Consider the following 131046-nt stretch of genomic DNA (forward strand, 5'->3'; position numbering starts at 1 on the left):
GCACACAGAAAGAAGACATTCAGCTCAGCAGTGGGCTGGATCACAGGCTGTTGCAATTCAGGTTGCTAAAACGCTACCTCAGAAAATTTGCAGGAAGAAACGAAAGTGAGATCTGTTGATCTCTCTACCAGGACCTTTTCCATAGATAGATGAACAGGAAATGGTAGGGTCACAAGACAGTTGTGTGCTTTCTGCAAGCATGGGGCAAGTTGCTCTACTGAACATTGCCTTGCTCTGCAACTTCTTCAAAATACTTTGTGATGCAGGAGCAGTTCTTACTCCTCACCTCCAAGGACACAGTTGTCAAACACTTTAGCTGCTCACAGGGTGAGCTGAGGTGAAGAGTGCTTGAGCTGAGCTTACCCTGGCATGAGTGATTTGACCAACCCAAAGAAGTATAACTGAACGCATTGGTGGGAAGAAAAAAAGTGCTGAGAGAGGGGCCAGGAGCTTTGCAATAGGCTTATCATACAGGCAGTGCTGAAAACGTATTTGAAAAAAGCTCTTGCTGTTGTATGTAACCTGAAAACCAGAATGTTTAATAATATTATTTTTCTGCTGCAAAGAGGACAGGTGGTGCTGTTTCTCTTCCAGGTCTTTTTGCTGGACTCAGATGCATGCCAAAAAGCTGCTAAGCAGCTTGTAAAATTCACAGACTATGCTATCCTTTGTGGTGTAGGTGTAGAAGTCTGAAATCAGTGCTTTAACACTGGGCTTAGGGTGATGTTAATGAGAACAGTAGTTTTAAGTGACTTAGGCCAAAATCTTTTAAAGGAATGTTTGTGTTATGCATGCCCAGGACGTGATACCTGCCTTAGTGCAAGCAATAGAGTTTTAGACCGGTAAAATAATGTGAGATTAATACTATAACTAATACTTTTTAATGGGATCCTTTGGGATCACAGTATGAGTCTTTATGATCTTTGTGATCTTACTATGACTGTTGCTCCCTTTCTAGCATCATTTTGGTATCTTTGACTTCTGCCAACTTTTTGTGCTTATAAAAACCTTTTCATTATTGGATCATTCTACAGATATTAAGAGTATGTGGCCTCACGCCATGTCTCAACCTTTACATCAGATATACTTAGTGGCTTCAAAGCAAAATCAGGCACCCTGCTAATTTCATAATAACTCTGAGATAGCTGAGTGCTGTGGGGCCCTTTCTGCTGTCAGGGCTAATTAGGAAGGGATTGGACTATGTCAGGTCTGAAACTGCAGTGAAAAGCTTGAGGTTTCCAAACTTGAGCTATGTTGCAATATTCAATGAAATCATCTAAATTTAACTACTGCTGAGACTGTTGCACAGACAGAAGAGGCAGCCTGAAACCTGAAAAGGCTAAAATCCAGGAATTTCAAGTGAATCTGGTATGATGCTGGTGTATCAAAGTCTAGTTCTTTGGAAAGAAAAAAAATAAATTAAAAATCCACGCTACCTCAAATACTGTTTGGCATCTTCAAAATGCCTCTTCAGCAGCCTTCCCACATTTGGGTGTGGATATGACCTTCAAAGCTTGCTCTCCCACCGGGGTAGCTGTCTGCAGTTCTCAGCATGGAGCAAATCTTGGTCTAGATGTGAACTTCTTGTCTTTGCCCTGGTAGTCAGCTGCAAATACGGTGCTTAGGGTTTTTTCAACAATCAGTTCAAAACTGCGTGGTTTGAGGAGGAGGGCTAGAGCTGAAGCAGATTAAAACAGGTACCAAAATATTCATGTAAGCTCATGGGAAAAGAACCCATCAAGTTACTCATGCTCTTGATTACTACTTCTTCTGAGGACAGAACAAAAACACAACAGAGTGCTTAAAATATCTCACTTGCTCTATGTTGTGTTCCTTCTTTCCAGTCAAGTGCATTAAAGGGAAATGTGCCAAAAAAAAGCCTCTATCCCAGGATAGTTCAAGGGAAGGGCTTCACCTGTGCGTTGAAATTCTCTCTTCCTTGATAATCAAGACAAATTTCAGGTAGGTTGAAGGCCTTGTGCATAGTCACAAGTTCACCATAGGAATTTCAAGCCTCTCCTTCGATACAGACTTTGCACACCAGGAGTTCATCTTTACAGTTCATTAAGTCTCCAAGGACATTTTAACTGGGGAAGGACTTCATCTAGCTAAGAAATGGGCATCTCCAGGAGCACTGCATAGCTCCACATGAGACAGAGTGAAGTGTATGACCTCCATATACCTTAGGTTATATTGTCACGCAATGAAGTTATTGTTCATTATGCCATCCTGGCTACCCGCGGGGTTCTTCCATGCCCCACCACCACTATCTGACCCCTTTAATAGCCATCCAGTGGTTGTGGGTGAGGCAAAACAGAGAATCAGCTGTAGGAGAGCAGGCACCAACTTCTTAGCCCTGGAAGCCCAGCAGGTCTTGTGTGGCAGTCCTTTTTCTGCTAAAGGAAAAACTGAGAACCTCTCAACTGCCCCCAGATATAAGACTTGATGTTGTTTAGTTCAGTGAGCCGCCGGTTTGGTAATATGACCTTTACTGTAGGAAAGCTGTATGGAGATGTGTAGGAGACGCTATGCCATGGTCTGCTGGGTGTGAAGGGCGCCATCCTCACCTGTGCGTCTGTGAATGGCAGTGTGCATTGCCAGCATTCGGGCTGATACACGGCTCAGTGCACATGGACCCATAGGGAGGTTTGTCTCCCTTGCTGCAGCCACACATCAGTCCACTGGACTGTCAGAACTAGTGTGTCTGTCCAGCCTTGTCTCTGACAGGGGGGCAAAACTTCCTAGGAATGAGCACAAGAACAGAACATGGCATTTTCCATTATCCAGCCATCTTCAGCTGAAAGACTTTCTTCACCTAATGCAGTTTTTAATGTGTTTAATAACCCTCCATGGATTTCTCTTCTCTGAACTTTTCCATCCTCCCCTTACAGACTCACGGCATCCTGTGTTAGGAGTTTCACAGCCTAATTCTGTGTAAGGATGTTCACCTCTGTGAAGAAATACCTCCTTTTCTTTGCTTTGACTCTGCCTTCTGCTACCTTGATTTGATGACCTCTGGCTCTCAATTGGAATTGTACACTGAATGATCAATGCATGTACACATTCCCCATGAATCCCATGAACCCTTCCTGGGTAGCACAACAGTTGTACTTGAGCTATCCTTGATGTAAAGGGGGCTCTGATGTGTGCCAGCAATGTGATCATGGTCCCTTCCTGGGCAAGGTTAGACAGTACTGTGAGGGATCATCATAGATTCAGAGAGAACCAGGGCTGGAAGAGGCCCTGAGACATTATATAATGCATGCAGTTGTGGACAGACTAGCAAGAATACTTTCCTCTTGTATGCAGGCAGGTGTGAGAAGGTGTTAATTCTTTCTGTAAACAGGTTTATTATGATAACAAGATGTCCAAAAGCCCCTTCCAAGCATACACAGTGACTGATACAAATTCCCCTTTGTGTGACTGTGGGTTGGTTTTCAAAAACATCTTCCTCATGCACGTAAAGAGACCATATCCCCAGGAGATGTGTGTTCTTGGACTAATGTTTGCATTTTTGGAACATATTTCTGTTCCCACAAATCCCTCAGGGAATACAGATGTGATCTGTTGGGATCCACACAGCCTAGAGTGTTAGAAACACCAGTCCTATGAAGGAAAAAATAAACAGTCCCTCTCTGAGGTTTCATTCATCCTGCTCCAAATGCCTGTGAATGTGCAAGCAGTTTTGAGGCAAAGGATGTTGTTTTCCTCTGAGTTCACCCAGAGAGGCTGTTGATAAACACTGGCTGCTACTCCCCAGGTCTGAGCCAGCAAACAGTTTGTACCTACGGTCATGATGCATCAAACCTCTGGGATTTGAAGGTAAAGGCTTACAGGAGAGCACATCATTGTTTCTCAGGTGTTTGAAAAGCCAGGGTGACTTCCAAACTGTGCTCACACTGATCAAAAAGGGCAAGAATCCCAGGTCAAGGCAACTTGTAAATGCGAGGGAGATGTTAGGATTCAGTTTCTTGTTGCTTTGGGTTTGCATCACATCATGTATTTTAGTGCAAGGAGCAGACAGAAACAAATGCGACATGCTTAATGAGCTCATAGGAGTACACAGTTACTTAACCCTGGAAGACTACATGTATTTTCCACAAAATCTATAGAGGTGCTGGAGCAGTAAGATGCTCCTACCCTGTTAGGTATTGGTGACATCTCCTCCCCTGGAGGTCACCACATCCATGGATGAATTGGTGGAAGTGGCTGTGTCATTGCTCCTCAAGCATTTTGGTGCAAAGTCACCTGTGCTGGCTTTTGAAGATGCTTTAAGGCATGTGGGCAGACTTTGCCTTGAGGCAGTTAATGAGCCTGCACAAGATCCTTCTGTGAACTAGTGGGTTTGGTTTTATCTTGATGTAAAAAGGCTTCAGTGCCTAGGACAGCACGGTGTGGGGTCCGGCACACAGAGCCTGTTTGTTCTGGCCTGCTCAAATCATCTCAGTGTTGGTGGGAAAAGAGAAATAAAAGGAAAAATAAGACAAGAGGAAGCATGTCCCAGAGCAAAGGAGTAGAAACCTTCTACCCTGCTTTGGCTGTCCTGGGCAGGAAATTATTTTCTCTAATGTTAGATTTTTTACATTGGGCTTCTAACCTCAGCCAGCCATTTCTTGTCAATGGAGATGTTTCTGGAGGCATATACATCTCAATATTTATTCAAATCTACCAAACTCATATTCAGGACACCTAATTTGAGTAATTTTTAGTGCATAACCCAGAAAGTCCCTGAAGACTGAATGATCATGGGAACTTTGTCTCACACTGTTCTCATCTATGACATTTTCTTGACTGTTGGCAATGTGCAACTGCTGTCACTCCCGTGTATTTGCAGTTTATGCAGAGTCTTTCTCATTAATGAAAGAAGTCTAGACATAAGACTTAGTGTCACTTCATGTCTAGTGTGTGTTAAAATATGGATATTGCTAACCCAAAAAGTTAAACACTAACACAAAAAGACACAGCTGAGAAGATCTGTTTATTATTATATTGATCTAGATATTACTTTTAAGACAGTATCTCATAATCTTCATAATAAATTGTTTTATTTCTTTGATTTCTTACTTCATCATACTGAATGGCCAGACACTTTAAATGGAAGAGAATAATGCAGTTACTAGTGTTCCATAACAAAATATCTAAATTTGGTATAAAGCAGGAGGACATAATATACTTGTTCACTGGTATGTGTATATATCCTGGAAGAAACATTCTAAACCTAGAAACCTAGATTCTAAACCTAACAAAAATAATGATTCTAAACCTAAAAATCTATTCAGAAAAATACTAAAGCAAACATACTTATGACTGGGACTAAAGTCTTTACTAGCAATATCCAGGATATGTAAAATAAGTGAAAGCCATGTCTTACCTTACAGGGACATGACATAGCATAGGGAGGAAGGAGTCTTTAAGGTGTTTCTGGTTGCAAAGCAGGTTTAGCGCTTCTAGTGTCTTCCACAGAGGATGCAGCTGTGTAGTTTTGCCAGCAAACTTTTCTCTGCGCAAGTCAGGTAGTAGAGCTCAGACTATGCCATGTAACTGATCTCTCATTCAAGTATTGAACCATCTTCAGAAACATGCTGTTCATGGACCTAGCAGACCAAGTTTTGTGCATTGGCAGTAGCACTTGAGTTCAAGCCTTTAGCCTCTTTGGGAATTCACTGAAATGCATGAACATGCCTCAGTCTCTTTGAACTGGCACAAAATAAATAAATAATTGAATAGCTGGCAGTAAGGCACAGCCTGCAGGGGAGTAAAATGGGTAATGGCACTTCTTAAGAGTCGAAGTGGTGAAAAGCAAACTCAAGTCCCTTTGGCTTTACAACAGCTAATCCATGTTAACTTATTTTAAGGAACCTTAGACTACTGGGCTAACATCTCACCGATAAACATGTTTACTGGCTAAGGCGCATGCTGAACTGCCCCAGTGCTGCTCTCGCATACATGTCATGCAGCGCGATACCCATGGCAGGGGGTCAGTTCAGCGTGGCAGAGCTGCAGTTTGCCAGCCTTTAGGTCAAGTCCAGATGCAGAGTTATTTCACGAAGGGGTATTTGGGGTGATGTAGAAGCATGCCAACTACAAGGAGCCATGTACTCAGAGGTGACATGAGTGCTATCCATTGCATGTGGCCAGGAAGACATTTCTGCTTGTCAGAATGTCTCCTTGTCAGGAGCCCGCCTTAAGGACGTTAAGCTTTGGAAATGGTACAGGTAGAGACATCAGAACTTTTGCTGCCCTGTTCCTGTTCAAGTGAGAGCCAGCTCTAGTCCAGGCTTGTCCTCCCTTCTGGAAGTGAGGAATGTGGGGAGTGGTGCACTGCAGACCACAGCCACATACTGGAACACCAGACCTGGGCTTCCTATTCAGGCCACACACCAGCCTGGAGCCAGTAAGGATGATGCAATCACTTTATCTGTATCATTATAATACCTGACAGTCTCCACTCCAGTAACAGGATGTCAGTCTGTCTGGCACCAAGATTAATCAATCTGGCATGCTTAATCAAAAAGCTGATACATTAAAGCTATATCTAATTTACAGCTTGGCCACATCTTTCATTTGAGGATGATTCCTGAGTCCTTGCCTAATACTTAAAGCTTTTTCTCTAACAACTATGTACATTTTTTTCTCCCTCTCTATTCCATTCTCCTTGTTAACCTTACTATCTAGCTATCTTGTATGTCTATATATTATCCTTTCATATATTTAATGCTCAGGAGAGAAAAGAATAAAAGAAGATAATTCAAAATGGACAGATTTTTTTCACACTATTTCCATCCCTATTATATAGTGAGATAATATCCTGTGAACATAGTTCACAGATTTTTTTTTTTTATCCTCCTGGTTTTGAAAACAAAATTATGAGGTGTTACAAGCCAATTCTAGTTTATTCCAAAGGACCAAACAAATGCTGAAGTCTTTTGGAAGTAGAGAGAGATCCCTTTGTGACCATAGTGCTTTGTGGGCTCATGAAAAAAGTAGAAGAAACAGGTTCAAAATACATCTCAAACACATCATATTTAAAACACACGAGTCCCCTGTGTGTGAGCTACCGAATCAGAAAATCTCTGCTTTGCATCATAGGGGATGGTAGAACATGTAATATTGACAGACCATCACTTGCCAGAAAGTACTGGAACATCTTGTAAGGACTGGTGTAAATTTGGTAGTTACAGTCAGTGGGATAGCTCCAGCACAAATAAAACTTGAATATTGCTTTGTCAGCCTAACTTCTTGTTTGCACAGACTCCTGTTTTGATCAGTGCTGTTGCTGTTGGTGGAGTGAATCATTATATAAGCCAAAGTGAGTGAGATCAGGAGTAAAAAGCAAGGCAAAACCAAACACTTGACTCAGTTCAGGACTATCTGCCTTATTTCTGATCCTGTTCAGCCCACAAGGAGACTGCTGTAACGTTGCTCTGTGAGTGATGTATCTAGACACACAGAATTAACTCTCATGTTTCCGTATCTTGGTTGCATTCTGGGAATGCAAGTAGAATTTTCAGCTAGAAAGGCAGAAGTAATAAAAACTGTGAGAATTCATGGAAAGGCCAAGAGCTGATTTCAAAATCTCTACATCTTCTCATCCCTTTGTAACATTCTTTATTCTTCTATTTCCCAACCTTCTCAAGAGTACTATCATTGACTGTGCCAGTTTTATCCAACATCCTTATATCTTACACAAAGACATGAAAATTCTGAGGTCCAGCCAGATGAGTGTTACAGACCTAAACGTGTCTCATGTGTGCATGTGGTAATGGGTTTGCTCTTGACTCTCAGAATACATTTAGTCCTGTACATTCTGAAAACTCTGCAGAACTTATCTCTGATGAAGTAAAGCAGCAGAACACAACTTGCCCAAAGTTACAAAAGTAGACAATCTGCCTTTATAGTTTTTGGGTTTAATTTTCTTCCATGAAACATTTGCCAAAATAATCATAGGTGGCTTTCTTAGAAGAGGGAGCCAGGCGGTATCAAGCATGGTTTTTGTCCTCATCTCAACTGGTTGAGATTCAGAACATATAATTATGTAAATGAATCCCAAGCCTGTATCATGCAGCTGAGAGCTGGCTAGTTCCATGCTAGCTCAAACATCATTTGTTGGGATTGATACATTTCTACTCTCTTCCCTCCACCCTTCTCTAACCACAGAAAAACATCGCTAAATAAATATTGACACATAGAGAGAGATGTTTAGGGAATATAGAACTGGGAATACAGAATGTGAATGAGAGGGATGTTTTCTTACTCTGAAACCTCTCTTTACCAGGCCAAAACCCTGGTGACCTTGAGGTATAGCTCTGAATCCTACTCCAACACAGCTGCTGACAAAGGAGCTTTGAAGATACAGCCCAGGCTCAGAAAGCCTTCACATGCAGCTGATGGCCATGCTGGCATTATCAGAGCACCTACCCGTTTCATATTTTAATGGTCTCTACTTAATTTAATAATATGTAGTCTGGAAGGCATGTATCATTATAAAGCATTTATCTGGAGAAAAGTCTTGTTTCCAAGCGCTGTGTTCTGCAGTCCATGATTTGGCATTCCAAGAGAGGACATTTTGCTAGGTGTGTCGCAGGTGTAGGATGAGAGGTAGCTCTGATCTCCAGGCATGTCTGGTTCAGAGGCAGTGAATGATTAGCAGTTACCAAAGGAAACGGGGAGAGAACACATCCCCTCAGTTCTGAGGTGCAGACAGGCAGCCATTGAAACTCAGCTCACCTCTTCCTAAATCAGACATTGCCATAGGTGGGATTGCCAGGTATCTGTTCCTCTCTGGTGATGAAGAGAGACAACAGTAAGCAGCTCAGACTTTTATATTTAACTCACAGCCATCTCAAGATCTGAATCCAGATTAAGACACCTAAATATAGGTGTCTGCACATAACCTAGGAATCTAAGGTCTTTTCATAGCTGGTGAAGATCCAAGACTTTGTTCAGTAGCTGACAAATGGTTATTTACTACAAATTCAGATGGCTTAGAGCATCTACACAGGATTGAAAGATATGGTTCAGGACCTATGGGAGACACAGCCATCCTGGAGCAGCGGCTGGAACACAAATGTGATCTCCTTGGGAATGACATGGTGGCCGTGCTGCTGGAGAGCTGTATGTGAGCAAATCCATCACCTCCAGCATAGATGCAGCCCTTGGAGCCTGGAGGACCAAATGAGGGTGGTTTGATTCACGAACTCAAATGCTGCAGAGACTGTGCATGTTCATGGCTGTCTCCAAGGACCTCAGACTGGCACTGTCCTTGGGACAATTGGCACCATCAATGGATGTGTCTATGCTGCTTCTGGAGGGTGGGTTCCCACATGGCCAACTGGCCTTCACACCACTGGAGTGTCCTCTTTCATGACCACAGGATCCTGTACTGAAGCATGCCTGGCACAGCAGCGGGACCAGGGCAGTGCCACAGAGGGTCTGAGGCCAGCAACATGAGACATATGGGTACACCACAGAGAGAATGGAGCACATGCAGCTGCTTTCAGCATGGGATAGCTTGGGCTGCCAAAAATACACTCTCCAGCTATATGAACATCAAGATCTTAGGATTTCAGCTCTTTGGGATCCATTTCACAGCTTACAAGGACATTTAGCCTTGTTTTCTCTCTAGCAACGGGCAGGTTTGGGAGGGCAGAATTTGTAGGTGGGGACATTTTTTAATCCAACCCACAAAGCCTTTGTTCAAGAGTAGGTTTTTGCACTCTCTAGTCAGCCATTGCAGCAATAAACACAGCATGAGGGCTTGGACACAGGCGGCATTATGGAGTTGCTATTTGTGGAGCAGCTGCAGTTTGGGTTTCTGAGTAGACGAAAGCCCTTTTGTGCCCAGTGCTGCCCCTGTTGATGGTAGAGGGTCCCTAATCAGCAGAGTGATAGCTTCCTTGGCTATTTTTCATACCGGTTCATTTAAACGCACACATATTCACATGGAAGGATGTGAAGGTTTAATTAATTAGAATCTACTGAATAGTCATGAAATCTATATCCAGACACAGCCGCTCCTCAGAGTACAAATTGCATGAATATATATGAAGTGACTTATTTAAAAACGCTAGCCTTTAACACTGCTTCCTTCAGTTCATTTCACACAGAAATAGAAGTGGAGTTTTAAGGTGAAAATCTATTCTCTTTTAGGTTTCCATAAATCAAGATAGTTAATTCAAAAAAATGTCAGTCAGACCCTCTGGTTGTGACTCACCTGGATTCTGCTGCTAAGCATAAAAGGAAGCACAAGAACAAAAGCTGTTGTGTTTGGGTTTTTTGTGATAAAAGAGTCACGACCCTAGAATTTAAGAACCAGGTTGTTAAAACTGCTCAATGAAAACAGCATGCGCCTTGTCTAGGAGTTGGGCAACATTTTAAAACAAAAAAAATTTTGTGTCCCTTAAAAAATTCTGTACCAATCTCCAAGCAAAGTAAAGCATAAAATAGCTGGGAACTAATACAAAATCTTTTGTTTCAAGACGAATGGTATGCTCATTCTGATAAAACCTGAGTGAGATGAGTCATTTTGGATGTGATCAATACCTGAAATGCATGACTTGTTTTCACCTTTCAGTTAACTATTATTTTTTTTAATCTTTTATCATTTAAATTGAGGAAAAAATGTCTTTCATAAATGAGAAACCTAAGTCCATCCTCCTTTGGGAATCAGCTTATTTACTGGCTCTGATGGTGCAAGTGATGATTTCTCACAGAGGAGCCCAATTTTGCTGTCGTCTATGGGTGGAAGTGGCACCAAAGCCGCATTTTCCTGCCAGGGGGTCATTCACAGGCAGGGATAGGGTGGGTGTGACACTGACTCAGGTAGCAAATCTCCTTCCTGACCTGCTGTCACCCGTACACAGATAGCTCTGTGTGACAGCACGGTGGGATGCACAGACATCTGCCTGGGATCCTACCAAAACTACCAAACACATTTTCTAGCAGGAGCTTCAGCAGGGTATGGAATCAAGTCCCTGATGAGGGAAATGTAAGCATGGACCAAGCCTCATTCTTGCCACAGTTATATGGAAAATGTTTAATGGGTATTACTTTTTCCAACAGAGAAATTCCTATGGTCGCTGTGGTGGGAATAAATATACAGTTACACACACACATATTTATACATATTTAAGTTAACACTTTTAAAGAACACCTTGACTGAGGGTATAATAGGGGTTTGAGAACACAAGCCTTGTGGGAACACAGGGAAGAAACACATAAATTCTCTGATTTCTGGACATATATACAAGGATACACAGGTATCTGGTGTGAACACAGAGAGATTACCTGTTCTAGATGAGGAAAACAGGGTGGGAAGAAAGCAGAACTGGGTTTTCCCAGGGAAAGCTTGCTTGGGAAACACCTGTTAAGTGTGATTCAATGTTTTTGACAGAATGGGTCTGTTTTAATCAATGTTTTCACCTTTATTTCAGTATAAAAGTAAAACCAAACCCTCCTGAACAAGCTAGCTCAGACATTCTAAAATATTAAAGATGTCCAGCTTCACCTTGTGCTGCATGATTATTCTGAAAATGAAAATTACTTAAAACAAGTATTCTGAATCACAGGTTTGTTTTTATGTCTATGTACATGTATATATAAAGCTTTGCCTGCCTTTGCCCACATACTTCTCATCATTTTAGTTTTGACAAGTGTTGGGGATTTGTTTTTTCTAATTTTGCACTGGTCCAGGATTAGAAGTGTTCCAATGCCCTGATAACTTCCAACACAAATTAAAAAAGTTCCTGCCTAATTCTGGTGATGGACTTCCCCTCTCTTTTAGCAGAAATGGAGCAGGAGTAATGCAGGAGTGTCCTGGCAACCCCTTGGTCCAGCAGCATCTCTCTGCACCCTAGCCAGCAACAGTGAGGGGAGCTGGGGAACGGGCACCTCCCGGGCAAAACCAGTCAGCAGGGACAGATTTACTGGGATGATCCTTTTGGCAACTCTTTCTGACCTCGAATTGGTGGGGAGAGCAGATCACTTTTTCCATAGTTTGATCTCCCTAGCCCCACCTGCTCCCCACCACAGCATCCCCAGCCCACATTGGTCAGGGCATGGGTGGCCTTGTCTTCCCAGACACCCAGTAAGAGTGCTGCTGCCCTGGTCATTGGCACTTACAGTAACAAAGCCTGGGATGCTCTTGCACAGAAATTTGAAGTGGAACTAAAAAAAAAAAAAAATCCCTTCAGTACCTGCTGCCTAGATCCCTTCACCACCTCATGGAAGTTTTCATGCCTGGTAAATAACTTTTCAAAAAGGTCTGAAATTGGGAACCAGAGGTGCAGAGGGAACCAGGACACTCCTAACCCATCCAGAGACCTGAGAAATCAACCTGGTTTTGAGGTAGACCATTGTGGCCTGGCCCAGGCAAAAAGTCCCCAGGGTGCTTTGGCATAAGGGTAACCTTTTCTGTAGGGGCAGAACCAGAATAAATCATGATCAGTAAGATTTTCTGAACTGCTTCCTTCCTTAAAACATTTCTCTCCTCTTCCCCTGCTAGAGAAGAAACATGCAGTCATTGGTCTAGCAGGGAAAGGGGGGTAAAAAAAATAATAATGAAAAGCCTTGAAAGCCAGTGCACAAATACGCCTTATAGGGGTGTTCGTAAGCGGATGGGGTAAGGGAGTTGGAATCACTTTTTGATGATGAAGAATTCACTGGGGAGGCTGCTGTTAAGTTTCACAACAGTGCCCAGCACAATGCCGGGGTCTGTGCTGCCTAACCTGCCAGAGTGCCTAGGGGCAGGGGGGAAAAAAAAGCTGTTTTTAAAAAGGCATGCAGTGGGATTTATGGCATTCCAGCATTTAGTCGGGTATGAAACAGATCTTGTTTTTTTACAGTTGCAGTCAAAGAGGAGAGCTGTAGGCTGAGAGTGTCAGATGCACCACATTTATGAAGTTTTTCCAAGATACTTTCATTTCTAGAAAATAAAACACAAACCAGTCGTTGAACTTAAACATTTGCATACCAAGAGCTGGTTTGTCGTTTCAGGGGTGCACAAGTGCAGAAAGTGTTCCCAAGATGCTGCTTCAAACTGCTGGTTCTACAATACCATTTAAAGTTCAGTCAGTTATGCTACAATAAACATGCACATTTAATAGGATTAAAAGCAACAGTGGAAATTAGCGTATTGAAGAGTAGGAAGAGCAGTAGGAGTATTCTGGGAGAAAAATGATGTAAAATGCCAAGAATAATTAAAGAAACATTACCCTGGCTCTTGGCTACAGCTTGTTGCAAATGTTTCACAACTGTTTTTGAAAGGAAAGTAGGTTTTCCATTAAATATATTTTTTTTTTCCTAGAGATCCTTTGCTTTCATGGGAAAAATATTGATTTTTTTTTCCCATCCAAACAAAGTACCTAGATTCTACAGTTGAATTTATATGTTCCTTGAACCACCCACATGCAAATCCCAAGATGTATGGTCTCCCATCTTGTTGGAAAGATAATTGTGAAGGCATTGCAGGAATTTTAGTCCAAGAAGATGCTGAGTAAGAGAATGAAAGTATGAGGTATGCATTAGAGTAGTGCTAGCACTTTCTAAGCCCAGAATTTAGACATTGCATCCCTCTCGCCCTTCCCCACCCCCCCCAAAAAAAAAAATAAAATTCAGGCTTAGTTATTTTTGCAAACAACATTTTTCCATGGATTTTCCCCCAGTTTTCTTCTAAGTATAACATTAGGGATAAATAAATAAATCCTGATCAGTTGTCTAGGGAAATGGAAGCCAAGCTTCCAAGAGTTCTGTGCCACAGCTGATGAAATTCTTGCTCATTTATTTATAATTTTGGCTTAGAAATGTGCGCACCCCTTCAAGCCCCCACTTCATTTACATATGAAATCCCATTATTTAGTTATACCTGAGACACTTAGCTTAATTCCTTCTGCTTTCATCTTGGGTTTTAATTCTCAGTGGCAGCCTGCGTTGGGAGCAGACAGACTCCGAACCACTCTGCTTTCCTCCCCAGTGACTCCTGGAGGTCTCACCCATCCTTTCCGAGCACAGGTTAGGGGCAGTGATGCTCTGCAGACCTGTATGGAGGGGTACCGCAACAAGCCCTAGTAGGATGCCTGAAAGCTTTAGCAAACTAAACTGATTCTTGAGCATGAGCTAAAAGATAGAAAAAATGAGAAAGCAAGACCATGAGCTGATTTTTTTTCCAGTTAAATATTTGGTTTCCTTGATCTCAGAAGTGCATCTTCTCACTCACACATGGCAGCTTGCTCACCTACACAACGTCTGTTCTCCAGGGTCTGACAGAAGAATGTGTAGCATGGGCCACATCTCAGCAGCTCCTCTGGGCAGGGATGTATTTAGAGTTAAGGGAAATCTGCACCCCAAATACTCCGATTTCCATCTATACTACAAAGCTTCCCCCACAGCCCCCAATTACCATATAAAACCCCAGAGTCTTTCCATGGCAATAAATGTACGAAGTCGGAAACACCACCTACTGCTCAGTGTTTTTTCCATCAGATTGCTGGACATTTTGGATGGAGCACTGGTAAGGAGTTTCCCGCTTAATGCACTTTACCATTGCATGCTGCTGGCCCACAACTGGGTACACCATTCCTGCTGCTGCAGCTAATTCCCAAATTCCCCTGTGGTTTCAGGCTAGTGCAATTAGCTTGGAAATACTTACTGCATGTGACAATGCACAGATTGGAGGAGTATTTTGGCTCATGCTGCCAAGTTCAGTGTCCAGTGCATTTGTTGTGAGCGGCACTGTGTCCACTTGTGCTGCAGACCCAAGTTCTGAGCTGAAAATTAACACCAGCAGACAGGAATGGCAGTGAATCTCTCCGTTAGCTTGTTGGATATGTGAAAATGAGTAAAAGAGCAGGAGAGATGATAGCAAGTTGAGAGATGACATAGAACAGAAGGTGAGGAAGGACCTGTCATGCCAGTGGCTGGCTTGTTACCCTCTTAGCTAAAGAAATCTTTGAGTTAAAGCTCCACACCTCTCTTCCATGGCCTGGATTTTGGGAAGCAGACTCTGCACAAAAAAAGTGGTGCAAATGGGATGTAACTCCACCAAGAACGGCAGGATGGCCTCACGTGTGCAGCAACATAAGGCTAGGCTGAATCTATATGGTTATAACACAAACACAGCTACAGTTTGGTCCCAGATGCTTTCTATCATAGATGTACAAACCCTGTACTGAGTCTTTCTAAACTTCCCATTGTGTCACAGCACTCTCCGAACTAGCCAGCTGCAACAAGGTCTTTTACCATCTCATACCAGCATATTCTTCTTACAGTCCCTCTGCTGCCTTCTCCTCAGCTCACCTCATCCAGGGCACATGTTCTCTCTTCTTCCTTTCCTGCTCTCTCTTTATTAGCTCTCAACCACTTAACAGAACCAGCCACCCCTGAAGCCAACCCACAGCTGTATATTATCAATGCTAATTAACCCAGCTTCATTCCTCTACACCAATGCCCTGATGTAACTGGTTATGGAAATGAAGCATGTCTGGCACAGCTGGAGCTGGAGACCTAAATTATCATCTAGAGCCTTGCAGCAAAAATCCGGTGCCTTGAAAGCAGCCAGGTTTCTGTTATGCTGTAAAACACAACAAAGAGCCTGTGCTCCACCTGCCTCCTCCACCTCCCACCTCTCAGCCTTACAGTAAGAAAACTCCCTAAAGCCTGGCATAGATCATGTAATCACGACACTGTCTGGAGAAAGTTATTTGTTTAGATTAAGTTTTTTAAAAATAATGGTGACAAAGGAATATGCATTAAACAAGGAAAACCTTCCAAATTGGCCTAACCAAACCATTTGCTAAATTCCTTAGCAGACATAGCAGTATATACAGAATAGAAATAAGTATGTTTACTGTAACATAAGAAAATTAATATAGTGGACTAACAGAAGCAATTAATCTTTTATTATACTAGCTAGTAAATTTAGAGTATGCGGAAAGAAGATTATACACTATTTCAGCATCAAGTGTCCTTATGAGACATTAGCAAAGCAAATTGTGATAAATCAAGCAATTTTGTTATATATTTGTGAATTTTGAAAGTGATGCATTAGGTGGTCTTAATGCTGCTGTCAAGGTCAAAGCAATATGAATGTAATCTTTACCAGTAAAGTGAGGTCTCGCTAAGTGTATCATATGGGATGCAAGACTGCATAAGTAATAAATTAGTATGTAAATTGGGGTAGTTTTAGGAGATAAAAGGGCATATTCAAAGGGTGTACTCCAAGAACTGTTCTCCCAAGATAAGGTTACGGACAACCACCATGATCCTCTTGCTGTCAAATCAGCCTGTAGCAGACAGCAGTTACTAAAGGTTTTGCTCTGCTAGAATACTTATGTGCTCCAGAGTACAGCAGGTACTGAACTTAAGTCCTGACTGCTCTTTCTTTATTGCCTTTATTCCAAAAGATACTATAATTTAATGTGACTATTGAGAAAAAGCAGTATTTAACTGGCCTGTGTTTTCAACCAGCCAGCAACAGAATAGGTTACACCCCAGAACTGAGCCATGCACTCTTATTTAGGGATTTTTATGAAGTCCTATTTCTTCAGTGAAAAAAAAATGCTTTAACAATAAAAAGCCTCACCCTTCTTCCTAAGCAAAGAACCTTGCTTATTGAATCTCCTCTGCTCACCTGCACAACATGCTGACTGCGAGTGGAAGTACAAACTAGCTACAGTGATGACATTTCCAGCTTTGCACCATCAAAAGGTACAAATCTCATTTGCAGGCTACCAGTTACAAAGCCTGAATCTTTCCAAGGCTACACAAGAGTACTAACAAATGGAGGTGGGCAAACCAGAAGAGGCAGCATTTTCTTGTGAAAAAGAAATCCCAAATACCTGCTCAGATACAAAAAAATTAAGCCAATATTCCCATGGTAGGGAAGCTATTTAGTACTGCTCCCGAAAGCATTTAATCTTGCCTTTGATCATTTCTCTGTCTAGCTAAAGTTACAGTATAACATAAATGAAAAGGCAAGACAAAGCTGAAAATGGATGAGTAAAGAAAGCAAGGAAAGTATGTGTGGGGTTATTTAATAAGAATTGGACCTTTTTCATCTGGTGTAAGGTCTCATCTATGGCACTTACCCATAACTGGTAAAAAATGAGCTCTGTACTGCTGGGACAGATGTCCTCCTACAAACATCCCCATCACTTCTGTGTTTTTTCCCAGAGTTTAGGTGATTACTAGGACTAACTGCATGATCTTTTAAAGAACTAGTTAGGATGGGTGTAGTCCATTCTCTGCAGATATAATTGATTCCACCTCTGCTGAAACTGTTTTTGATCTTCCAGAACAGGGGTCCTCAAACTTTTTAAAGAGGGGGCTGGTGTGCGGATGAAGTGGCAGGAAGTCATCTGTGGCTGCTTGGTTTCCCCCAACCCCCGGCAGCGGGGGTGTCTGTAAATACCAGGGGCTAGATTGAGGACCCTGGGGGGCTGTATCCAGCCTGTGGGCTGTAGTTTGAGGACCTCTGTTCTAGAACTTAAAACTTCTTCACATGGCAATCTTATATTCTTTAACTTTACTTTTTCTACTAAGCAAGGAAAGGGATGCAGCAGTTGTTCTGCAAAATATCAAGAATATAGTATGGTAAAAATATTCATTGCTCCTTTATTTTGGGACTGTTTTGGTGGTTTGTTTGGGTTGTTTTCAGGATTCTACCTCAATCAGGAAACCTGATTGGAAACAAATACTGTTTCATTTTGCTTTAGGTGGTCAAATGAGCTATATTTATTTCTCAGCTTTAATTTTGGAGAAAGTTCAGGTTGTTGCTTTATATTATTCTAAAAAAGAATGCTAGTCTTTAATTTCTTCATTTTAGAATCTAACACTGTGTAGCTAGTATCATTGTTACGTTTGAGTAGGTTTCTCTGTTATTCCCCACAGCTGCAAAAGAGCATTATAGATATGAAATTGTTCTGGACAGGAGCTGGGAAAGAAAAGTTGGCCAGGAATATAAATGACTTTTCCTTTCATACATATTGAGTTTACAATTATTATGGCATAAAACTTAAGTGAACCAACTCCTAGTAGAGGATTTACACCATTGGCTTAAGTGAGGTCACTTTGTGTTGGCAGTCCTGGATTCAATGGAGATAGCACCCTAAGGTGCTTCAATAAAAGCACCCTAAGGACACCAATATAAAATAAGTAGAATGTGGCCCCTCAGAAGCACTTTTTAGAGAAGTTGGAGCCCTAAGTCACAGCTGTGTGTAGCGAGCCAGGTAAACCTGAGGCCAGCAAGGAGAGCAAAGGCAGTAGTGTCATCTTTGCTAGGAGCTATTGCTCGTGAACCTGTGATGGTGGGAAACCATTGCCCTGGGGGAGGCCAAAGCTTCTCTCTGAACACATATAATGTGGTTTTATAATCCCCCCTCTGATGTGTCAGTGAGGCTTTCCAGGAGTGTCCTTTTTCCAGGTTTTGGAGAGCAGCTTCTAGATGGGTGGTTCCTTGAGTGTGAAGAGGTCAAGGACTCCTGGTGCTCACACACAGACTCTTTGATTTGGCAAAGGTGGAGCTTGCAGAGCAGATGCTCTCCTGATTCATAAGGGTATCAATAAGGTTTGCCTCCAAGGAAAGCTGCGCATTACCCCTACCCACCTTGCCAGAGCTGGTGGAGTTGCTGCTGATTCACACTGGGAAAATTTGGCTCCATGACCACAACCACAGGACCACACAGTCTACTCCCTTCCCCTCTCCGTAATTCCTACACAGTAACACACTTGTAAGGACGATATATGCTTTCAGCAGGTGTTCCCCATGCCTGTGTAATGAATATGCACCCAGGGTTTTGCATTATACAACCAGTGCCAGCAGAGAAATGGTCTGGTGGGCTCAGATCTCAATGGGTTGATCCGTGCAGACAAGAAAATCCCTTGCGCAGGAATCCTGAGGCACTATCCCAAAACAGAGGCAGACATAAAGATGGCAGCAGGAGAATCTTCTCAGGGAGTTTTCTTTGATCTGAAGTCTAACAGTCAAAACCATGGGGGTGGGGGGGCTGGGAAAGATCCCATTTATTCATGACACAGCTGGTTTAAAGGAAAAAAAGCTTTTTCCCCCAACAATAATTTTATCCAAAATTTAAAGGGAAGTTTGCCAAACTCTTCTTTTCACATCATTTGGTGTATCCAGCAGGGAAAGGAACAGACAAAGGCTGGATTGTGATGCCAAGTGCTTGTTAAATCCAGACCCCTCCTCAGGTACAAAGGGGACCTGAAAGACGACGTATTGCTAAAGCACAAGTCTTCTGAGACTCCTGGGCTGAATTTCAAAGACATAAAAGAAAACTTGGAAATAGATGTAACATTTTGGACAGCTGCCAGGATCAAAAGTAACTCCCAGCTGATAGGGTTCCTCTATAGCTGCTATCAAACATACATAGCTGGTACCCACAGCGCTTTTAAAATCTGTAGGAACAGCAAATGAATATGTAAAGGATGTACCTTTTTGGTTGTCGTAGAAATCTCCCATTGAGACCTATCACAAGGCCATCTAAACTGTATCTATATAAAACAGATGAAGTCGTCAGTGAATTCTGTTCTGAAGAACAGAATCTCTGCTCTTTTTTACTACTGGGCTATATAAAACTCTGCTTAGATCATTTTTCTTGGAATGCAGAGAAGAGAGGAAATGTTTGCTTTGTATTTTGTTCTGTTCTGTTTGAGAAGAATAGCTCAGTAATTGCTAAATATTTTCAGCTATTTTTCTCCTTTTCCTTCACTGCAATCTTAAAAAATATCCAATCAACTCTATAGTCCAACAACACTGAGAAACTATCACAGAATTTTCTTTTGCACATTTAGAAGAATTTTTGATAAAAAAATTTTAAATTACACATTCCACTGGTGGAGTGATGCAACTCAATGTAATAATGATGGTTGGGGTTTTTAACCCAAGGTTTATTTCAGTGGAGTACTCCTTGTTGCTGCACCTCTCACCTGCCTGAGATCTGGATCTAAGCTGACATGTCTGCTTTCCTGGCTCCAGCTGGAGTTTTCCTGAACAGGACCTGTCCCAAGATTCACCATCAAATTATATTCTCTTCCATATTCACATTCTTATTTTGGGTGAACACAATAAAATGTCATGGCTAAAGCTACGACACTGACTGAATCCTCAAGAGCAGTCCCACAGAATTTTTGACTCTGCTGAAAACTTCCTATTGGAGTAAAATTGCTCCACTGCTAGGTCGGGTAATTTCACCCAAATTAATAGTTTTGCAGGCAGCAAAACATCTTGCCTCTTGAAATAAGTGCCAGGGTGGTCTTCATTTGTCTGATTCATCAGAGTCAGTGCTCTCCAGCCCAGGGAGGGTGGCACTTCCATCCATCTCACTAAAACCGAGCTTCCTTGCAGGATTTTGCAGTGTGACATACTGGGCTGTTACAGGATGACAGATGGGTATAGTTCCAGGTAAGGGTCTTCTGCAAGGAGAATAAAGAAGGGCTTTTTGTGCAAACCACAGAGCTCCAACACTTTATTCAAAAGCAATTGAAAATCCCATTCAAAGACCTCATTAGCTCAGTGGGAGCCTGGTGTGACCAAGAATTTCAGGCTTAGACCCTTAATAAGGATGGTCACAAGGGGACAGAGACAGTAGGATATATTCTGTTTGTTTCTAACCAGAATGAAATTAATCTCTTTGCAGAAAATCTGCTTAAGGGCTGTACCCTACTTAAATTCCTGCAAGACCTCTGTAGTTCACTTGAGTAATCATTGGTGGGGTTCTTAAGAGATACAAAGAAGCTCTAGCTAATTACAGTACATCTGTGAATACCTGCATTTTTAGTCCTTAGGCAGTTCTGAAATTTGGAAAGAAAAAAAAAAAGCCAAAAACAACAAAAAAAAAACCAACCCAAAAAACAAAACCTGAAATGAAAGTATTCAGAAATGCAGTGTCTTGAAAAATAAGACTCTCAAAATCTGGTCAAGTGAAACATTTTTATTTGATTGCTGCAGGTTTTTTTTACCATATATAACACTGAAACATATTTCAAGGTTAAATGTTATCTCAACCTGAGAAGGTGAAACATTGCATTTCAAAACTGGCAAAACAAAACGTTCTCATTCATATTATAATTTATGGTTGGAAGATTTTAAAAAAAAAACTCTGCAAAGTTCTAATACATTACTGTAGGGTTCCAGCTTATCCTTACCCGAGTTTCGGCATTCAAAAGTTTGGCTCGGGCTTCAGCCTTCTGAGCCCATGACACAGAGGCCTTTTCCTCTGCTAAAGCTGGAGGTGACACACCTGCACAAGAGGGTCTGTCTCTATAGACAGCTATAGTGGACATATACAGAGCAAATGGATTGTTCTTATTTTGGCAGAATAGATGGATGTTGGTGTGATCTATGCACACAAACTGCAGCAATATTTTCAGATCTATGCTAATGAGGACAGTCACAAGAAAGAAGAAATTTGCAAGCCTGTAAGATTGATGCTTCCTTTCAGCAATGAGTGAAGAACATGGGAAAGATTTCTGTCTACTGTCTTAAAAATGTTCCCAGCCTGATCCAAAGCCATCTGAGCCAGCAAACTGATCAGTTGTATTACGGTGACATCAAGAGGCCACTGCTGTGCTGGAGACACAACTGCTCAGCAGAGCTTGCGGTCTCCCGGAAGCAGCAGGAGACCAGGAGAGCAGTAACTTGCTCCAGGACATCTGTGTGGTCAGGGCACAGCTGAGACATGACACAGATGTGCCAGATCCCAACCCTGAACTGCCCGGCACATGCTGCTTTGCCTGCATCCAAGGCAGATTTTTTTGTCTGCATCTGAGGCTACAGAAAAAGCTGCAGAGCTGAGGTGGAGTTTTGCTGAAAAAAACATGTTTATCCAAGAAAATGATCTGAGGAGTCAAAATTGGGAAATTCCTTGAAATGGTAACATTCCCAAATGGAGCTGGTATTTGCAGTGCATCAGCGGTAGCTTTGTGCACCTCCTCCCTGTCCTGTTTTTTGTAAGATAGTTTTGCAGACAGGCCACCTCTCTTGAGGGCAGCACTAGCAGAGCATTCAAGTCCCAGCAACATGCTGCTCCTGATTGAGGCTCATCCCCTCTCTCATGCTGTCTCAAGAGTTTCCCTTGACCACCTTTCTGTTGACTTCCAAAAGTGCATATTCTCCTACAGGCAACAGTCTCTCAGACAGGAAGTAAGAGCAGTTAAATTTTACTAAATAATGCTTGTGTTTAACACAGTGAATGTTCCTTTCCAATCGAGACAACGGGATCCTTATGGTCCACATCTGCCCTTCTTCCCCACAACTCCTTCACCAGCGTGACTGACTCCTAGACGCTCTCTGCTTTCCTGAGCTCGGTTTAGGCTTCAGTTGACTTTCACAGTGCTGAAGAGGCTTCCCTCTGCTGTGTAAATTGTCCATGTTTTCCTATATTTCTTGGCTATTGTTGTTGGTTATGGCTTGTTAAAAAACTATATTCAGCATTTCTTTACTTGCTGCACGTCAATTTGGGTGGAAAGCTTGAGATGTGGAGTGGGTGAAGGAGCAGAAGCATCTTCCACGCATGCTCCTACTTGTAAATATTTGAAAGGTCATTCAGTTATTCATACAGTATGTTCTGCCAAGCTTTGTGCAGCAAACACTCACCTTTTTTGGTGTCTACTAATAAATCTTTTAGGGTTTGCAAATGTAGCAGCAGGCAGTCTTGTTCCCTTTTGCAGCTAAATAATCCATTGTTTGCTTGGGGTTTTGTTTCCTCAGCAAAGGGACAAAGGTATCATTAATGGGAGGTAATTGCAGATGCTTACAGTGAGCAACAAAGGCAGGTTATGAACAAACCTGGGGACGGAAAATGCAAAAGGGATGAGATTTTTATATGGTGACAAAGTTCCAGAAATATGTTGTTTTCCTGTTGTGGCGAGCAGCAACCCACTAATCGGACAAGTCTCCCATGGTTTGTAGTGGGCAGGGTCCAGATCTGACTGTGGAACAGGGTTCTCCTTTGCCCTCAAATAAGGTGAATTTTGCTCTGGATGTGAACTGCTCTTGTGGAGCATGCCTCCCTCTCCTGGCCTGACCTGATCCCATGTTGGCCATGTGCTGGAAGAGGACCAGCACTTACCAGCACCCTCAGTCCTTTGGAGTCTGATGGACATTCACAAATATGTGTGGCAATGCTGCAGGACTCTTGAGACGTGTTCCAGCGGCACATTGCTGGCGCTTGTGCCTGCATGTAGGTGGATCCCCCATGTCTCAGCCACCTCTCAAGCAGAGCCTCCTGAAGCTGCTGGAGCTCTGAGGGAGAGATGTTGCAGGACACGCCTCAAAGTCCTTGTATATCCCAGTTGTCCTTTCCATTTTGGAGACAATCTGGGTCATGGTTTCCTCAATGATGTGGAGTCAGCCATTGTAGAAGGAATTCCTCTCTGCTAATGAGCTATTTATGAACAAGGTTTTTGGTCCCAGTTGCTCATCCAGGCTCTGACATGCAGGAGAGGGAATCAACCCATGTATCTCAGATTGGTCACAAAGGGTGGGATTTAGCCTCAGGTTAAGGAGAAGCATTTTGGTGTTAGGTGGGGACATCTCTGTGTGCTGATGGTGGAAGCTGTTAGATGCCATAGAGATGCAGCCCTTAATGCCAAGAGGGTGATGGAGCTGGTCCCTGATGAGTGTCTGCCAGACCTTAGTGCCAAGAGGGTGATGGAGCTGGTCCATGATGAGTGTCTGCTCTAAGGTGACCTAAACAGCTTCCACCATGGGGCCAGATCTTCATGAAATGTGTTGGCAATTCAGGTACCCGGTGCACAAGTGGACGCCTAAATTTGTGTCCTAATGGGGAGTTGAATCCCATATCTAATTTTATAAGGTTAGGTTAAGGTGGGAGGGATCTCTCTATTAATCATTCGTATGAATAACAATTAAACAGAAATGGCGGTTTATTAACTTATCCCTGTTGGATGACTATTTAGATGAAACTGCTGCCTTATTTAAAACTAAAGGATGGTCTTGTTCTTGCAGAGCTTTGTGAGTAAAAGCTAACACAGCAGCTTCCTCTATCCAGCTGAATGAAAACAGTAGCCTTTTACCTTGGTGAGCATGAAATATACTCAAGATTATTATTTTTTATGTCTGAGTAAAGCAGAAGGCATGTAAAGTAATGTATAAGATACAGTAAGGTGTATCTAGAAGGAGAATGAATGGACATCAAGCATAGCAAACCTGATATAAAATATAATGAAAGAATAAAGCAGGTAACAGGGCAGATATAAATCCTGGTGCAATGAATAAAGCACATCACATAATGGTGATAAAAAATGCAGCAAATGGCAAAACACACATCAGCATAGACATAAAGCATAATGAACTGATGGATGAAAGTCACATTAATGAATAGATTGCTCTTGTCACTCAGAATAAGCAAAATGATCATTTTGTCTTCTAGGCCCTTCTAGGCCAGAGCTTCTGGATACACAGGGCTATGGGGAGGGTTTTCTAGTTTTCTTACCCAGAAACTAATAATATCCGACACTTGCAAATTCCTTTCGCTGAATATTATCATCAGGCCTAAAAACCTGTCAAGATGGAAAGCTTTGTTGCTGGGCTTAGTGAGGGATTGCAGGAAGCAGGCATGGGCTGGGACCCAGGAGAAAGAGGGGTCAGCATGGCTCGCAGGTCCTGGTGGCATGAGGCTGGCCGCTGTGACATTCAGCTGTGCCACTGTCACAATAATCCCATCCACAGCCATGTCTCCATGGTACCACACTAATACTTGTTCCCCAAGTATACCTGATGCAGCACAGCCTGCTCAGAAAGGTGTAGGTAGAAAAGCATCAGTGGGCTAACTTGCCCTGGGGTATTGTTTTTCCCCTTTGTGAAAAATGTATTTGAAAGGATTTTTTTAAATCATGGTAATATAATTCACACATTATGCTGTGACTGCTTCTGAATGCAAGGTTTCACCTTTTCACCGCTCTTTGGAGGCAAAAGGAAGAACCCAAGTAACTGCCCCTAGAGAGCGGGCAGCATCCCCTGCAAGACCAGAGCTGTGGTGGGATTCAGCTGGATGGACTAGGGCAGAGATGTTAATAAAGCACTGGCTTGTAAAACTCATGGATTGCAGAGTACTTTTGCCTATGAGCACCCTCCACTTCAATCCAAGGCAGGACCCCATGACACAGAGCTCTGGCCACAGTTCACAGGCAGGTGTAAATTTTCATGACCCACTGACTTCTGGAGAAAGCCCTACATACTCCCCTCCTCCCCCAGAGCTTTCATCTGGCATCTGGAAAGAGGCAGCAACGATTCAGTGACTGCACATCTTCTTGCTCCTGTTGCATCCTTTGCTAGCCACATTTTTGCAAACCTCCTTCTGCGAAGAGATTTGAAAGGAAAGTGCATTCAGTTTAATCAGGAGACTTTAGAAGCAGAAGCCATTTGTCAGCCACTTAACCAAACTCTCCCTCTTTTCTGGCAGGAGCAGATACCTAAGCCCAACTGGTTTGCAACATGAATTTGCAGTAGCAGACCCGATGCCAGCCCCTGCCAGAGATTTATTGCTCTGCTGGCATGCAGTGCTTTGCTCATTAAGGCTCTCACACTGTTGTTTGGCTTCTTCTAAAGTGCAAATACATGAAGCAACACTTTGGAGGAAGCCAATTAGGAAGGACAGAAGAAACATTTCCCACTGGCTGGGGCCAGACACAAGACTAAGCAGGATCAGGGCTGCGTGGAAACTGGGGGCCAGTTACAAGGAGGGGGTTACAGGTTTGTGTGCGGGAAGCTTACGTACAAGCCAGCTCTGTTGTAGGCTGGTTGTTTCTCTGGGAAAAGCTTCTAAATTTCCTCGTACTTTGATTCCTCACCTGTGAAGTCAGCACAGGTTTCTTAGACTAAAAGCTTTGTCTTCCTAACCCGACCTCTTGCTTTCAGGGTTCTCACTTCTTCCATAACTGTTCTTGTATAGAACAGTGCATGCCTGAAGTGATGTCTGAGTCGGGCATAAAGATTTAAAGAAGAAGCATACGGCTATGTTAATACCCTTCCGAGCAATGCAGGCAATTTGACAGCTCTGATTTATTCACAGTGGCTGTCCTACACCCCAGATTGACTCTGCTCTCATCGGGGAGCAGCACATCCAAACCTGGGATGCTTTTCACTGCTGCAGCTGCAAAGAGAAGTGGCACATGGCTCATGTCCGCCTTCCCTCCTGCTCTCTCTGAAGGAGCTGTCTCGATGGGAGATGCTTTCTGACAGCAGCCAGCTGTGAATCAAGCTGAAGGACTGACACCCCCCAGATGAGAGGTCCCACCTGGTGTTGCTTCCAGGAAGGAGTCAGGGACAAGACTCTGCAAAGCATATGAAATAGATGTCCATAACTGCATGAAAAAACAAAGGCTGTGTTCCTTAGGGCAGACTGACTTCCTGCAACACTCATTATTCAGCAGCAGGCTGGGTGTCTGAAGAAGCTGGTGTGCAGCCCACTGAAAGGGGCCACTCAGGATGATGCTGTCAGCCAGCTCTGCAGTGGCATTCAGGCAGTGCAGGGCTATTTGAAGCCAGTGGCCCAGCCTGGGCCACACTTTATATTTGTTTTTGCATGTTGTGAGCTAAGTTTGGGCATGGTATGCTCAAACACAAGCAAGCCTCTGTCTGTCTCTAAAAGGACGGGGGGGGATTACGAAGGGAAAGTACACTTTTCAAGTAAAATCAGGTTCAAATTATGAACCAGCTTTTCATATTAGCAGGAAATACTTGATCCTCCTATACCTTCATTCGGCTGGGCCCACAGCATGGCTTTGAGGGGAAGCAACCCCTCAAAAAAATGCATTTAATGTGGAGAAGGTGAAGCAAAGCCTGTATTTGCAACTGATTTGTAAATGAAAGATGCTTAAACAGATCAATTTTTAAACCTAAATGTTATTTTTAACCCTATTTCTCTAAAGATGCTCCAGACATTGCTGTGGTTTGATGTAGCTCTAGCTGCCCCAGGGGTGCTGATACATGCAGGGCTTGAAGCTTGTGCTGCCTTCAGTCCTTGTCTACAGCTTTGTGCTTTCCCTGCTTGTGAAGAGGTTTCAATTTCATGTTGTACTATACATCCACCAGTGAATCTTTGCAGCTGGAATATTTTTTTTTAACAGGAGTTAGAGACTATGATGAAAAACATGCTAAAACAACCTCATTTTTGGCCTGAAAAGCACATGCCATAATGATGACAACCAACAGCAATGTCAGCGTTTTACCAGTTACTAGTCACAAATCATTTGGTGCGAAAGTGACCCCAGAGTGGTAGGACTCTAGTCTAAACTTCGTCTGAGGTCCATTAAAACTTACAGCAACTGTTCACCATTTATCTCCCATTCCTTTCTCTCTCCACCTGAATGTTTCATGGAGGCTGGGAAGCAGGAGCTCTGGAACACTGGAGTAAAATCTATATTCATAATACTGCTTGGACTAAAAAACAAAAAGCCTGCCTGAAGATGTGTATTCATTGTTCTACTCCGTCTGGAGGAGGAAAAGAAAGAAACACCTGTCAGAGATAATATTCAAGCAAACCTGCCTCTCTCCGTCTCCAGAGCTGCACTTTCTGCCCCACAGAACAGGATTTGCTTTGCTCTTACAGCTAATGATTAGGGAGGCAGAAGCTGTGCTGCCCACAGAGCTCATTTTGCCATTACAAACTGTATCTCTAGGAGAGGGGGCTTTCTTGCTGTAACCTTATGGACCAAACTGTAATGGTACTGTAGATGTGTGCTGCCTCAGCGCTGAGCATCTCTGGAGCCCTGGAGGGACAGTGGCCATCTGGTACTGTGCTCAGTGCAGGCTGCCGCTGCAGAGCTGCACACAGGACAGAGCTGTTTCTCTTGGGGGAAGGCAATTTTTAGGCTGGGGGCCTAATATTAGGCATTTGCACTCCTTCAGTTGAAGTCATGACCACAGGAAGGCAAAGTTTTCACAGAGCTGTGAACATGGCAGAGGCTGCAGTCAGGATAGGGGCTCCAAGGCAGAGGCAGATGGCAGGGCACCACCCTGCTCTGCTCATAAGCCAGGAGACGTAATGGGGAAAGTGGAAAAAATGTCCCCTGTCCTAGTTAACGGGGAGGTCTGTGCACAGTTCAGACAAGACAGCATAGTTCTGACCCCTGCACAAGCCCTAATCTCACCTACAACTGGTGAAATTAAAACAACAGGCAAAGACTGACAGTGCACTGAGTTTCTCAGAGTTAATAAATGTCCATCCATAGTGCTGTGATCACAGTGGTTCCAGGAGATGTGGTTATTCTTCTGTTTTGTTTAGAAAAAACACAAAAACCCAACCCCAAACCCACAACCCTACAGCAATGACACTTGAAGCAAAGGAAGATGAACCCCCTCAGTGGTTAAAGAGCTTCAAAAATATTTCCCGTCATACTTGAAGGAGGATTGATAGAAAGAAAGCTATGGCTTTAAAACTAACAGGAGATTACATTCTGGGGTCTTCAGCCCAAACCCTTCAGCACTGTGATAATGCATGACAAAATCTTTACCTCTGTAAATAAACAAAAAACACCTGGAAGGAGCATTTCCCAGATGTGCCATGGATTTGTCTTTGCATGGGAAGGCAGGAAGGTGCAGGCCTCTCCCAACAGGAGACCCATAACTATATTCTGTAGAACATACATTATTTCCCATCCTAAAAAGAGATGGAATCTTTAAAAACTCACTCTGAGGAGTAAAAAGAGGTGGAATCTGCAAAAACTCATACTGGGGAGGAGCGAGACCAAACATATTTCAAATTTACACTGCATAAAAAATGTATCCTTGAAATCTGGAGCTGTTAGGAGACAAGCAGGTTTAAAGTGGGTTGCAGAAGTGTAACTTACAGTGATGCCATCTTTTGCCAACGCTGTAATTTCAATGTCTATAAATTTCATGTTTTCTTTGCAATGAAGTCTCTCCTTGTAAACTGAGCAGCTTGTGAATTCACAGGCACTAGCTACCTTCCCAGCTCTGTTTCTGGCCAGCAGTGTTGTCATGAACCAGGGCATTTCTGCATTCATTTCTGTTTCCCATCTGTAAAAAAGGGATAATGATGCCTGCCTACCTCTGCGAGCCCACTGAGGCCCCTGAGTGAAGAGCTGTGCAGCAGGAAACCATCTCTCTCTAGTCTTGGTGAGCATTAATTACTACAGGTTCAGAAGTGTGGACTCAGATAGGTTTACAAGGACATTTTCAACAACAAAACACACCAAACCGACCATACAGCCCTGGACTGGAATAACCTAGAGCTTAAAACCAACTTAACTTCTATTCTCTCCCAGCATGTGCAACCTTCTAGTGTCTTTTTTTTTTTTTCTTTTCTTTTCATTTGAGCATTTCTCTCAAACTGGTGGATGGTGGAGAGCACAGGTTATCCACAGCAGTGTGAGCTCTGATTCAGAGCTGGTCTGTAGGCATACTCCAAACCAAAGCTGCTTTCAGTCTCCTGCCAACCACAGGGCAGGAGTTGCAGTGCTGTCATCAGGTTTTTGAAGAATATGAGTCCATCTTCTTCCTCAGCTTGTTATGAGATTGGCTAAAATGCAGTGTGATCACCAAACAATGCAAAAAAAAAGAGAACCCTTTCCTTTTTCTTCTTCTGTTCAGATGCATTTAGCTCTTACTGGAAACAGTTTCCCACAAATGCAAGTCTGAAAAACACAGAGGCATCCTTAAAGAGGAAAAAAAAAATAAAGAAAAGAAAGAGAGAAGCATGTGACTTCAAAACCTGGGGCTTAAGTAATAAACTGCTAGATCTGATGAGATTCCAAAGAAAACCATGGGAATGCACAACAGGACCCAACTGCACTGACCCTGCCCTGCACTGAAATATCTACACTGCAGAGATCCTTGGCTTTGGAGGGGGACCCTGGACATAAAAGCATGGCCAATCTTTTATGGACAATCTGATTTAGGTTATAAGTTGACCCTGTCTCAGATGCAGTGTCTCCAGGGGCATTCAGCTACTTACACTTCATACCATCACTGCCTAAAACTCCTGACTTTAAAAAACATCACTGTGGAACTTCAGTGGCATTTGGGAACATCCATTCAGCCACACTGAAGTTTTCCAGCACACCTCCCTTAACACGGCTGGATGTGTAGTACTTGAAACAGATTTGGAGGGCTATGGAACAGCTACTTCCTGGCACCAAGGTGGAATTTGTGCATTTAGTTTCATGAGAACAATACAGAAAACCTCAGCACTGCAGGGCCCTGATGCTATGCTGCTTGGGAACGCTCCTGGAAGCATGAAACAAGAAACTCAGTGAGAACATTTGGGATGCAGAAACCGGGCATGCTGGCATACAGGTCCCCTGAGAGCTCGTCCAAGGATGCCCAACTTCTTCCTTACATTTACTTGCATTTACTGGCTGGAGAGCCGTCACCCTGCAGTGGCCTTTCCCAGGAAGCCAGAAACTCAGGTCAATCTGCTCCACAGAAAGTCTCAAGCATGACTTTTCTGTCCCGTAGTGTGGGGAAAGATGAAAAGAAAAGGAAAAATAAAGGTTTTATGAGAATGGTAATTAAAGAGCACATTTTACTAAGTTCAAGCAGGGGCGGACAGTCTGATGTCCTCCACAGCGGCTGTCACCAGGCTCAGATATCTCTGTTGCTTTTCTTTTCCAGGAGCTGACATAAGCATAAATGTAAAGCATAACATAAATTGCATCAGCTGTCCCAGGAACCAGGAGCAAATCTGCAGATCTCTCAGCCAACAACCTTTCACCATCTCTCTGGTCCCAGAGTCCAAGGCTGCTAAAGCATTGGCTCCCAGGAGCAGTTCCAAGGAACAGTGACTTTGCTGGCGAGGAAGAAGCCGCTTCAAACTGAGCAACTTGGATACTTCACCACAAAAACAGCGGGTCAAGTTTAAGGTGAAATTCTTGCCCCTCTGCTTTTATTTTGTGATGATTTTGTAGGACAAAGCTGCACTCTGCTTCAGATCCCTCCTCTCCCCGTATATCTCATTGCTGGCCATCTCCTGCCTGAAGCTGTATTTGTGCTTATATTTGCCATCTGGGTTGTGTAAGCAGTTAAAAATCTGTTAGAAAAGCAACAAAATTTTGCTTTCTTTATTACTGAGAAATCAAACAACTCATGTGACTTCGTAGATGACTTAATACATTTATAGACCAGGAAGGAAGTTGAGCTGTGCTGCTTGCTCTGCTTTGCAGTGGGGTGGCTGCTGCAAATTCAGCCTCATCAGCTCACAGCGGTGCAGGGGAATCAGAAAATGACTGCCCAGACAATGACTGAGCCCCCCAAATGTTGCTTCTTCAATACCAAGACAGCAACCATCGCTCTAGGGATCTTCCACATGGTAAGCTGCAGGGCTGAGAGTGGGGACAGGGAGAGGGAGACACGGAAAGGAGCAGAAGTGTAGCTTTGCATAAGGTGTAATCATCCAGATCACAAGGTTTCCTGGCTTGACTTTTCCATGTTCCCAAAAGAAAAAAAAAAACAAACAAAACCAAACAGTGATTTAAGAGGGGTGGACAAAAGAGAAGAAGGGGGAGGCAGGAGAGCAGGAAGAAATTTATTGTACTGGGAGGGTTTTTCAACTATTTTCCCCTGGCTCTACCAATTGCAGCTCATGGAAACTCACTTTGCATTCTGTTTTGCCCTTGCAGTTTAATTCAGGAGCTCTTACCTGGGCAAGGGGTGTAGCTTGGCCCAATGTGGCTACCTGGACCTGTTGGTTAGAAACAGGGCAGCACATTGGCATTGGAAACTGAAATTATGGGTCACTGGAGGGAGGAGGGATTTGGGCCCCAGGCAAGCAAAAGGCAAGTGAGCAAAGCTGCCTTATTTCTCTCTCTATGGCCAGTTGGGTGCTATATGCACCATTTTGGGTTCCATTTGCATCTATGGCTGCGTTCAGCTGCCTGGCAGCTGGCGTAACTGCTTGGAGGTGGGCACAGATGACAGCAAACAGAGGCAGCAGAGCCTGGAGGGCCATTTCTTCCATGCCACCTGGTTGCACAGAGATGCTTTCAAGTGGCTTTAAGTCATACTGAGGATGTGGTTTCTCACACAGCAAAGGCACCTAAAATAATCCCATCTGTTGCACTCGGTGTGCAAAGTCACAGGTGGGAAGCCTGCAGTGTGATAACAGTTAACGGTGGCTCTTAACCCACTCCTTGCACAGGAAAGGCAGAGTGAGGGGACCTGCAGCCTGCAAACCTGTGCTGGACATGGCAGCTGTGGCAGGAAGGATATGCCTTGCCCCCCCTGCAGCACCACTCTGCTTACCTGGGGCAGCAGGAGCAACCCATGCTGTCTGAGCAAATCTTCATGGCACCAAAGTGGCGTCCCCATGCTCACAAAGCCAAGTTGGCAGCCTAACGTGCTGTTTAATGGTTTTGATTTCCACGATGCCATGCCAGCATACATTGGTGGAGGATTCAATTCATTAAATGAAAGGCAAAGAAAGCTGGAGATCAGCTTCTTTGCTTTTTTGGATAGTAAGATAAAGGGAAAGCATCTCATGAATGGCAGGATTTCATAAACACACCAGGAGTTGGTAGCACTATGGGCTGGTGGTGGCAGCTGCAGCGCAGCATCTCTGCACCCCCCTGTTTTGGGGCAGGAGGTAGTCCCGTGACAGCCCAGAGCAAGAGAGCAGAGAAACTTGGGTCTACATCACATCTGCATGCAGTGGAACTGCCAGCATCTTTCCCCTGGCTTTACTTGAAAGCCAGGCACTGTAGTGGCATTTCCATGCCATATTTTAATCATTTGGGCACCTCAAAAATATTAAGAGATTAGTTAAAAGAATCATGCAATTTTCTAACCTTTTTTGCCTTCTGCTTTTTGCATATGTAGATTACACCCTGGGCAGGCTACTCCTCTTTTGCCACCAGCCCAATGTTTATAATCTCACTGCTTTAAAGAAAAAGAAGTGGCTGCATTTCTTGTGCATTCTCATTACCCCAAGACACAAAAATTGAAACTATCAAAGCTGAGAGTCTGCAGCAGAGCACAAGTCATTTCTGACAACCAATTAAACATATAGCTGTCACAGAGGGATGGTCAGGAATTGTTTAGAAATGGGACCCTGCTAGGAAGTATAGCTGAGCTCTGGCATGGAGCTGGCAAAATTAAAGGTCTGGGCAAAGATGGAAAACACAGGACAGGGAACTACAACACATTTACTCCAGAAAGCTACGAGCGTGCCATGCGACATGAGCTATCTGTTATCACTGGTGAAACAGAGGTAACAGAAAATGAATTATTTTTTTCTAGCTGGGAGGAAAAAAGGCTGCTTTGTCTTTCTCAGAAGCCAACAAAGGCTTTGAACCAAGGCACATTTTTCTTGTTAGTGTTTCACCACGATGCCACTAACAACAGAGATTCCTGATTTGCACCAGTGTGTGATGGAGGAGAACGAGACACCACTTTTCAGTGCTAGTGGCTAACAGGGAAAACTCAATTACCAGTGACATCATATGAAGGATGTGTTATTTCAAAAGAGTTTTGTGGGTCTTTTGAAGATATCTGGTGAGTTTTGAACAGCAAAAGGCAGAGAGCCTTGGAGTGAGCCTTCACAGTGCTCATGGGAAAGTGTTTGTGGAAGACGTTCAAAGGTCCACTGTGGGTGAGCAAGGGAAGCCGCTTTTCTTTGCAAAACAGCAACAGCAAAAGTCATGAGACAGATGTCCTGAGTCAGCCCCGAAGTCCAGCAGCCTGTCTCCAACAGCAGCCAGCAGCAGCTGCTTAGAGCAGAAAGTACTGGAAGCAGGACAGGTACCAAGTGGTCCCTGCCTTGCGCATCTTCTGCAGTCAGTATGTCAGAGATTTCTTGAGTTTGAGGTTACATGAAAACTATCATGTGTACTAGCTGTTGTATTCAATAATCTCCAGCTGTATTCTGCTCACATTTTCTTTCCAGCCTTTTCTTTTCCATGTTTGACAAGTTCTAGTGTAACAGGACTCTCCGTGAGCAGAGGCTGGTTCATACACTGTCTTTTTTATCCCTGTGAATGTTATCCCTCTCCTGACTGTCAGCAGCGGTGACATGGTTCAAATCACTAATTCTGTGTGGTGTACGTAATTGTGTTTTATACCTTATTCTATATAAATAAAAGGATAGGTATTTGTGACAAAACACTTAAATTCTCTGCACTGCTAACTGAGAGAGGGTAAAGGAGGGATGCTGGGCCCTGAAGCCAAGGGATGCTGCCGGGTGTGGTGTCAGTCCCTTCTAGAGCAGACTGGTCTTGAAGAAAAGTGGTTCACCCAAAGCCAGGCAGCAAGCTCAGCGTGGCAGTGTGGGCAACTGGGGGTCTAGTGCAGGAGCTGCCTGCTGACCCTGTTATATGTGGGAAAAGTCTGTGCTGAGTATGAATGTGACTCTGAGACCATCTTTAAAACAGACTTGCCCATTGCCCACAGCGTGTCTTAAGCATGTTCACAGGAAAAGACTTAGCAGTAATAACTCCACCTGATGTTTTAATGAAGATCAAACTCTCACATTGCAGTCAAAGCCACTGACATGTGTCCCCTTTCTGCTCTGCCAGGGCACGATTTGGCTTGGCTTCACCCGGCACCCAACAGATCACAAGCAACATAAACTCAGCATGAGACCATGGAATCTGCCCATGCTTTTGGAGCAGATGCCACAGAAGCACAGCTGGGTTCTTGCTCTGCTCTTCCTCTGTGCATGCTGGTTTCCCCAGTGCCAGGGCTACCTGGGTGGGAAACAGCCCCATGTCTCTAAATGAGAACTCCTGTGCAATTCACCCACCATTGCAGTGACCAGGTGGATGTGGCTGGTGGGCAGGAGGGTTTGGGGTCACTCTGTGAAACTTTGTGGCGCATCACTGCAAAAACAGAATGGTAATTACCATAAGATACGCACAGCCATGATAAAGAGGGTCCCCCATGGAGAGTTGGCCAAGTCACGACAATCACACCAATATGGCTACATGCCATGCTCACTTTATTAAACAAACAGGTCATATTTATAACTTAAACCAACCGCTCACACGACTTTACACACAGGTGATTGGATAAAAGTTTCTGGTCATGTGGGTGTCCATGTCGCTGATTGGTGAGCATGCTGCAGGCACCTGATCAGAGTGTGCCGATGAGAGTGTGTTGATTTCACGGTTCCCAGGACTTGCTCTGTACCTGGCTTCTTGTTTGTGCATAGCTTGTTTTCCTTCTCACACTGCTTGTTCCAAGGACAATTTAAAGTTGCTCTGCAGTTTCAACTAACAGGCCTGGGTTGTCCAACCCGGACAATGGTAACATATATCCTTGATCCTTTAAAAATTCCTCTACACCACGATGTGCAAGATCAACACAGGGCATGTGATGCCAGGGAGCATTAGCAAACAACATGACTTGGGTTTAGGCTAAGGAGCCAGAGATACTCTTGAAGACCAGGGCTGATCCAGTAAAGGATATAGGAAATGGGCAGGGGCAGCCTGAGCCCTCAGCTGTTCAACCCTGCTGCTGCTGGCTCCTGCCAGAGGAACCATCACTGCAATACCAGAACCTATAACTCCCCAAGTCCCTGTGGGTCCCACTGTGTCTGTACCTACTATATCATCTCAGTGGGTTTCTTTTTCACAGAACCCCTTGGAAAACAGTTTAATTTTCAGAGAAGGTTGTCTTGTCTTACTTCTTTAAGAGATAACACAGAATAGCAACCATTTTTTCCTCTACCTCTTCTCCACCTTTTTGATCATGTAACTGCAGCTGGGCAGAGGGAAGGAAAAGGAAAAGGGGATTTATAACTTAGCAGTGACTTAGATGATTTGCTACATCAATACTGTTGGCTTATATCAGTATATGTTATTGCTGTGGGTCCTAGTGATGAATCATAGTGATGCTGGCTGATAGTAATGCCATCAAACACAAGCTCTCAGGCTTTGTGGCGATGTCTTGTCCTCTATAAATTAGATCTGTCTCACTGCGGATCTCTCCATAGACAGTTGAAATAAATCATGGGCACTCTCAAACAAATGGGGAAGAAGGAGGGGAATGAGGAGGGGAATTAGAGTTGTGTCATTAGCAAAGCTTCACTGGGTGTTGTGAGGTGACTTGCGGGTGACTTCTGAAGAAAGCATGGAGGAATTTATCCTTCTGCTCATCAGCTTCTCCCTCCTAGGCATCAGCAGACCTCAAGTTATTTGACATTAGCTTCAAGAACAAGGCTGGACAGTTACTTCTGTGCATACAGCACAGAACCTGCAACTCATTTGCTGCTGATCCCTGAATAGAGCCAAAGGAGGCCTTAGAAAGCAGCACATCTGTACCTTGGCCTGGCCTCAGTCACAGACAAGCTCTTCTCTCTGGCAGCTCTTTAACTCAAGGAGCAGAGTCTCACCTCTGGGACCTTCCCCAGGTCTGATCCTCACCTGTGGACATGACTCATGTTGATAACAGAGTGCGATTCATTGCGCTTTCACCAGGCTGTGGCTGATCCAAGATGTTCAGCAGACCCTGTGCTGCTCCCTTGTCCTCCTGGAGCACCTCTGCTGCACAAACAAGTGAGGAGAATGAGACAGCAGGAATGGCAAGATAAAATGTTTTGAAAGGAAACCAAATGGGAGCTAAAACCACTCCTCACTTCATCCTATGTTGCCACAATGACTGCTTTTAAATTAAAGTAAGAAAAGGCAAAGCTCTGAAAGTATAGCATTTAATGTGGAGCTATTCGCCTTCAAAGTGCTGGGTGTCACCTGGCTCATGTGCACCACTGTCAGGACCCTTCACAGCACCCCAGGGCATTGTCAGAGCAGCATGTCACTGACCCCAGTAACCCTTGTTTGTGACGGCTTCAAGCTCTTCTTCCAGAAACACTTGGTGTGAAACAAAAAAAGGAGCAACCATCACCCCGAGGCCACGTGCATAAAGATAAATTATTTGGAGATCAGTCAAGCTGCACAGACAAAACGGTACATGACCCAACATCTATCAGCAGTTTAACCCCACTGCAGCTGCAGGAAAATTACTCACCAGGGAATGGGGGCTGCTGGTGTCATGCTGTTAAGATTCTGTCTTGCAAGACACCCCGAGTTTAACTGCCTTGATTTAACAACTGGCTTTACCTCAATCCTACATTATTTGGCTAAGTAACTTCATTTCCTGGTGTTACAGATCTTTTTCTGAGAAATCTGAAGCACTCCTTTGAAATGGAGACAGAAACAAGATGAGCATTGTCCTCCAAAAGTTGCAGCTATAGGAGGTAGAATAAGAAGGGCTGGCTGCTGGAGGGGCTGGGAGCCTGCAGAACACCAAGCAAGTTGTGGGCCAGGAGGTGACATTTCCTATTTTAAGCCTGTCTCTCTCCTGTCATGACATAGCAATAAGAAAGGGAACGGAATGCTTCTCTGAGCAGTCCTGTCTGTCTGAAATGGGAGCCTTTCAGTTTCTTCTGGAGCTGAAGGGTGAATCTCGAGTGAAAATACGTACAGCCTTGCAGAGCAAGGGGTGCTGGGCAGGCGCCACATCAGTCTTCGTCTACCTTCTCAAGTTGGGGCGAGACACCCACTGTAGAGGTTTCATCACCTTGTATGTATATTCTCTACAGGAATAAATAAGATTGTCACATGCCAGGAAGCAGCATGTCAGAGCCCAAGTCAGGTGATGGGAAAGTATCTTGGTCCTCACATGGCACTTGTGATGGAGAGCCAAGGGGAAGGCCTGGAGATCGTTGCATGTTTTATCTCGTTGCAGTTCACTGGCTCATTTTTTCTATGCAAAAGCCCTTTTAAATGGGAAAATTAAACCAATTTTCACTTTAAAAGTCTTCTCCATAGTCTTTCTGGTTGAACTGAGGTTTTCTATTGGACATGTACTTACTTTATGTGACTGCAGTTGATCTGGTTGTGTGGCTCATTTCAAAACCTGCAAGGAAACCAGAGCCTCTTTTACTCTACTGTTCCCCTCTTTGATAGCCATTGGAGATAGTTCTTCATGCTGAAGTTTAGCCTCTGGCTCTGCTCTGGCTGTAAAACCATCACGGATGGGGGCATTTGGGATCTGATGTCCTGCTTTCACTCTTGTCGTTCAGGAATGAAGCTGATATTTAGGGCTCAGATCACCCATTTGTTCAGCCCTCCACTTAACAGAGACCTGAAAAACTGATTTCTTCCTATTCCATGTTGACATTTGAAGGAATTGACCAACACGAGCAATAAGGGAAGTGAAATCTCTTCAGGAGCACATACATGAAACCTCTTAGACAAGTTAGGGCACTTGAAGTCAGCGTGTGATCTCCATGTTAGTTAAGAGATCCTTTACACCCCTGGGGAGACCTTCATGTATAAAGAAAACTTCAGACTGATGCAATTTCATCCTTGATAAGGTTCAATGTTTCCATAGGACTTTACATGGTGTTACATTAAACTGAATTCATGTTCACTTTTTTCTGTCCCCACTAATGAGATCTAGATATTTCTCCTTTCCCTATCAGCCTCATGAACAAATTGCAAAGTTCATTTACTGCACAGCAAAAATCTAAAATGCAATGTGTTGCCTGTAGTTGAACAATGTGATATCAGACAGGCCAGGACAAAACACAACACATCCTTTCTTCCAACTCACATGCTAAATAGTATTTTAAATTCAGAGGGAAGGTTTATGGTGGGATACAGAGTCCCAGTCCCCACTGCAGCAGCAGTGTGGTGTGGTGGATGCTCACTCTAGAAGCAAAAGGCTCTGGGGAATGTGATACAGCTCTTCTGGAAACTGCACTTGCAGCTTGTGGTGCAGAAAGATTGTGAATCTGGTTTTGAAAATAATTTCTAGGTCTTATGCAGCTAAGGCATCGACAGTGGGAAAGTGTGTTCTGCTCCTGTCTCTGCTGCAGGCCATCCCTCCCAGCCTGGCTTCCCTATTTCTAGGGCAATGCAAAGCCTTTCTTTCTATGCCTCTTTCTTCTTTGCTTGCAATGTCAGCCCTAGCACACCTGAACACACATTACTCCTGCTCGAACTCTGTCTGGCTCTCATATGGCACATCCAGCCATTGCTCTGCAAAAGACAAAACCTATTCTCTCTCCTGCTCCCACCACAGCTAGGTGGGCATCATGCCCTGCAGTTGCTGGTTTCATACTGCTTCCCACACATCAGGTTTGCAAACACAAGAGCAGACCACAACAGTTCTGCTTCCTCCTTGCCTGCATCACTTCTTTAGGCAGTTTTGAAACGGAAGGCTTCTATAGCTATTGGGGAAATGTTTTCTCAGCTTGATGGTACCCGAGCTTCTGTTGATCTTGGTGGCAGATACAAACCTGCTTCTTGCATCAGTGTGGGGTTCAGATGACTCTCTTTTCATGACAGCCTGGTTTTTTTTGATGGTACATTTGTTGATGGCTCCTGCCCTGGTAGTCTGCAGAATGGGTAGTCCCAATGCTGGATCCAGTGGCAGGGGGGTGAAGATGGAGACTCATATTCGCACATGTTTCTCCATCTTTTGCACACCTCAAGATTTCCTCTCTTGCAGACACAGTTCCCACGTCTCCAAAAAAAACCTGCACAAGTCATAACGATCCTTGCATTTCTCCTGGTCAGACTCCTGCTCTCTGCTCTCAGGTTGTGCCCTGTTGTGGTGGCAAGAGGTCCTCCGGGACAGGGGTAAAGCCCAGGCAGAGAAGTAGCAGCTCTTTGCACAGCAGCAGAGGGGTCAGGGATCTTGTCCAGAAAGCAAGTGGAATCTGCTGGGTGAAAAGCCCATGTTCCTTGCACTCTCAGGGAACGTAGAAGCAGGCTTCCTCCCCCACCATCCACACTGTTAAGCCAATTTTAAAATAACACAAGACACACAATGCTGGTTTGGGGAAGTGCAGCTGTAGGTATAGGGCTGGCAGGCTATGCTGTGCTCCAGCTTGCTCCAGCCTAAACATGCAGAAGAAAGGAAAGGCATACCAAGCATGAGGCAGGACAGTAGAGATCGGGAAACATGGAAGAAAATGATGAACCAGATGAGGTGCATGGTGCCATCAGAAATGTGCCATCTCGCTATACAGTGCTGAAACTGTCAGTGAAGTAGTGAAGGAGCAATAAATGGCAGCAGAGTAGCCCTTTGCCCCTAAGAGGCGTTACTTGCTCTGACAGCAGCAAGAGGAGACCAATGCTCCATTGTGGCCCTGGACTTCGTGCTCTTGAATCCACAGCATCTGGTCCCCTTGGCAGTGCTACTGGTAGCATACACACCAGCAGGGTGGGATTGTCCCCAGGAGGGATGCGGTGGGATGTTTGGCATTGTGGCTACTCATTCCCTGGCTTTACTTGCATGGAATTACCCTAGACTTGTTGTCTGAGGTACTCCATGGTGAGGTCTCCAGCCTTATGGAAGTCTTCTGCAGCCCCTGACTGCCCAGTGCCCCACACGTAGCAGGAGCTGTCCCTAACCTGGGGGTCAGAAATTGATTTTTCACTGCAGATCATCACTGCTTGGATACAGACGTTCAGTGCTAGCACTGAGACCACAGCTCTAGACCTCACTCCATCTCACAGCTTGCTAAAGTCAGAATGGAATGAGCTCTGGAGTCTGGGGTTTGATAGTCCGGTTCAGAAACTTGGAGAAAATTATTTTGGTTCAATATGAATAAAGCACATTTGGAGATTTTTCTTAGATAAGTAAAAGAAGGGAAATTATATTTCTGTCATTGAAGTGCTATAGCTAGACTTACAGAGAGCTTTATTCTTTTTTAGTTTCTTTTTACACTTTAAAACACTGTGCCCACTGAATTGTGTCTTTTGTGCTTCTAGGTTATGAGCGTTTTGCTGCTGATTGAGTACTCCCTGGAGGTGGCGAGTGGGAAAGGCTTTTGCAAAGACCTGGACAAGGATTACTACAGAATTGGTAGGTCACAGGGATGCTGGAAAGCAGCAAGGGTCTGTGGGTTGAAAGTGAGCCCAAGGGCCTGCATTGGTACCTCTTTCTTTTTCATCAAAAATAATTGGAAACAGGTATTCAGAGCAAATGCATCAAAAGCTCAGACCCAGAGACAACATTTAGGCTCTAAAGATTTAGATTGTGGTTTATGCCATGGCTGTGTTGGCTTTTTGGAGACCGATGTGGAGCCCAGAGAAGTTGCCTTTATTACAGTGGATCAGGCCCTCAGCCCAAACTCTCCGGTACCCTCATAATCCTGCAGCCTTCCCACTCCCTCTGTAATACACTTGGCATGAATCTGACAATCCTGGTTTCCCCTTCTCTCCCTTTCTCCCAACTGTAGGTCATTTAAGTCTTACATAGACTGTTGACCTCCTTCCCAAGTTGGGCATTTTCCTGGAAAACACTGAAGTGTCTGACAAGCTCCTCAGTGGACCTAGTCTGGCCAGTGACCTCAGTCCCAGAGCAGGGAGAAATTGCAGCCCCACACCACACCCCACAGGTACATGGGCTACCTGATATTGCCACCAGTACCCTGCCCTCTGTGCCATGGAGTCATCGCCTTCTCATTACCCATCATGCCATGCAGGGGTCTCCTACCTCACAGCTGAAGGCACTTCAGAGGGTCACACCAGCCCACCTCCCTTTCCCCCCTGTCCCTTTGGTCCCCATCCCCAGATTTTCCCAACCCCTTGTGTTTTTTTCAGAACATTGGCTGTCTGGAAGAAACAGACAGGCTGTTTCAATATCCCATAAATAGTCACGAGCATCACATTCAACATGGTTGATTGGATTACTGTGATTTGAACTCAGAAGGATTTAGCCTAATTTTCAGAGACCTGGCAGTTATCTCATGTGGGGTGTCATGTAAAAGAAAATAACTCCCCCAACCTCAAATATTTCTTAACCAAGCTAATTCTGCATGAGGCTGTTTGGAAGCAACAAGCACAGGGTGCTTTTTCCTTTTCTTAGTCACTTTTTGGTATATTCCCACAAGCTGAGATAACCCTTCACTGCTGTGCACGGAACGAGGCTCCCACACCCTGCATTGTTTCTCCCTGCCAAGAAGGCTCCTGGACAGAGAAAAACACAACTCACAGCAGCAAGGTCTTGCCTGTTCCTTGCTTCTCCAGCATGACCTTCCCCAAGCTGCAAGCATGCTTAGAGAGGCCCCCTGCAAGTGGAGGAAAAGGAAACCAAGTACAGAAGATTCCTGCACATCCCAAACCCACTTGCCCCTGGGGAAGGAGTCAGACACAGTGGAAAGCACCAAAACAGGCATAGTCACTGTCTGGGAGTAGTTATTGCTAACAGATGGGTTCACATGTTTCAAAAGAGCCCAGGTGGGTTTTAGGAGTTACTACTGTGATCTGCCAAGGCTGTTTTGAAAGGCATCAACAGTGAGTGGAAAATGGAAATTTGGGTGAGCCCTGCTAAGAGGACACTGAGTGAGGGTCTGCTGCCATGGTTCCCATCTTCCGCATGGGCCAGTGTTTCCAGCAGCCCAGTCTGGGTGGGTTGGAGGCTCCTTGGCTTAGCTGTGGTACACAGAGGTCCCTCTGCAGCTGTGGCTCAACTCAACACCCAGTAGACTTGCATGATGACCACTTTGCACAATGCTTTCTGCAGAGCTTTCCCATCAGGGCAACATGCAATACACCAGCTCTAAAACCTGGCTGTTTGCCGGGTGCCTGGGAGCAGCACAACGTAAGTAGGAGAATCCAGTTTCCCATTTCCATAATGTAAGTTTCTGGTTTAATTTTGCAGATGAAAACTGAGTAACATGATGCAAGTGTGACCTTAAGGTCTTCCTCCCCATTTTGGCTTTGTTTTTTTTTATTGGTTTTTTTTCTGGTTTTGTTTTGATGTACCTGGCTTGAACATGGCTGTAGTTGGAAACACTTTTCCTGAGGGCGGAATAAGCACCTGCATTCTGACTAATACAGTGATCTGAACCGCTGAAAACTGAATCTGATATTTGCAGACCAGAATACTTTCCCACAGATACAGTTAGGTAAAAATAACAATTTTTTTTCGTTAATTTTTGCAGAAAGACCATCCAAGACAAATAATACTTACTTTTCTTCCAGTATCTAAACAAAATATTCTTTAAAGAAAAAGAAACAAATCTTTGAGACAGATTCTTCAGATAATTTCCATGCAAAACTATTATGTTTTCTAAGCAAGTTGTGCATTTCTGCAAATCTGGAGGGTTTTCTTTAAGAATAGAACCATTCCGAGAGAAATTGCCCCCATTTTTAACATCCCCCCACTTCCCACACAATCAAAATGACAGGTCTTCCCCCTCCCCCCTCTTCCACTGCCTCCTACACAAAAAGGAATATTTTATAATGAAGTTCTCAGCACTTCCACTTGGCTTCTCTTCCTAAGCATTTCAAAGGGCTCTGCTTGAGAGACCGTTTTCTGATTATAGTTGGAATAAACATAGCGCAACCCTTCTATTTCCAGAAACTAGCAGGGAAGCAACACAGCAAAGCAGTACGGAAAGTTCAATTTGACTTCAAAACCCAGATGGAAGAGTTGGAGAACAATTTAGAGAGATGTTTTGTCAATGCCCTCAGCATCTGCTGCTCTATTTGTAGATCCTGCCAGATTAAAGCAAATCTTGGAATATATAATGCTAACGCTGTAGTCATGGCCAAAGAATATAAACAAAGCAAGGTTTATGGGAAAATGCTTTTCACATGACACAAGAGGAAAAAATACATATAGGAGTTCTTTATAAGGAATCAGAGCTCCCTCAAGATTTCACATCAGTAAGTTTTACTGCTTTAAGAACAGGGTATGGGATGGGCCTCCACCTCCACAGATATGGCCAGGGAGGGGAAGGAGATCTGGGTTTGTTACAGGTTTTTCCCATTGCCAGGGTAACAGGGAGGGTGACTGGGACAATGCCCTTAGGAGAGGGATGCTCTGTCCCTTGCAGTCTGATACTCCTTGCTACCTTGGCTTACAAGATGCCACAGGCAGCACAGAACTGAAAGCGCTCCTCTGGAATTTGTTTTTTGTTGAAAATTGACTAAAAAATTAATATAAGACCTGCTGAAAATGTTAGATTAAAATGGGAATGAGGGATCAGGTTCTTCTTTGTCTTTGGGAGCCTTGAAGATGATCTTCCCACCCCTCATGGGGTCAATGCCAGGATGTTGGCTAATCTACAGTAGATCTAAATTTACTACCAAACTAATATTTAAGGAGGAACACAAGATTAATTTTGGCCAGGCTTTGCTCCGTGGTGATTTGGGGCACTCAGTTGCAATCTGGAAGAATTAGGTTCAAATCTTTATGCTATCTCTCACATACAGCAGAAATCTGGATGTGCACTTCCCATGCAGCCTCCCCCATTTCCAGTCTAGTAGAAATCTCATTCTGGAGCTGAGAAGCCTTCCTAGTAAAGGTTGTCTTGGCAGTGCTTCATTCCTGAAAGCATATGAGTTTTGGCAGACTAGCTTTTCCTGCTGGAAAAATAAAGCAAAAAAGCCAACTCCCCACCCCCACCCCCCAAACATTTCAATTAAAACCTCCTTTACCAGTTCTAAGCTGCTAACGTGAATGGTGTTCTGCTTTGAAAAGATTACATGCCACTGCTCACCACAGGTAAATCTTTAGGATGTCTTCAATTCATGCCTGTCTACAGTCTGAGTGTTAATCACTTTTATTTTTCATTAATGACTATAAAAATTGAGGCTGTGGACAAAGTACAACTGGAAAAGTTGTTTCAATTTCTGTCCAGTCAGCCAAGAAAAATACTTCAGTTATGCCTAAAGACCTGCGCGCACAGCGTATACCATATCCTATATGTACCATTTCCTATGCAGAAAATATTCCCTTCTTCTCTGATGAAAAACGAATGTGGCTAAAGGGACTGGGAGGCTTCTTTCCCCCACTGGTCTTGCCCATTCTTTGAATGCAGCTGTCCAGAAACAACACAGGTAAGCCCTGCAGCTTACCACAACATTGAATCAGACACTGCCATCCCTGATAATCTGTGAGTGCAACTGTTAAACCACAGCTTTATGAGCCCTCTTTGTATTTCCCATGCCAGTTTATTGGGCCATAAAACAGAACGGGGTTTCTCTGCATTCATGAGAAATATTAGGACTCAATGTCCCTCCTGGCTACATTCAGGGCAAAAAAAACCTGATGTGAGGTCAATAATAATAATAATAATAAAAAAAGACATTTGGCAAGTAAATGCTCTGTCTTCCTGTTAGATGTGGGGTGGGTTTACTACTCGACAGCGCTGCAAACGTCTAGTGTTGCTCTGGGCGGCTCTGCCATATGCCCCCATTCTGGCCACCCCACCTCCCCAAGGAAAATGGCATTTACTTCACAGAATGTATGTATTCCTTCTCATTAAAGCCCCTGGGATCTCTGGGACACTCAGGTAGCGCCAGAGAATTTGAGTAAGAAAAAGCATAAGAAAGAGCATGTTATTTTTTTTGTTGCTGCTGTTTATTCCTGTATGCTTTTGGAAAAAGGGGGCAAGCTCTCACCACACCCTCTGCCAGCAATAAAGTACCCATGCCAGTGTGGAGGTGGCCACAGAATGGAGATATTCCTGTAGGTAGGATATTCTAGGGCTTTGTGAGGAGCAACATTTTTCCCCTGCCTGATTTTGTAATTATCGAAGCAGAGCAAAAGTACTGTGGATCCCTGGAGGTCTCCAGTCCGACCTACTGCGTGAAGCAGGGCTGACTCCAAAGCTGGGGTAGTTTGCCCAGGGTTTTGTCGAGTTGAGGTTTGCAGATTCCCCCGGGTTAGAATTCCACAACCTCTTTGCACCCCTGTTCAAGATGGTATCACCTATTGTAAATTTTTCTTCCTTTTAGCTGGAATTTCCTTTATTGTAACAATTGCCTCTTGTTATGCAGTAACAGCCCTCAAAGACCCAACGCACCTTCTACAGGGACAAATCCTGTCACTCTGAATACTCCGGTACTTTCTAAGGTGCTGTAGAGGAAAACAGGTTATTCCTGAGATAGGCACCCAGATGACCGTGTGGGAGGAACAGAGAGGAAAACAGTGGAATGATGCCCCTGTGTTGGAGATTGTCCAGGTACTCAAGCTTGGTTCAAGATTCCTAAAATTTTTTTTAAGTACAAGAGAGACAAACATTCAACATACAAAGGCCAACTAAGCATGGAGGGAAATACTGAAGAGACTTAAAAATTAAAATCTTACATTTTTTGCCAACAGACGCTGGGCATGGAAAGAGTCTGTTAGCCACAGGAATATGGTTTCTAGGGTCTGCTGTAGCTGAAAGTGCCTCAAATCCCAGGGATCCCCAAGGATCTGCCGCTGGTTCTGGAAGGCAACTTGCCGCTCTGCCAGCCCTTGAAAAGTGTTCCAGGAGGCATTTGGCCTCTCCATAGAAACAAATCCCTCGTTCCCATCTCATGGAGGGTCTGCACAGACAGGGCTAACAGCCAGCAGCTACCACCGAGGGGGTCACTTCTTTAGCCCATCTGCTAAATGTGCTCCACAAAGAAAGAAGTAATTTTGTTTAAGTAAAATCTTTGATGGTTGAGATAAAATCTGTTATACTAAACTGCCCCTGGAACAGAGAGATCTGCTGTCAGCAGAAAGGGCGACTGTATTTGCTGTGAACAAATAGAAGGCAAACAGTGCTTGGAAAGTTGTTTTCTCTTGGTTTTCCTTTTCTTCCCATCCTTTCATGTCTCTAAGGTTGAGGGCTTTTGGGGGGTTTTTTGTTATTTTGTTTAGGGTTTTTTTGATCTAGGTTCTGCTTGCAAAATTCAGCTGGGTTCTGCCGACAATTAGCCTGCAGAAGCAACGGCCAGTTGCCCAATTAATTAGTGAGCCTGCTGAGAGAGCTGGAGCATAAGACCACGTAGAAAGAGGCAGAAAAACACAGCTGTCTTGAATCTGAGGAAACACCGTGCTAAAAAGATAAACCCTCTCTGGGGCAAGTTTCTGATGGTTGGTTCTGGGAAGAAAACCAGGGAAAATGGCTTCAGGCAGGTTGGGGTTTAATAGGAGTGGGATGTCTTTTTATAGCTGTTCTCACAAAAGCTGAGACTGTCTCCTTTGTTAAGCTCTTTTTTTGTTTGGATTTTATGCTGTCCTGGTGTTAATCTTTAGTTCTTTGTGCAACAGATCACAGCCTTGTGTCGGCTCTCATGCTTCTGAAAGGTGGGTTTGGGTTTCTGCCTTGAAGCTGAGGTTCTTCCCACGACCCTCACAAGCCGCAAAGCTGCCAGCAGCCTCTTCTGCAGCACAGCCCTTTCTCCATTGCCCTCCCCTCACTTGGGGTTTGCTGAATTTGGGGTTTCTTTCTTTGCTGTTTTCTGAGACTTCTTGTTCTGCTTCAATTCTCATTACTTTGTGGTAAATAGTTCCTGCTTTGGGCATTTATATCGGGTTATAAGTAAAAGCAATTTTCTTGTTCTGTGCAATCAGAAGTCTTTTTTCCTGATGTGGGTTAAGTGTTTGTTGGATACGTTTGATTGCTTCGTTAGGTCTTGAATGCCTGACACCTCTATGTGCAGCAACTCATGTAGTGCTCTCTTGAGATGAGCTATTTTTGCTTCTTTGAGGGATGCAGCCTCCTCAAAGGGTTTTTCCCTGAGGCCCCAGGAAGGAAGAGGCTTCTCATGCTCAGGGAATAAGTACTGGTCAGAGCTTCATCTCACACTAAAGGTTCCCCATCAGCAAATCTCATCTCTAGAGGAGAGTTGAGCTTGTTGCTAATTCTTGAGAAGATCATAAGGGAAAGTTAAAATATCTTTTGTATCAATGCGTTTGAATGAAATAAAGTGCACTCTCTGCTAGCAGCTTAAGGATGTGGGCAGTGTTGCTGGTGGTGCCAACCATGCTTGCTACCAGATGTGGCTCAGCCCAGCTATCAGGCAGGTCCTCTGCAACCCTGGAAAGGCTCCAGAGCTGCTCGGTATCATCTTTACTCCTTTCTTTAACTGACATTTGTCCATACCCACATTGCTTAGCAGAGCCTGGATGCAGTACTAGGCAGTTTGCATATGCTGCAGCTGCTGCATCTAATGGGCACCCATCTCCTGCCAGATGCCGTGGGCAGCACCGGCTGGTAGGTCTGCCCTTTTCCAGCCTGGCTCTTCCCATGGCTTGGGCTAAGTGTTTGCATTTGCTCCCTCAGAGTAACTGGCCAAATTATGGCATAGCTGTGACTGCTGCGATGCAAATGTTTTGTTGCTGAAAATAGCAGTGTTGGTGTTATCTGCCTGAAAGAAAGGGTGGGTTTCTCTGCCTCAGTGTCCTGGTAGATTATTTTATGCTACTGTCAGCAAATCTAGGAAGTGAGTTAAGGACACTTTGGTGTATGGCCAAGGACTGAAATACTCCCCCACCCCACTAAAAATGTAATGTGCTACCAAAGCTATAGGCAAATGCTCAAAGCTGAAGGAGGTGCAGGGGCATTTTTGTGGGGAAAAATGGGTAACATGGAGCAGTGAAGGATTTCAGAGCAGCTGGAATATATCGGGGATCCAACAGGCTAAAGCACAATTTCTAGGTTTCTTTGTAAAAGAGGTAATGGGGGAAAAAAAAGTTAGGCACTAGATTTAACAGACATGGAATAAATCGGGCAGTTGGCAAGAGGGGAAAACAAGCCAGCAATCAAACATTTCTGATGTTTGAGAAAAGTACCCGTGGAAAGGATCAGTTGCTTTTAAAAAGTCAGAAAAGTTAAGTTTGGCTCTTTTCTAATAAAATTAAACCCTTTATTCAAGCATTTGGGAGCTGGAGACCCCAGGCTGTTGCTCTTTTAAACTCTGGTAAAGCCGTAAGAAAGGAATTGGAGAGCGAGTTAGAGGATGAACCATAGCAGACTGTACATTATGCAGAGGCAGATAAAGAAAGTAGCACTGTCTCACCTTTGGAGTGAGCTGCCCATCCCTGCCCGTTCCACCCCCCACCCCCCCCTTTTAAAAAAAAAATACAGAAGCAAACTAGCTTTACAGAGAACTTTGCACTGTCTAGACTGCTACAGAGATCAGACGTTTATGCTGTATAGTGCAAGCAAGCCTTTGGTGCTCAGCATCAGGGCAGGCTGCAATACCAAGAGGGAAGATTCCTTCCTGGGAACTCTTAGGTGGGCAGCTGTGGGTACATAGGAGACCACCTCCTGCACCCAAACCTGACACTCGGTGATCCACACCAGCAGTGGGTCATTAAAGTGCATGTTTCTTGTCTGCTGGTGAATCTTGCAGCACTTTCACCAGATTTCACTGTTGGTTACTTTATCTGTGTTTGAGTCTCAAAATAATTTTAAATTCAGGTTTATTAACCATTAACCCAAAGCGCTTTGTGCTTTTTTTTTTCCTTTTTTTTTCTCCCCCGCCACCCACCCCACCCACCCCCCCCGCCCTGCATTTTACCTTAATGTGGTAGCCTAGGATATATAACGTTTCAGTCCAGGCAATAAAGGCTTTTGGCTCCAGTGTGCCCCAGCTGACACCTTGCTTAGCCTGGCAGCTAAAGAAACAGAGCTTCAAAGACAGGTGAAAAAGTGAGTATAAAAAAGGAAAAGAGGGAGACCTTCAAGCTGCATGGAACTCACATGGCATGTTCAATCCTTTCAGCTAATTTATACACATTTTAATTCTTCCTTAGAGGTATGATTGAATTAGGACATTAGCGTCCAGCTTTTAGTAATGTGGTGATTACTTTTATGACTTTTAGCTGATGTCATCACCAGTTTCCTGTTGATCATCATGCTGTTCATCATCAGCTTCAACCTCCTCCTCGGTGTGGTGAAGGTACGTTCTCCATTAATGATGCTTAGTTGCTGGCTGAGGCCTCTCTGAGTTTGGAGGTGTTAGAGGAGGGGACTGGAGGGAGCTCCCTGAAAATACTGAAGTAGGATCAGAAAAGCAGATAAATATCTCCACTCGCAGTCTCAGGCTATCTGCAAGGCTGCTAACTGCCAGATTTACTGAATCTGGGTGACATTTCCATCACAACTTTTTTGTGTTAAGGAATGGAAGTGTTATGATTTGGAAATGTTGGTTTATTGCCTCATTTCCTTCTCGTTTTGCAAGTCAGACTTTGGAAGGGAACAGTAACTCTCCTGTTACACTGTGGATTCATTTCCCATTTCAGAGGAAGACGTGACTGTGCATTGGTATGGGAGCCCAGCTTTCTCTGTAGTGGTAAACTTTGGGGACAGCTGAATGACAGATCTGATGGGCTCTAGTGCTAATGTTGCATAGTGAAAATTCACAGAAACTTTCCAAGGGGGTTGAAAAAAAATCAGTGCTGATGTCCTTCATTGTTTCTGAATCAATTGTCACCACAGCATGTGAAATTAGATGCAGAAAGTCCAGGAAAGTATTTGCTTTTGGAGTACCTTAATATATGTCCTTTCAGGTATTGCTAGTTGGTCTCATTTTCCCATTAAGGACAGAAATAACTGGCATTGCTTTCCTTCCTTAGAAGAGGGAACGTCTCCTGATCCCATTCCTTGCTCTGCAAGTCATGGACTTTCTCCTCAGCCTCCTAACGATGCTCAATTCCTACATACAAATCCCAGCAACCATTTCTGTGTCCTCCCTTAGCCACGTGGTAGGTAACAACTCACTTCTGGGGTGATCTTCTCAGTTGTCTATGAGCTGGAGACCAATGTGCAATGTAGGAGTAAAGGATCATTATCTTGGGCCACAGTTCTTCATGGCAAGGCAGTGCCTGTGCTGGCTGGGGACGGGATGCAATCCTGGGGGGCTTGAGGGTGTGTAAGGAGAATGAGTGGCAGCTAGGACATTGTTTCCCATGTCTGGGAATCTTCCTGTTGATTTTTTTTTCCTGTCTCATGGCTTTGGGGAGGTTGTTCAGGGTGTGCCCATGCTAGGAAGGGTTTCTTGCAGATAAGCATGGCTCCAGATGGAGACCCCTTCTGTGGAGCTTGTATAAATCTGCCCAACAAGATGGTTTGCTCACCATTTTGGCTAGTATAAGTGGATTAAATAGCTTAGGCTGTCAATGTGAGCAATGCAGAGGCCTTGTGTAAAATGTGAAAAAAAATCTATGGAAGTGATGCACTCCTGTAATCATAACGAAATTCCTGTTCCCTGCCCACCTTGCAGCAGGGACACTCGAAGATCCCTTTTCTGGCTCTGCAGCTGCTGGACTTTTGCCTGAGTATCCTCACCCTCTGCAGCTCCTATATGGAGGTCCCCACCTATCTCAGCCTCAAGTCTTCAGACAATGGGGTAGGTTATGAGCAAGCTCAGCTCATTTTTTATGCTGTAAACCCCTATGAAGTTTCTTTCAGTGGCTGTCAAGACAGACCAAACTGGCTCTGATCTCTACAGTATATACTGATGACAAAGAAGGATTTTTCCATATGTTCTCACCAACACAGTGTTCTTGACTGACAGCTTGCTTAAGCATGTTTCTTAAAAGTACACCTTAATCTTATGGATGCAAATTGCAGAGCAAAATGATTTGGATGGAAACCTGCCTGCACACACTGAAAATGCATCAACTTTTCATCTTTATTAAACAGTCGTGCTTCTAGTTCTCATTTAAATAGTCTTCTGAAAATCTTTGCCAAAGGAGAGTAAACAGCAGGAGGAAAAAAATATCCCTGTACTCTTTCTGATGAGGAAGGGAAGATGGCCTGTCCCACCTTTCCCACAGGCTGGCTGAGAAACCTGCTGAGACCTCCACCATCTTGTGTGACCCTGGTTTTATGACTGAGACCCTCTCCCTCTTTTCACAGGGCTTTTTGCCAGCCCTGGAGAAGATACCAACAGAAGAATACGCCAAAGTGATGGTCACCTTCACCATTGTGTTCATTGCTGTCATCTTCCTGAAGGTAAATGGCTGCGGGGTCTGGTGAGGCTGAAATGAAGCTCTTGCCTGGGGCACAGGATGAACTGGTTTCACATCTTTCTCAAATCTGCCTGGGGTGGGGGTTGGGTTGGGGTGTAGGATTGGAAAGCCTTGTTGGTCTCTCCTTGGGCATAACAGGAGCTGTGCCTCAGCCCAGCATCCAGGGCAGATCTAATGTTCATATCACTGGTTTTATGCTTCTGTAGATGTGAGTTATAAAGCAAAATCTCTCTTAAATCCAGAAACTATTACTGCCCATTTGTCTCTAGAAGGGTAAGATGTTTGAAAACCAATATAGGAAATTCTTCTGCTACTTGTGTGCCCAAATTAGATTACTAAGCAGCAGGTTAGATCTTCCACTTGGCTAAGTCACTGTGTCCACACTGATGTAAGCAGAGTTATGCACACTGATACCCTGAAATTTAATTAAAACCCATGATCTGCTAAATACTGCTTGCATCTCAGAAAACTCCACTGTGAGATGCTTTCTATTCTTCTTGCTTCGATGGAACAGAGAACATGTTTTCCACTGAGGGGTTTCAGACCAGCTAAGAAAACTAGATCTTTCCAGGTACTTGAGCAGATTCTGTCACAGTGAAAAATGCCACTTAGCAGGAACACATTTTTTATTTAACTCTTCCCATGTGGCCAGACAGGTCAGTGTGGAGTGGAGTGTCTTATAAGATTGCACTGCAGACATGACTTCAGCTTATCTTTTAATATCTGCATAAACTGCTCAATAGGAATGGAGATAACCCTGAAACCCAGCTGGCAGCGTGGGTCTTCAGCAAAAATCTCACTGACCTGGCAAATGGGTTGATCTGAATTTTCCACAGGTTAGCTACAAGATTGCTTAACTTGCAATGACTTTTTGCACTGGAGTTTGTAGGAGGGAGGGATGGGGGGAGGATAATTAAAACAACAATGGGCAGGCACAAGCACTCCTTGGCCTGCTAAACTCCCCAAAACAAGTTATTAGGAACTCCTTCCTTTAAAATCAGTGACAATCCCTCTCTTATTTCATGTGCAGCAAAACCATTTACATGACAGAGTTCCTCCCAGGTGATAAAGATCTGATGAGGAACATGGCAACATGAAACATTTTAGACCTAAAAAGACCATTTGACCAATTTAGGGTGCATAATTTTCAATTCACTGAATGCCTCACACCAAGGTAGTATCTAAATAGGTTGCACTAGTCCAGGATCTTTTTGCATAAATTGACTTGCTTAATGACCCATTGCAAGCCTTTATTCCTCTTACACCAAAATGTGGTTTCTGTGTATCCAGTGCTGTTTGCCAGCCAACTCGCAGTTACTGTCCCCGCATAGCTATCTGCATCCCACACCATAGCATCATTCAGCTAAAAGGTGGTCTGTCAGATGGAAAAGAGATGGGGCACCTGCCCCCGTTAACACCTCTGCCAGTGACCTCATATGAGACCCGCAAGGCTTTACTCACCCTTTCAGCTGTAGATTTCTCTGACAATGCTAGAGGGATGGTCGTACTCCTCTCCTTCCTTTTCTCATGTATCACTACCCTTTGCAGGGAGCATGCCCTGTTGCAAAGCAGGAGTCTCTCCATGCAACCTCACAGCTCTTACCAGTGTGGTGGCTGTTAGTACATTTACTTGTAGAACCTCAATGTGATATCATGAGTTGGTCAAATCTAAGATCCTTGGAGATGCAAAGTATTCAAAGGGCAGAGGGTGAGAAGGGGTGATGTTTTCATAGCATCATTAGGGCAGTCTCACTTGCTGATCTGTGTATCCACAAGTAATCTTTATCTCACCTTGGTTTCGTAAAGTCAAGAGCATAGAAACCAAAGAGAATAAAATATTTCTGATGGGAAATAAAGGGTTTAACACAATTACGTCTGAAATGGCTCACTTATGACCTGTGGGACCAGCTTCCCATTCCCTTATTATGTCAATGGCTGCCAGAGAAGTCTTCCCTCTTCAGTTCTGTGTGGAGAAGGGTATCTTTCAGTGACTCTTGAGTGTTTTGAGTTAGCTGGTAATGGGATAATCCCAAGTCACTTACTGCCTTCATATAATCTGCGTACTAATGTTATTCTGCTTGAATCTGCTATTACTTGCAGCAGTCTTAACTGAAGTCAACTTCTTTGAACTTGGTGTAGATACTGGGTTGGCTCTGCAGCAAACTTTTCCTGAATAAAAATCAAAGAAAGGGGTTTTTTGTTGTATGATTTTTTTAAAAGTGTATTGGGGCTTCTTTTGCAGATCAGTGGATTTTTTTGTACAGTTTATATGACAGCTTCAGTGTCTTGCATGTTTGCTCTCTGTATGAAGAGGCTTTTGGAAGGGGGAAGGTTTTTGCAGTATTCCCTAAAGGTGGTCAAAGTTTGGATTTACTTCCTCATCTCTGGAAATGTGTTTGAGAGATGGATTCCTTCAACTCAGATACTTCATTCCTTGTTCCTGTTCTTTGTCTTGGCTTCGTGTCAAGACAAACAGTCCTCATTGTTCTAGGAAATCCTAAGCCACATAGCTTGTTTGGGGCATATAACTCCCTACATTCCTTTGAAAATGCAACTGTTTATAAAGTAGACTCTAACGCCAATAAAAATAAGAGGCACACAACTTTGCCTCACTGTGCAGAGTAGGGAAAATATTTATTTAATACGGTATGTTTCACAGGCCTTGCTTATTTTCGTGTGCCTCAATCCATCAATCGTTCCATTTTTCTTAGAAAAGCTCTATTTATTGCACCTTGTAAGTCTGTGAGGTGCAAGGTGGTCTTGTCAGAAAAGTGTGACTATTGCAAGTATCAGATTTTGTTGAATGAGCTGACCTTTCAAGTCAGTTCTAGTTGACCAGGGAGCCTTGGATGTCTGTGAGGTAGATGTGCCCAAGGTGCTTTTCTGAGACATCCAAACTATGTAGCCTGCTCAGAAAAACTACATGAAAGACATGCTTTCTTTTCCTACCTGGTGACATTGCACTCTCAGAGGTCTTAAGCATGGGCTTTGTATTTAATGGTATTACTAGTCCTATTGATTTCCCACACCAGTGTACTGTTCTGAACAGATGGAGTTGTCACCTCTCCAGCAAAGGATCAAGAGAGGCTGATTTAAGGCCCTGGGACACATGGTCCCAGGCTCCTGCCTCCAGAGAGGAGAGTAGGACTATAGCAAGCTGATGCAAAAGTGGAAATGCTCTTGTTGACTTGCAGTGCAACAGCAGACTCCCCTTTCCTTTTCAGGCCTATATGTTCAAATGCGTCCTAAGCTGCTTTAAGTATGTTAAAGCCAGCAAGAGAGAGGAGGTGAAAGTTGACCCACAAGCAGCTGAAAAGGTGAGTAAAGACTGCTTCAGAGTTACACCATGAAAAGGCATGGTTTAGACTGAGGAGATGCCTGATAATCCTTATTTTGCTTCTTTGGTGGTTTGAGAGATAGGTCAACCCTTCAAATGTGCATTAACAGGTACTAATAATCACTTTCCAATTATACTCCTTTAACTTTACTTTTGTACAAAATCTTTCAAAGTCAGTGGTATCTGCAAGAAACCTGAAACTCAGGCTCCAGTCAAAGCAGAAAAATTGGAATATACCACCTGTACTGTCTGATCCAGTGATGTGTTGAACGTTGCAATTGCAGTTGAACGTTGGTTGCTCTGCCTGATAGTGCTACCCTTGTTTAAAGTCCTTTGTCTTCACCTTTCATTGGATCACTGTCTGAGAGATTCAGTGCATTGCCCTTCATCTTAGTAGTTCGTTAGATAATGAATCTGAGTGTCCGTCCTTAGATTACTGATGATCTTTAATAGTAGGGTCCACCACTCTGACACAATGGAAAGATACTGAAGACCTTCCAAAAATAAGAGATACTGTAAAGATGGGGGAGAAGTAAAGAGGAAGAAGGTGGAATGCTAAGTGTGGGCATTTGTCTTGTTGAAACTTGGCAAATATGATGAGCCTTGTCTTGCCAGCAGTGTGTGCCCCTGCAGCAGAGTGGTTATAAAGTGCTGCTGACCTCTAACACTTCTGCATTTCTGCCCCTTCTGTCTTAAAGCCCATGTGGGGTTTTTTTACCCTGCTTTGAACTAGGTAGAGAAACACATGCAAGATCAAATCCACTTGATGCCCTTCGTGTGATCCTCAGAGCATAACTAATGGTCTTTTTCAGGCTGTCCTGCCATCGTATGAGGAAGCCTTAGAGCTGCCTTCCAAAGAATCCCCACCACCCTGTGTAGCAATCTAAGCTATGGTCATGGACGGAAGATGGTTTCTCTACTGCTGTTGGTGCCTCTTACCCCTTCTGTCAGATAGCCAGCTTCATTAAGAAGCCCTTACTTCATAGCAGTATCATGCTTATTACAATCCATCTCACTTCATGAGCCTACAAGGAGTGCTGGTGAACCACTGGAGCTGGTGCCTTGTTCTGCACTGGCAGTTTGGACCTGGTACTAATGAGCTGCAGTGCTGACTTTAACAAACTTGGCACCAGGCACCACAGAGGTTCCCACAACTGGCCTCTGACATGGCTAATGTCAAGTGTAGGCACTGGCCTGAATCCCTTGTCAGACTAGCTTTATGCTAGATGCTGTTTCTGTTCTGTCCAGCATCCAGCTCAGCAGCTGAGATGTTTAGGCAGTGGAATGAATGGGGTGAAAATGGGTAAGAACCTTTTTGCTGAGATAGTCCAACCCTGAAGTTCTGCTAACCAGCATCTGTTAATGAGGACCCTATGCGAAAGCAACCAGCAAAAGAATGAAGATTTCAAATGAACAACAATGCAGCTCTCATCCTGTCTGCTTATGATGATGATTATTAGTGTGTACTCCAGAATATACAACATGCTGGAATTGTCACAGTATTGCTCTGCCATTTTATACCTGTTGGCTTTTTTTTTTTTTTGTGCTTTTAGTGTGACTTGATTAGGTTCAATTAAAAAAATGGCTTCAATACTTTGCTGTCTGGTTTCGGAATGATGTTGTACTTGCTGTCTGAAGTATATCACAATGAAGGAATAGTTTACTTTCTAAAAAATTAGTTAGCAAAAATGGTACTTTGGCCTTAGGCTGACATTATCTTATGTGTGTACTGCTCGCAAAGGAAAAGATGGTATTTCTAACAGTCAATCTACCTAGATTTTCAGACGAAATTGCCTTTTCCTTCCTCTCATACATTATCACCAGCAATAAATATCCTGCTTTCCGTGGCACGCACGCTGCTGCCTCTGATTGCACAGGTCAGTCTCTGTAGATGTTAGTGAATAGTATTTCTGATGACAGATGAAAGGGATCTGGAATTTAACAGCTGCTTACTTTTTTGGATTGTTGCCTGCTTTTTAAAACAACTTGGTATGGAAGTGTAATTTGCTCAGTAATGATGATTCCAGCATCATCTACAGTGTGGACCACAGGCTGGGGTCTTTTTCTGCTCTGGAACAGAACACAACAACCAGCTTCAAGGGAAGATCTGCCAAAGTATAAATAAGAAATGTCAGTGCTGCTTCATGCTTTTTTCATTGGATATGTATTTATGTATATGGGGATGAAGATAATGATGTTGTTTGTACACTTTTGAGTTTGTTTTCTCATCATTGAATAGGGGTGATGATTCCCTTTCTCTATGCTTCATCTCCCTCGTGCTGGGGACCAGGATACTCAACAACAGACAAAAAGTCTGGAAGGGTATACCAGAATAACTTCTTAATGCCTCTAGTACTTTTAAACATGGTTAAAATCACTCATAAGAGTGCAAACCCCTCAAATTGTTCAAGCAGAAAAGAATTTTTCTGGCCTTAAATCTGGCAATTATTTAATTGATCAAAGAGCAAGAGACAACCCAATGTTCAAGCAGACAACCTTGCAGAAGCATGTGAAGAGCCCAGCTTCCTGCATCAAGGACCAGCCCAGTCTCTTTCTTAATTAAGTGGAGAGATAAACCATTATCTTTGAAACAAAATAAACAATAGTCTATAGAACCTTCCAGAAATCACCTGCCAGCCCTTTTCAGGACCAGGCTGGATGCTGAAATTTTCTGCTTCTCATTTCTTACCAGCTACCTGCCTCCCTTGGTTGCAGTACTTAAAGCCAGGTCTGGAGATGGGACGATTGGGTGGAGCTTCTCTCCTTGTTTGTTTAGGGAGGTATCTGAAAGCACAGTCCTTCCTTTAAGATTCCTCTTCAGAGTCTGTAGTTGCTGAGATTGTGTGTGACAACCATCACAGCACTGGGGTGCCTTCTGCGGGCCAACGTTGACCAACACCCTGTTAACCCCGTCTGCCCAAAACATCATTCAGAGAAATGCTAACATTTCACTTGGCTTCTAAACCTGAAGAGAGTTCCTCAATGTGATCCAACTACATTGTGTTAAAAATCCTTTTCCATCTCTTTAAATAGTTCAAATTCTACCTCCAATTAAATTCCCGTTAATAATGTTCTTGGCTATTTCGTTACTGCAGCAGGGTTAAACAACCCCTAAGCTTCTTGGTTTAATTGACTCTGATAATACAGCTGAAGTAGCTAAAGTATGTTCAACGAATTTCTTGCAGAGACAGGGTTTGTTTCAATGTGTATGAAGAGTCGAGCCTTTGGGCACACACCTGATCTTCTAAATGATCCTGATGTTTCAAGGCTCTTAGCAAGCCAGAAGACCCTTCTGCTTCACGCAGTGTTTTCTCTCCAGAGCTCGAAATAGTTCCCTGTGAATGTCTGGCTCACATCCCCCCTGAAATCTGATAAAATGTATAGATTTATTGTGAGCTTCCTGCCAGGTCAGGGGCTGAGTCCTAGACAGGAAGTGGGTTTGGTTTGCTGAAATGTTAGATAATTTAGCCAACACAAACTGAACACAAGCTGTCCCAAGCCTGTTAGTAAGTCAGACGGTGGTGCTATCAATGCTGGTTTTGAGACTGATAAAGACTCTTTGTAATATGCAACTGTTATACTGTTTTTTCTTCTCTAAACTGATTTACTAATTTAAGTCTCTCCAACGCAGGCTGAGAACCAGTTCACACGTATGCTTAATGCTGCTGCATACATTGCTGCTCTTTCCCAATGCAGCAGAGATGAGCAGCAATTCTTTGACATAGAAAGTAGATTGAGCTGATGATCTCAGCACTGGCAGAACAGATATGTTAGAGGGACCTGACCACCTTAGCAGCAGCATCTCATGGTGGTGGAGGTGCTCCAGGGCTCCAGAGATGGCCATTAGATTACCTGACTGACTGTGCCTTTTCTCCCCCATCTGACACAGAGCAAAAGCTCCAGTGGAAAAAAAGACTTTTTGCTTTGAGTGTCTGTGTGTTGCTTCAGAGTTTCTGCTTTGTTTGGTGCCTTGTTCTTTTTTAGGCATTCTGGTGCCAGGGCTTTCAAGTGAGAAGACATACCTCTATCTCTGCTCTGAAAAAGAAACAAGAAAACACTGGTCTCCCTGTTCCACAGAAAGGGAAATTGAGGTATGAAGGAAAGGAAAAGAATTCATGGAATATCATGAAGCCAGTCAGAGGAGGGAGGGACACTGCAGAATGTGTGATGAAGATTCTGGTCTGCTCTCAAAACCAGGCTCAGTTCCCAAGACTGCAAGAGAGCTACTAAAGGTCTAAGCAAGACCCTAGAGACCGGCAGGTAGTCCTCATGGCTGGAGTTATATTCTATGCCATTGCAGAAGTGTTTTGTTTTATTGGCACCAGACAGACCTCCTCAAGGCTTCTTCCCTCAGCCTTTGGCTGCTCCCAACGAGACAATGCTGCAAACACCAGTCATGTACCGGCAGTGCTCCCACGCGCCTCTCACAGCCTTTTAGGTAAACATTTCATCAACCTGTCCACTGATGGGACATGATTTCTGGTGAAGGTAACCAGCACAGGTTGCTCCAGCAATAAATTCAGGCCACACAATTTTGTGAGAGGCTCTTTGACGTCAAAACTCAGTAAAACTTTGGATTCTACAAATCCTCCTGGATGTTAAACAGCACCAAAGATGGCAGAAAATACAGTGTCAGTAAAGCCTGCAGAGTGTCAGAAGCATTTTTCTGGTGCTGACTTCTATCAGACCTTGAAATGGCATCCAGAAGCATGATGGAGCTGCTAGTGACTTGGCAAAAATAATGCATAATGCAATAGGAACAGCTGTGCTCAAACCCAGGCAGGTCAACTCATAGCGTCCACTGTGATGGAAAGGTCTCTCCTATCTCAAGGGTATTCTGATGCCCGTGAGTGGGTATAAATAGACCTTGAAGAGGGCAAAGACAGCAGCTTGGCAGCATTCCCTGGTATCTCCTAGAGTTGATGTAAGCCAGTGCGCTGACTGCCCTGTAGCGGCAGAGGGAATCCCGGGTGATGGATATGTAGCATTTCTCCAGGAGTCTGTCACTGCAGACTGTCCTGCACCACAGGGACCGCACTGCCCTTCTTGGTTTTCTTGCTGCCTTGGTTCCTGCTGATTTGAATGACACCTATAAACCTTCCAGGATTCAGACCCTAGCGCCTGGGACAGGTACCTTTATAACTGCATAAATCAAACATAAAAAAAAACAGGCTTCACTTCAGCTTGCCTGCAGACAGTTCATTAAGATAATTACTCACTTGTATCAGTTGAATGAAGTTGCTGCAACTGCTGTCCCCAGTGGTAGGCCCAGAATGACAGAAACTGGCACTGTGGTCATGCATCAGTCCAAATTCTTTTGCTGCTGTTGGCTTTCTGTCTGTGCGTTCATCCGTCAGGCCAACCTCCCCCATGGACTCCAGCTGAGGATCTCTCTCATCCATGTGTCTGCCCACAGGATTTTTGTAACATTTCTGTTCATGAAAGTTATTTTGCAAGGATGTTGCTCTTCTTGGATGATCTGTATTCCCACATCTTCCTACCTTGGTAGGATGTCTTCTTGTACAGCTTGGCTTGACCCAGCCGGTATCTTGGCTCATTCACCTTAGAGATAAAGAGCTGCCTGCACGGTGACCTTCATCTTTGCAAGTAAGTCTTATAGTACTGTTTCATTCAAGCCATTTAGTAGGGCAGAGATACCCTTAGGGACTTCTGGGCCAGGTCAGTGCTGTCGGTGGCACTGTCCAGCTGGAGAAGTCAAGGCACAGAGGGAGGACACGAGCTGCCCAAAGTTTTGCAGGTGGTCAGCGGGAGAGCCAGGAACAGAGCCCAGGAGGCAACTTGGTCCCAGGGGGAAGATGTGGGCAAGGTTAACACAGCAAATAAAAAATGATCCCTCTGAAATAAATGTGACCCATAAAATACATAAACATTGACTAGCCATAAACAGCATTTACCATTTACAGTATCAGAGCACAAGGATATTTGCCAGCCATTTGCAGCTTAAAGGATAAACAGCAGTTCTTTTGAACCTGAGTTATCAAAAGGGTTATATTTAAAAACATTCATTTCTCCCCAGTCTTTCACCCTTTAAACCATTTGTTTTATGCTTTTCCCTGATCCCACTGCTGTAAATATCACTTTTGCAATACAGTGGCAGTGCAGTAAATATCCTTTCAGGTAACGAAGCAGGCTGGGAGGGACTCCTCCAGTCCCTGAAACAAACTGAAATAGAAACACCGTGGGGATAAAATACAAGAATTGGAGGTTTGACTAAATGGCAGCTTTTGCCACCGTTTCTCTGAGTATATGAAAAATGGAGGCTGTGAATCCAGCTCAGAAACATTCACCTGGGAACATAAAAGAAAGCCTGAAAAAGCCAAAAAAATTACTGAGCATTTTGCTAAACCTTGGAGTTTTGTGGTGGCTGGAGGGCAAGAAAGCTGTGTTTAGTACAACTAACAGGTTTGTTTAGAATGAAATAAAAATCAACAGTAAACTACCTGGGATTTGGCTTCTTATCCCTTCCCAACCCTCTTCTTGCCCTGCTGCTTCAACTAGCATGACTTAGCTGCATCTCCAGATCCCTTCTAAGAAGTATATACGGGCCAGGGCTACAAACACTGTGCTTTTTCTTTTTTTTTTTTTTTTTTTTTAAATAAAAAAGAAACCCCCAATATTTTAAATGCCTTCTGCTTGAACTCTATTTGAAGTTTGGAAATGTCTTGAGATCCCTGAAGTCTGATGTCCTTTTATCCCACAGAAAACCTTCACATTCTTCTGGGTCATTTGCATGGAAACTCCTCAGGGACTGATTCATTGTGATTTTCTCATTTTGGCTTGTTACAGAGTGAAATTTTTACTAAGATATTAAATGTAGTAATGGTATGTTTATTGGAAATATGTAAATACAAAATTAAAACACTGCTTTAAAATAAAACTTGAGCAAAACAAACTGAAAAAGTAAAATGCCAAATCAAAAAAAAGCATGTCTGCCATTATTGAAACTAAAATGTCATTTTTGGGGGCTTTTCCCATCTGATCTATGTTCCTGTGAAATGTTACACATGTAGGAATAGAGAAAGAATCTGCATTTATACAGTTTATGCTATCAGACTTGCTTGTCTTATAACAAATGAGAAGTTCCCACCTCTCCCAACTGCAATGCTGCCTGTACCAGTATGCACTTGCTTTTTAGTACTTATAGTGCTTATTCTTAAACTGGGCTTTGCTCTTTCCTGGCCCATCCCAAAGCTGGCAGATTTGACAGTCAAAAAAATGAAGGCCCCCATCAGAGTGGTATTTTACCATCAGGATTTTACAAACCAGGAAAAAGCTCTTAGAAAAACAAGGAAGGATTCAAAGGAGAATGCAGCACAGTGACCATTGCAGTAGTAAGCATGGGGCATCACACAGAGCTTCCAGTCACCAGCCAGCAAAGGAAAACCTCACTCTTGCCTGGGAGCAGAGGATGATGCTTCCTTGACTGGTCATGTTGGGGAGGACAAGCTGCATGTCCTGACTTCCCACTAGAGCCTTCTGCTGGACCTTACTGCCTATGGAAAGGCATTTATTTTAATGGAGTCTCATTCACCTGTAGGTAGCAGCCTTGGCTGGATTGAGGCTGTGTCAGTTGGTAGGGCAGTGCCGAGGCTCTCCAGCCCCATTAAACACTTACAATATTATTTTCCAGCTGAAGTTTCCCAGCAGTTTAAGCACTCCAACAGTGAGCTTCACACTGCCATGGTATTAAACATGGTTCATCCATGCTGTGACATCCAAACACTGCAGACAAGCTTAGTACAGCCAAGCTCAGTTCAGCCAAGCTCATCCATCTGAGCTGGCAATCCAACAATGGGCATCAGCAAGTATGGTCTCACACCAGTGGGGACAAGATGGCCCCAGCAGCTCCAGCCCCTCTGCCCACCCACTGGTAGGAGCGCTGAGGCTGCAGCCGTGTAGCATGCTCAGCAACATGCTTTTACCCATAGTGCTGGTATCAGCACAGCAGATAATCCCACTTTGTACTGGAGATTTCTCAAAAAAAAAATATATTTGTCTTGTCCAGCCTGAGAATGATGCAACAGTCATAATCTGAACAGACATGTGGACAGCGAGGGACCAGGGTGCAAACCCAAGTCAGAAAAACCCATATGGGTTCAGGTGTTGTCTTCCCCTGGCACCTTCTTTGCCTTGATACAAAGCATCTACATACTTTTTCTTCTCCATCTGCACTCAGATAATAATTCAATGGGACCATTGTTTGGAGAAAAAACCTCCCTGGCTATGCACAACAATTTCCCATCAGTCTGAAGTATTTGATTTCAGGAGGAGCAAGGGACCAGGATCTTCTGCTGACCATCCAGCAGTGGGAGGAAAGAGGGAAGCTGGTATTTAAAAGCACTTTTTTTACTAAGGAGACATGGACATGAATGCCTTGGAGGGGGAGGCAGACCTTCCTTGTGCCAGGACACATGAAGCCTACAAGCTACACGTGAAGCGGCTCTACAGAATGGCAGGGCTGCTCTGTGGCCAGCATAAGCCATTAATGGTTTGACTGTTTACGTTGCAAGCAGGCTCAGGAAGAGCTTTAAATGCATATTTTCCTCTTGAAATATTGAATTCAGTGTTTTCATTTTCAGAGGCCTGGGTAAAAAATATGTTTCATATTTTAAAAGTAAACATTGCTTTTACAGAGGTATAAATGCAGACCTATAGTAGCCAGCACTCCTTTGCCTCTCACCTTATTTTCAAAGCTTTAGTGTTGCTTGTGTGCCACAACCTCTGCTAGTGAAAAATATTCACCTGAAATATATTTTTCTTTCTTTGCTAATTAACAGCAAAATGACACAGAGAAACTTTATATTTTCCTCAGCAAGAACAGCCATAGAGACTTTATTTACAGAGGGCTCTGAATGATCCCTATTCACAGCAAGCAAGTACTGTCTGCACCAGTAGATCCTTGTACTGATGCCAGAGCAACAGGAGAAACCCCATCGTAGACAGGGCTGTAGATAAAATCTCCTAAATGTTATGATTCTATCTCACTTTGTTCCTTAACAGTTGTCAATGTATGGCTGTAGCTGTTCTATATATTTTGGGAGCAAACATACCTGTGTGCTTATAAGCACATGAGGATATTAGTGAATAGTATTTATACATAGTGGCACTCATCTAAATCCATGCATATATAAACACATCCATGAAAAGTATGCATGGAGAAGAGTTTTGTGTCTGTATATATGTGCACACATACATATTTATATACCTAAACACATACATGCATGTATGGTCATACGTGTATATATTTATGCATCCGTTCATAGGCATAAGCATTTATACATGAAGTTTTTATACCCGGCTTTTTGTGCATGCACATGTACACGTGAAGGTCTGCGTGTGTTTTCTATACTACTCCATGATCATAATCTGCAATTTTTACATCTTGCATGAGCGTCCTTTTAATCCCAGGGGCTCTGAAATAGCAGGCAAGTAAAGGAAGGTGCCACAAAGCTTGGAAACGGGCCTTAATGACAGAAAGAGGCAAAATGGGAGCAAAAAAAGCTCATCTGAAGCATTTGCTCCTTATGCCTAGAAAATCTCCAGCTAGCTCCAGAGATGGTTGAAAGCCTGTGACTGATGGTGTGTACTTGGGAAGATAGCAGCAGGACAAATCCGTGCTGATTTTGCATGAGAACACAGCCATCTTTAAATATTTTAATTAATAGTTTTAATGTTGAAAGAGTTAAGAATAGTCTGGTAACTTCACTGAGGACAGGCCCTTTTTTCCGTAATCAAAGACCCTTTCTCCACAGGAGGTCTCAGTCTCTGTTGAAGAACGTTTGGAGTAAAGAGTGACTCTGGGTAAGGGAAGAGAAACTGGGTTTTGAATTAAAGGTAGTTTGCCACGGTGCTGTACCAACACAATGCAGATGAAATGGATGAGTGCTCCGAGGGTGTGTGGCTGGAAAGGTAAGCAAAGACTGATCCATCAGAGGAGAAGGGCTTTAATCAACGGACGATAGTGTAATACAGTAGTTAAAAAAAAAAGAAAATAGATGCACTGCTTTGTCATGATTCATTAAATTCATTAAATTCATCTTACTCTGGAACTAAATCTCCTTACTTCTCTTCCATAAATAAAACATTGGATTTCTGCCCACTTGCAGCATCATCAGTCTTATTCGTTGATTTAGTTTATTAGCTTTTTGTGGCAGGAGCTGCATCTCCCTCGTGTGTACAGACCTGAATGCTATGCTGTAAAAAATAAATCAAACTGATGATAATCTGTTTGTCTATCCTGAGTTTCTTGTCTATTTATCTAGTTTAGGGTACAGAGTTCTTTCTTTCCCTCCCTGCTCTGCTGCACAGGGGGCACAGCCTCATAGAGCAGTAACTGTTTCCTACAGGAAGAAATTTGTTCTGCATCCTACGTTTCCATGCATGCCTCCCCAAGCCCCACTCTCCTCTTCCTCTCCCCTCCTCCTGCCACCAAGCAATCGCCTGCAAATTCAGCCAAGGAAAAAAAACCCTCTGATTGCACAGGCTGGTTTCCAGCACTTGGCAAACATGGGGACTGAGAGATGATTTGTGTGTCGCTATTCCTGTGCCCCCCTCCAACCGCCGCTGCCTCCCCAGGCTATGCCAAGGGAAGGACACAAGCCTGACACACTGCAGACCATTTGCTTACTGTGGCAAAGCCCAGGATTTTCAGACAGGAGCTGGTGATTGACAGGTTAACCCCAGTTCCCCAGGGCTGGTTTCACTGGTCCCACTGTTATGGTCCCAGATTGCCCACATACCATGCCATTATGGGTCTCTTTATAGCTTCCCATCCCCTTTGCTGAGCAATGAAGCCATTGTGGAGGGGCTGAGGGCCAGCAGGGCTGGATATCCTCCCCCTCCCCACTGTCATGAAATATTTTCTCCTAGTCCTTCTTGCTTGTCCCTCTCCCTCCGTGTGCCCCCCCCTCCCCGCCTCCCCCCCCCCCCCCTCCCCCCGGGGCTTCTGTACTTCACACGTGTCAGGGGCTGGCCCCATGCCTCCCCGAGGAAGGGCAGGTTAATACCTCCGGGCCAAAGCTCTTGCTTGCCACTCTGCATCCAGCCTCCAGCTCCTCCACAGCCATGGACAGGATTTTCTCTGCCTTGCTCTCTTTGCTGCTTCTCCTCCAGAGCTATGGCGTTTGCGGGGCACCTCCACAGCAGAGAGGTAAGTGGGGAGCTCAGTGGCAGGATGCAGCATGTCGATGCTCTACCTCCTCGGCACAGCCTGCTTTGGGACTGGGAAGGAAATGAAGGAAGAAGAAATACCCAACATCAGTCAGGGAAGCAAAGGAGCTTTCTCAAGTGTTTTCCCAAGGCAGCAACACCTGGACATGTGTTTGCTTCTGCCCATGACTGCTTTAGAGAAAAAGCAGGAGATCTGTGCTGAGGACAGCCAAGGTGGTGGCATCAGCTCAGGCCTGGCCCCCAGCACAGAGGCAGCCCCGGGGTTGCTGCTTCCAGCTGCAGGAGGCCCTGGCAGGAGAAGGGCTCTCTTCTGCCATCCAGAGCTACTTCTCCCCACAGCTCTGCAGAGGGCTGGTTTTGCCGGGGGCTGGAGGAGGGGCTGGCCAGACACCCCAGGCTCTGGTTAACCTCACCGAGCAGGAAGGTCTGGGTCTGGATGCTGAGGATGGGCCTTTCCCGGGTTTTGCTTCATTCATTTTTGAGCAAAATCCTGCTCTGTTTTTCTTTCCAAGTGGGGTGTCACGCAGCCAGATGGGAGATGAGCTGCCTGCTCTTTAAGTTGCATGGTCAGTGACTCCTAGTCTGCAATTAGTGTCAGCAAGTACCGAATACCAGGGGGAGGGCTGGAGGGTCTGGTGGCGAGGAAGCATCTCTCCTCTGCCAAGGGCAGCGTGCTGCCAGGAGTTCCAGCCAGCCAGGGGAGCTCACCGCGGGAGAGATTGCCAAGGCAAAAGTTACTGCTGGCTTTTAAAAATGTTTGAACAATCTTACGATGATGCATAATGCATATACCTGGGCAGGCTGACAATTGGAAAATAAGTGTGACAGTGACTGCCGACTTAGCAGTGGGTGATGAGGGGAAGTTTTCTGATATACTGAACAGTTTCTCCTTGGTAATTTGGAAAGAGAGAGTTATCTTCGCTGCAGAACCACTAGGCACTACCAAAGTCAGTAGACTAAACAGACAGGTCATTCAACTCAGCCTTACTGTGAGCAATTGGTATTTCTAAAATAAACACCTTTTAATTCTGAGTTACTAGGCAGGTTTCCTGTTCTTTTAATGAACAGGAAGCAAAGATGCCCTAAGAGATATTTTCTGCTAAATCAGTGCGTGAAATTCAGCTATTCCTGAATAACTTCAAGTGTGAACATTTTTAAAAATAGAGGAGGATTTTATTTCTGGTTTAAGCCCTTAAAATAAACTGTGCTGAGTCAAGATGTCATTCAGAGCAAGCACGTCTGACTCTCACCTCCTGGAAATAACCAAGGCCTGTTCTGCAGACCCTGGTGTCTGGACCATGGCTGTGACCAGACAGGCTGAATTCCCAAAGCTCCCATCTGATATCTCTTCTTTTCTCTTCACTTGCCAGAAACATACTTCACTCTCATAAAAAGAGGTTTAAAATGTTATTTAAGGCAAAATCACAGAGCTTCCATAAAAAAAAAACCACCAAAACCTCAAAACTTGCATTGGATCCAACTATTCCTAGGGAAAAAGAAAACAAACACTTTTATTCCTTGGTTTCTCACTAAAAAAAATATGGAGGCGATTCATTAGTTACAGTGGCAAAGGGGAATCTGTGCTTTATTTCTTGAGCAACAGCTTGCAAGACTTTGAGCCTTTCTCTGTACCTTCATTTCTCACCTGTGAAATGGGCATAACCAACCCCTGGTAAAGGGATTTGCAGTACTGCAGACAGACTGCCAGCTGAGTTTTTCCTTCCTCTGCAACAAATTCTGGTGGCACAGTGAAAGTCACCCACATGGGAAAGGGTTATATTGCATTCTAGTGGAACTAGAGCAACTGACAAAGCAACCACTGACTGCCTGCTTCCCTTCTACACACAGCATCCTTTAGAGAGACCTTCCTGGGAACCAGAGGCAGATTCAGCATTAGTGTCTCTCAGGAAACTAACTTGATTATATTCTTTATGGATATATCACAGGGTATTTATTTTCATCTTTCTGAAGGACTGAAAGCTCAATTAGATTTCACACTGAGACCTAGCTATAATATTTATGTCATAATTTGGAACAGATTTGTTGGCCCAAAAGCTCACATTTAAAAATCTGTCCACAGAAATCTCCTTTATGATATAACCTATATAGTCCCTCTCTGTGGAAATCAAATATTAACAGAGCACTTGATGCTCCTACAGAGATAGGCTAAACGAGACAAAAAAACCATAGAGAACAGAATGCTATAGATCTGGTGGGGGAAATGGGACAATTCATTTAGAAAATCATAAAAAAGTATTAGCCCTTTTTATGTTTTGCCACCGTTGAAAATTAAGATGGAAACCAGCATGAAAATGAGAAAAAAAAATCACTCAGCTTTTTGCATTGCTAATGCTTGCTGTTTATCCCATTTACTTTTGACAGTGGATATTCATGTCTTACTATGAGGCTGTAGAGATTAACTATCAATTACATGGTTCTACATCTCCCTATTGTATTCTCCCTCACTAGCTCACAGAAATAAAGTGGCGCTGGTCTGTGCTGCGTTACAGTATTTCATTATTAGTGCCACTAGCTATGAGACTATAACTTGAGGCTGGTTCATGTTACATTGGCTAGTTAATCTGGGCATCTTGATTCACAGCCCAGTCTGAACTGCTGAGTTTCATGCCTGCTTCTGGTCATGCATGACAAAGACATAATCTGATTAATTAATATCCATGTGAATCGTTTATCCCTGTCCAAAATGTGCTGATGCCTTTAGAGACTTTGATGCAGATGTGCATACCCAGGCTTCAGTTCGCAACTTTATTCCTCCCTCCATGCTGCTGTTAAGTTTTATACAGACATTCGCAGTAGCACCGGGTGACAAGTGGGTAACCTGCTCCCACAAGTGCAGCGCCAGCATCTCATCACCTTGCTCCCTCAGAAGTACATGTTGTCAACCGATAACTGTGCTTTTCTTACAGATGCTTGCCTGTGAAAGGAAAAAGAACATTTAGAAATATTGTTAAAAGTCATTTCACTGGGCCTCTCTGAGACAGGTAGAGAAAGTATTGAAGCTTGCAGGTCCTCTGCCCTCAGCTGCTGCTCTAACAAGACAGTTACTTGCCTCTTAGGGCGATTTTTTCACCTTTTTCTTTCATTTTTCTCCTCCCTCCTTACCCTTTTCAGGCACCCTGTGTAGAACGAAACCCACTGACCTGGTGTTCGTCATTGACAGCTCTCGAAGTGTGCGCCCACACGAGTTTGAGAAAGTCAAAGTCTTCATGTCCCGGGTGATTGAGGGGCTGGATGTGGGCCCCAACTCCACCCGGGTGGGTGTGATCAATTATGCCAGTGCTGTCAAGAATGAGTTCTCCCTCAAGACCTACCAAACCAAAGCTGGGCTCCTGCAAGCAGTCCAAAGGATAGAGCCGCTCTCCACTGGGACTATGACTGGCCTGGCTATCCAGTTTGCCATTAGCCAGGCTTTTAGTGACTCAGAAGGGGCCAGGGTGAGGTCTCCTAATTTTAATAAGGTAAGCAAATTATCTGTTTCTTGAAAGCTTCTTCTTTCTTGTGACTCATTATGGAGTGGTTGGAAAAATCAGAAAGGAGGAAAGGTGTTTTTATCTTTAGCATTGATGGTGTGGGGACAAGCAGAGGTTAATTGCCAAAGGGGGCAAACCTTTGGCAGGTGGAAACCTCCCAGCTCTTCTTGAAAACAAAGCTCAACTTTCTTTTAGGCAGAGCTGGCCAGAAGTTGTCAGGGTAAATCTAATCCAACTTTACTAGCTCTCCTCTCTGCCTGGAGTGTCTGTCCTTCAGGACACGATTCCCTGCTTCCACTGTGCCTGCCACAAATACCACCATGAAATGATGATCTCAGCCAGGTTTGCTAGGCATGAGCATACAAGGATTAATGATGCTTACCTTCCCCAAAGTATTGTAATAAAGATGCTTCAGAATCCACCATAGTAAAAAGTGAGGCAACGCTCTGAAAGTTTCTTTTGAAGTTGCCCCTTTCCACTTACATGTATATCCGCTTATATATCTTATATTCCCAGATCTACATGTATATCCACTTATATATCTTATATTCCCAGATCTAAAGCAAAGTGCTGTTTCAGTGTCCTCCACTGCTCTTCCCGTTCTTCAGAGGCTGGCTGATGGTTGTGCTTTCCATTCTGGATATTCTCTTTAGGTGCACAGATTGTACTGAGCACTTAGCATTTAAGCCTGTGGCATAAGGTTGGCTTAACTCTATACGTGGCTGCAATGGGCATCGCTGCTCCTGATCCATATTCCCTGCCCAGGAAGCTCAGCCTTTAAAAAGATATTCCCCAGATACCTCCTTCATTCCTTTGGATTTGACTATGAATGAAACCAAACCTCAGCCCAGTGACTGTCATCAGGAAAACTCTCTTCTGAGCATGCAGAGAATGTCTATTCTTGACAATACGTGCTTCAGCTAAACACCATGAACACACTTTCTAGGCCCTCATGTCCCACACCAGCTCTGCGGGTTCTCTGCTATGAGGCTGGACCAGAAAAATACACAGAAGTGTTAGCAAGCAACCAGAGTTTTCCACCACCTGGAGAAAAGCCAAACTGCTGGAGCGAGGAAGTCTGGGATTTTTCTCCTGATTACAGCATTTTTGGAACATCAGCCACTTTCCATTTCTTTCACTGCTAGTAACGCTCTAGGGGAGGCTGAGCAGAACATGGAAAAGGTGCCCAGGGATGGCAAGTCAGAAATGATACTGAAAAGTGAAAAACAGATGCTAGGTAATATCAGCCAACTGCAACAATCAGCAACCTGAAGGTTCTTCTGGTCTGGAATTGACAAGATACCCCTAAAAATGAGGCTGTTTCATACAAGGATGATCTAATTAAATGTCTTGTGTGCCCCCTCACCGTGTTGAACTATAAGTAACTTGCAAATATGAGGAAATCCATCCTCACATGGTCTTTTATGGAAGAAAACCAAGAGTAATATCAGGAGAAAAATAAACACTAAGAAACTTCCACTAAGTCTCATTGGCAATCAGCTCCAGAAAGAGAAGCTCACCTGATGAGCCATCATGAGCACATCATCACTCAAGCTCAGGAGTCACCTGGTGCAAAATCTAACAACCCAGCTCTTGCAGGGGAACTCTGAGACCTAATTGCAAAGTTTTTTTATTCAAAAGGAGTAACATTGGTTTCGTTTGTCAAGTTCTTTGAGGTTCTTTAAAAGATATCATTGCAAAATTGCAAGGTGTTATTAATATTATATTGTTATCATTTTTTAGTAAAGAACTTTAAAATCATTTAGGTGCAAGAATAATTGTTCTCATTCGACTGAACTGCTTCAAAGCCATTAAGTGTGGATTCAGCCTTTAGCCTACATCTGGTATTTTCTGGAGGTTTGAGCAACTGCCTGTTGTTGCCAAGGTGTGCTTTGCTTTTTCTTGCTTTCCCAGTGGCAGTGAGTCTGCTGCAGGGCTACCGAAGAGTCAGCAGCAGTCCACACTGCCCGCTCCCACTGCTCTCAGACAGGCTTTGGAAATGAAAGCCCTGAGGTCTCATTTCTCAGAGAGCTCAAGGCTGCCTGGTTTCTCCATGGGCTTCACTGAAGGGCTGTTTGAGGCACTGCAGGGGAAAGAGATGTTTCCTGCAGTGAACCCATTGCAGTGGAGCTGGTGGGAAGGCAGCAGGTCTCCAGCAGAGCCCTCCTGCCATCTTTGCCTAGCCAGAACACCCTATAGTTGAAACCGCAGGTCTCCTCACTGAGCACAACCCTGACACAACCCCAGCAACACCCCCAGGGTCTGCCAGCCTCAGAACTGAGCAGATCCTCACCCAGCTGATGGGGGAAATCAAGAAACAGGAAACCTATGGCCAGTCACCACACTTCGAATGGTACCTGGGTCATGAATGAAGGATCCTAAAGGAGGACTCTGAACTCCAGCCCAGTTGCATGAAGACAGCCCCCATTGGCTTCACTGGTTTTCTTATTGTTTACTTTCAATAATGGGAACTTTTTAGAGATCCCATTTCCTCTAGGACTGCTATGCAATCCATTCATGTCCCTCAGAAATCTTACCGTATTTATCTTCTCCTGTCTTTACCTAATTTCCCAATGTCTATTTTAAGACAAGGTGACCACATTTAGGTCAGGACTGGGACACAGTCCTGATTTATGCAATATTTTTATAATACTTTCAATATTAGTCTCTATTTTTTTGTAAATACAGCCTGACACCTTACATGCAGTGTTGACCATTACTGTAGATTGAAGAGATATTTTCACTGAGCTGTCTATGAAAATGCTTCAATCTTTAGCTAACTAATCTCTTCCACACCATTTAAGTAAGCCCTTTCCTTGTGCACTATTTTCCTGCTCGTCTGCTCTGCAGCTGGGCTGCCAGACAGCTCATCCAACATGCTCTTGCAATCCTTGTGGTTTCCTGACATCTCAATATGCGTAAGAGCTGGTATGTCCTGCAAATAGATCAAATGAGCCTCTAGTTTAAGTATTTGAACACTTTTAAAAAGATCAGATTTATTTTAGTGGTTTACTGCAGTAGCATGGCAAACACAGCAATGTTTGTGTGGACAGTGGTACAAAGAATTCTGAAGTTGTTTTGTCTCCCTGAAACCTTATTTCCTGGACATCTGAAAAAGCAGAATAGTAGTGGTCTTTTTAATGGTTTGTCTCAGGCATTAAAAAAGAAGAAAAGAAAATCACTACATGCTTTTCGCTCTGTCCTTCCACTTTTCAGCTGATCAGACAGACAGAATCACAGAAAGGTTGGGGCTGGAAGGGACCTCTGGAGGTCATGTTGGCCAACCCCTTGCTCAAGTGGGGCCACCTACAGCTGGTTTCCCAGTGTCCAGATGGCTTTTGCATATCTCCAAGGTGGAAGACTCCACAACCATTTGCATTCCTTGGTTCCCTGGTTATTCTTTTCTTTTTTCGAAGATATCCTGAAGTCCAGAAAATTCTTCCCTTCTGTGAACCTAAAGCTGCTCAGGGTGGCCCCGTCACCTGCCTGGGGGTGGGTGGGGTGGGTGGGTGAATAGGTCATGCAGTAATTTAGGGACGTGAAACTTCCAGAAATACTGGACATAGTCCTTACTCCTTCACACAGCAGAAACCCAGCAAGACCTTGTGAAAATCTGTGCTACGATTGTCAGCCATGTGGGATACTGATCAAAGCACCACAAGATCATTTGGTCTTGCTGTGCTCTCTGCGGCAAATGTCACCCTAGGAGAGAGAAAAGCACTATTTGTTTCTCTAGAAGCTCAGAGCAAAGTCTATTTATACCTTTATCAAAAACTGCAGGGGTGCCCAATTACTTTTATCTTTCTTTAGAAAGAACAACAAATAGATTGTCAAATTGCTGAGAAAATCAAGGGCTTATTCAACTTTCCACCCAATTCTCCTTTCAGTGCTGCTACAACATTGACGTTATACACTGCATAATGAGACATAGCTATCTCATTAGCTGCTGGATTGCCTACACATGGTAACCCTGAAACAGGAATACCTAGGGATGCCCGTGAATACTCTAGTGTCTTAGTTAACCAGGAATAAATTGTGTCATGAGAATGTGGGGGGTTTCTATATGACAGAAGTAACACAAGAAGGATCCAGAAAGTTAGGAATTCACGGGACAATGAAAAGTAGCTGTTAAAACAGGTGGAAGTTTTGACCTTGAACAGCAAAAGTTTCTGAGTTTCTTTAGGCCAAAACTGAAGATCCTGTTCAGCTATTTGAGACAGCAAAAGCGTTCACCCTTTCTTAATTCTTCTCACATGGCTACTGTGAGTCCAGCACAAGCCTCTGCTGCAGAGCCGCGTCAGCCTCTCCAGGATGCAGCGGCTGCTCCTTTCCCCTTTCCTCCAACCTGTCTCTTGCTCTTTACCAAACAAGGCACATACCTGGACTCTCAGCTTTTTAAATGAAACAAGGTCAGAACACAGAGAATTACAGACATCCTGTGACTGCAAATAATTTGGAGGTAGTTTGTTTGGTTGTTTTTTTTTTTTTTTTAAAAAAAAGGATTGGTTTTTTTTTTCACACTGGAATTCACTGCCTCAGTCTGGCAGGGTGGGCAAATATCTAGAGGTGGGATCCCAGGAAAAAAAAATCAGGATTTCCTGATTATCAAGATAACTTCAGATGATAGCAAGATCACATTATACTTGTTCTATTTCTTCCAGCCTTTCTGTAAGCACCTGGTCCTGGGCACAAGTGACAGGCTCCCCGGCTGGTTGGTGCTTACCATGACTCACTGGTACATTTGTTTTAGCTGTGAGCTCACTGGATAATTCCTGATGCCTGATTCAGACTCTTTGTACCCAGAATTTTTGTTTTCTCCAACAGCAGATCAGAAAGCAACATGAATTTTGAGTGCTTTATAGTAGATTTTCACAAGATGCATGGCGAAGATCTTTCCCATCGGATGCAGATGTGAATGCTGCTACCACACACCTCCTGGGTCACCTCTGGGGCTCGGGCCCATGTGGAGATGCCACCCTGATGTGAAGAATGAAAGGGACTGATTAAACTTGGGGAATCACTTTATTTAGACAGAGAAGTGCCAGGAGGACATGCATCACCTCCATCCTGTGACAAACACTGTGAGAAAGATACACGGCTACAGAAACCTCTTTGGTGTTGCTTGCAGAAGCTACTTGATAATACATATTGTTTCCTGACAAGCTGGCTTTTGATAAGCTCTAACTGGCTGCCCCCATCTCAGAGCTTCTGGGTGTACTCAGAAAGCAGAGCTGTTCAGCCGAGTGGCTGAGTTGAGGGCTCGCTCTCCTGGCAGAAGGCATGATTGCATGGCTGGCTCTGCTCCTTGTCCGGGCTTTTGCTCCAGAAACAGCCTCAGAGCTCCTTTTGGTCGACCTTTGACTGTCATGGTCATCCTCCTTTACAACACACACTGACATCTGCCACAGGTGATGCTTTTCCTTATTTCGGCCACAGGCAGAAGAGAAATATTTGAATTTTCCTATTTTTTTTTTCCTTTGGAAGCAGCCAGTTACAGAATTGTGATGCTACTAGGAGTTTTTAATTTTGTAGCCTTTAGGAAGTGCAGATAAACACCTGAACCTACAGACCTGTGTCAGATTGAGCAGCTCTACATTTTCATGCTTCACTGATATTTTGCATAGAAGGAAAGCTCTGAACAGGGCAGCAGAGTCCTTCAGTATTGCAGTATTCCTCTGGGGCAGGAGACTGCAGCATTCAGCCATCCCTCAGCTGAAGTGTGGGCAGAGGGGCAAGGAGACACTTCTTCTGCATGGCCAGCACCCCTTGGACACATGGGGCAGGGAACTCCACCCCTGACCTTACCCTAGATTACTTTTTTCCACCCAAGGATGTGAAACAGCCATCACACCAGCCTAACAGAGCAGCTGGTGGGTCTGATTTAATCTTCAGAAAGATGGAGATTATATATGACATAGAGGGGAATAGCAAATACTGCCTTCATGACCAGATGACTGCTCATCTAAACTCACTGCTGCTGCCAGATAGATTTTTTTTCCCCTGCCTTTTTCATCTGATGTTTCTTCACTTTCTGTATTGCTGAGGGTATTTGCCTACAATGTGGGGTTTTTTTGCTGCTTAGCAGCTCACCTGCTCCTGCTGATTATATTTCTCCACACTGCGATACACCCCAATCAGTTGCTTTGGAGTTGACAGTGGTGTCACAGTAACAGTTGTAAGGGAAAGTGGCAGGAACAGAGGAACTGACAAAGAACAAAAATCAAGGTTTTTTGGCAATGTCACTTAGCAGAAGAAAAATAAAGAGAAAAATGGACAAGGTAGCAACAGAAGCAGGACTCTTGGAGGCTCTCCACTGATTCAGGGCTCCATCTAATAGAAGGTGAAATCCAGTTCCCACTTAAACCCGCTGTCATTTTAATGCTGATGTTAGTAGGGGTAGGATTTCATCTCTGCTATTCATTGTGGAACAGGGAATCAGGAATCATGGCAGGCACTGACACACAGCATGAACTTAGGTAGATCTCTTCCCCTCTCTCTGCTTCAGTTTTCCCATCTATAAAATGGGGAAGTCTTCATCTCATGAAGTTTCCATGACACTTCCTGAGTTTCTTTAAAGTCCCATACTGAGTTAGCGTTGTGCTTAGTGTCAGCTGGGGGTTCATGAAAATAGTTAGAGTTCAGCTTGAGCATTAGTTTGCGTGTGAAGAACATAACCTTTACGTTGGTTTCCTTAGGGGCAAGATGCACCAGTTGTCCCTTAATTAAATCAGTCAGGTCCCTGGCAATTTAACCTTTCCAGCTCAGAAAGAAATAAATCCCACATAAAAGAATGGTTTGCGTGATCTCAGGAAGAACGAGAAGAGGGGGCAGGAAGGGAGTGGCATTTCCTTTTTGTTTAATTTTAGAAATGTGAAACCTTCTTTATTAACCCAGCCTGTTCCACAAGCAATAGTGATATTAACGCCCCTTCAAGCACCCACCTTGCCTCTGCCCTCCTCTGTGTAGGTGGCGATCGTTGTGACCGATGGACGTCCCCAGGATGGAGTGCAGGATGTGTCAGCAAGGGCCAGAGCAGCTGGCATCGAGGTCTTTGCCATTGGGGTTGGCCGTGTGGACATGCACACACTGCGGCAGATCGCTAGCGAGCCCTTGGATGATCATGTGGCCTATGTAGAGAGCTACAGTGTCATAGAGAAGCTCACCCACAAGTTTCAAGAAGCTTTCTGTGGTAAGTCCTTGCCACAACCCCTGCGTTCCTAGCCAAGAGCTGCAAGTGGCTACCAGCAAGCTTTTCACATAGAACTTGTATGTGCGATCACCCTTCATCCATCTGCTTCCATGTTCCAAGGACTTGAGTCTGACAGAGCCCGAAGCAGTATGGAAAACAGATGCTCTTTGAAGTTGCCTTTCAAGAATTTCAGGTTTTGTTTAGGGAATTCCAGGTTTTAGTTAAAGAAGTCTCCAGAATTCACTGGCACAGAAGAGTTTGTAAATGTGAGCCACTTAGTCCTTGAGGCACTGAGAACGAACCTGGAAAACAGGAACTTTATATTGCTAAAATCATTGTCCTTATTGTTAAGCCTATCTGTCTGGGAAGTTCTGAGAATCTGGCTTGGAATTTCCCCCACCAGTATTGACTTCTGTATTCCCAGTCAAGTAAGGGACGGTTTCACTTCCCTGCCAGAGACTGAACAGCCTTTGCCCGACTATGCGGTTGTTTTTGCAAGCCTTGTGAGGCAGGAAATTCTCCTGGCTGGTACAGTATCTAATGCCTTTCTTACAACATATAAAAAGAGCCCGACTATCCTACAAACACATATTCACTCCTACATGAACTGTGAGGAACATGAACATGAACTCCTACATGAAAGTGAGAAAGCTTTATTACCTTCAAATGTACCCACAAGACTGTAGGAGGTGGTCTATAAATATCCACTTTATGTGTCAGCAAGAGAGGCCCAGGGGTTTCACATGCCCATCCTATCAAAGCACAAAATGTGTGGTGACACTTTTTAAAAGATGTGATACACTGCAGCGCCTATGGCAAGACATCGCAAACGTATATACACATATGGACCTGTAAAACTCTCAGAGACCAATTTCTCCAAGATGCGTAAAATTTCATGATTCAACTTTCAGGCTGAAAATGATGGGGCTGAGCAGCTTTTTGTCAAGGAAAATTTCTTCCTGTGTAGGGAGGAGGAAAATTTTGAATATAAAATGGGTCATGTATTATAATCAGGTGTCATTGCACCAGAAGCTCATGAAAGAGGGGAACAAATACTTCATACTAAAGGGAGGGTTAGAGACAAAATTTGAGAAGGTGTAATCCAGGCCATGAATATCCGTGGGAGTTTGTGTTGGCTGCCCTGGAGTCAGGAGTCAGCCAGAGACATAAAGGCCGGACAATGTGTTTTGAAGTTCTGGCACTGATGTAATTCAAAGAGATAAAGAGCAAAGGAAAAATACTTTCTATGCCTTGCTTTTCAAATGTGTAACATGCAGATGACAAAGTTCTCCCCATGGTAAAAACCCTCAGAGATGCATCCAAGGGAAGCACTGTGCTAAGGATTATTGTAGCTAACAGAGGATAGCACCATATTAACTGCCGAGTGGGTTGTTACAGTGCTATGCAAGCAGCTGCATAAAACTGTCCTTGGAGATGTACCCAAACACCACCTGCTCTTGCAAACAAAGGTTTGTGGGTACTGACAGCAGGAAGAACTGTGCAGCACTGGCCCCATAGCGCTCAACAAACACATAGGGAAAAAGGAAGACCCTTGGCAATCCAGCTACTAGTTAGATCTAATAAGCCACTAAGGTGGTGTCTGTAGGCTTCAGAAGACTCAACCTGAGAGCCCCGTGTTACAGCCATCTGCATGGTTAGTAATATTCCTAATGATATGAGCTATATATATGCTGGAAAGACCTAGCAGTGTTAGCACAATATGCAGATGTGTGAATTGGGAAGGCCAGAAGAAGCAGAAAATACACACAGAGCAGAATACAAATGACTTGAAATAATGAACAGAAGCCTCTTAACTTTGAAAGACTTTGTACCGCCTCCCATGGTTTTGGTAAACTTAACGCCCAGTTTTCTGCACAGATTTCCCTGGTATTTGTAAACTAATTTGGTTCAACCAGATCTATTTAGTTTTGAGTTTATTTTGCATCATCATTGCTGTAGCTGTGACAGTATTGTCAGTCACTAAGCCCTGCTGGGTCCGAGTGCTGCAGTTCAGCTTTTGTTTGCTCAGCATCTCAGGAGTCAGATCCAGGTTAAGATCAGCAGGCAGAAATGTTTGTAGAGAGCGAATCTGAAAGCTGCACGTGTGAGGGTCGCTCTGAAGTGAATTCCAACTATGTTTGCACATGAATCCCATCCAGGAAAGACAACTGCACATGGGGCTGAACTCACTAATCATAATTGTACTACATGGCTGGGAAAAATGGGTATTAGCCAGCCCAGATGGTAGGTTGGAAACCAAATCCCATCCAGCAGCTTTGGAGAGGGAAGTAGATTGTGATATGCTCAACAGGCAGAAGGGTTTTGCCCTTGTATGGAGACTGTTTCTAGTCCTGGCTCTGTCTTAGAGTCACAAGACTTGCAACAGCTTCTCCTTATCTCTCCTATCCCAGTCACTGCCAAGGAGTGATGACCTCTGCTGCTTTGTCTTTCCGCAGAGCAGATTTAGTTATCAATGAGTGTATGTCTGGGACAAATATGCTTTGTGCATTTGGTCTGAATTGAGAAGCCTTGGCATGGTCTCTGATTTTAATCTGCACCTTTGCTTACAGTGGTGTCAGACCTGTGTGCCACTGGAGACCATGACTGTGAGCAGGTTTGTACCAGCACCCCAGGAGCGTACAAGTGTGCTTGTAAAGAAGGTTTCACACTGAACAGTGATGGAAAGACCTGCAGCGGTATGTAATGATTTTCATTTGCACTGAGCTGAGCTGTGATCTGCAGTGGTATGGTGGGGATAGAACTGAGACAGGGGAGATGTGTTCTGCTCAAAAAGGGCAAAAAAGGAAATCATGCACTCCTAACCAATTATTTTCAAATTAATGTCAACTGTTGTTAAGTTTTGATCGATTAAGCCTATTTCATTACTGACAAAATGACACTAGGGTTATATTTCCCTACATAATTAATGGGGGTCTTAGTTTCTGTCTTCTTTTGCCCTCTTCTCATGTTTTGCTTCAGCTTGCAGTGGTGGGTTAGGATCTGCTCTGGATCTTGTGTTCCTGATTGATGGCTCCAAGAGTGTGCGGCCTGAGAACTTTGAGCTGGTGAAGAAATTCATCAACCAAATTGTGGACTCACTGGAGGTGTCAGACAAACAGGCCCAAGTTGGCCTGGTTCAGTACTCCAGTTCTGTCAGACAGGAGTTTCCACTGGGGCAGTTCAAGAACAAGAAGGACATCAAAGCAGCAGTCAAGAAAATGGCCTACATGGAGAAAGGAACAATGACGGGACAGGCTCTGAAGTACCTCATTGACAGTTCCTTTTCTATCATCAATGGAGCTAGGCCTGGGGTCCCCAAGGTGGGCATAGTCTTTACTGATGGACGGTCACAAGATTACATCACTGATGCTGCTAATCAAGCCAAAGACTTAGGTAGGTTTCCTGAATTCTCAGTGACTTCTTTCTCCCTTGGACCAAGTACTGCATCTAGTATCATCCTAGGTATGATTCTTTCCCTGGATACATCTCTTACTTAGGGTAGAAATAGGTCACTATAGAGTGACTTTGTCGAGGTGTTGCCTGACTACCCTTGCACACTCATAAAGAACTTGGAGCAGCTCTGGCTGGGGTTCAGATGAGTCTTGGTTTGCCAGCAGCTGGCCTTTGTTCCCACAGCCCCTCTATCTTTGATCTAAGTCTACTGGAGGTCTCTCTGCTGTGCAGGATGGAGTTTCACACATTTGGTACGGGGTGCACACTGGTCTAACATGCTTCACATAAATGTGAAGGAAACCACAGGGAGAAGCTTAGGATTTGTCTGATGTTGGTAATGAAAGTCACGTCAGCATCAGTGGCACTGACGGTGAGGCAGCAGTGACCATCAGAGTCCCATTGAGAATAATGGCAGTTGCAGGGCCAAGTGTGGCTTGGCTGTAGCAGCCTTAAGATCTGTAAAAGAAAAAGAAGAAATAAAACAATAAATAAAGCAGAAACACAGATTAAGGGAGTAACCATGGACTCCCTGTTCAAATCCCAGACACACTAAGAAAGCTTCTTTACCCTCTACTGGAATATTAAAAATGCACAGTGGCTACATATTGGTATTTTTGTATGTCTAAATACCATGAAGTATAAATATCTTGAGATATGCCCCTTTGCTGACCTGCCAAACAAGTTCCCAAATCTCCTGACATCTCTGTGTTAGATGGTGAGAATATGCACATGAATTGCTAAACCCTTTCCTTGCCTTTAACTTCTATCTCGATGGGACTAAGGGCTAGCACATCACAATAAAGGTCAGGTAGGAGCTTATGAGAAGTTGATATTTACAAAGCAAGGTGACATGTGGATGTTCAGCACATAAAACAAAAAGTCCTTATAAACTGTGTAGAGTTTGTTTTTCTGTGTTGACAAAAATTTATGCCTTGTTTCTTCCTCTTCTTTTGTCCCTACACAGAAATCTCCAACATGTGTTCATAACTTGTTTCAGTGGGATAAACAACAAGATGCTTATATCTAGATTCCAAACATGTTAATCGAGTTCAACTTTAAAAAAAACCAAATATTGGATACATCCAGAGGTAGAAAGACAAGGCAAAGGGGAGGAAGGGAAACCAGTGTCTAGACATGGACAGGTAGAGGCAAGTATTTTGAAACAGGTGTTTCAAAATCACTAATATCACCACTCAAGTCAATGGGAAAACTGCAGTTTAGTTCAATAGAAACAGATTTAAGCCAGACATGGCTGATCAATCTCTTGGCAGTATAAGCATCTACCTGGACATGTTCTTAACTCACAGTATAGGCTGCTCCTGACAGACTGTATGAGTTGCAATTTTAGAAAGAGGTTCAGCTACAATTTTACTGAACCGCAGGTCTCCATTGCACAGGGAACTTTGCCACTGCATAGGCTGATTAGTGGTTTTGAATTAGGATTGAAATCTTCCACTGTTCCCTTTTGCTGCATTATTGCTTCCATATTATTTGGATGCATGATTCTGGCAGGGTGTTATGATCATCTGTACTTGTATCTTCAAAACATGGTTCTTGCGGTGATAGTGGGCATTGTCTGCATAATTCCAGTAAGACTTTGCCTGCAAAAATATTTTGCAACCCTGGCTGACCTAATCAAAAGAAGTCTGTAATAGTAAAGGGTGAGGGCATTAATTTCCTGGTTAACATCTGCAGACCTGTGTGGAAACTAAGGGCCCAGAAGGTGACCAAGGACATGCAAGCCGACAGGGGGTTGGAACCATAGCAGCATGATGCTCCATGGCTGTCCGACTCACAGGATCCCATTGCTCGCAGGCTTTAGGATGTTTGCTGTGGGAGTTGGCAATGCAGTTGAGGATGAGCTGAGGGAAATTGCTTCAGAACCAGTAGCTGAGCACTACTTCTACACAGCTGACTTCAGAACCATCAGCAAGATTGGGAAGAAGCTACAAATGAAAATCTGCATTGGTGAGAGTGGGGGAGTGGGGAGAGGGCGGGATTTGGTCACAGCATTGGAAGGCTGGAGGCAGAAGGACAAAAATGTTCCTTCAGTTGGATGTTATAAAAAGCTCTCTTCTCAGCGTATCGAGTTGGCACAGTATCATGGAAGGATCATGAGACATCAACATTTTGGTTACCTAAACACAGCCACCCCGACACCTCAGCCACCTCCCTTTCTCACAAGCTGCCTTCTCCTTCCCTTTTTCTCCACCTTTCTCTCTTTCTTTGCCTTCCTCTTCAGAAACTATGAATTCAGGCTCTTCCAGGTCCTGGGAATAGCCAAAAGTGACATAAAGGAAGAAGAGATGCTCTTAAAAGAGAAGCTAATGGTTGATTTATTTGTCTTAATTTGAAGATCATCACAAAATTGGATATCTGAAGTGAAGCTTGCTAACCACTGGCTGGTTCTACAGCCAAACAGGTACCACAGGGGTGACATGTTTCAAGTTAAAAGAAGCATCTAGTATCTTCTACATGGCTTGTAGTGTCTAAATTGGGGCAAGATGAATGCTAAGTTGCTCATGTTTGGGTAGCCTAGTGAAGCAAAGACTGAGAGAGGACTGAGTGGGAGACAGGCACGATAAGAGTAGGTAAAGAATAACATAAAATTTAAAGACTATTGACCTTCAAATAACCTAGGTTTTAAAACTATTGAAAAAAGAACTACCACAATTATTTTAGATTTTTGTTTTGAAGGAATCATATGCCTTCTATGAAGTATTGGCCTTTTGCAATGCTTCTGCTTGTTCAGGCAGATCATAGTGAATCCCAAACACTTGGGCTTCATTCATAGACACTGAATACCTTGTAGGGCTTCCAAGAGTAACACTGCTGGGCTCAGCAGGAACCTAATACTCTCTTGTCAAGACCAGCTGGTCAGGCTCCTTTATCCTGCTAGGCAAATGCTTCCTTCCAGTTCCCAGCAGATACATTGCACACACCTATGATGGGGCTCATTTAGTTCCCGAGAGCTCTAAGAAGCTCAGCTCTACTTCTCATAAGTGTGTAGACCTGCCTTTGAGTGCCCATGGCCCCACTCAGTGCAGGTATCTCCACTCCTCTTATGGTATGTGGAGACACTCTACAGCATCAACTGGATGAAATAATGCACATTGCCAAATTTTAATCTCCTTTTCCCCTTTTCTTTGCAATCTCTAACATTGTTATTTGTGCCAAAGCTAAGAGATATCCATGTAAATATTAGTGGGTTAGCAGCAAGTGGCTCATCTGTTTCTATCCCTGAGTGTCTATTAGAGAGAAAAAAAAGTAGTGGTCAGGAGCCTTGCCTCAGGAAATCTAGATTTGATTCCTTCCATCCTTACAGATGTCCTGGGTCATGCTGGGCAAGTGTCCTGATCTCCAGATTCATAAAGATGGGACCTTCCTCCCTGCTGGGGAAGGTTGAGAGCGACAACAACCTTCAGGGTCCTGTGTCTGCAGAACCCGGTAGCCAGGCTTGCAAGATAGAGATTCTCTGCCATGGCTCCTTTAAAAAGTAGGAGTTGATCCAAGCTATATGAAACCCCCCAATATATTGTATTTAAATATCTTTCCAGAAAGGAAATCCATTTAGGCTTCAGCATTCAAAAAAAAAAAAGTAAAAATATATTTTGGAAAAAAATATTTGTTTGCAAAATCATCAATTTTGGTAAATACCTCAATGTTTGAGGTTTTGTGGGGTTTTTTGTTTGTTTGTTTGTTTTTGTAAGGAAAGGAAATATTTGTATTTGTTTGATTCACAGTGCCAGCTTGTATTTATCAACAAATGGCTAGAACTCTTAATATTCAGCTTTAGTTTATTCATGACAGGTTTAATCCTATTGTGTTTTTGTGCAAGTGATGTCCTTTCCCTTAAAAAGGCCTTTGCCTATGTACTCCTTCCATTTGTTAGGCAGCTGAGCTGACTCAGTGTGGACTGGGAAACATTTCCTTTCTTTTCCCAGTCATCTCAGTATCCTTTTGTGCTCCTATTCCAGTTTCAATTATTTTTTCTTGAAGAATATGTAAATTATTGACATAGATTGGCAAATTGATTAGCAAAACCAGCACATTTCTCTGCTTGCTGAAGAAATGAAGTACTGAAGCAAAGCTCAAACAAGTCTTGACTCTCAGATCGTGAACAGTGCCTCCAGTTTGTATTTCACAAAGTGAGTACGGCCCCGTGGTGATGTTATTGGGAAGGCAGAGGCTGGTTTGAGCACTGTATTTGGTCAGATTCAGATTTTTGAGGCAAACCCGAAGCATCAGTAGTAGAGCTTCAGAGGGCTTTCAGGAAACTGGAAATCCAGGGAAGACTTTTCGTGAACAGAGTTTGGCCTATATAAAAAGAAAATGTGAGATTCTCTCGTCATCTGGGGTTAAAGCCGGAAGTGAATAGTCAGATAATTAGAAGGAATGATGTTTTTATTTCCTTCTTGTTTCTGATAAAGAGAATGAGAATTGCTTTATTTCACCTGTCTCAGTGATTTTGATTTAATCCTTTTTTTGTGCCATTTAACTCATCTTCTTGATATTCTGATCCACAGAGGAAGATCCATGTGAATGTAAATCTATTATGAAGTTCCAGACAAAAGTAGAAGACCTTATAAATTCATTGAAGCGGAAATATATCCTTCAGAAACTGTCTTTGTTCAGAACTCAGTGGGTTGGGTTGTGCTTTTGGAAAGAACCAGTGTGAAAAGTCTGCTTATGAGGGAAGGAGGTTGGGTAGGCTGTCAGGAAGCTGGGAAACAAGGTACTTGGGTTATGAATAGATATAACAAGAAAAGTCCCTGCACCAGAGTGAGTAGCTACTGGTCTGACCCAGAGTAAGTGACCAAAACCAATAGAGCCAAAATAGAATGTGTCAAACCATTGCAAGACAGCTATGAGCTATAGGCACTAAGACATAGGTCAGTTTTTAGAAAGATGCTTAAATGATGCCCATGTGATGTGTGTGGAAGCTTGGGTCATGCATGGGATGATGATGCTGCCTCTGCAAGCTGCAGGTCCTGTGGAGGAGGCCCGAAGGTGAGGGCTGAGAACAGCAGTGGCTAGCACTGGGCTGGGAGCAGGCAAAACCACTGGTGCCCACATGCAGCCTCCCCAGTCATTAAAGCTCCATGGAGGGGATTCTTTTTATGACAGTAAACATCTACAATGCAAACATCCAAGCTGGCTGCCTAAGTTGCTCCACAGCACTGGAAGGAAAGAAGGTCTTCTACAGCTAACCACCTCTTATTGTATAGTTGGTGGTCTGGATAAATTTAGATGGATATGTCCAATATTAAGATGAGTAGGTCCAAATTACCCCAGCTGGCTAAAACTAATTTTTGGGAGACTAACCCTCAGGTACCTACTCACTGCGAACATCTCCAGTGAGATGAGCTGGGTCCCATCTGAACTGAGTTTGTGGGGCTGCATTCTGCCACGCTGGGTCTTGCCATATTGCACAAAGACCATGAATAAGTGGATGAAAGAGAAACAAGGAAAAAAAAAAACTTCTCATGGGGAGAGGAATTACTGAAACCCTGGGGTGGCTCACACAGGGCTAGGAAGATTTTTCATTACTGAGAATAAGGAGAGAATACAATTTCAAAAGCAATGTTCTAATTGATTCACACATCTCTGTGCTTTGCTATGTCAGTTGCAGGGTATATTTTCTACTCTTTAACTTCAGTTGAGTGAAATCCACGACTTCTGTTATGCAAAAGGTCAGAGTAAATCAGTAGTTCTCACCCAGCGGGTTGCCATTCCCAGGCACATCATGAAAAGCAATTAGTGAAAAGAGCAGAAAAATTGTGACACACTACAGAACTCCAAGAAAAGCAAGAAAAGCATTCTGCTCCACTCCTCACGCCACCCATCCTCCACAAGGTCAGGGATTCTCTGCCAACCACTCAAAACATGCTCCAATCATCCTCACATTTTTTAATCTTCCTTCCATAGGAAACGTATAGGTGCACATGAGTATGTGTGCATGCATGACTGTATCCCACCTTCAGTAAAAGTTCATCAACCTGAACCGTTCTGGAAATGCCAGAGCAGGTGATGACAGCATCCCTCTGGCCCTGCTTCCAGCCAGGCAGCTCCACTCCTTCCCTGTTCTGCCAGCCTGGGGACCACTTGGGCAAGGAATCACCAACGCTCACTGTCATTTTTTCCCCTTAACTTTTGCTCACTGGAAGCTGTGGCAAAAAGGATCGAAGCCCTGGAGAACAAGATCATCTAAGAGCCCAAAACAATATTATTTCCTTGCTTCCTAATGTAACAAAACTAGAACTCCTTCATTTGTAACAGAGGGCAGCCCAGCCACAGTGCTATGGCCAGCTTGTATTTTTTTAAAGAGTCTAGTCTACCTGCATTTGTTTAAAAGGGAAGAAGTATAACAGTAGAGCAGACATTGTATAGTGGGCAGAGCACTGGGTGTGGCTGAGAGCTAGATCACGCTAATGTTTGTTGCATCGTATAGAGTGCATATATTAAAAAAAACTGAAAAGATTTGTTCTCGATTTAAAGCTTAATATATATGTGTGTTAAGAAGTACTTGATTATGAGTTCTGTGAATCCTTGCTGTGTTCTTCTGCATCTTTTGTTTCTATGCATGAGATAATTTAATTTAAAAGTCAAAGTGACTTAAAATCAACTCAGATGCTGAGTGTAAAACATCAAAGCCGCTGATCAGTTTATTATTTAAGCATGATGCATTTGTCAGTAAGTAGGTGAAATGCAATAATGAGCTCTGTGCGCTGCAGACAAGATAGGATAGGACGCTGCTGCTAGTTGGGTTTATCCATAGCTGCTGCACAATGTAGAAAGAAAAGCTCAGCTTTCCTAGCCAGCTAGTGGTCCCACAACATCTCAGTGAACTAGCACTTGAGCTAGACCTGTTGTGGGTAAGCCCTGATAATGTGCAAGGAGCCAGCAGTTGTGGCTCTGTGTAAGGCAAGGCAGTGCCGCTAACACCAACCCCAGCAGACGTACCCCTGCTCCTCATCTCTCCGGTCTCCACAATTTCAGCCAAAGCTACAAATCATCACTAGCACCTAAACCACAGGGAACTGCTGCGGGAGCTGCTGCCCATGGAAGTGGTGCCTGCATTACCACGTCGACCAGAGGCTTACTAGCTCCTTCCTCATCCCACACCTCTAAGCACCTTCAGAGCCAGTTAAGTTCCTCTCAAGACCTTTCAGACTCTTCTTCTGTTCCTGGGTTCCCAGCACTGGCAAGGCAAAAAAGCAATGTGGACTGGAAGCATCAAACGCTGCCTATCTCCTACAGCTGTAGTCTGGCTAGGCGTTGGGGGAAGCAGCCGTGTTTGTTCATAGCACCACAGCGCACCAGTGAATGTGAGCACAAGGGGTTGGGTTTAGAGAGTTTTTTTATTTTTATTTTTTATATCAAAATATTTATACTTGAGACTCAGTGAAAAGCTTTTCAGAATAACTCAGCCTGTTCAGAAATGTCACCATAGTACATGTGTTTGGGATGAACATTAAAAGTTTGCTGAAAATTCTAAAACTGAATTTAACTTACTTTTCTGTGTAAGCTTCGTGGTAGTTGCCTGACAACAATACCTCTCTATAGTCTTGCTGGCGAGTAGGAAAGCCTTCATCTCATGTCACAGCCTTTTATTTCAATGCAGGAGAATGAACAGGTCCATAGAGAAACTGAGACCCCCTTCCTCAAAACAGAAAGCTTCTTTTAAAAAACAAATAATTTATTATATTCTTGGCCTTGCAGGAATGAGTCAACACATTTCCAAGCATTAGCTCAAGGATTACAGTCAGTTCTTGATAGCAAAACTTTGTCCTCTCAGTCAAATCTTGTATACCACAGACTCCCAAGTAACCCCTACCAACTCCTGGACTTCTCGGGATAAGATTTCTGTCATCCAATTTTACACATGTATAATATAGACCTCTAAAGGCTGAGCTTCTCATGTTACATTTGTTTCTCAATAGAAATAATATTAATAAAAAAGTTAGAAAAAATCCCACAGGGTATGTTTGTCAGCATTATCTAATGTGCACATTTTAGTGCAACAAAGCAGCACCCAAGCATATTTCTCTTTACAGAATAGATTATAACAACTCCTTCAGACTTATACAATTAACTTTTAAACACCTCACCCAAGGCAACGAAGTTGCCTCTACTTCCATCCAAGGAATCTTTTTCCTGGTTATGTGGAATCACTTTCCATCTTAAAGATAATACATTTCTAATGGGAGATAATATAATAAAAATAAAGATAATCGATTTATAATGCAGCAAGCAGAAGAAGCTTCTGCATGCTCTAGTTCTCAACTTCTCTTTTTGTCAGTGGCTGAGCTTCTGACAGTGCAGGATCTCACCTTGCTGGTGAATAACGTTGTGTATCAACACAGTGTTACAGCCAAGCAATACTTAAAGAGGACTTGTCAGAAAGATGGGGACGGACTCTCTAATAGGACCTGTAGCCATAGGACAAGGGCTAATGGTTTTAAACAAAAAGAGATTGGATGCAACCTAGATATAAGGAAGTTATATTTTATGATGAGGGTGGTGTAATGGTGGCACATGTTGCCCAGAGAGGCGGTAGATGCCCCATCCCTGGTGACATTCAAGGCCAGGCTGCATGGGGCTGTGAGCATCCTGATTCAGTTGAAGATGTCCCTGCTTACTGCAGGGGGCTGGACTAGATGGCCTGTAAAGGTCCCTCCCAATGTGATTCTATGATCTGGTATGCATGCAGACAGAAAGTGTTACACAAACAAGCTATAGCGGAGGACTGCTGAGGGAGCAAGTGAGTAGCAACTCAGGAGCTGGGTGTGAAAATAAGGAGGAACATATAGGGTTGTAATGGATCATCTCCTTGAGTCAGGAATAATGGATCCATAATGGCTGCCAATGGGAAGACCTGGAGGTCCAGCAGTTGATCAAACAAGCCTATGTATCATCTTTTCACTGTTGCTTAATGAGTTGCTGATTCTGTTGTCACTGTTCAAAGCCAGGGTTCAAGTAGAGCCCCCAAAAAACAGAGATAATAGAAATATTTAACAATTCTCACCACAGTCCCTACTAGCTTCACTGGGTAATAGACTGGGCTCAAAAATCCTTCCAGCACCATATGTCCAGGGATGAGTTAGAGGATTTTTTTTCCCCATGACAAAGCCACGAAAAGAGATAACAGCAACTCCTGGCCAGAGAAAATTCCAGGAAGCATCCAGACTTTGTGAAATGCAGAGGGACCCTGCCGGAAACTCACTGCTTGTCAGGCTGATCTCCACAGGTGAGGTGGGGACGAAGCCATGGGTGTCGGTTTAACCCTGGCCGGCAACCAAGCACCATGCAGCTGCTTGCTCACTCCCCCTCACCCAGAGGGATGGGAAAGAGAATCAGAAAGGAATGTAAAACTCAAGGGTTGAGATAAGAACAATTTAATAAGTAAAGCAAAAGCTGCTTACACAAGCAAAGCAAAGCAAAGAATTCATTCCCCACTTCCCATGAGCCGGCAGGTGTTCAGCCATCCCCAGGAAAGCAGGGCTCCATCACACGTAATGGGTACTCGGGAAGACAAACGCCGTAATGCCAAATGTCCCTCCCTTCCTTCTTCTTCCCCCACTTTATATACTCAGCATGACATCATATGGTGTGGAATACCTCTTTGGCTGCTTCAGGGCAGCTGACCTGGCTATGTCCCTTCCCAGTCTCTTGTGCCCCTCCAGCCCTCTGGCTGGCAGGGCTCAAGGAACCCACAAGTCCCTGACTTAGTATAAACATCACCCAGCAATAACTAAAAACATCAGTGCGGTTATCAACATTTTTCTCATATCAGTACCAAAACACAGCACTTTACTAGCTCCTAAAAAGAAAATTAACTCCATCCGAGCTGAAACCGGGATACTGGGAGCCTCATTTCTTACTCCCAGAAAAGACATGAGGTTCTAGCTGTGTTGAAATTGTTGTCTTGTGGCGCAGGGTTTCAATGAAAACAGAACTTTTGGGCCAGGGGTTTTTTTGTTGGTTTTTTGGGGTTTTTTTGCTGTTTCTGTCATGTTTGTACAGCCTAGTACTCATCTGGTCCTCATGGAATACATGGTTTAATGTAATGTCCAGGTTCCCTCACATATTTCTGGACATTCTCTACTCTGTTTTTCTCTTTTACCATTTCTTTCTATGTCTCTTCAATCCAACATCTGATCAGAAGCAATTCACTTCCATCTGATAAGATGATGACAGCATTATTTTTTTTTCCCCAGCTATAATCAGTTTGTCAATCATGGAAATGAGCTCCTGTAGTTAATTTTCTCATATGCCTATTTATTCTTTAAATGCCTTGAAAGTAAAATTTAATAGTCTCAGGAGCTAAAAGATGGATTTGATTTTTATTTCCTGTCATGGCACCCATGGAAATGTCTACATGATGGGATAATGTCATTCTGCAGTTTAAGCCAGAAGCATTAAGCAGAAAAGTTTGCCTGGCTTTTTCTGGTGATGGGATAAATTCCTGCAAGGTGAGGGCTGATTCTTCATCCTCACAGAAAACTGCATCCATTCCCACTACCTTGCCCATTGCCACTTTAATCCAACTGCTTCCATAAAACTCAATACCGATCATTTCTTTGGGGAGCAAAACCATCCCCAGCCCTTTCTAAGGAGGCTGATCCAGGAAGGACCATGCCTAGGGGCTAGTGACTCAAATTGGGATATGAAGGGCTGATATACCAAGTATTGCTCCTTCAAACCTCTGCAAGCCACCTTGAGGGAAGGACCTAGGAGGCACGGTGTCTTCCTAAATCACCAAGTTCCTTGTTTTGGAGCAGTACTCCTGGATGCTGCGAAGAAATGCCCCTACCTGCAGACACAGTAGTTTATGTTTTGGGTTTTTTTATGGAGAGCATACCATTATATCTGTCTTTCCCTAGCTGTCCTTCCTAGAGTAAGTATATCTGTCCACCTGTCTGTCCATCCATGCATCTGTCCATCTCTGCCTTCCATCCAACAAGTCACCAGGCCTATGTAACACAGCTGAAACCCTCCACCAGAAGCATGGCATAGGAGAGGGCTGGATATGGTTTGCAGGTGTAAACAGAAAAGAATGCTTGTGCAGTGCTCTGCAATGGCAGGAGGGCCAAGATACATGATCAGGAACAGAATTCCTTCTCTAACTAATGTTTTGTTTTGTGTTACAGATAAAGCAGAACTAAACTAATTATCAATTATTTTTTCCTCCCTTCTTGCTTCTCCTGGCTTAAAACAACAAAAGAGCTCTTGCAATTCCAAAGTCAATTAGTCACTGGGCTAGAACATAGGCTTTTGACATTGTAATTAGACTTCATTAATGGATCACCAGCAGCAGCAAGATGGAAACCTACTAGATGAGCCTCTCCTTGCATTTTCTTTCAGCTAATTACATGCTTATCTTGGAAACAAAAGATGCTGTGAATAAAGAAAAAAACCCCAATTATGTGTCCCAAATTGCGGACTGACGGGCTTATAGTGAAAGCCTCCTTGCTTGAGGTTGTAAAATGGTCCTTCTGCAGCCACAGAACTTCTTTTCCTTACCTTTGCTGCTGCCCACTACATATCACCAGTCCTTCTCTCCATGTTGCCACCAATCCCAAGTTCGTTTAGGTCTTCTGGACACGTAATTTATAAAACGCTGTCCCTTGGGTGTGCAAAAAACCCTTGTCCACTTTTTCCTTACTTCCTCTTTGGGTGCTGAGCATGCCATGGAAGGACTGAAGCTGCCACTGCTCCCAGAGGCAGGAGGAGATCTCTGCCTTCCAGCAGAGCTCTCTTGCCAACAAGACCCCTCTGGGGAAGCAATTTTCTCATGCAGGTCATTGATATTATAGCACAGGGTGATTAGTAATCAAATAAAAAACTGCTTTCAATTAAACTGAGGGCTTCTAGCTTGGTAGCATCTTTCAATAGCAATTTGTAACACTAATGCAAATACAATTACTGCTAATTAATGGGTAGGTAGCAGACCAGATATTACGACAATTTTTCTCCAAGCAACACCAGGCAGTGAAACCTGTCTCACACTGTATGAATGTACTGCTCCCTGTGAAAAGCGCTAAGCTTCCTCTCTCTTAGTCCTCTGAGGTAATTCAGTGAACAGATAGTTTAAGGTGCTAGTAAATTTACGTTGTGCAAATTATTATTTGTCATTTTATGTTCAACTTGGGAAGAGGCTTCAACAAGCCGTAGTACACTGCCCTGTGTAATTCCTTTCATGATGAACTTGCTAAGGATCAGAGCTCTGGCAATAAATTGTAAGTAGCTTTATACTTCAGATAGTCATTTGGATTTATTTATTTTTTAATCACCAATGATAGCAGGAACTGTTTTGCAAGTTTTACAATTGTTGTGGTATTTTACTGTTCTGCGGCCTATTCCCACTGTTATGTACTGCATAGATTAGACTGGAGATAACAATAAATGCTGAACAGTTATTTGTCCTTAGGTAGTGCTGTGTTCTTTGATGGAGATTGGATTGCTATGCCTCTCCTCTGGATGGAGAAAGTGAACCCTCAGGATGCAGAGCAGGCAGCATCATAAAGCACTTAAGGCATCATAGAAGGAGGTGGAGGGATGAGCAGGAAGGGAGAGTGCCTGGATCTCCAGGGCTCTCCTAAAGCAGATGAAGGACAGGGCACAGGGGAAATTTACAGCTGAGCAATGAGGTGTGTTACTTCTACACCTCTGAGCACACTCGCATTCCTCTGATTCTCCATCCTGGACGATGGAGACCTGTCCATGTGACCAAGTGATATCTCTGGGTCACAACAGATTTCCCCCCTTGCCCCCCCCACCCCCAGCACTGCCCAGCTCTCTTCCCTAGCTGGCGTGACCTCTTCTTGATGAAAAAGTCCATGTTTTGGAGAGAAGGAGGGAGTGCTAAAAAGCCTCTCCCTGTGTTTGGAGCTGAAGTTTGCAGCACAGAACGCTGCAGATTCATACTACAGCCCGCTCTTTCTCCCCGCCTTACAAAGGGCACAGCAAGGGAAGAAGAGTTTGAAAGGGGCCACTTCTCCACATCCATCAGTCAGCTGGAAACAGGGACTCTGGCACCACAGAGTGCCCTTATGTGGGCTGGGTTGTGAACAGGCATGTCCTGTCCCAGAGCTGGTGTGTAAAGGCGTACCTGCAGATAGCAAGGAACACAAACGGGTGTTTGTGGTTGCACTCAGATCGTGTGGAGGGCTCCACAGTCTCAGGGACTCTGTTCCTAGACCTTCCAGAAAGGAATATAATTAATAAACCACCTACGTGGGGGAAATCACTGCCTGACCTTTCATGCAGTCAACCTGCAGTGTCATCGCCTGACACTTCTGGTTTTTATCAGTGTACCCACAAATTAGCCACGATGTCTCACCAGCTAATAGGAAGAGAGTAATTACTGGTGCTACTGCTAGAGCTGATATCAAGGACTGCTGTGGGAAATAAAGGATTAATTTCAACTATATATGTAGGAGATCTTGATAGCAGCAGGTGAAAGGGGAAAAGAAAATTTAAAGTAGACATCAGTGCGGGAACGGACATACAATTGTAGAAGTCGAAAGATATTTGGAACTGATGTGCAATATTCTTAGTGTGTAGGACAGTGATGGAAACTTCTCAAACCCACAGGCTGTTTCCTTGTAGTAATCACTGAACAAAGTGGGAAAACTCACAGAGAGAAGACAGGAACAGAAAGATGGGGTTTTTTTCACATCTCAGGGGCCTGTACCCAAAATCAGAATTAGGGGGAGGGTGAGATGGGACTGGCATTAAACCAGCAAAACTTAAAATGGACCATCTGAGACGACACGCTGCAGACCCCAGGAGCTGGGCTGGGGTGGGAGGGCTGGTTGCAATTTGGCTGAAACAGGATCAAACCTGTGTGTTCCCAGGTGTCAGGGTGTACCAAGGGGATGGAGATGCCTCTCCTGTCTCTGTGCTGACCACTTGGAGTGGCTAGGTTGAGCACCAGGTACTCCTGCAGGTGGGCACCAGGGGCTGTGAGGGCAGGGCTGGGTTACACCCCTCACACTTTGCAGGATCATACTGGGTCGCATTTCTTACCAAAACGTCCAGTTTCTCCATATCCCCAGCCTATTCTGGAAAGCCTTGGAATACCAAATGCTCAGGAAATAGGGAGATAGCTGGCTGGATGTGTAAGAGGGAGGGTGATAGATGTGAGAGGGAAAAGGATCTTGGCTTTAAAATGTGTATGACTTCCTGGCCTGAATGAGGCTGTCTGTTTTAGGGCATAAAGAAAAAAAAAAAACCAAAAAAACCTGTGCTTGTTCATTTCAGGTAAGTTTTCCTGAGCAGAGGACATTTGGGACAACAGGTACAGCAGCGAGGGGTAAGGATGCCCCCTCCGCAGAGCAGCTGGTGGGACCAAGGCCCCCCCACTGTGCACACAGCCGGGCAGTGGGACACAGACCTGCCCTGCGGGACACCTGGCTCCAGGTGACCAGCCACAGCCCTAGCCATGCACTGCATGAACAAGCAGCTCTGGATGAGGTAGATGCAGTGCAGGAGTCAGGTTGGCATTTCTGACAGTGTGTTGAAGCACAGGATGCATCCAGATGTGGAGACGGACAAACAGCAGCCATTGCCTGGTGCCACATGGATTGAACTGGGAGCACTGGGACTCCATCCCTTCTGTTTCCCCATGCTACACCCCGGTGTGTTCAGCAGAGGCTCATGCAACACAGTCCCCCAGCACAGAGGGGACATCCCTTGCCACCTTGTACATCCTTGGGCACCCAGAGAAGCCCAAGGCTTGTGCCAGGCTCTGCTCTTAGGGCACATCCCCTGCTCTGCACCGTGCTGGATGGAGCCTGGTAAGGAACCCATGGTGGAGACTTGGTTTTGGGGGAGCCCTGCACCATGGCAGGGTGCAAGACCCTGAGACAAAACTCCACAGTCCTTTTGCAGGCAGCATGTTTAGGGCAGTAGGATGAAGGATGCTCTTTGCAGCAGTAATGAAAGGCGGGGGGGATGGGGGCAGCATCAGCAATGCAAAAGCTGATTTCCAAGAGGGCGAGGGGGCTACCAGCCAGGCTTTACATCCCTGTTACACAGTGCCGGGACGCACACCACTTGCAATATGTCACCGTGGTCACTAGATGTCCCCATATGAATGCAAATTACAGCCTCCCACACACACACACACACACACCCGTCCTCCAAAACCCGTCCTCCACCCTCCACCCCGTGCTACTACCCGGCTGTTCTCCTTGACACTGACGGTAATTAAAGATAACACCACTTAGCCTTCTGCCATTTGCACTGAAGCAGCAATGTTTGATTTGTTGGACCTTTGCATCAAAAAAAGTTTAAATAAATCAGCACCTCTGCAGCAGCAATCAGTGGCAGCCGTGGCTAGCGAGGGGCTGCGGGAGGGCTGCAGTGGGGCTGTGCTTGCTCCCTGCGCTCAGGTTGATGCACCCTATTCATACCCTGCATCCTCTGTGCATCACCAGGCCGATGGGATTCTTTCTTGTTCTTGGGGAGCACAGGAAGGAAAAGAAGCTGCTTCCTTCCCGAGATGGTGCTGTGCTGAGCTGGGACCGGCGGTAACAGCAGCTCCCATCCCACTGCCCATGCTGGGTGCCTGGACAAGCCCTGAGGTTGGTGGGGGCTGCCTGAGCTGCCAATAGCCCAGGTCGGGGAAAGTGAGGCACAGAAGTGAATTGCCCAAGGCCAGGGAGATGTACTGAAGTAAGAAAGAAGGCTGGCCAGAGGGAGAGCAAGCCTGTGCCAGGGAAGTAGGGAGCAAACTAAACAGCAAGAACTGGCCACAGGTAAAGGCTGATGTGAGATTTTTGGTCCTCAAGGGTTCAGCAGTAGGAGTCAGGGCAGGGATGCTCGAAGTGTTCAGAGCTCAGCTGGAGGCAGCCTGGAGGAGCCTGCTCTGTGTTTGCCCTGCTCTGAGACACATGCAAAGCCAGAGACCTCCAGAGGCTCCCACCCACGCAGCTCCATGTCCTAACATCTCCCCCCAGGCCCCTTCCTGGCCTCTGTATGAGACTGTCGTCTGGATCCTGACATTACCCACCTGGCTGTCACCGTTCCGCAGTGCTGCACAGGAGTTCCTGCAAGAAGATTAATGGCATCACAGCATCCTCTGCAAGCACTGTGTCCTGACCCACAGCCTGGGCCAGCTGCCTTTTGGTCCCAAACCAGAGTCTCTCCTCTCAGACTTCAGGAGGGCTCAGAAAGCTGCGATCTCCCCTCATCTCACTGTCTGCACCCCTTAATGTAGTGCATGGGGAAGACTTCTTGGGAAGAGTTTGGATGCCTTGCTGGACAGACTCTTCTCCACAGGGGCAACCTCCTTCCCTGATCTCGTGCTCTGGGGACACTGAACATTTTTGCCCATGGTGGATTGGTTCCCTGACAAGGACGGTGATGGAAGCTGGGCTGTTCCTCTGGCAGAAGCTGGCTGTGGACAGTCCCTGTGGCAGCTTTATCCCCTGCTGTCCATGCTCCTCCTTCCAGCTCCTCTGTCTTGTTTTACCTGGTTGCTTATCTCAGACTTAGTATTTTCAGGTCATTTAAGCTGCTTCATTTCCTTAAGGAGAGCCAAGTGAAGGCTGTAACTGGAGTTGATAAATCCTTAGACGCGGAACTCAACGTTTATCTGCATAGGCAGATGCTCTCTATTTCTCCAGGCTGTGCAGAGGAGGACAAGTAGATCTAATTCCCTTGGAGACCATCTCTTGTTTAAAGGTAGAGGGTGACCCCACGGCAGACATCCCCACCTGCTCTTGCAGCGTGCCCTGCTTAGGGATGCTGATCTTTAGGCTCAGCCTGGGATCAGCTGTTCCCTCCTCAGTGGCCTGATTTTGTCAGGCTAGCACACAATGTCCTGGGGGCATGTTTTTCTTCTTTCTCTCTCAAAAGAGAGATCACAGAAGTGATTGGGCTGTGTGACAAGGCTGATCCCATAATATGTCCAGGAACTGCAAGACATCATTTCTCACATCACAGGAAAATGGCCCACAGCCACCAGAAGGAAAAAAAAAAAGAAAAAAAAAAAAAAAAAAAAAAGATGCTCTAATAGCAGGACATTATCTCATGACAATGGCTTTTAACACATGCTAACCCTTCCTATGTGCTTAGAAATCTAAGAAATGAAATGAAAGATGCTACCACTAAGGAGAGCTTCTATTTAGTGTCTCTGTCCAATTGGAGAAATGGGAAGTGGAATTTGAGACAGCAGTCCTGCAGGCTTAAGGAAATAGATTGAAAAATGCATTTGGAGTGCAGAAACAGCATAAAACATGTTGCAGTTTGGTTCATTTAGGATTCCAGTCATACGGGCAGTGACACTGTGGAGGATTTAGCTTGCCAATCAACATCTTAGTTATTTCCTCTGAACAGGATATCTTTATTCTGTGGCCATCTTTGCCTCCAACATCTATGGAGATTGCAAAATCAAGCAGTTTGGGTGATTTTGTTGTTGTTGTTGTTTTGTTTCGTCCAGAGCAGCATGAGAAGTAGGAAAATATCAATAGCAAGGAGAGAGCCCCTTGGCACCACAGGATTCATGCAGACTCACTCATCCCCAGGTCATCCAGCTGTGTCTGGCTTGGACAGAGGGATTACGTGTTGGTGAGGCTGGAGCTCAGCTTGCCAAGGATCATCTGCTTGGTCTTGGCTAGAAACACCTGCCCAAGTGCCTTAGGCTGGGGTGGATGAGGAGAGGAGGGAAGCAGTTTAGAGGAGGATGAACAGACTGAAAAAGAAAATCCAGCTTTCCTGTATTGCATGCTCTTGCCTCTTGGGAGTCCCAGGTACACGGTTGATGTCTGGTAGTGTTATAAACAATAACAATTAAAACAATTTTATTTTGGGTTCAATCAATTTAGGTTGAGAAACAATAAGCAAAAACAGTGCTGGGTGCGTGGAGAACTCAATTAGTTCCAACACACACACACCTGAGTCCTAAAAGCAGCATCTTTTATCCCTGGATCTTGACCAATCTCCTCTTGCCGGATGTTCGTCCCGCGCTTTCCCCATTGGGTCGTTAGGGTACACCTTCTCCTCCTATTGGCTCTCCTTTGGCTCGCTTTTTCAAATCTCAAGGTCTTTGTCTCCTTCGGTGGGCCTTCTCTGGCACGGTTTCGCTTTCCTTATCTCCTTTGGCAGGTTTTTCCAGGCAGCGATTGCCTCAGGGGAAGGGGAAGCCATCACATTGTCTTAAAGGAGAACCACACGCGCCCACTCACCACAACTGCGATACAGGTCCCAGTTTTACACAGGGTCCAACAAGTACACTTACCACAGTACATTCTATTTTTTACATGAATCATGACTGCGTTTATCACAGTAGCATGTGTGACATGGGGAATAGCCCAGCGCCCAAACAGAGAGCTGCACCCTGAGGGACAAGCACTGGTGAAAGACTCAGGCTGCAGACCCCAAGCCTGTGGGGCTCTGTCTGGAGCCCAGGCTTTCCCCAGCAAGGAGTGCGGTACCCAAGGGAACATGGTACCCAATGGAACGTGCTACCCAAAGGGATGCGATGGGGCCAGCATGCCCAGGGCCTCCAGCCTCTCTGAGCTGGAGCAAGCCTGTCTCTTCCCCCTCCTCCAGGACCTCTTGGCTCTCTTCATGGGGCATCCCATGGCCTTCCCATATTCCTGGAGCTCCCAAAAGTCAGAGACAGTGCATATATACATTATAAATGTGAGGACTGCCCCATTAGTCCTTGTATTGTTTCAAGGGGGGAAACAGAACAAACCAAACCATTTCAGACAGAAACAACTGTCTCAGGTTAGCTCCTTTTTTGTTTTGGTTTGTTTTTTTAAAAGCTTTTCCAGAGCACCCAGGGTGGGAGACAGCACTCAAATTCTCATTTTCATTCTGCTCAAGAAAGAAACCTTTGCCTGCAGTTGTTCCCTCAAAAATGAATCGTATTTTTTTTCCACTAACCCTCCCGGAATCAAATAGAGAAAAAGGGCCATTTAAATGAAAGATAGTGCTCAGAAGGTTTAATACATTAAATCAGATGCAGTGCAATAAAAAAACATTGGACCTTTTCTTCAATGAAGTATTTAGTTATAAGATCTCACTATTAACAATGATTTTTTGCCATTGTTTTTTCCTGAAAATATTTGAGGTCTACTACAAATGAAAAACAACCCTTCCAAAAAGAGCCATCAGAAAACAACTCTGGATTCAAATTAACATAACATGTTTTGTTTCGGATTCTGGAACTGGAAAAATAGACTTTTTTGCAGACATAGTAAATGCAAGACAGTGGGGAAGAAGGCCACACCCCAACACGTTAGCACAGAAAAATGTTTTTTTGCTTAAAAAAATATTCACATATTAGGTTGGAAAGAAACAAATAGGATCATTTCAATATGTTGAAACACTGCCAACTTTTTTGTTTTGTTTCTTTTTGGGTTCTCCCCCAAGATTCATATTCCTCTTATTTAAAAAAAAAAAAGGAAATAGAGTATAAGAAAACAACCCCCCTCACTTGAAACACTCCTAACCAAAGGTTTTCCTGCCTCATTTTCTGTGGGAAAGGTGTTGGTTTCCTGAGGAGCTCTGTGATGGCCCAAGCTGCTCCATGGTCAGCAGACCTCTGCCTTTTACACCTCCTGGCAATCTGCCTGCTCACAGCTAGGTCAGAGTCAAGGTTTCTCACACACTCTAAAGGATAGCTGTTTAGAGAGATTAGCACTGTGAATTTCTACTAAATTAAGGTCTCATGCTGCAGGACCTCTGAAGTGCTGTCTTCAATTCTCCACATACCTTCACAGTTTCAGTCCATTACACTGCAGCCTCAGACAGCACCACCTCCACTGGCACCAGCTCTCCTTTTCCACTGCTCTGCTCTCCCAAGATATTTTACATGCCACATCACTGCAGCATCCCTTTCTCACGTCTAGAAGACTAGGGGCATAAGCAGTCACGAGGCTCAACGCCATCACTGATGAGTAGAACTCAGCAGACCCCAGGTCCCAGCTCTGAGTGCAAGGTCATCTTTAGCAGGCTGAGCACCTGTATTTGTGGGTCAGCCACTCAGGACCCAGTTGAGTTCAGGTGCCGATGAACAATAGGTGCGTGCTGCCCTCCAGCAGGCCAGGGATAGATGCTGTGTACAAAGCACTCACAGCCTGACTGGTAAAACACAGCTTGTGGTGAAAGAGCCATGAGGCGGAAAGATGACAGACCTGCCATAGCCTTGCCTTGCTGAAAAGGAACAGCCCACAAGGCTACTGGAACCTTCAGGGGAGCGCTGAAGCCTACCCAGGAGAAGTTTCTGCTCTACACTTTTATTCAGGGGGTGGAAGCCAGCAAGGGCATGTCATGGGTAAAACCTAAGAACCAAACTGCTCTACAGATGTTGCCTAGCAAAGCTAGCATCTAGGCTTCAGTGGAACTAGTGTGACCCAGAAGTCTCATTCATCTCCTCCACATGGGAGTCGATCTCACCCAGAACAGACACTTTTTCTTTCTTTTCTTTCACTCATTTGTTTCATCCTTCGGGGGATGGGGGGGTGGGGGGGAAGATTAAATATCAGCCCCTTTTTAGCCTTGGGTGGGGCAGAAGGGAAGGAATCTTATTGATAACAATAATAAGTGCTGAAGAGGAAGCACATCTGCAGAGGATACTTTCCAATAGATTATTGTCTGCTGGGCGTCACCAGCCCATTTCCTCCCATCTGAATTCTGCTGGTGGAAGCACTCCCAAGAGACATAGCTTCACATCTGTACACAACACCAGAGCTCAGAAGAAATGTGAATCCTAGCTTTCAAATGCCAGTAATGAGAGCAGAGTGGGGGAGTAAGAATTGCTTCTTTTATTAATCAATTCCCCCCTCCCATCTGTACTGCCTGCCATCATCCATTCCGGAGAGCATTGTCTAAGCAGGAGAGCACAACCGCCAAGCTGCTTGTGAAGTCTATTGGTAGAGTAGCCTCAGGTACAACGTACTCAATTTAACAGTGATGCCACTGCCAGGGCTCTGGCAGCTAATGGAGGGCTTTGTCGGGCTGCCTGGAGGGGTGATCCATCATGCAGAGTTCAGGCCTGACTGCGAGTGGAGGATGCCTGGCTTGGGAGAATGATAGCTACCAGGGTATCTAGGCTAAGGAGGAGGAAAGAGAAGCATTCATACTGATCTGTTTAATCATCAGCAATGCCTAACCCATCACCTCTCAGCGCCAAGTGCCAAGACGCCCGAGGGGAGACCACAGCCTAGGGCAGAAGCAGACTCGAAAAGAGGAAGCTGTCAAGAAGTACAAGGGAAGAGCAAATCATCTTGGCATGGACAAGGTCAGGAATCAAAGAACTCCTAATGTTCCCTGGCAGAGGGGGAAAACCAGTTTGTTTAACTGCAAGTGAAATGGGTAAAATGATGTCTTTGCAGGGGAAAATTATAGAAGCTGGGTCTCAGCTGGGCTTCCAGTGATGCTCCTCTTGCTAACGGATGGCTGACATCAGGGATCCATCATTCCCAGGAATTTAGACAACCAATACAGCTATTAATTCCTCAAGAGTATCATTGCTCAGCCAGGACCAGTAAGAAGCAGTTTCAAATTTTCAAATTCTTGTCATGGCCAGTGTTACCAAGAGGGCTCTGGGCTGGAGTCCAGCCACAGCTTTGCTTTCCCGCGCCACTGGCCCCTGAGCCCTGGGCACAGGCTAAGGGCAGGAGAAGGTGCCCGGGCTCCTGGGCTGTTTTACCACGGAGCCTCTGCTGACAACCACAACCCAGCATCTTGTCAGTGCCAAAGTGGAGGTGAGTTTGCTTCAGCTTGCAGCTCAGGCTTCCAGCACAGCCCTTTCACTGCCATGGGCTGTTCTGACAGTTGTCACCTGAGTCTGCAGATGGTGCTGGCTCCCCAGTGACCAGGATAAGTGACATCTGGGACACAGGGCAGTGTCCACCTGCAACACCCCTCCTGACCTCAGGCCGTCAGCTCACTTCACTGGTGTCAGCGCTGACCAGCGCCAGCTGCCGCTTGCTCCCAGGCTGGCATACCTCATGATTCCGACCCCTTTTTTTTTTCTTCTCTTTTTTTTTTTATTTTTTTTGGTTGAGTTTTCTTTGAGAAGCCAGTGGGCTCAGCTGCAAAGCATCAGCTTCTCCCTGGCCTGCCAGGGACATAATTTATACCCTCAGAAATGAAGCAGCTGAGAGACGATCCAAGTATCAGGATGGGAATACCTCCGCTGTGGAGTTGCAGGAGGAGCAGAACACCCATGGCTGGCTGGCACCAGGAGCATCTGTGGTCCAGAGATGGGAGAAGCAGCAAGAGTGCACTGCACTGCTACTGCAACATCTTGCTTTCTCTCCAGTGCTCCCCCCTGGGGGCCCACCAACTCCTGGAAAGCAAACTGAGGGTTTGGGTCCATCATGGCATTTTGCAGCCACTCGGTACAGGCCAATGGAGAGCCCCATTGCTGGCTGTGTCCTGGGAAGTTAATCTGAGCATCAGCAGGACTGGAAGAGCTTCCAGTCAGGGCACCGTGCAATAGTTGTGCCAGGCCTGAGAAATTGCACCTGAGCACTAGTCATGCTGTAAAACACCAAAGGGAGCAGGTCTTGTGTACTCTTTAACAGGTGGAGATGCTGGAAAGACCCAGATCTGCATTAGGTGCAATTCCCATCACTTGGCAAGAGCCGACTCCTGCTATGCCGAGCACAAATGACTAAGAGGAAAAGAGGGTCAGGAAAAAGGGGGGTTGTCAAGTTTTACAGGTCAAAAACCTGCAGTGCAAAGGGCGGCTCACCTGAAATCACCACCAGCCTCTTCAGCACAGGATTCTCTCCACCATACTGCAAGTCACTCTTCAGACTGAGGCGCTTTCTGATACAGGCACTCTGTTGTTCTGGACAAAGCCACTTCCAACTTGATGTGAGGGTAAAAGGATTTGTGTCACTTTCTGTGGCCTTCTTGCCAGCAAGAATATGTGATTTCCATTAGCATCAGCAGACGTGATGAACCTGCACCTGCAAGGAAAAATAAAAAGGCATACCCCTAGATAAAGTGACCCCATGTAAAGGATAATAAATTTGAAGCTTTCAATCAATCCCATTAAGAAGTAGTATCTACAGTCTTGTAATCAAAATCCTGCCTGCAACACTGCCAGTCTGGCTCAGACAAACTTGTTCCTCCTTGCGGCCTTTTTCAGATATAGAGATTGCCTTGTGCTGAGGTGATATTGAATTGATTCAAAACAAATTTTAGGATGTTTCAGGCATTAAAGTTCTTCAGGAAGGTCAGTGGTTATACGATACGAGCAGCTCCTTTTCAGTCTACTCTTTAGTTTCAATTTACAGTTCTGCAGAGAAACATAGTGATCCAGTCCCCGGGTTTAGAAGAGAATAAAACAAACTCACACAGTCAGCATGGGCAGAAGTCTTTGCATTCGATTGCAGCAAGCCCTGTTTGTGTCAGTAGTTGGACCTTGGATCTCATGTCCAAAAGCACATTCTTTGTAGGGATGAGATTAAAGAGAAGTGCGAAACCAAAGGAATGTTGCCACACTTGGGTGTCCTTGGTGTAGAGACTGCAGCTTGCTCACCTCTGGGAATGGCACGGGCCACCAAGGGACGTTGTGAAATCCAGGAGGGAAGGTGCGGGGTATAGAGGGGAAGTTAGAGGCTGCAGGTATAGGATTGGACTCTTGCATGCAGGATTGTGAAAAAGGTCATATATCTGGTTCTTTTCACAGGCTATTGAGGAGAGAAATGTGACAGGCAATGCTACACAGTATGAGCCCACAGAAAGTGGGGGCAGCTGGGGCTGCAGATAAGGGCTGTTGGAAGTCTCCTGGAGGACAATGTGGTGAGGCACCTGAGTGATGGAGGAGTGCTAATGAGATGGATGTGCAAGAGGGGAAAATGGTAGTGGTGCTTTGACCATGATGGTCTGAGGATTCCATGGATACAAGGTTTGCGGGGAGAGGTAATAGCTTCTATTAGAACAATTGGTATCATTGAGGGGAAAAAATTACTAGCTTTTGAGCACCCAGTCATTGCAGAGTTATGAAAAGGAAATTGGGGGTGAAGTATTACCAAAAGTACACAGAGAGACAACCTGACATACACATTTCTATAGCTGGTGGGCTGCTTGGTAGAGCTGCTGTTGTCTGATGCTCCTTTGGGGCACTTCCATTCCAGCAGGCAGGGTGTAAAATGCTTCTGAATCAGAGTGGAATGACTCACATTTCCCTTGTTCTGTTTACTTATGTAAATGATAACAGTAAGCTCAGGACAAATGGAGCTGCATCCTTGTTGCTCTCACACAATGTACATTTTTCCTTCAGTGGCCAGAACTACTGCTATGCATTATTATGCACTGCAGTCAGAGACACATTGGTTCAGTGAGCCATACAGAATATGTACAGACAGTATGAATCAAAGGAAATATCCTCAGGGTGAAAGCCAGTGTTCTCCATTCGTGGGGAAAAAGAAAATTCACTTAATCAAAACCAGCAGGTCAGAGGCAATTTTCATTGCCGGGGCAGCTACTAGAGGGAGACATTGCCACATTCTCTAAGCCAGGGCCACCTAATTCATGGCAGTATGTCCATAATATCTTTCAAATAATGAGCAACATGAATGCATTAGTATCAAACCCAGGTTAAAAGGACCATTGACCTAGCTGAATCACCAGCAGCCCCTGATAGCCTCACAACTGCTTCCATCTGCAGGTGGTCCCTCTCTACCTCCACTGCTCTAGAAGCCACTGGTTATTCTGGGAAGCCTGAACAGCCTGTCATGTTTCCAATGTTGAAAAAACAACCTTTCTCTTCTGCTGTAATCTTTGCCCCATCTTATGCATTCCTTTCAGCAGAGGGGACTCCATGTATGTTTGTAGACTTCCCTTGTGATCTCCTTCCTCTTCTGCTTTCCAGCTTTTCCAGCTTGTTTGCAAAGTGGAGTTGTTCCTTTTATTTCTGGAAAGGACTAATGAGCTCTCTTGGTAGGGCATCTTAGAAGTGTCACTTGTCTGCAGGTTATTTAGCATTTCAATGCCGGTACACAGTGTAAAACAGCACCAGTACTCTTTTATTAACTAGCAGTCATTAAGTCAGCTTGATTGGTTGCAATAGCTTATCTCCTTTTTTTTAAAAAAATATTTTTTATTTTAGATTATATAAAAAGCTAACATGAGAAAATTTAACTTTTTATTTATCCGCTGATGAAAATGGATCACCCAAGATAAAACGTTATAGCAAGTTTTCACAAAACAATGCCACAATTGCTGAGTGCAGTCCCTGCTGCTCTGACCACCTATGGCTGGGTTTACATGGTAGCAGAAACTGTTTACCCTCTCTTCATTAGGACAGAAAGCAAGTGCAAATCTGGTGGAAGTACTTGAGACTTGAAAGCAGAAACAGGCAATTCTGTCCACCTCACTTGTCTTTAGAGAAAGCAGGAGCCATGAATCAGACAGAAATTGCTTTAATCTTGCTATGTATTAATAATACTCAATTTCATTTATTGTGAGAGGAATGCAGACCTCCCCTGCCTCCTGCTATGTTCATAATTTATCCACAATTAAGTTCTTCTGCTGTAGAATTAATAAACCATTATATTATTGATACCATCACAGACCTCCTCAGGAAACCAACACCTTTCCCACAGAAAAAGGGGTTAGGAAAACCTTTGGTTAGGAGTCTTTCAAGTGAGGGGGATTATTTTCTTATACTATATTTTTTTTTTTTTTTTTTTATTAAGAGGAACATCAAACTTGGGGGAGAACCCAAAACGAAACAAATCAAAAAATGGTGGTGTTTCAACAAATTGAAATGATCCTATTTGTTTCTTTCGAACTTAATCTGCAATTTTTTTTTTAATAAAAAAACATTTTTATGTGCTAATGTGTTGGGTTGTGGCCTTCTTCCACACTGTCTTGCATTTACTGTATTTTTGTCTGCAAAAAAGTCTATTTTTCCAGTTCCAAAATCCCAAACAAAACATGTCACTGTGTAACGGGCATGGAAACCATGGCTCACATCCCTCTCCCCCTCTTGGAAATCAGCTTTTGCATTGCTGATGCTGCCCCCATCCCCCCCGCCTTTCATTACTGCTGCAAAGAGCATCCTTCATCCTACTGCCCTAAACATGCTGCCTGCAAAAGGACTGTGGAGTTTTGTCTCAGGGTCTTGCACCCTGCCATGGTGCAGGGCTCCCCCAAAACCAAGTCTCCACCATGGGTTCCTTACCAGGCTCCATCCAGCACGGTGCAGAGCAGGGGATGTGCCCTAAGAGCAGAGCCTGGCACAAGCCTTGGGCTTCTCTGGGTGCCCAAGGATGTACAAGGTGGCAAGGGATGTCCCCTCTGTGCTGGGGGACTGTGTTGCATGAGCCTCTGCTGAACACACCGGGGTGTAGCGTGGGGAAACAGAAGGGATGGAGTCCCAGTGCTCCCAGTTCAATCCATGTGGCACCAGGCAATGGCTGCTGTTTGTCCGTCTCCACATCTGGATGCATCCTGTGCTTCAACACACTGTCAGAAATGCCAACCTGACTCCTGCACTGCATCTACCTCATCCAGAGCTGCTTGTTCATGCAGTGCATGGCTAGGGCCGTGGCTGGTCACCTGGAGCCAGGTGTCCCGCAGGGCAGGTCTGTGTCCCACTGCCCGGCTGTGTGCACAGTGGGGGGGCCTTGGTCCCACCAGCTGCTCTGCGGAGGGGGCATCCTTACCCCTCGCTGCTGTACCTGTTGTCCCAAATGTCCTCTGCTCAGGAAAACTTACCTGAAATGAACAAGCACAGGTTTTTTTGGTTTTTTTTTTTTCTTTATGCCCTAAAACAGACAGCCTCATTCAGGCCAGGAAGTCATACACATTTTAAAGCCAAGATCCTTTTCCCTCTCACATCTATCACCCTCCCTCTTACACATCCAGCCAGCTATCTCCCTATTTCCTGAGCATTTGGTATTCCAAGGCTTTCCAGAATAGGCTGGGGATATGGAGAAACTGGACGTTTTGGTAAGAAATGCGACCCAGTATGATCCTGCAAAGTGTGAGGGGTGTAACCCAGCCCTGCCCTCACAGCCCCTGGTGCCCACCTGCAGGAGTACCTGGTGCTCAACCTAGCCACTCCAAGTGGTCAGCACAGAGACAGGAGAGGCATCTCCATCCCCTTGGTACACCCTGACACCTGGGAACACACAGGTTTGATCCTGTTTCAGCCAAATTGCAACCAGCCCTCCCACCCCAGCCCAGCTCCTGGGGTCTGCAGCGTGTCGTCTCAGATGGTCCATTTTAAGTTTTGCTGGTTTAATGCCAGTCCCATCTCACCCTCCCCCTAATTCTGATTTTGGGTACAGGCCCCTGAGATGTGAAAAAAACCCCATCTTTCTGTTCCTGTCTTCTCTCTGTGAGTTTTCCCACTTTGTTCAGTGATTACTACAAGGAAACAGCCTGTGGGTTTGAGAAGTTTCCATCACTGTCCTACACACTAAGAATATTGCACATCAGTTCCAAATATCTTTCGACTTCTACAATTGTATGTCCGTTCCCGCACTGATGTCTACTTTAAATTTTCTTTTCCCCTTTCACCTGCTGCTATCAAGATCTCCTACATATATAGTTGAAATTAATCCTTTATTTCCCACAGCAGTCCTTGATATCAGCTCTAGCAGTAGCACCAGTAATTACTCTCTTCCTATTAGCTGGTGAGACATCGTGGCTAATTTGTGGGTACACTGATAAAAACCAGAAGTGTCAGGCGATGACACTGCAGGTTGACTGCATGAAAGGTCAGGCAGTGATTTCCCCCACGTAGGTGGTTTATTAATTATATTCCTTTCTGGAAGGTCTAGGAACAGAGTCCCTGAGACTGTGGAGCCCTCCACACGATCTGAGTGCAACCACAAACACCCGTTTGTGTTCCTTGCTATCTGCAGGTACGCCTTTACACACCAGCTCTGGGACAGGACATGCCTGTTCACAACCCAGCCCACATAAGGGCACTCTGTGGTGCCAGAGTCCCTGTTTCCAGCTGACTGATGGATGTGGAGAAGTGGCCCCTTTCAAACTCTTCTTCCCTTGCTGTGCCCTTTGTAAGGCGGGGAGAAAGAGCGGGCTGTAGTATGAATCTGCAGCGTTCTGTGCTGCAAACTTCAGCTCCAAACACAGGGAGAGGCTTTTTAGCACTCCCTCCTTCTCTCCAAAACATGGACTTTTTCATCAAGAAGAGGTCACGCCAGCTAGGGAAGAGAGCTGGGCAGTGCTGGGGGTGGGGGGGGCAAGGGGGGAAATCTGTTGTGACCCAGAGATATCACTTGGTCACATGGACAGGTCTCCATCGTCCAGGATGGAGAATCAGAGGAATGCGAGTGTGCTCAGAGGTGTAGAAGTAACACACCTCATTGCTCAGCTGTAAATTTCCCCTGTGCCCTGTCCTTCATCTGCTTTAGGAGAGCCCTGGAGATCCAGGCACTCTCCCTTCCTGCTCATCCCTCCACCTCCTTCTATGATGCCTTAAGTGCTTTATGATGCTGCCTGCTCTGCATCCTGAGGGTTCACTTTCTCCATCCAGAGGAGAGGCATAGCAATCCAATCTCCATCAAAGAACACAGCACTACCTAAGGACAAATAACTGTTCAGCATTTATTGTTATCTCCAGTCTAATCTATGCAGTACATAACAGTGGGAATAGGCCGCAGAACAGTAAAATACCACAACAATTGTAAAACTTGCAAAACAGTTCCTGCTATCATTGGTGATTAAAAAATAAATAAATCCAAATGACTATCTGAAGTATAAAGCTACTTACAATTTATTGCCAGAGCTCTGATCCTTAGCAAGTTCATCATGAAAGGAATTACACAGGGCAGTGTACTACGGCTTGTTGAAGCCTCTTCCCAAGTTGAACATAAAATGACAAATAATAATTTGCACAACGTAAATTTACTAGCACCTTAAACTATCTGTTCACTGAATTACCTCAGAGGACTAAGAGAGAGGAAGCTTAGCGCTTTTCACAGGGAGCAGTACATTCATACAGTGTGAGACAGGTTTCACTGCCTGGTGTTGCTTGGAGAAAAATTGTCGTAATATCTGGTCTGCTACCTACCCATTAATTAGCAGTAATTGTATTTGCATTAGTGTTACAAATTGCTATTGAAAGATGCTACCAAGCTAGAAGCCCTCAGTTTAATTGAAAGCAGTTTTTTATTTGATTACTAATCACCCTGTGCTATAATATCAATGACCTGCATGAGAAAATTGCTTCCCCAGAGGGGTCTTGTTGGCAAGAGAGCTCTGCTGGAAGGCAGAGATCTCCTCCTGCCTCTGGGAGCAGTGGCAGCTTCAGTCCTTCCATGGCATGCTCAGCACCCAAAGAGGAAGTAAGGAAAAAGTGGACAAGGGTTTTTTGCACACCCAAGGGACAGCGTTTTATAAATTACGTGTCCAGAAGACCTAAACGAACTTGGGATTGGTGGCAACATGGAGAGAAGGACTGGTGATATGTAGTGGGCAGCAGCAAAGGTAAGGAAAAGAAGTTCTGTGGCTGCAGAAGGACCATTTTACAACCTCAAGCAAGGAGGCTTTCACTATAAGCCCGTCAGTCCGCAATTTGGGACACATAATTGGGGTTTTTTTCTTTATTCACAGCATCTTTTGTTTCCAAGATAAGCATGTAATTAGCTGAAAGAAAATGCAAGGAGAGGCTCATCTAGTAGGTTTCCATCTTGCTGCTGCTGGTGATCCATTAATGAAGTCTAATTACAATGTCAAAAGCCTATGTTCTAGCCCAGTGACTAATTGACTTTGGAATTGCAAGAGCTCTTTTGTTGTTTTAAGCCAGGAGAAGCAAGAAGGGAGGAAAAAATAATTGATAATTAGTTTAGTTCTGCTTTATCTGTAACACAAAACAAAACATTAGTTAGAGAAGGAATTCTGTTCCTGATCATGTATCTTGGCCCTCCTGCCATTGCAGAGCACTGCACAAGCATTCTTTTCTGTTTACACCTGCAAACCATATCCAGCCCTCTCCTATGCCATGCTTCTGGTGGAGGGTTTCAGCTGTGTTACATAGGCCTGGTGACTTGTTGGATGGAAGGCAGAGATGGACAGATGCATGGATGGACAGACAGGTGGACAGATATACTTACTCTAGGAAGGACAGCTAGGGAAAGACAGATATAATGGTATGCTCTCCATAAAAAAACCCAAAACATAAACTACTGTGTCTGCAGGTAGGGGCATTTCTTCGCAGCATCCAGGAGTACTGCTCCAAAACAAGGAACTTGGTGATTTAGGAAGACACCGTGCCTCCTAGGTCCTTCCCTCAAGGTGGCTTGCAGAGGTTTGAAGGAGCAATACTTGGTATATCAGCCCTTCATATCCCAATTTGAGTCACTAGCCCCTAGGCATGGTCCTTCCTGGATCAGCCTCCTTAGAAAGGGCTGGGGATGGTTTTGCTCCCCAAAGAAATGATCGGTATTGAGTTTTATGGAAGCAGTTGGATTAAAGTGGCAATGGGCAAGGTAGTGGGAATGGATGCAGTTTTCTGTGAGGATGAAGAATCAGCCCTCACCTTGCAGGAATTTATCCCATCACCAGAAAAAGCCAGGCAAACTTTTCTGCTTAATGCTTCTGGCTTAAACTGCAGAATGACATTATCCCATCATGTAGACATTTCCATGGGTGCCATGACAGGAAATAAAAATCAAATCCATCTTTTAGCTCCTGAGACTATTAAATTTTACTTTCAAGGCATTTAAAGAATAAATAGGCATATGAGAAAATTAACTACAGGAGCTCACTGATGAAATGATCATTGAATGAAATTCATTGATCAGCAGATGTGAAAAAATAACAAAACTCTGTAGTGGTGTATAAAGTGATACAGTCAGGATCTTTCACAGAAAATCCAGACAAGCAGGCTTGTGCCAATAAGCCAAGATTATAGTTTGAGCAGCAGTAGCATGAGGACAGAATTGCCTTTGCTTCTCAAGCCAGCAAACTGGAGCTACCTAGAAAAGATCAGCAACATTTCAACTTCACTGCAGCCATTACTGCTGGGTAGATCAAGGTCAGCCAGACACCACAGCTCTCCAGCAACTACCAATTAGGCCATGAACACTGAAAAGAAAGACCTTTCCAAAAGGTCACAGAATCAAAACACATTGGCAGATTTGTTCCAGATGAATGGAGGCAGCCGTTCATGAAAGAGCATATGGTGGAGGCGTCCATGTTTTAGAATTGTCAGGGTTCTTGTTTAGGACTGGTGACGTACGGAATTAGACTCTATAACTCGAAAGTTATAAAGTAGGTATGTTTATTGCGCGCAGATGCACGGGGGATCGCTCCTCCACAAGCGTGCATGCCCAAAGTGAAGAACCATCTCACATATATACAATAAAACAAATGAATATTCAATTAAAGCCTATACATATTCATTACCTAAACCCCTTACTCTCGCTTCATACGTTAATTAGCTTATCAGTCCTTTGCCTGGAATGTGGTGGTCTTGCAGGTTTGTAGGCGATTCATGTTCTTGTGACCATCTGTGACCATCCGGATCTTCTCCAGCAAGGAGACTTAGCACTCCCTCCCTCTAGATAGCATTGGAATATCTCTCATCCTTTTCTCATTCTTTTTAAATAGCCCCCTTGTTAGAAGAAGAAGGGCAGGCGTCTCCTCAAAACTGTAGGCGTCTCCTCAAGGCTGTGTGCCTATCAGACATCGCACCCATGACTAGTCACCATACCCACATTCCTGGGCAGACATACACAGTCACAATCGATGTCCATTGTCCCCATTTCACACTATTTCTCCATATCACCGGGAACTTCACTCCTGTTCTCTTCTGACACCTATGAATACAGACACTTAAAAAGAGATTTATCTCAGATGCCTTTTACCTTGGTGTGCAGTGAGGTCTGTCCCATCCAGAGGATTCACAATGCCTGGATAATCCCTTCCAAATGAGAGATGTTTGATGTAGTGCATCATATTGATCTGAAACGGAAATGCTAATAACTCAAACAACTGCACAGCATCCAAGGGGCAAGGTAAGGAGCTTAAAGTTAATTATTTTTATATTTTTCCGAGTATGGCTCTGGAACAGAGACAGGTCCTCCCTTACTCTGTGCGTCCTAACAGTAAACTCTGAAGCACTTGCTCTTCTTTTTTGTATTCATGGCAGATTCCAGGATGCGTACTTTCTCCTTTTCCTCCTGGAAACAGCCAGATGCCAGTGCCCTTACCCCCCACCTACAGCGCAGGCTGTTGCACCCACTTCTCTCCCTGTCATGGGAGCACCGTGCTGTCAGCTGCCTCGGTGGCGCTGGTACGGGCATCATCTACTTTCCTCCCAGATCCAGAAGCAGCTATGGAAATACCAGCCTTAGGAAACTGGGGAGCGCAGCTAAGGAGCAAGGCAGTCTCGGGACGAGGGGAACAGGCTTGCCAAGCAACAGGCAGATGTCCCAGACCATCCTTCACAGCCCTGTGTGAAAGCAGGTGCTAGGTTCTGCTCAGACTCGTAAAGCCAAATCCATCTGGGATCAGTACACTAGGATCTCAATGTGGCAAAGGCAGGGAAATCCAGAAGGAAAACAGACCAAGAGAACTAGAACATTATCTTGGGAACACTTACATAATCAAGTCCAAAGCTCTGCAGATCGTGAAATGTAATATAAAAACAGTTTAACAATATAGTTCACACTGTGATAACAAGCATACCTGTTTACCTTATTCTAGCTTATAAGGGAGTTCCTCTCATTTCCATTGAGATCTAAAATGGCAAGAAAATCCCCTGGGTTTCTCTCTTGCTTGCAGTAGGGCACATGATAGATAAAACTGCTGCAATTCCCCTCCTGACATACACTAGCCACTGCTAGAATGAATGAAAGTATCTTTAATTGGGGTTACTTCAGAACAGGTATTTTGGTCTTCATCTGAATGTGTTCTTAATCTACGGCAAAAACAAGACCCCAGGGGCAAGGAAGGAAAAATTCACAGTTATCTATCTCTGTCACCACCTGATACACATGACTCCTCTAACTACTGTAAAACAGAGGCACAACAGATCCAAACTAACAACTGAGCAAAGCACAAGCCTTAATACCAAATGGAAGTTCCCTAATGAAATTATCATCATCTTAGCAACTCTCAGGGGCTCTGCCTATCAATCAGCCTTGTTACAGCTGCCCAGAGAATGCACAGGGAAAGGAAAAGACTGTGGGGAGAGCCTGAGCAGGATGTTTGCAAACAACTGGTACGACCAAGATGACTATCACTAGTGCCAGGGTTTGGGGTGTTTGGCCTGCCCTTCCTGCATACAGCGATATGACAATGCCAGCAGCAGCATGCACCCCCAAAGGGAGCTGGAAATCAGGGGCAATGGGAGGCAACTGATATCTTTTGGTTGGTTACTTAAATTACTTTATGTAATGCCAGAAACATCAGTCTCAGGATGAAATATAACTTACAACTTGATTTCAGTATTGCTCCTACCAGGTTTGTCCAAAGTCACACTATCATCTTAAAGTAGCCAGAGGCCATGGTGCATTTTAACACTGGTCAGGAAGTCAGATCTCAACTTTCACCTTTGCAAAGATAAACATGCTTCAAAAAACGCAGTCTGTTATTTAGGAGCTGGTGGAGTCAGATCACCCAGTGCTGCTACATGATCAACAAAGATCAGGAATGCTGCTCCCTTCAAGTGTTTCTGGCACACAGCCTAGCACAAGCCAAGCCAGAATGCTAAAGAGCCGACCAGAACTAGCCTCTCCTTTAAAACATTTATTCAACATGAGTGTGCTGTGAACTCGGGTTTTTTTCCATCAACATCTTCCATTAAAACACCAGAAGCTTTACCTGCATTTATATAAACCCCTTACTAAAGAGATATGCATGCATAACAGAGAACATACAGTTAGAAAAAGGAAATGCTAAGCCTAAACTATGTTCCTCCTAATGCTCTGATCTAGGGAGAGCCTTTCCATTTCACAGTTAAAATGTTCAATGCTCACAAACGAAGGTTGCAGTCACTGGAATTAAGACAATGGCTCTGCATTACAAAGAGCTCAGAGCTGCACTGGCTTCAGATATTCTTGGTGCTGTCTCTGACAAATGTGCAGACCTGTCACTGCCACTAGCAGAGTGGTTTGTGTGCCTGTGCTGGCAACTGCATCACGGAGCTCCTTTGGCTTTAAAAAAGAAATTCCTACTAAAACTTTGGAAATACATGTGAAATGGTGGCCAGGGAAAGGAAAGAAAAGCAAAGTGGCCTTGGGATTATGCTATGCCATTTTTCTTAACGGAACACTCTGTTTCATGTTGCAGTACTATCTGCAGTTAAGGCAAGAGTTAAGTGCCTCAGCTGTCCGTGAAGTGTCAAGCCCCACTGCCTTTTGCACAGACACCAGCAGGGTAACCTTCGCGGAATAACAAAGTTCTACAGAGCACTTGGCTCTGGTGGATCTGCATTTAAACTGGACCTATTGTCAAAGGAATAGAACAGTCTTTGTCTCCCCATCCTTCTGTTGATGGCCCATTCCTGTCCCACCCTCTCTTCAGATAAGAGTCACATCAGAGAATGCATGCAGCAGGCTGAAACGTGTGAAGTACTGCTTTATGTGAGGCTGTTCTTGTGGTCAGAGCAGCTCCAAAGTAAGGTTAAATCACACAGCTGCAGGAATGCTTGTGCTGGCACCAGGTGGCCTCCCGGTAGCTGCTCTCCTACAACCCTGCACAGGATGATGGCGGTTATTAGGTTATCAGCTTTAACACTCGGGTGGTCACATTCCTCAGCACCTGAAGTGTGACCCGAGTACTAGCAAGGCTAACAAGTCTTACAGAGCAGCACCAGACAAATTCAAGGGCACCCCTTGAGAAAGACCAGTCATTAACTAACCTGTTACACTAGTTACATTGTGTGTGACCCATTTTAACATTAACTGGAGTTAAGGCTCTCCAAAACATTTTCCCCCAGTGCTCTGCTTGAGAAGTGCACCCATGTGACCTCATGAGGGTCAAGGGCAAGGTCCTGCATCTGGGTCTGGGCAAACACCCCCCCCCCCCCCCCCCCATATCAATACAGGCTGGGGGATGTAAGGGGTTGAGAGCAGTCCTGCAGAGGACTTGGTGGTACCATTGGACGAAAAAATGGACATGAGCCAGCAACATGTGCTCACAGGTCAGAGCTGACCATGTTCTGGGCTGCATCCAACGATGCATGACCAGCAGGTCAAGGGAAGCAATTCTGCCCCTCTGCTCTCATGAGACCCACCTGGAGCACTGCATCTGGCTCCGGAGTCCTTGGCACGGGAAAGACACGGACCTGTTGGAGCAGGAGAGCCACAAAAATGATCAGAGGTCTGGAGCACCTCTTCTAAGACGGGCTGAGAGAATTGGGGTTGTTCAGCCCAGAGAAGAGACTCTGGGGAGACCTTATTGTGGCCTTTCAGTACTTAAAGGGGGCTTATAAGAAAGATGGGGACAAACATTTTAGTGCGGCCCGTAGCAATAGGACAAGGCTTAGTGGTTTTAAACTGAAAGAGGGTAGATTCAGACTAGATAGAAGAAATTTTTTATGATGAGGGTGGTGAAACACTAAGAGAGGTTGCCCAGAAAGGTGGCAGATGCCCCATGCCTGGGAACATTCAAGGTCAGGTTGGACAGGGCTGTAAGCAACCTGATCTAGTTGAAGATGTCCCTGCTTCCTGCAGGGGGGGCTGGACTAGGGGGCCTTTAAAGGTCCCTTCCAACACAAACCATTCTATGATTCTGTAAACTACCAATATCATTCCAGCCACTGTGTATTTTTATATATTTGAGGAAGTCGAAGTCCTTCACAACTGAAATTTTACTGTGAAAGTTCTGAATTGCCTTGAAATTCTCAAGAGCTTTTCTCCAAAACGTCCCTTCCAGAGATGCTGATATTCAGGTCCTGGACCAAACACCGTACCTGAGGTTGTTTTACAGCAGGGCATCAAAGTTTTGTAGAACAAGTGAGGCTGAGAGACTGCTCAGAGACATTCTCCTCCATGTTCTCCCACAACCATGTGGCAGCACCTTCAGAAAACACTTTTCTATTCATTCCCAATAGTTCTAAACCTCTCTAACGAAATTTCAGCAATGTCCTCCCTCCTGAAGCAGTGCTGCTGTTACCACAGACAGCAATGCAAAGATGTTCAAAGGAAATGGTCTGAAACACTTGGAAGCTAAAGGTCACAATAAGCAGGAAAAGAAAATACTTTACCATGTACATGAGACTGTTGGAAACTTTTTGCCGGTGCAAACTGGAAATTTCCAGCTACCTGCAGGAGACAGTACTCTTTCATTAAAAGGCCTGAATCTATACAAATAAAGCAGTCATACTGGTGGTTGGATTTTCAAATTTTTGTTTGAATAAGATAGACAACAAGCAACTCATTTTCATAAGTGACAATACCAGCAGATACTGTCCTAAAAGAGATATGAATTTCCCCTCTTCCTCACAGGCAGTCATGCGGAAAGCCATCATCACATACCGATGTTGACAACAACTGTTCTATGCAGAGTATTTTAGTGGACATAAAAATGAGAAGAAGAAGGAATCAAGTCTACTGGGAGAGAACTAACTGCTGCTGTAGGAAATAAAAAGGTATCACAGAAAAGGAAGGATAAAGTAACTGGGAGGGTAAGCAGGCAGGGTAAGAAAACCCTTAATACAATAAATAACAGTGGTCCTATGTATGCATCCATGAAAACAAGCCGTGTTCAAAAATAAAGCACTAAACCTACCACCAAAAAAAAACCCCACAAAAAACCCCACACTCCAAAATCCTCCAAAAGACAAAGGTTATTAAAATTTTAACCTTGAATATGAAAAGGATATGGATATTAGACATCAGTCCTCCCCAACACTTGCTAGCAATCATACAACACCCTCCCCTGGAAGATTTCAATGCATCAAGCTCACATGCTACATTACACCTTTGAATGTCCGTGCAAACCTAGCGCATATGTTAACTGCGGACCCGATGAGAATGGAGATGCGCAAAAGTCCAAGTGCCTAACAAGCGCCCCCAGAAATTTCCCTAGTGACAGCCACCCTTGGACCCTTGCTACCCACAGCACTCCCTTTTGAATCTTTCACCGGGGTGATGGCCCAGCTCTGAGTCGTGACTAAAGCAAGCCCAGTGGTAACCACGTCTGCGTGCATTTTTCCTTTACCAGTCAATACTGCTATAGTTGCCATTTAAATAAATGACTGAACATCAAGTGTTACTAACAGAAACTGATAACCATGGAGTTTCACGAAGATGGGTGTACACTTCCAATCTAACTTGCCACACACGTGGTGGAAATCAAACTAGCCATATACTTTTACCAGACAGCAGAAGAAATTGCTTGCTGCATGCAATACAATTTGATCGCTTCCAAAATGCCTCTCCTGGATGAGACTGTTTGCTCCCTGCAAGTTTCTCTTCCTCTCTGTTGATAATATAAGGAGCAAGAGCAACCGGTTCAGACCGAGTAATCCCAGTGGAGGCTGGCAACACAAATAAGGCAGGAGGCCTACATGTGTTAACAGAGAATTAGGTACAGAAAAGCAGGGTTTGACCGCAGACATTACATTCATCACGCCACAGCCTCTGAATACAGAAAGGCTGCTAAGTGACGCAACAGTAAGAATGCTATCACCACACTTCTGTGACAACAGGAGAAGCTCTCGTACCTACCCACTGTTCAGCTCTTGACTTAGTTTAGCCTTTCAGGTTTTAAGAACAGAAAAGTTAAATCTGAGTTACAACAAATCAGCAAATTTATTTCATGCCAATACACAGAACTACACTATCTCCCAGAAGAGATAATAAGGACCTCACGTTTTAGAAAGACAAAGTCAGGACAGTATTACCATTACATTGCAACACTACCAGAATCGTTCCCGGTTTGTATTGAAGTACAACAGTAAGTCATAACATGTAAAAAAACACAGAGGAGAGGTATATGTAGCCAAGGACCACTTACTCCAACTTGTAACTGATCAATCAACTGAAATCTATGAATCAGGTATGCATTAACACACACAAAGCAAACGTAGTAAGATGCGGGTTTAGGCTTAAGGGTCAAGTCAGTGGAGCCTTCCCTGGAGAGAGGCTCTTTAACCAGCTCGTCCCATTTGTCAGCCTCCTAGGATTTAAAGATGCAACCAAAGTCAAGTTTTGCCAGAGCAGCTGCTTGACGTCTAGTAGGAAAAGCCTGTTCACTCAGCAGCTTTGCTCCTGAAATGCATCAATGAGTCCTTCTCCCAGTTTCAGAGGGACCAGGCAAAGACTTGCCTCACAAAAGTACCAAGTATAATATATATATACACACACAGAGGAGCTTGTCTGATCTGCCAGTGTAATAGATGTGTCCTATAAACTCTTCAAGAGTTTGTAGTGTTTAAAACGCTGTGAATTCAGCCGTCCCTTGTTCCCATGAATCTCATAGCAGGCATACGGTGATGGAAAGGCTATGAGAGCATCCATCCAAGAATGGCAGAATAGCATCTTACCATGTCTCTCGGCTTCTGGAGTCACACGATTGGCAGCTTTATCCAAGTGCTGTTTAAACGGCTTGTGCTCTACGTCCTGCTGCTGCTCTCCTGTTACATCCATGGCATCGATGCTCAAATCTGAAAGCAGTGAGCAAGGGAAGCGGTCTATGAACATACAAGTGTTATGACCTGTGGCAAACTGAGGAAATGAAAAGACAGAATCTTTCACCCAGCACGGTAAGAACGTGCCAAACCGGGAGAGCGTGTACGGCTAGGACCAAGTGACCGACAGGGAATAAAACACAAGGTGCAGCACGCTAAATGGCCTTCCCAGGTACCGGGTTTGGTTTGGTGTCCCAGAAGGACTGTTTCCAACTTCCAAGAAAGCGTTACCCTGAAAGATAAACGTGCTTAAGGCAAAAAGCCAAAAGCAAACGCCTCAAAGCCCAGAACCATTCTCAGGAACACACGAGTTAAGCCTAAAATTGGTTGAAAGCTGCCTCCTACCTCTTCCCCCGCCGCCTTTCCCCCTTCAACATCAGCACATTTCCTTGTGATCCCTTTTCACAAAAAAAAGATTGAGGCCTGTGGTATCAGCTTGGTACCGAAGCACCACGATGTGCTTGCTGGCTACATGCTCTCTTAGAAAGCTGACAGCTTCTCCACACATAACAGCTGAGGCTTCCAGTCTCTCTGGCCTTCCCACGCCCTGTGAAACGTGAGGAAGGCAAACACCGATAACATCTCGGGGGGTCAGGAGGAAGTCAAGATGCACTACATCTAGAGCCCAACGCATTACCCAAAGGAATTACCACAACAGAACAAGAGACAGGAACGATCGGTAGACAGGCAGATAACATGTACAGCAATAATACCCACGTCAGACTTGCAGGACGCTTCCAGTCACTTCATCCCGCAACTTTGTTTTGAATTTAGTTAAAAGGTAATCAGATTCTTAACGCTCACTCTGCTTTTATAACTTCTGGAGAAAGGCTAACACGTGGCCTTGGCATTACAGTCAGAATTCAAGTACCAAAATCACAGCAAAGCTGTGCCTTGTCAAGTGACTTCCAAAGCAGGCTCTCGAGCCTTTCAACAAGATAGTCAAATCTGGAGTCCCAAGGGAACTCTGTGCCAGCTCCGTCAGTGCGACCAAGCTCTCTGACAAAGTACACCGCCATACAGAAACATAAGTGGGTTTATACCTCAGGCTCTTTCACAATCTAGAAAAATAATACTGCCCGATCGGACACGCTGGTTTAAGCGCCTAGCAGGCCTGGCTGCGTAACCACGAGGGACCAACAATTCCTCCCTGGCTGTTGCCCGAGCCGCAGCGCAGCACACGGAGCCACGTGGGCCCTCGGCAAGTACAAAAGTGATCCCTCCGTAGTCAGCAGTCCGACTCACAAGCACAAGGCACACGTGGAAAAGTAACATCTAGACTGACCTTCAGTTTAGCTCCCCTTGATTTGTCAACGTACAATTCCGGATGAACCTAGGTACAAAGAAAAAACAAAAGAGCCCCGTTTCACTGGGAAGCAAATCAAAAGGCCTCTTGCATTCGGCTGCTCCGGACCAGGAGCTGAATGTCAAGACACAGGATCAGCGAGACACCTGAACTGCTGCCTCCCAACCCTCCCCGGTAGTTAAACGCTTGCCCTTTGTAATACTTTTTAGAGAAATCAGCAGTCAGGGACGAGGGGTGGGGATTCCACCGCCGGCTTTCTTTCCCTTGCCTGCTCGCAGGGGCGGGAAGAGGCTCCCGAGCCACCCCCCCGCGACAGCGTTACCGCAGGCCCCGAGGCAGCCTCTGCGGCCCGCGGGGGCCGGCAGCCCCAGCCGGCTGCCACGGCTCAGGCCAGCGGCTGGGGGAAAGACAAAGCCCCGCGCACAGCTGCGGCGGCTGCGGCGGCTGCCCGGGCAGCCCGGAGGCGGCGGGTGGGCGGCGGGGCGCCGCGGGCCGACCCCTCTCCCGGGCCCCGCCGCCACAAGCGAGCACCGGGGCCGCCCCGCCGCCGCTCCTCGCCTCCTCGCTGAGGTAGCGGCGCAGCTCCGAGAGACAAAAAAAAAAACAACCAAAAAAAGGCAGCCCCGTGAGGAGCCCGCTGACCACCGTCACTGCCGGGGAGACGAGAACCGGCGGCAGCCCCGCCGGTCCCGGGCCGGGCCGCCCGCCTGCCTCAGCCCGCCCGCCGCCGGCACCACCGAGCGCCGGCCCGCCACATCCCCCCCACTCGGCCGCTGCCCGCCGGCCCCCGCCCGCCCTCAGCCCGAGCGCTCACCCACCGCGCCGCCGCACGTCCCGGCCCGAAAGTCTTCCAGGCTCCCGGCGAAGGCTCCGCACCTCCACGGCCACTCCAGCGCGCCGCGCGGGCCGGAAATGAACCCACCTTCCGGGGCCGTATGCGTAGCCCATACGTACGAGGCCGGAAGCCCCGCCCCTTTGGCGTCAAGTCGTTTCTGCGCATGCGCTGCCCGGTTAGTGAAGCGCTGCTGCCATCTAGCGAAATATATTTGGGTACTGCAGTCGGTCCTGTTGGTTGAGCGCTGCTGCCATCGAGCGAAATATAATTGGGTACAGCAACCGGCCCGGTTGGTGGAGCGCTGCTGCCACCTAGCGAAATATATTTGGGTACTGCAGCCGGCCCGGTTGGTGGAGCGCTGCTGCCACCTAGCGAAATATAATTGGGTACTGCAGCCGGCCCGGTTGGTGGAGCGCTGCTGCCACCTAGCGAAATGTAATTGGGTACTGCAGCCGCCCTGTTGGTGGAGCGCTGCTGCCATCTAGCGAAATGTAATTGGGTACTGCAGCCGGCCCTGTTGGTGGATCGCTGCTGCCACCTAGCGAAATATATTTGGGTACTGCAGCCGGCCCTGTTGGTGGAGCGCTGCTGCCACCTAGCGAAATATAAAAGGGTACTGCAGCCGGCCCTGTTGGTGGATCGCTGCTGCCACCTAGCGAAATATATTTGGGTACTGCAGCCGCCCTGTTGGTGGAGCGCTGCTGCCACCTAGCGAAATATAATTGGGTACTGCAGCCGGCCCGGTTGGTGGAGCGCTGCTGCCACCTAGCGAAATTTAAATGGGTACTGCAGCCGGCCCGGTTGGTGGAGCGCTGCTGCCATCTAGCGAAATATATTTGGGTACTGCAGCCGCCCGGTTGGTGGAGCGCTGCTGCCATCTAGCGAAATATGTTTGGGTACTGCAGCCGCCCGGTTGGTGGAGCTCCTTTCCTGCTATTTTGTGACTTGTGTTGGAAGTGCCTGGCACCAGGTTCGAGTATTAAGGCAGAAAGCCCCAGGGCCTCGTACCTCTGGGTGGTACATGCTGTGTCACACCAGCTACGGTGCCTTCCTGCTTTACAAATGCAATCAGTTTTGGCAAGTTTACAAAACTAGTGCTTTATCAGGAAGGTGTCTTTGGATTTCAGCTTACCCCTTTCTACTTTTCATATGCCTACATCGCAAGAAAAAGAAAGGGTTTTGCTTCTCAGGTTTGCTCCAGTTACTCGGCAATTCAGGCATGACCACAGCAGAGCTGTTTTCCTACAGTCTTTTTTGTTTCCAGAATCCTCCCTCCCCTCCCTAGAGAGGGCTATGTGCAGGGCAAAGCGGACACTATGAGTAGGGACGACTGAGTAAAGTTACCAAAGGGCACGTGGTGCCTTCCTCGCAGCAAGGGACTGATTTCAGTTTTTCTATGCTTGGATGACTTTTGCAGCTCAGAGTTTGGTTAAATCTACTCGTGGGGCAGCACTTGAACGTCTGTTGAGTGATTTCATACTGGACAACAGCAGCCACACCAAGACAAAAGTCTCCTCGGGGACAGACACGATAGCAGACTTCGTGTGGGCTGACCTCACCTTTTGCTTGCAACCGGCACCTTATTTTGCAAAGGAATCTTTGAAACCCTCTTTCTTTGAGACAAGGGACTGTAAGGGCCAAGGGCCAAAGCAGCCACGCTGCAGCCTGGAGCCTGACGGTGGCTTCTCAGGTTCCAGCAATGGCTGTGGAGCACAGCTCTTGTGTCACCAAGCAGAGCACCTGACACCCTGAAGTGCCTCGGCGCCCCGGGGGTGTGAAGCCTCTCTCTGGGGATCAGGCAGCCTCCCACCACAGGTCTTGCTGAGCTAAAATGACTCTGCAGAGGCTGTAAAATTGTCTCGGAGTGCTGTGCTGCTTAAGATGAAAGTGCTTCCGATAGCTCAAGCTAGCCCGCCCACTCAGCTCTTACGAGCTGTACCTCCATATGCCATGGGAAGAAGTATTTAACGCAGTAACTCCAACTCTCGGCTTGGCACCCAAACCCGTAGATCAAACAGTCCATTTATTCTTATTATTGGAAGTCTCCTTCCTCCCCTCCAAAGCCTGTCGTGCTTCCCTCCCTGGGCGAGGGCCCTACTCGTCTCGCATATCCAGCAAGCAGCCTCTCGAGTGCAGTTTCCACAGGCACATCTTCTTGATCCGGCAGGTCAACGTAGGTATCTAGCGTCTGATCGTCGATACCGGGATCAATCGCACAGAAAGCAGTCTTCAGATCATCTGCCTTCCCCCCTCTGTTCCAAAACAACACAGTCACCATTACGTTGTGGTATGTGAAAAGAACATTTACTTACTTGTGTCACACTGAGAATCCATGTTGCCCGAAATGCAGAGCAGAGATGTCTTTTGATACAGTCATCTCTGCCTCTACTAGCATCCCGTTGTTAAACACATGTGCAATAAAGACTGGTGAATGCTAAACGTCAAACTGACCGGAAGTTAAGAAATCTTAGATTCATGATAACCTGGGAAGACCTTAATTTCACTCTATTGTGCATTGATATCCCTTATTACAGAACTGTACTTCTTGCTAATCCAGCGCCCACGTTGGACAGGATTTCACTTCACAGGCACCTGCCCACCTCTGGCGTTCTCCTCGGTGCTCGGTGTGGCACCAGACTTTTTTTCAATGCAGTAATTGCCTCTTGTTTTGAGGTGGAATTATTTCTCAGATTTGCACCCGTTGTCAGTCCTATTTGCTCTTCCCACTCCTCAGAACCAGTCTCTGAAGATGTACAGGATTTTACCGCTATTTTTGGAGAGCTGAGGAGTGCGGATAACTGGCTAGCTGGAAAAGTTCACATAAACATAGTCTAGCTGGCTGGACAAAAATGCGCATCGCTCTCAGCTTATCTGAAGTAAAGCACAAATACGCTGCCTTTGGCTGTTCTTGTTACACAATAACAGGAAGATTTCGGTGGGAAAAGAATGTTGCAGGTGGGAACAGATAACTACAGAAGAGAAACTAGGGGTGGGCTTGATATTTAGGCAACTCACCATTAATGAGCTTAACTTTTGTAATACGTATGAGCTAATTATAACAAGGCATAAAAGGTGACTGTAAGGCACAATAAACGAAGTCTGCTGATCACTCATATTGATTGACTGTGTCTTCCCTCCGTCGCGACAGAGGAGCACTGTACCGAAGGGGATTAGTGGTACAACTGATCTCTGCTCGCTGTCTGCCACGCCAAAGTTCTTTGGGTCAGGGACTGCTGCTCGCAGTGTTCCGCAGAGCCGGGCTCAGCCAGGTCTCGGCATTCACTGCAACGGGCACAGCCCTGTAGCGCAGGGAGGCCTGCGCTGGCCACGCACACTGCGTCCACTGCGGGGTTCCCTCTGCACGCGCGGTCCTGAGCTACTGTCCCCATCAGCCCCTTCCCTCCATACTTACAGTAGATCTCCCAGCTTGTTCTTCAGCTGGCTCAGATACTCCTGCTTCCCCCTGACATCCTGGCTCCGGGGCTTGGCCACGAAAGCTTCAGCGCTCCCCGCCTCCTCCTGAAAGAAATTACAGCTGTGTTAGCACCGAACATGTGTTCCGGTCTGCACAGGAGCTGCCTCTCAACGTGCACGAAAATAACGCGGCTCTCCGAGAAATGGAATTTCCACGTGAAAAGTGGAAATAGAGAGAAAGAATATGGGAAAAACTCCCATCACAGAAAAGGCACAAGCTTGCACTGCCATTGTCTGCAGAGGGCCTTCAGGTGTTAGAGCTTGTGGTGGGCACTCCAGCTTTGTTAGTCTGATAAACCTAGCTAGTCTTATAAAACTAATTTAATCCCTAATTTAATCCCATTCTCCTGAAAAGGAAAGAGCCAATCCAAGAACTAGTTGATGCAAGCAGGTACAGCACTGAAGACCTCATTGACAACTTATCCTTATGCAAAGAATTAAACTGACGTTACTTAGGTTTTAGGGATTAAAGTAGAGATTTAATTAAGGATTACATTTGTTTTAGGGATTTAGGGATTAAATTAGGGATAGGTCATTTGTGTGGGTCTCGCAGTACTACAAAACACATCTGTCAGCACCTTTGCAACTTGTCTCGAGTGCTCCAGGGTGGAAAAAAAATGGGACTCTCTGAGAGGTTCTGCCCAACAAAACCAGAAAAGGAAAGATCTTCCTTGGAAATACCTTTCAGGAACGGCAGGGAAAACGGCTCAAGCTTCTGGAAAGGCTGAGGAAAAGATGTCGAAGGATCAAAGAAATGCTACTCTATCCCAGAGAGAACCTCTGGATACAGTCGTGCTTAGTATGACGTGAAGGATTCTTGCAACGCTTCCTTGTCCCTGTATCATTGCCTGCTTCCCCCATGTGCTGGGGTACGGTGCAATGGGACATTGTGAGTTGAATGAACTTCCTCATGCCACAAGAAGCAGTCATTCCTTACAATGTAGTCTTGCTACTTAGTCATTCTGGCGCTTGTCTGCATTAATCTCGTCAGCAGAGAAGTAACCCGGGAAAACCCAAATACTGCTCTGCTGGACACTTCCCGGTCACGGCCACCAGTACCGGGGCAGGGAGAGGGGAGGAGGATGAGGCTTTTCAGCAGCAGGAAGCTGTTACTTTGGCTTGGCCATATAGCGCAGCATTAGCAGGGGCTCGAGCCCACTAGAAATACCTGCATGTCCCGTGGTTCACGTGGCATCATTGTAAAGTGTGGCTACTTCAGCTATGTCTTCAGTATGCTCACCGTTTCAGCTTTTCTAGTGCACCTGAGTTTCCCTGGCTTTAAAGTTATCAGTGTTTACACTAAGAAGAAGGTGAATCTTGAAGACACCGGCCACGAAAGTAATTCTCCCACCTTCCTAATGGGTATTTATTACCAATTAATCTCAGTGGAAACAAGCAGTGAAGAAAGCTTCCACATACCCATGCAGGGAAGCCATTTCCCTCTCTTAGAGCTCCCGTTGCTATTTCTTCCAGAAGCACATCCACCAGCTGACTGCTGGTCTTCCCCTCAGCCAGAGAACCCCACTGGTCAGCTCCGCCTGGAAATCACCTCTGCAACAGCAAAAAGACACCGAGCTGCTAGGAGAACGTGCCCACACATACTGGTTTTGTGTGAATCCCACTAGGAGCCTAAGGATAGATACAGATCTCCAGGCATGTGGTTGGTCTCCTAAGCTGTCTAAGGCAAAATGGAATACCCTGCAAGCACCTCTCAGGCCACTCCTAAAAGCCTAGGAGAAAATGGGGTGTTGCAGGTGGGCTTAGGGGTTGGGGTTAGGGGTGTGGGAAAATCACCCTGAGGTGGGGGGAACTCGAGAAAATTGCGTCCTAACGGAAGCATAGTATTACGGAAAGCTTTTTTTAGGGTAGAATACAGCTCTAGCCTGGAGGACGGCTGGCACGCACACGGCCTGTATCGCCGCAGTCCCCTGAGCCGCAGCTCAGCGCGCGCCGACAGCGGTGACGGAGGACGCGCTGAAGGCAAAAAGCCAAAAGCAAACCCCTCGAAGCCCAGAACCTTGCTCAGGAACACAGGAGTTAAGCCTAAAACCGGTTGAAAGCTGCCTCCTACCTGTTCTCCCGCCACCTTTCCCCCTCCAATGTCAGCACCTTTCCTCGCGATCCCTTTTCGCAAACAAAAGACGGACGCCTGCGGTCTCAGCTCGGTACCGAAGCACCACGATGCGCTTGCCGGCTGCATGCTCTCTCACAAGGCTGACAGCTTCTCTGCACGCAACAGCCGAGGCCCTGTGAAAGGGGAGGAAGGCAAACACCGATCACGTCTCGCAGGGGTCAGGAGGGAGTCGGGGTGCGCTGCAGTCAGAGCCCAACGCCTTCCCCAGAGGAATTACCACAGCAGAACAAGAGGCAGGAGCGATCAGTAGACAGGCAGAAAACACGCACGGCAGCGATACCCACGTCAGACTGGCAGGACGCTTCCAGTCGCTTCACCCCGCAGCTTTGTTTTGAATTTAGTTAAAAGGTAATCAGATTCTTAACGCTCATTCTGCTTTTAATAGCTGCTGGAGAAAGGCTAACACGTGGCATTGGCATTACAGTCGGAATTCCAGTATAAAAATCACGGCAAAGCTGTGCTTTGTCAAGCGACTTTCAAAGCAGGCTCTGGAGCCTTTCAACAAGACAGTCAAATCTGGAGTCCCAAGGGAACTCTGTGCCAGCTCCATCAGTACATCTGAGCTCTCTGACAAAGTACACCGCCATACAGAAACGTAAGTGGGTTTATACCTCGGGCTCATTTACAATCTAGAAAAATAATACTGCCCGACCGGACGCGCTGCTTCAAGCGCCTAGCAGGCCCGGCTGCGTAACCACGAGGGACCGACAATTCCTCCCCGGCCGTTGCCCGAGCCGCAGCGCAGCACTCGGAAGCAGCGGGCACACGGAGCCTCGCGGGCCCTCGGCAAGTACAAAGGTTATCCCTCCGTAGTCAGCAGTCTGACTCACAAGCACAAGGCACACGGGGAAAAGTAACATCTCGACTGACCTTCGGTTCCGCTCCCCTTGATTTGTCAATGTACAATTCCAGACGAACCTAGGGACAAAGGAAAAACAAAAGACCCCCGTTTCACTGGGAAGCAAATCAAAAGGCCTCTTCCCCTCGGCTGCTCCGGACCCGTAGCTGACTGTCACGACACAAGATCAGCCAGACACCTGAGCTGCCGCTGCCTCCCAGCCCATCCCGGTGGTTAAACGCTTGCGGAGAAATCAGCAGTCGGGGGCGACGGGTGGGGATTCTGCTACCGGCTTTCTTTTCTTGCCTTTGCCCGCTCCCAGGGGCGGGAAGAGGCTCCTGAGCCACCCCCCCCCGCGACAGCGTTACCGCAGGCCCCGAGGCAGCCTCTGCGGCCCGCGGGGGCCGGCAGCCCCAGCCGGCTGCCACGGCTCAGGCCAGCGGCTGGGGGAAAGACAAAGCCCCACGCAGAGCTGCGGCGGCTGCGGCGGCTGCCCGGGCAGCCCGGAGGCGGCGGCGGGTGGGCGGCGGGGCGCCGCGGGCCGACCCCTCTCCCGGGCCCCGCCGCCACAAGCGAGCACCGGGGCCGCCCCGCCGCCGCTCCTCGCCGAGGTAGCGGCGCGGCTCCGAGAGACAAAAAAAAAAAAAAAAAAAAACCACCCAAAAAAGGGCAGCCCCGTGAGGAGCCCGCTGACCACCGTCCCTGCCGGGGAGACGAGAACCGGCGGCAGCCCCGCCGGTCCCGGGCCGGGCCGCCCGCCTGCCTCAGCCCGCCCGCCGCCGGCACCAGGCGCTCCCTGCCGCGGCCGAGCGCCGGGCCGCCACATCCCCCCCGACTCGGCCGCTGCCCGCCGGCCCCCGGCCGCCCTTCAGCCCGAGCGCTCACCCAGCGCGCCGCCGCACGTCCCGGCCCGAAACTCTTCCAGGTTCCCGGCGAAGGCTCCGCACCTCCACAGCCACTCCAGCGCGCCGCGCGGGCCGGAAATGAACCCACCTTCCGGGGCCGTACGCGTAGCCCATACGTACGAGGCCGGAAGCCCCGCCCCTTTGGCGTCACGTCGTTTCTGCGCATGCGCTGCCCGGTTAGTGAAGCGCTGCTGCCATCTAGCGAAATATAATTGGGTACTGCAGCCGGCCCGGTTGGTGGAGCGCTGCTGCCATCTAGCGAAATAAAAATGGGTACTGCAGCCGCCCGGTTGGTGGAGCGCTGCTGCCACCTAGCGAAACTTAATTGGGTACTGCAGCCGGCCCTGTTGGTGGAGCGCTGCTGCCACCTAGCGAAATATATTTGGGTACTGCAGCCGGCCCTGTTGGTGGATCGCTGCTGCCACCTAGCGAAATAAAAATGGGTACTGCAGCCGGCCCTGTTGGTGGAGCGCTGCTGCCATCTAGCGAAATATAAAAGGGTACTGCAGCCGGCCCTGTTGGTGGAGCGCTGCTGCCACCTAGCGAAATATATTTGGGTACTACAGCCGGCCCTTTTGGTGGATCGCTGCTGCCACCTAGCGAAATAAAAATGGGTACTGCAGCCGGCCCGGTTGGTGGAGCGCTGCTGCCATCTAGCGAAATATAAAAGGGTACTGCAGCCGGCCCGGTTGGTGGATCTCTGCTGCCCTCTAGCGAAATATATTTGGGTACTGCAGCCGGCCCTGTTGGTGGATCGCTGCTGCCACCTAGCGAAATAAAAATGGGTACTGCAGCCGGCCCTGTTGGTGGATCGCTGCTGCCATCTAGCGAAATATAAATGGGTACTGCAGCCGGCCCGGTTGGTGGATCTCTGCTGCCATCTAGCGAAATATATTTGGGTACTGCAGCCGGCCCTGTTGGTGGATCGCTGCTGCCACCTAGCGAAATAAAAATGGGTACTGCAGCCGGCCCTGTTGGTGGAGCGCTGCTGCCATCTAGCGAAATATAATTGGGTACTGCAGCCGGCCCTGTTGGTGCAGCTCTGCTGCCACCTACCGAAATATAAATGGGTACTGCAACTGACCCTGTTGGTGGATCGCTGCTGCCACCTAGCGAAATAAAAATGGGTACTGCAACCGGCCCTGTTGGTGGAGCGCTGCTGCCACCTAGCGAAAGATATTTGGGTACTGCAGCCGCCCGGTTGTTGGAGCGCTGCTGCCATCTAGCGAAATATAAGTGGGTACTGCGTCCGGCCCTGTTGGTGCAGCGCTGCTGCCACCTAGCGAAAGATATTTGGGTACTGCAGCCGGCCCTGTTGGTGGATCGCTGCTGCCATCTAGCGAAATATATTTGGGTACTGCAGGCGGCCCTGTTGGTGGATCGCTGCTGCCATCTTGCGAAATGTAATTGGGTACTGCAGCCGGCCCTGTTGGTGGATCACTGCTTCCACCTAGCGAAATATATTTGGGTACTACAGCCGGCCCGGTTGGTGGATCGCTGCTGCCATCTAGCGAAATATAATTGGGTACTGCAGCCGCCCGGTTAATGGAGCGCTGCTGCCATCTAGCGAAATGTAATTGGGTGCTGCAGCCGCCCGGTTGGTGGAGCGCTGCTGCCACCTTGCGAAACTTAATTGGCTACTGCAGCCGGCCCTGTTGGTGGAGCGCTGCTGCCACCTAGCGAAATATATTTGGGTACTGCAGCCGGCCCTGCTGGTGGAGCGCTGCTGCCACCTAGCGAAATAAAAACGGGTACTGCAGCCGGCCCTGTTGGTGGATCGCTGCTGCCATCTAGCGAAATATATTTGGGTACTGCAGCCGGCCCTTTTGGTGGATCTCTGCTGCCCTCTAGCGAAATAAAAATGGGTACTGCAGCCGGCCCTGTTGGTGGATCGCTGCTGCCACCTAGCGAAATATAAATGGGTACTGCAACCGGCCCTGTTGGTGGATCGCTGCTGCCACCTAGCGAAATATAAAAGGGTACTGCAGCCGGCCCTGTTGGTGGAGCGCTGCTGCCACCTAGCGAAATATATTTGGGTACTGCAGCCGGCCCTGTTGGTGGATCGCTGCTGCCACCTAGCGAAATAAAAATGGGTACTGCAGCCGGCCCTGTTGGTGGAGCGCTGCTGCCATCTAGCGAAATATAATTGGGTACTGCAGCCGGCCCTGTTGGTGCAGCTCTGCTGCCACCTACCGAAATATAAATGGGTACTGCAACTGACCCTGTTGGTGGATCGCTGCTGCCACCTAGCGAAATAAAAATGGGTACTGCAACCGGCCCTGTTGGTGGAGCGCTGCTGCCACCTAGCGAAAGATATTTGGGTACTGCAGCCGCCCGGTTGTTGGAGCGCTGCTGCCATCTAGCGAAATATAAGTGGGTACTGCGTCCGGCCCTGTTGGTGCAGCGCTGCTGCCACCTAGCGAAAGATATTTGGGTACTGCAGCCGGCCCTGTTGGTGGATCGCTGCTGCCATCTAGCGAAAGATATTTGGGTACTGCAGCCGGCCCTGTTGGTGGATCGCTGCTGCCATCTAGCGAAATATATTTGGGTACTGCAGCCGGCCCTGTTGGTGGATCGCTGCTGCCATCTTGCGAAATGTAATTGGGT

General features: G+C 45.4%; 3 protein-coding genes and 1 long non-coding RNA gene across 14 annotated transcripts; 2 read left to right on the plus strand and 2 right to left on the minus strand.

Annotated features, from left to right (window-relative positions):
• Positions 1-31127: 31127 nt before the first annotated feature.
• Positions 31128-56618, plus strand: LAPTM5 (lysosomal protein transmembrane 5). Its single transcript, XM_005436946.4, has 8 exons — positions 31128-31304; positions 40711-40804; positions 49538-49614; positions 50291-50419; positions 50938-51063; positions 51576-51671; positions 54913-55005; positions 55838-56618. Exons 1-8 carry the CDS (start codon positions 31218-31220, stop codon positions 55910-55912), a joined length of 777 nt encoding a protein of 258 aa, XP_005437003.1. The 5' UTR covers positions 31128-31217; the 3' UTR covers positions 55913-56618.
• Positions 56619-57387: 769 nt separating this feature from the next.
• LOC129735482 (uncharacterized) lies at positions 57388-76761 on the minus strand. The gene is made up of 3 exons (XR_008731164.1): positions 76648-76761; positions 66053-69150; positions 57388-65240 (listed from the first exon to the last, which is right to left on the minus strand). It is a non-coding gene; the product is annotated as an uncharacterized LOC129735482 (long non-coding RNA).
• MATN1 (matrilin 1) lies at positions 66097-88046 on the plus strand. The gene is made up of 6 exons (XM_055703472.1): positions 66097-66195; positions 69348-69694; positions 76673-76895; positions 79466-79591; positions 79875-80288; positions 82164-88046. Exons 1-6 carry the CDS (start codon positions 66111-66113, stop codon positions 82700-82702), a joined length of 1734 nt encoding a protein of 577 aa, XP_055559447.1. The 5' UTR covers positions 66097-66110; the 3' UTR covers positions 82703-88046.
• LOC114014320 (endoplasmic reticulum-Golgi intermediate compartment protein 3-like) lies at positions 80266-121300 on the minus strand. 11 transcript variants are annotated; one of them, XR_008731162.1, is made up of 6 exons: positions 121068-121298; positions 120233-120280; positions 118804-118984; positions 112175-112271; positions 103072-103291; positions 101152-102990 (listed from the first exon to the last, which is right to left on the minus strand). XR_008731162.1 is itself a non-coding variant. In XM_055703474.1 (5 exons), exons 1-5 carry the CDS (start codon positions 121251-121253, stop codon positions 103132-103134), a joined length of 672 nt encoding a protein of 223 aa, XP_055559449.1. In that variant the 5' UTR covers positions 121254-121297; the 3' UTR covers positions 101152-103131. The 11 variants fall into 11 exon arrangements, 9 of the variants coding, with proteins under 9 accessions (XP_055559454.1, XP_055559449.1, XP_055559453.1 ...); XR_008731163.1 differs by having other exon boundaries at positions 101153-102663; XM_055703474.1 differs by having other exon boundaries at positions 101152-103291; positions 121068-121297.
• Between the last annotated feature and the right edge of the window lie 9746 nt (positions 121301-131046).

The sequence above is a fragment of the Falco cherrug genome, chromosome 3, assembly GCF_023634085.1.
Source record: "Falco cherrug isolate bFalChe1 chromosome 3, bFalChe1.pri, whole genome shotgun sequence".
In the NCBI taxonomy this organism is placed as follows: domain Eukaryota; kingdom Metazoa; phylum Chordata; class Aves; order Falconiformes; family Falconidae; genus Falco; species Falco cherrug.

What these genes read in the sequence shown, in the direction of transcription:
- LOC114014320 (XM_055703474.1), bottom strand. Translation starts at nt 121,253, where the DNA reads ATGCGCAGAAACGACTTGACGCCAAAGGGGCGGGGCTTCCGGCCTCGT. An exon ending in CAAGGGGAGCTAAACTGAAG is followed by an intron (nt 118,985 to 120,232) that starts GTCAGTCTAGAT and finishes TCATTTCCTCAG; the next exon opens with TTTGCCACAGGTCATAACAC. An exon ending in TCCAGAAGCCGAGAGACATG is followed by an intron (nt 112,272 to 118,803) that starts GTAAGATGCTAT and finishes TTTCCGTTTCAG; the next exon opens with ATCAATATGATGCACTACAT.
- MATN1 (XM_055703472.1), top strand. Translation starts at nt 66,111, where the DNA reads ATGGACAGGATTTTCTCTGCCTTGCTCTCTTTGCTGCTTCTCCTCCAG. An exon ending in GGCACCTCCACAGCAGAGAG is followed by an intron (nt 66,196 to 69,347) that starts GTAAGTGGGGAG and finishes TACCCTTTTCAG; the next exon opens with GCACCCTGTGTAGAACGAAA. An exon ending in GTTTCAAGAAGCTTTCTGTG is followed by an intron (nt 76,896 to 79,465) that starts GTAAGTCCTTGC and finishes CTTTGCTTACAG; the next exon opens with TGGTGTCAGACCTGTGTGCC.
- LAPTM5 (XM_005436946.4), top strand. Translation starts at nt 31,218, where the DNA reads ATGACTGCCCAGACAATGACTGAGCCCCCCAAATGTTGCTTCTTCAAT. An exon ending in TCCTCCTCGGTGTGGTGAAG is followed by an intron (nt 49,615 to 50,290) that starts GTACGTTCTCCA and finishes TTCCTTCCTTAG; the next exon opens with AAGAGGGAACGTCTCCTGAT. An exon ending in TCAAGTCTTCAGACAATGGG is followed by an intron (nt 51,064 to 51,575) that starts GTAGGTTATGAG and finishes CTCTTTTCACAG; the next exon opens with GGCTTTTTGCCAGCCCTGGA.